The 138,477-nt window shown below is 33.8% G+C and overlaps 22 protein-coding genes and 1 pseudogene across 29 annotated transcripts; 16 read left to right on the plus strand and 7 right to left on the minus strand.

Moving 5' to 3' along the window:
* Positions 2,710-3,327, plus strand: LOC18605139. The gene has a single exon (XM_007037975.2). It carries the CDS (start codon positions 2,710-2,712, stop codon positions 3,325-3,327), a length of 618 nt encoding a protein of 205 aa, XP_007038037.2.
* Positions 5,672-7,524, plus strand: LOC18605140 (11-beta-hydroxysteroid dehydrogenase 1B). Its single transcript, XM_007037976.2, has 6 exons — positions 5,672-5,913; positions 6,017-6,209; positions 6,315-6,403; positions 6,544-6,675; positions 6,804-6,968; positions 7,067-7,524. Exons 1-6 carry the CDS (start codon positions 5,731-5,733, stop codon positions 7,358-7,360), a joined length of 1,056 nt encoding a protein of 351 aa, XP_007038038.2. The 5' UTR covers positions 5,672-5,730; the 3' UTR covers positions 7,361-7,524.
* LOC18605141 (11-beta-hydroxysteroid dehydrogenase 1B) lies at positions 11,355-14,778 on the plus strand. Its single transcript, XM_018117180.1, has 6 exons — positions 11,355-11,690; positions 11,812-12,004; positions 12,107-12,192; positions 13,890-14,021; positions 14,110-14,241; positions 14,347-14,778. Exons 1-6 carry the CDS (start codon positions 11,508-11,510, stop codon positions 14,551-14,553), a joined length of 933 nt encoding a protein of 310 aa, XP_017972669.1. The 5' UTR covers positions 11,355-11,507; the 3' UTR covers positions 14,554-14,778.
* LOC18605142 (11-beta-hydroxysteroid dehydrogenase-like 4A) lies at positions 16,616-18,397 on the plus strand. Its single transcript, XM_018116910.1, has 6 exons — positions 16,616-16,833; positions 16,925-17,117; positions 17,211-17,296; positions 17,384-17,515; positions 17,605-17,733; positions 17,916-18,397. Exons 1-6 carry the CDS (start codon positions 16,654-16,656, stop codon positions 18,120-18,122), a joined length of 927 nt encoding a protein of 308 aa, XP_017972399.1. The 5' UTR covers positions 16,616-16,653; the 3' UTR covers positions 18,123-18,397.
* LOC108661176 (11-beta-hydroxysteroid dehydrogenase-like 4A) lies at positions 19,865-20,377 on the plus strand. Its single transcript, XM_018117094.1, has 2 exons — positions 19,865-20,047; positions 20,132-20,377. Exons 1-2 carry the CDS (start codon positions 19,865-19,867, stop codon positions 20,375-20,377), a joined length of 429 nt encoding a protein of 142 aa, XP_017972583.1.
* Positions 20,375-24,969, plus strand: LOC18605143 (11-beta-hydroxysteroid dehydrogenase-like 6). The gene is given in 9 exon segments (XM_018116666.1): positions 20,375-20,852; positions 21,204-21,324; positions 21,997-22,308; positions 22,919-23,292; positions 23,396-23,588; positions 23,694-23,779; positions 23,946-24,077; positions 24,159-24,323; positions 24,413-24,969. Coding segments are annotated over 6 exon segments (1,059 nt in total). The 5' UTR covers positions 20,375-20,852; positions 21,204-21,324; positions 21,997-22,308; positions 22,919-23,109; the 3' UTR covers positions 24,713-24,969.
* On the minus strand, positions 25,058-29,993 carry LOC18605144 (recQ-mediated genome instability protein 1). The gene is made up of 8 exons (XM_007037980.2): positions 29,448-29,993; positions 29,102-29,272; positions 28,252-28,397; positions 27,549-27,685; positions 26,579-26,922; positions 26,214-26,324; positions 25,867-25,995; positions 25,058-25,681 (listed from the first exon to the last, which is right to left on the minus strand). The coding sequence occupies exons 1-8, from the start codon at positions 29,952-29,954 to the stop codon at positions 25,511-25,513; spliced, it is 1,716 nt and encodes a 571-aa protein (XP_007038042.1). The 5' UTR covers positions 29,955-29,993; the 3' UTR covers positions 25,058-25,510.
* Positions 37,792-40,537, plus strand: LOC18605145 (ACT domain-containing protein ACR6). Of its 2 annotated transcripts, XM_018116837.1 has the most exons (8): positions 37,792-38,099; positions 38,229-38,274; positions 38,397-38,511; positions 38,594-38,661; positions 38,789-39,382; positions 39,479-39,583; positions 39,729-39,947; positions 40,088-40,537. In XM_018116837.1, exons 1-8 carry the CDS (start codon positions 38,053-38,055, stop codon positions 40,118-40,120), a joined length of 1,227 nt encoding a protein of 408 aa, XP_017972326.1. In that variant the 5' UTR covers positions 37,792-38,052; the 3' UTR covers positions 40,121-40,537. The 2 variants fall into 2 exon arrangements, with proteins under 2 accessions (XP_017972326.1, XP_017972325.1); XM_018116836.1 differs by having other exon boundaries at positions 39,729-40,537.
* Positions 40,928-44,387, minus strand: LOC18605146 (SWI/SNF complex subunit SWI3A). The gene is made up of 7 exons (XM_007037983.2): positions 44,190-44,387; positions 43,549-44,069; positions 42,555-43,058; positions 42,109-42,278; positions 41,936-41,985; positions 41,483-41,646; positions 40,928-41,375 (listed from the first exon to the last, which is right to left on the minus strand). The coding sequence occupies exons 1-7, from the start codon at positions 44,368-44,370 to the stop codon at positions 41,178-41,180; spliced, it is 1,788 nt and encodes a 595-aa protein (XP_007038045.1). The 5' UTR covers positions 44,371-44,387; the 3' UTR covers positions 40,928-41,177.
* LOC18605147 (pentatricopeptide repeat-containing protein At5g66520) lies at positions 45,316-47,011 on the plus strand. Its single transcript, XM_007037988.2, has one exon. The coding sequence runs from the start codon at positions 45,329-45,331 to the stop codon at positions 46,850-46,852; it is 1,524 nt and encodes a 507-aa protein (XP_007038050.2). The 5' UTR covers positions 45,316-45,328; the 3' UTR covers positions 46,853-47,011.
* Positions 47,390-48,241, minus strand: LOC18605148. Its single transcript, XM_018117095.1, has one exon. It carries the CDS (start codon positions 48,239-48,241, stop codon positions 47,390-47,392), a length of 852 nt encoding a protein of 283 aa, XP_017972584.1.
* Positions 49,361-52,212, minus strand: LOC18605149 (60S ribosomal protein L7a-1). The gene is made up of 7 exons (XM_007037990.2): positions 52,093-52,212; positions 51,448-51,495; positions 51,154-51,355; positions 50,257-50,426; positions 50,019-50,147; positions 49,841-49,933; positions 49,361-49,752 (listed from the first exon to the last, which is right to left on the minus strand). Exons 1-7 carry the CDS (start codon positions 52,093-52,095, stop codon positions 49,621-49,623), a joined length of 777 nt encoding a protein of 258 aa, XP_007038052.1. The 5' UTR covers positions 52,096-52,212; the 3' UTR covers positions 49,361-49,620.
* LOC18605150 (protein DEK) lies at positions 60,273-66,304 on the plus strand. 2 transcript variants are annotated; one of them, XM_007037994.2, is made up of 11 exons: positions 60,273-61,134; positions 61,227-61,260; positions 62,082-62,161; positions 62,241-62,300; positions 62,470-62,580; positions 62,665-62,745; positions 62,844-62,915; positions 64,801-65,320; positions 65,503-65,600; positions 65,690-65,720; positions 65,799-66,304. In XM_007037994.2, the coding sequence occupies exons 1-11, from the start codon at positions 60,625-60,627 to the stop codon at positions 65,966-65,968; spliced, it is 1,767 nt and encodes a 588-aa protein (XP_007038056.2). In that variant the 5' UTR covers positions 60,273-60,624; the 3' UTR covers positions 65,969-66,304. The 2 variants fall into 2 exon arrangements, with proteins under 2 accessions (XP_007038056.2, XP_007038053.2); XM_007037991.2 differs by having other exon boundaries at positions 60,274-61,134; positions 62,467-62,580.
* LOC18605151 (omega-hydroxypalmitate O-feruloyl transferase) lies at positions 68,109-70,889 on the plus strand. Its single transcript, XM_018116833.1, has 3 exons — positions 68,109-68,419; positions 68,638-69,114; positions 69,610-70,889. Exons 2-3 carry the CDS (start codon positions 68,674-68,676, stop codon positions 70,468-70,470), a joined length of 1,302 nt encoding a protein of 433 aa, XP_017972322.1. The 5' UTR covers positions 68,109-68,419; positions 68,638-68,673; the 3' UTR covers positions 70,471-70,889.
* On the plus strand, positions 78,590-79,340 carry LOC18605152 (annotated as a pseudogene).
* LOC18605153 (auxin-responsive protein SAUR40) lies at positions 83,455-84,661 on the minus strand. Its single transcript, XM_018117224.1, has one exon. The coding sequence runs from the start codon at positions 84,134-84,136 to the stop codon at positions 83,594-83,596; it is 543 nt and encodes a 180-aa protein (XP_017972713.1). The 5' UTR covers positions 84,137-84,661; the 3' UTR covers positions 83,455-83,593.
* LOC18605155 (protein MICRORCHIDIA 7) lies at positions 95,509-105,194 on the plus strand. Of its 2 annotated transcripts, none has more exons than XM_007038002.2 (21): positions 95,509-95,633; positions 95,834-96,330; positions 97,180-97,254; positions 97,386-97,420; positions 97,507-97,585; positions 97,971-98,063; positions 98,160-98,244; positions 99,058-99,133; positions 99,848-99,976; positions 100,310-100,408; positions 100,518-100,619; positions 101,329-101,490; positions 101,581-101,676; positions 102,281-102,332; positions 102,406-102,517; positions 102,645-102,718; positions 102,850-103,220; positions 103,711-103,808; positions 103,902-103,989; positions 104,302-104,424; positions 104,706-105,194. In XM_007038002.2, the coding sequence occupies exons 2-21, from the start codon at positions 95,868-95,870 to the stop codon at positions 104,778-104,780; spliced, it is 2,487 nt and encodes an 828-aa protein (XP_007038064.2). In that variant the 5' UTR covers positions 95,509-95,633; positions 95,834-95,867; the 3' UTR covers positions 104,781-105,194. The 2 variants fall into 2 exon arrangements, with proteins under 2 accessions (XP_007038064.2, XP_017973930.1); XM_018118441.1 differs by having other exon boundaries at positions 103,714-103,808.
* Positions 107,132-110,686, plus strand: LOC18605157 (protein TAPETUM DETERMINANT 1). Its single transcript, XM_007038005.2, has 4 exons — positions 107,132-107,211; positions 108,063-108,369; positions 108,632-108,736; positions 109,565-110,686. Exons 2-4 carry the CDS (start codon positions 108,291-108,293, stop codon positions 109,906-109,908), a joined length of 528 nt encoding a protein of 175 aa, XP_007038067.2. The 5' UTR covers positions 107,132-107,211; positions 108,063-108,290; the 3' UTR covers positions 109,909-110,686.
* LOC18605158 (glutamate-1-semialdehyde 2,1-aminomutase 2, chloroplastic) lies at positions 112,352-115,423 on the plus strand. The gene is made up of 3 exons (XM_007038006.2): positions 112,352-112,673; positions 113,571-113,744; positions 114,096-115,423. Exons 1-3 carry the CDS (start codon positions 112,494-112,496, stop codon positions 115,161-115,163), a joined length of 1,422 nt encoding a protein of 473 aa, XP_007038068.1. The 5' UTR covers positions 112,352-112,493; the 3' UTR covers positions 115,164-115,423.
* LOC18605159 (membrane-anchored ubiquitin-fold protein 3) lies at positions 115,508-118,019 on the minus strand. Its single transcript, XM_018117631.1, has 3 exons — positions 117,616-118,019; positions 116,611-116,781; positions 115,508-115,906 (listed from the first exon to the last, which is right to left on the minus strand). Exons 1-3 carry the CDS (start codon positions 117,743-117,745, stop codon positions 115,851-115,853), a joined length of 357 nt encoding a protein of 118 aa, XP_017973120.1. The 5' UTR covers positions 117,746-118,019; the 3' UTR covers positions 115,508-115,850.
* On the plus strand, positions 118,154-120,622 carry LOC18605160 (RNA pseudouridine synthase 7). 4 transcript variants are annotated; one of them, XM_018117628.1, is made up of 8 exons: positions 118,154-118,430; positions 118,518-118,560; positions 118,673-118,750; positions 118,989-119,090; positions 119,372-119,459; positions 119,675-119,758; positions 119,876-119,958; positions 120,371-120,622. In XM_018117628.1, the coding sequence occupies exons 1-6, from the start codon at positions 118,301-118,303 to the stop codon at positions 119,738-119,740; spliced, it is 507 nt and encodes a 168-aa protein (XP_017973117.1). In that variant the 5' UTR covers positions 118,154-118,300; the 3' UTR covers positions 119,741-119,758; positions 119,876-119,958; positions 120,371-120,622. The 4 variants fall into 4 exon arrangements, with proteins under 4 accessions (XP_017973117.1, XP_017973118.1, XP_017973116.1 ...); XM_018117629.1 differs by having other exon boundaries at positions 119,675-119,719; XM_018117627.1 differs by having other exon boundaries at positions 119,675-119,958.
* Positions 121,494-123,938, minus strand: LOC18605161 (membrane-anchored ubiquitin-fold protein 3). 2 transcript variants are annotated; one of them, XM_007038009.2, is made up of 4 exons: positions 123,792-123,938; positions 123,441-123,677; positions 122,431-122,601; positions 121,494-121,722 (listed from the first exon to the last, which is right to left on the minus strand). In XM_007038009.2, exons 2-4 carry the CDS (start codon positions 123,568-123,570, stop codon positions 121,667-121,669), a joined length of 357 nt encoding a protein of 118 aa, XP_007038071.1. In that variant the 5' UTR covers positions 123,571-123,677; positions 123,792-123,938; the 3' UTR covers positions 121,494-121,666. The 2 variants fall into 2 exon arrangements, with proteins under 2 accessions (XP_007038071.1, XP_007038072.1); XM_007038010.2 differs by having other exon boundaries at positions 123,441-123,703; positions 123,792-123,915.
* On the plus strand, positions 124,123-131,843 carry LOC18605162 (RNA pseudouridine synthase 7). The gene is made up of 12 exons (XM_007038012.2): positions 124,123-124,293; positions 124,383-124,426; positions 124,553-124,630; positions 124,870-124,970; positions 125,255-125,342; positions 125,540-125,618; positions 125,737-125,819; positions 126,191-126,256; positions 127,833-127,889; positions 128,517-128,642; positions 129,105-129,337; positions 131,507-131,843. Exons 1-12 carry the CDS (start codon positions 124,161-124,163, stop codon positions 131,607-131,609), a joined length of 1,191 nt encoding a protein of 396 aa, XP_007038074.1. The 5' UTR covers positions 124,123-124,160; the 3' UTR covers positions 131,610-131,843.

A 138,477-nucleotide genomic window follows, 5' to 3' on the forward strand; every position in this document is an offset into this window, starting at 1 on the left:
TTAAAAATAAAATAATTTAAAAATAAATAATCATAATAACATTTAAATTATAAATAAAATATTAGTATTTTATAATGTTAATGATTAGATTATAAATAATATTAATATCTAAAAGATAAAATAAAATAAAATAAAAATATATATAATAAAAGATATTTTTGTTTTTTTATCCTTTATTACTTTCAAACTCTAATTTTAGTTAAAATTACCATAAAGGATATTTAATAAATAACTTTTTATTAATCACAAATTTCTTTGTTTAAAATTAGAAAAAATAATTTTAGTTTTCATCTATTTAAAATAAATTTTTGAAAATATTAAAAGGATTTTTATATAACATAAAGTTTATAATTAATAATAAATCATAAAAAAAGTTCCACAAAAAATTTATAAGTAACACATAATTCATAAATAATTTTTATTGAATAATAATAAATAAATAAAATCAAGAAAAAAAAATTGAATCAAATAAAAAAAATGAGAGATGAAAGACTACTGGAACTCTTAACCCTACTAATGGAGGAGAACCCAAAAAGGAAGAAGAGAAGTGGTAATAATAATTCAAGAAAATCACGTTTAGCTATTGATATCCCTACTAACAAAGTTCACGTCCATGAAAAATATTATCTCAACAACCATAATCAACAAATATTATCTCAATTTTTATCTAATTTATCTCAATAACCATTGACCTATTTAATTAATTATTTCACTCATAATCATCAAATATTATATACACCATAAAGAAGTTAAGAATAAATAACATCACATAATTGTTATATCAAATAATAAATTGAGAAATATCAACTAATAAAGAGAGTTTTCAAAGTACAAAAAAAATGATAAAAAATAAAATAAAAAAACAAAATAGAAAAAAAAAAAACAATACCTGAATGCAGTTTTGAATTTTAGATCTTCTTTTTTCTTAATTTTGTAAGAACAAAAAAAAAACCTAGAATGATGATTTACAAAAAGGGAGAAAGGAGAGGAAGATCGATAGGGAGAGAGAGGGAGAATCTTTTTGAGAAAAAATAGCTTTTCTAATAAACTGGCGTGTTTTTAAAAAATAAGAGAGAAGAGAAAGCTCCTAATTGAAGCTTTTTTTTAAACTCTTTTTTTTTCAGATTTTATTCTTAAAAAAAATTACTCTTTTTTAAGAGTTTTTTACGAAATATTGTTTGGTCTAACTTCTACTTTTAAACAATAGATAAGTTAAAAATAAGTCAAGTCAAACGAACACTTATTTTAAAATTATTTTTACTCTATTTCATTTATCGTACCGAATTACGTAATAATTATTTTATTTTATTTTTATTTTATTCCATTATAACATAATAATTATTTTTTTCTATTTCTTTCTATTCCTATATATTTCTATATATTCTATGAACCAAACGTAACGTAATTGTATTCCAAGAATCAATCACTGCCTGGTAAGTTACTTCAGGCATAGGCATGCTCTTGATGTTACGAAGCATGAATACAAGTCGGGCACGTTGATGGCGATTTCCCATACCACAATTCTTTTTGGCACAAAACAAGAGTAAATTGTTCTCACATCTCAAAGCACAAGAAGATAAATATATATATATATATATATTGCAGGTTATTCAATCGATGCCCTTGATCTTGGAAGATATGCTTGTGATATGTAGTTACAATTTAATCTTCGAATTCAGGTCTATGGCTTTATTTGCTTCCAAATATTCCAGATTACCGATAATTAAGGCATGATATACAATTTCCTTTTTCAACCAGAGAAATACCGTTACATGTTTCCTAAAGTTTAAAGAATCAATTAAAGTAGGATTTTTCAGTCCATGGCCGGTGAAGTGACTTTGAAAAGAAGATCAAGGAATCCACTCTGTACTATCTGAGAACCGTTATCAGTAAAGCACCTGTGCAGCAAATATTATCCATTTTTCAGACTCAGCTAATCCAGAATAGCAGAGCAAGGATTTAGTCATCCTACATCAGATTTGCGAGCCATTTTCTCTTCTTTTAAAGAATATCCAAACATGCCTCTTTCTTTTATTGTGCCCCATTGCCCCACCTCCCATGTACTACACTAGCTCCCCTTTACATGAGTTCTAGTGGAGAACGTGCCTTCTACTAATAAAATTATGAAAGGAAAAAGCTAAAGATCTTCTTTGCTAAAACCCCACTTCCGTTCTATTGAGCCTGCCAGAATGAAAAAGAAAGCATGAATGCTTTTTCAGTGGACTTGTTCTTTAATGTGCTACTGTTTAAATGGAATAAGAAACCATTGCACGGAGACTGATGCATGGTAGAATCCATCAAGCGAATGGCAGATTGCCTTCTAATCTAAGAATTTGTTAGTGTGGAAGATTCAAAACCACAAACTGATAGGGGAAAAGTAGAGCTACCCTAGCAAATAAAGTAGCCAAATAATAAAACACTAATTAATTAATCTCCCGTAGCTTTTCAAAAAGTCATCTTCCCATTTAAAAAAAAGAAGAAAGCAACATGTGGAAATCTTACCGACATTTACCTCCTTTTCCCCAACTATATAATCCACAGGTTGTAATGCTTTAGGGTCAGTCAGATGGGAATCCACCTCATTTTCTTTTAAATTTTCCTCTGGACTCATCCCCAAATTGTCTCTGGTTCTCTAACCAGATGATGAAGTGAGCTCTATTATTGTAATACCCCCTTAGACACCCCTTTAACCACTCTCGTAGAAATAGAATGGACCCTATCTTGATGCAAAAGTTTCAAGCCATCAAGAAATCCAAGAAGTGTAAGAAGCAGCAGCTTCTTGACAAATTTTTTCTCTACACTGTCATAGCATTTACTAGCAGTGTATTCTGTTCCAGCCCTTTTTGGTTCCCCTACTTGTGTTCCTCAATGAAGGGCTTTCTCTTCATCTCTCTACCAAAGATGAGTTCAATCTTATACAGCCCCAAGCTTTTGTTCCTCGTAGGCAACCTTATTGTTGTTCTCCTCATTGGAGAATCCAGGTTTTTTGCTGCGGGGCCTTCTCTTCCAGGGGATGCGTACTATGATGAGTACGTTGATCGAAGTCGAAGCCTTCGAAATTCTTCCACCCTGGAACTCAAGAAAGAGCAGAAAATGGAACCGTCTGATCAAGAGAATTTGAAGAGGACTTGCCAAGTTGGAGGCAAAGTGGTGTCAGTAACAGGAAGACTGGTTGAGGAAATTAAAGAAGTAAAGAGGGAAAAAGAAGCTTCAGGAGGAGAACATGAGCTTATTTTGCCTACTGAAGAATTGAAGAAAAGGGCTGATGATTTCATTGCAAGGGTCAACAGGCAAAGAAGGCTTGAAGCTAGATTACTACTTAATTAGTAGCAGTGAATAAAGGGAAAGGGAATTATGCAAATATATAATATGGGGCACAGAAGAAAATTAAACCACTTTTATACCTGGAACCATGACAAGCTATATTAGCTTCTTAGTATTTAATTTTCTTAAATGAACCTCCAAGATGTACTTTCTTTTCTGTCACTTACTGGAGCTGATGCTGGTTTTTATCTCTTGTACAGAGGAGAGTATAGTTACCAGTATATATAGTCTCTTACTCACATGAACTTGATCCAAATTCTGGCTTTGAAAAGAGATTGGTCTCTGATCACGTACGTGTTTATAATAAACTATAAAAATGCTCAACTTCAAGCATCTAACTCAGAACATAATTTTGAAGAAATGGAACCCAATCTAATTAATCCCAGGTTCCATAACATCCAGTAATTTCAGCTTGGGAGGGCAACTAGCACTGGCACCCCACTCCTTTTTCCATGTGGAATGCCATAAAATCGAAGCGTGGGATGATCAACGGAAGAATTTGAGCTGCCATGTCTGCAATGAATTTTCAGATTCCGTAGGATATTACTATGTATTTCCAGAGAGCAGAAGGAAGAAGCCACGAAATTTCTATGGGACTAAAAAGGTATGGTCACCAAATTAAATTGGACAAATAAAAAAGTTGCACCGTCCATATACTTTATTTGAATGGAAATGTGATTTATCTTTTTGCCCAAAAGAAAAAGTTACACGACAGAAAAATTACTGAAGTAATGACATGTTTCAATGCAGCTCCAAAGTAATTACATTATTAATTAGATTAGCTAGTTTCTTAGTTCAATTGATTTATAGTGTTATTTTTAAAAAGCATAATACTTAAAATTTTTTATAAAATATTTTTTTAAAAAAATTATTTTTATTTTTTTGTGATTTCGACGATGATATGGTAGCTACCATGGACTAATAGGACGAGAACAAGACAGCGATGCATGGGGGCAAGTGAAAACAAGGAAATCGGTCTCTTGGCCAATGGGGACGCGTGGGATGGCCAACGGGAGCTCCGATGATCGAAGATCGATAGATTAGAGAAAGATGGAGAATCCGGTGGTGACGCTTCCTGATTTGGTGGCTGAAAAGTGATATGGGTCCAATACAACTTGGAACAACGTACAAGAGGTTTCCGATGGTTTTAAGCAACGTGGTTACATGGTTACGGGTAAAGTCCGTGTAGTGAGCTTGATGGTCGTTGGTTAGTGGTGGTTTTTGCTGAAAAGAAAATAGGTGTAGTTTGGATAGTATTGTGATAGAGGTTTAGAAAAAAAAAAAGACAGGTTGGTGATATCATGAAATGAGAAATCATATACTGAATTGTGAATTTATACAAAAAGAATGAAATATATATATATATATATATAATTGGATCATTTAAAAGAAAATTGGACTTATAGTACCATAATCTTAATTTAATGTTATTATAATGATATTATAATCTAATCTTTAGTATGTTATTTATATAACTCTAATTATTATGTTAAGAGTTTCTTATCTATATATGATTCTCATTCTTAATCTTTTTCTAATCATTAGGTAACCGACACTAATGTTTCAGAAAGTCATAATACTCTTTAAATATTTTTTTAATTGAGAAAAAGGGGATTCAAATTTTATTTTTTAAACAGAAATCATGCACCAATTAATCAATTAACCAACAAATCAGATGTTTAAGTGCGTGGTCTAAAAAAAATTGTTTGACAAAGTAAATTTTTCTAATATTGAGAATAAACTTTGTTTTAAGATCATGTTAATATGCATGGAACTTGAAAATATTTTTCAAACATAGTCTCTTAACTCTTAACTAATAATGTTCTTGGACTCTAAATTTTTTTTATTCTCTTGGTCTTATATACAATGTCTGATTTAATTTTATTCAAAATTTAGAAATTTTGAGTTGAATTTTAATTTTTATTGATTATAAATTTACTTTTTGAAACTATATTTTTTTTTTAAAAAAAAAGGAAAAAGTAAATTGTTATAGTTGGGGGTAATAATGAAAAGGAAGAGTGATTTTTCTTTATTGCTCTTCATATCGGAAATTAATATGGGACAAATAAAAACGATATTCATGGGATAGAACGATCGAGTATATTCTATTATCGAAATTGCAAACGGTGAAGATGGCATATAGCAGATTATCTTTGCTTTCAAGCCGCCAAGTCATAAAGGAAAGAGTGCCTTGGCAGTGAGCCAGCATGCAAGGAGAGGGGAATCAGAGGACAAATGTGAATGCCATATTGGGTTTGCCTCAGCCCTCAATGAACGTGTCAAGTCCTTGCCATACAACCTTGCATGGCAATTTGGCTATAAACACTCTGCATACTCAATTGGTTTTATAATTTCATGTCATACATTAATTCTCCTATTCTCTCTTCTCTGTACGTGTAACAGACCATGGATCTTATTCACAAGTTTCTGAACCTCGTAGCTCCTTGGTTCACCTTCTTCTCTTTATGCTTATTCTTACCACCATTTTATCTCTTTAAATTCTTCCTCGCCACCTTAGGCTCCTTTTTTAGCGAAAACGTGTCCGGAAAAGTTGTCATCATAACAGGTGCTTCTTCAGGCATAGGAGAGGTAATTTACATGTTTCATGAGAGAGAAAACTCAACTTAAATTGCTGGAGGCAAAAGTTAATTGTCATGATGAGAAAAGTTGTATTTCTTTGTGATTTTTGCAGCATTTGGCTTATGAGTACGGTAGAAGAGGAGCCCGCTTAGCTCTCACAGCACGAAGAGAGAAATCGCTGCAAGAAGTTGCTGATAGAGCGCATGATTTGGGATCTCCTGATGTTATAACAATTCGTGCAGATGTTTCAAACGTTGATGACTGTCAGCGACTTGTTGAGGAAACTGTCAATCATTTTGGGAGATGTAAGTGCAAACTTTTATTTACATAGCGTGTTCTTAGTAATTGTTACTATTAATTATCGTATGAAAATTGTCAACACTGTGTAAGTCATGGCCTCTTGGATACAGTGGACCATCTGGTGAATAATGCTGGTATAACTTCAGTCTGCATGTTTGAAGGTGCACCTCCAGATATGACTAATTTCAGAGCTGTAATGGTAAAAGATTTTCTGGCTTTAAGTCAATTACCACATCTCAAGTACTGTTTATAGCAAATTGAGGGATATGAATCTCAATTCTCATTTGTCTAAACTTGCTCACTTTTCTGGGGTTTCGATGCCCCTTTTCCTCTCACCAGGACACAAATTTCTGGGGTTCAGTTTACACCACCCGCTTCGCAGTGCCACACCTCAGAAATAGCAAAGGCAAGATCGTTGTCTTGTCCTCCGCTAATTCATGGTTGCCTGAACCGAGAACAAGCGTCTACAATGTAATTATCACCACCTTTGTTCTGACTCTTATGTTTAGACAAGAACATATCTTAAAATATTTCCCTTCCCCTTTATCTTAATTTGTGTTTTGTGATGAGTACTTCTAACGCTTCAATGGCTATCTCAGGCAAGCAAAGCAGCATTGGCTGCCTTTTTCGATACATTAAGGATTGAACTCGGACAAGATGTTACGATAACGATTGTGACACCCGGGCACATAGAGTCTGAAATTACCCGAGACAAACACCTTTCGAAGGAAGGCAAAATGGAAGTAGAGCAAGACATGAGAGATGTAAGGCGCCCTTAGTTCGTCTTATGTATGCTATAGTTTTGCTATATGTGGACGTTCATACATGTCAAATCTGACAGTTTCCCTTGTGGAATCAATAGGTTCAAGTGAGCGCAATTCCTGTTGCATCAGTTAGCGAATGCGCCCAGGCAATTGTGAACAGCGCGTGCAGGGGAGACAGGTCCTTGACACAGCCATCATGGTACAGCGCCACCTGCCTGTGGAAATTATTTTTCCCTGAGGTGATCGAATGGGGTTGCAGATTATTCTATCTCACAAGTCCAGGGGTTCCACACCAGGAAGCCCCTAGCAAGAAGATTTTGGACCTCACCGCTGGAGAAAAGAAAGTTCTTTACCCGTCTACCATCCAGTCCCCGGAGATCAAGACAGATTGATTAGCATCCACATGCTCCCTGTAGTTGAAAGTTTGAAAGCTTTATCCCTGTATGTCCACCTTTTTAAATACTAGAATAGCTCGTACAATGAATAAACTAATCCAGGCTGGATAAATCGTTTTCGATGGTTGGGTTTATCAATTTCAAATCTCTTCCTTGCATTATGGCAAAATTTTCAGTTTTTGAAATCTAAATGAATCTGAAAATTTGGATGAATTTTCTTTTAATCATCCAACCAGGAGCTGAAAGAAATCAAAAAACAACAGTATACTAGACACTGCTTAGAGTATATCTGTAGAAGCCCCAATACCATTTGATTGAAGTACTTATTCTAGGAATAGAATGATTACTAGAATTAATTATTATTATTTTTATGATTTTAATTGGTAATTGGGAAATTATTTTTTTAATAGATTATTATTATCATTATTATTATTATTATTATTATTCATTTTCAACATATCTACTTATAATCAATATAATAAAAAGTCATTTTTAGGGGCAGGGAATTTCTAATCATCATGAATATGATAAAAGAATTATATAATTTACCATAAAATAAAAATTCAATTATTAATTCTTTTTATAAAAAATTAAAGTGATTGTATCCCTAAAATTAGTTATCAAGATTTTTTACACAAAAATTATAATTTCACGTGATTAAATAAAAATGTAATATTACACTTCTTAAATTTTAACTCAAACAATTTATTATTACTTTTTTTTTATGAAAAATGGAAGTGATTTGTATCCCTGAAATTAACTATTAAAAATTTTTACAAAAAAACTATAGTTATACGTAATTAAATAAAAATATGATGTTAAAAAATAATATTTTTTTAATTTTAACTTAAACTATGAGAATAAAGATAAAAATAATAACATATAAAGTAAAATGAGTAAAAAGATATCATATATCAACTTAAAATAAATTATAATAATTATCAATGTAATTAAATGTAAGAATAACTATAACTTTTTTATAATTAACATAAATAAGTAAAATACATTACAGAATAAAAATTAATGTATTAAAAACTTAAAGTAAATGTTTCAAAATAAAGATAAATTTTATCTCATTTATCATAAAATAAAAAATTCAATTTTTTCTTTACAAACAATTTTAAAAATTGTTGAAAAAGTAGTGAAAATATTTATAATTGACCGAACCAATCAATATAATTCACTTTTAATTATTTTGATGTTAAGATATATTTTGATCAATTCGATTATATTTTTATAAAAATTTAATTAATTCCATCTAAAAATTTTCAAATGGAATCCAATTAAACCGATTGCAATTCTTACGCTTTAAATGAGTGGGACTTTACAAGAAGGACGGGACAAGAACAATCAAACAAGGCCGTATGGTAGTTGTCATCTACACCTTCCAAATTAAGGCAGGCATTATTTGAAGTCATCTCGAAACACTACTGATAATATACATTTTATTCAATAAAAAGTATAATATATATATGTATATATATATATATATATATTATATACCAAATCAAAGTATTTTTGTTTTAAATATACTTAGAATGAATATTTTTTTGTCTGTAACTTATAATTATTTTTTACTTATTTCGTATATTTAAAATTTTAAATTAATTAATTATTAAAGAAGTAATGAGCCTTGAAAATGAAGTGAAAATTGTGAACTAATTTGACATTTTCNAATATATATATATATATATATATATATATATATATATTGTGTTATATGTTTAGCTTTGGTTTGATTGATATTTTATTTTATTTTTTTGAAAAAGCAACTAAACCAAATAGTCGAGAGTTTATTGCATTTACTTTTGAGATAACCTAGCGTTATTTTTGAGGTCTCTACAATTGAATCTTCAAAGAAAAGAGTCTTGAAAAAGCTCGAGAGCTTGAGGAAGTCAGTGACTGCTGCTTATTCCGTGGAGAGGAACAGGACTCAGACTCCTAGGTACCTACTTAGAAGTATGAGCAAAGAGAATAAGAAACCTCCTGTTGCTGTCAACAAACAGTCATATGTGATTAGCACTGGAAGGAAACCTTGGGCTAAAAGAGTTAAGAGGGTTTGAAAATTAGAAATTAGATTTTCCATGAAGATTTTATTTTTTGGCTTTTTTTTTAATTCAGAAAATTTAAAACTCTATTTTATTTTTAAAAAAATATACAAAGAAAAGTTGAGTACTTTGTCGAGTTTATGTTATTTTGTAAATTTTGATTTTTTGAATTACTAGATTATATTTTAAGTTTTTTTGCTATTTTATAAATTTTAGTTTTTTTGAGCTTACAGCATGCTAACTCTACAATTATTTGATTTGCAATTTTGTTTCTTTCTCTCTCTCTCCAACTGAATCTAACACAAATTATACAACTTTTACAACCTACAAATTATTCTATAACAATCGAATTTATAAACTCTAAAAAATCAACAAAAAATGAAGCTGCCGTTAACTAACGTTTTTTATATGATTAAACAAAGTTAAAAAAAAACCCTAATCTATGAGACATGGGGCAAACTCATTTGAACGGGGTAGGGAAAGGGGCACAGTACAAGGGCAAAGGATTTCCATCCAAACTTTCAAAATACAAATAAATTTAATAGTAATTATAGTCTCATAAGAAAACTTAATTATTATCGATAAAAATAAATACTAATAATTAAGGGAGCTAATGATTACGAGTACTAACCACTCCCAAGTCTTACTAGCCCAAACCGATAAAAGCCACTACTAAATTTGAGAACATTTTTTTTTTATTAAAAGGGAATTAGCACTGGAAGGAAACTTGGAGCTAGAAGAGTTAAGAGGGTTTGAAATTGAAAATTAAATTTTCTATGAAGGTTTTATTTCTTGGCTTTTTCTTTTTTATTCAGAAAATTTAGAGCTCTATTTTATTTTTAAAAAAATATATAAAAAAAAGTCGAGTACTTTATCGAATTTTATGTTATTTTGTAGATTTTGGTTTTTTGAATTGCTAAATTGTATTCTAAGTTTTTTTGTTATTTTATAAATTTTAGTTTTTTTGAGTTTGCAGCATGTAAACTCTACAATTATTTGATTTGCAATTTTGTTTCTTTCTCTCTCTCCCAAACTGAATCTAACAAAAGTTATACAACTTTTACAACCTACAAATTATTCTATAACAACCGAATTTATAAACTCTAAAAAACCAACCAAAATAGGGAAAGGGGCACAATACAAGGGTAGAGGATTTCCATCCAAACTTTCAAAATACAAATAAATTTAATAGTAATTATAGTCTCATAAGAGAGCTTAATAATTATCGATAAAAATAAATACTAATAATTAAGGGAGCTAATAATTACGAGTACCAACCACTCCCAAGTCTTACTAGCCCAAACCAATAAAGCTACTGCTAAATTTGAGAACATTTTTTTTATTAAAAGGGAATTAGCACTGGAAGGAAACTTGGAGCTAGAAGAGTCAAGAGGGTTTGAAATTGGAAATTAGATTTTCTATGAAGGTTTTATTTTTTGGCTTTTTCTTTTTAATTCAGAAAATTTAGAACTCTATCTTATTTTTAAAAATATATATATAAAAAAAAAGTCAAGTACTTTGTCGAATTTTATGTTATTTTGTAGATTTTGATTTTTTGAATTGCTAAATTGTATTTTAAGTTTTTTTGCTATTTTATAAATTTTAGTTTTTTTTGAGTTTACAGCATGTAAACTCTACAATTATTTGATTTGCAATTTTGTTTCTTTCTCTCTCTCCCCAACTGAATCTAACACAAATTATACAACTTTTACAACCTACAAATTATTCTATAACAACCGAATTTATAAACTCCAAAAAATCAATCAAAAATGAAACTGCCAATAACTAACATTTCTTATATGGTTAAACAAAGTTAAAAAAAGACTTAATCTAAGAGACACGTGGCAAACAAATATGCACGAGGTAGAGAAAGGGGCACAATATAGGGGCAGAGGATTTTCATCCCCTTTTGTCTTAGAGTTAGGGTTGCCATTTTTATTTTAAGCAATCCCCTCCCCACGCTCCTGACTCCACTGCCGGCTCACAAAAAATCCTGTCTCTTTCACGTTTCTCCACTCATTGATTATTCTGCTAGTGTTATTATATTGGTCCTCCAAGGAGCATCTTTCTCCATTCAACTGCAAACTGCAAAAGCCATGGACTTCATTCACAAGCTCATCAACATTTTATTTCCTCCTATAGCCATCCTTTTGCTCCTCTTTTTCTTGCCGCCATATCTCATTTTCAAGTATTTTAGCTATATTATAAGATCTTTCTGCAGCGAAAATGTAGCAGGAAAAGTTGTGCTCATCACTGGCGCATCTTCAGGCATTGGTGAGGTTTGTGGAAGGAAAACATCACGCACTATATATATCCCTTGTCAATAAGATTATTGATTACAGAGCTTAAATTAATGATGAACCTTGCTCTTGCATGCATGTTGTTTATCGTTTGTGTTAGCATCTTGCTTACGAGTATGCCAGGAAAGGAGCTCGTTTAGCCCTTATTGCCAGGAGAGAAGATCGTCTTTGCGTAGTTGCTGATGAATCCCGTCGGCTAGGGTCACCAGATGTTGTAGTTATCCCTGCAGATGTTTCAAAGCTGGAAGACTGTAAACGCTTTATTGACAAAGCTGTAAACTACTTTGGACGATGTAAGTGTATATATATATCTGCGCATTTTTATGCATGGGTCTATGGTTGGTATTTAAACTGTAATCTAAGATGGCGGTTTCATGGTTTAATTTATGCAACAGTGGATCACTTGGCGAGCAATGCTGCTATTGTTAAACTTGGATTGTTTGAAGATGTAACACAAATTTCTGAATTCGCTCCTACTATGGTACGTTTTTCCTTCCAGCACTTGAGCTTTTTTTAGAAAAAAGATTGGGCGTGGTGTACATAGAGATGAGAGAGGTATTGATTAATTTAATTAGAAAAAAGACCTCAATTAGTTTACTGGCTGCTCTTCCTTGGGAATTTGTGGGGCGTATATTTCCACGTCCACCCACCTACTTGGTTTAGCCGAATAGCGATTTGTCTGTTTCAATGTTACTATAATTACGAACGGTCATGAACAATGACGGAATTAAAATTTTGAATTTAAAAAAATGAAAATGAAAATTTTAATATTTTAAAAAATAAAATTAAAATATTTTAAAAAATAAAAGTAAAATTAAAATTTTTAAAATACAATAAAACAATATATATAAATTTTAAATTTTTAGGGAGGGTGGGGACCCTACTAGCCCCGCTTCCTCCACCTCTGACCATGACCCATGGTTGTTCCGTAAGGGCACCTGTCTACGAGCAGGATTGCTCGCTAACATCATGGCCTGACCTCACTCAGATCCTCCTTCTGATACATGGTTTAAGTTGTTATTATATTAATAAAAATATTTATTTTATTTTATTTTAAAATATATTAAAAAAATTCAGATAGTAATATAAATTCTTTTAATAGTTTATTATTAATTTATTTAAATGGACGAACCTTGTCTATACCTTAATCTAGGTTTTAGAGACATCAATGCCTCGCCCGATATATGGAAAACTCTAAAATTGATTAGTCCTACATTTATTAATTTATTTCGAATAGTGGTTACTTCAAATATTTATTACCCAAGTTTTATTATAAATATTAATTTTTTATATTTATTCATTTGAATTTTTATATTATAGTTTGATTTGTAATAATTGATTACATGATGAATTTCATACGAAAATTCGTAAAGGGTCTAAATTTGAATTTTATTGTTAACCAATTGATTAGTTTAAATTCTATCAATAAAATTCTTAATGATATTTTAATTTTATTTTTAATGTTTGATTTGGTGGTGTTCGAGTTTTAGAAGGGTCTAAATATTTTTTTTTGATAAATATTGACAATAAGATTGGCGTAAAATTCAGGCGAGTAAAATTTAGGTTTGGTTTGGTTAATGTTTTACTTTTGATTTTTTATTTTTTAAAAAAATGAATATAAATAAAAAGTAAAAAATAAAAATGAATAGAAAATTAAAAACAAATAGCAAGCAGTGAAAGATATAAACATCAACTAAAAAACTTCAAAATTATTCTTTTTGTTTTTAAATATTTGCTACTCTTTAATTTTCACAAAAACAATAAAAGTTTTAATTTTGATATAAGTTATATTTCAATTTTAAATTTTTTTATAATACGGATGTTCAATACTTTTTAATTTAAAATTTTTTAAAGAAAATCATAAAAAATTAATATTTAATATAAAAATAAGAACATTATATTTAAAATTTATAAATTTTTTATAATATGGATGTTCAACTTTTTTTTTTTGGTTTAAAATTGTCTTTCATAACTAAGGATAGCTTTACAAGGTAGAATGCTAATCTGAGCAAATTGTGCTTTCCCTATCGGCTACTGTCACTGAACCGATCATAATTAATTATACAGTACAAATTTCCCAAGAAAAATAGCCCACGAGATTGATCCGTTTTACTGATTCGCATTATATCATCGTTTGAAAATAAAATATCTCTTTTTATATATATAATGCGTTGGTAGAGCACAAATTTCTGGGGTTCAGCATACGGAACCCATTTCGCAGTTCCACACCTAAGAAAAAGCAAAGGGAAAATCATTGTGATTGCTTCAGTTGCTGGATGGGCGCCGTTGCCAAAGACAAGCTTCTACAATGTGAGATATCTCCTCCATATGGTTCACTCAGTTCCTGATGATCGATTCTCCATTTTCCTTATCACTTGTATTTCTGCAATGGCTTCAGGCAGGCAAGGCTGCACTAATTAGCTTTTATGAGACGTTGAGGGTTGAGTTTGGTTCAGACATTGGAATAACGATTGTCACCCCGGGCTTAATCACGACAGATATGGTCCAAGGAGAGGCATTTACATCAGAGGTAAGCGAGATTTCTGTTTTCCCCATTGTTTTTTTTATTATTATTTTTATTTTTATTTTTTATGTATATCAAAAACAAATGGAATTTTTCTTAATCGCTGGCTAGGTGCAAGTGGGATTTATTCCGGGTGAATCAGCAGAAGGGTGTGCAAAGGCAATTGTGGCAAGCGCTTGCCGTGGAGATAGGTGCTTGACAGAGCCAGCTTGGTATAGGGTGGGACCGTTGTTAAAGATGCTTTGCCCTGAGTTATTAGAGTGGGCCTGCCGTTTAACCTTGGTTGGCAGACCTGGGTCTTCAAAGAAAACATCTTAGCAACAACAATACTTGTTCCAAGAAATGAACGTTTGCTCAAGATTTAAGCGATTCGGTTTTAGCAAACTAAAGGGAGTAGTGTTGATGTGGCTTGTGGAGTTTTAACTCGATTTAGCATATGAAACTAAAGTTGGAGAACCCAGATGTTATATTCGTTTGATATTAGAAACATCTTATGTTGGAGAGAAGTTAATTTTATATGTAGAAGCACGCCTGGTATTTTTATTTTGCTTCCACCTTTATTTCTTTAGTATCACTATTTTCTTTTCAGTTGTCATGCAGAGAGCTATTATCAGATCTCCTTTGGCGCTTCACGCTAGTTTAAAAGGAAATAGGTGGATGAATTTTAAAAGAAAAAGAAGAGAACATGTGGTATGTTCTGGTTTTCTAGTGATAAACTTAGATGCGGTTGGAATCCATCACCTCAGTGATAGAGGATTACAGTGAGATATAAAAATCACCAGTAATTTTACAACACCAATCATCCCATTCGGTATAAATGGTACGTTAATTGAGTGGCAAATCTGCGGTTTACACTTTACACTCAAACCTTAATATTGAATGAATTTAAGGTCCAATGTTGATTACAATTACATTCTTGAGAATGGAATGTAAATGAGTAGGTAATATTCTCATGTTTGATATGATTATATTTGTGAGAATGTATCTTCCCATCTATCGAGGAATCCCAATTCTTCTAATGATGAAATTACTTTCCCATTTTTGATATCCTGAACTACAATGGAACTGCTGCAGAATTTCAACCCAATCGAACAAATGGGTCAGAGTCTAGGGGATTATGTGGGCAGTATAAATTTGATACAGAAGAACATAATGATCAAGAACATTGCTGCTTCCTACACACAGCTTCTTCAAAATGAAAGCACATGATGGAATAATAATACCTTGCCAAATCTTCTGGTAACCAGAAATGCCGCTGCTTTTGTCTCTGCAAATGAACTACAAGCATAAGCAGATCAAATGCTTGGCTAATTCCAAATTTGCATTCTCAAGCAGACAACTGGAGACACTCCAAGATCGGTTCAGGATCATGGGATCCTTTTCTATCAGATAGGAAGGACTGTTGTACAAAATGTACTTCTAAGTAATTGCCCCCATATCCAATGTTGGGCCAATTCCTTAGAAACGAAGAGAAGAGAAGGAAAGAGAAAGGGAGAAGAAACCAAGTGGAAAACAGAAGGAGGATTTAGCCAAAGAAGGTAAAATGCAAGAGAAAGAGAGATGGCGGTTAGGGTTCGTAAATTAATTAAATTAATTTAAAAAGAATACAAATTTAATTAATTAACAATTTAATGCTCTAAAGCTTAGGAGTATCCCCCGTATACAATCTAAAATGAAATTATTGAGTCTGCCAAATTTTGTAAATGACTGATTTATAGGGAAAAAATATAAATTATTATGTTAGGTTGGATAATGCTTAATTTTGATATCACTTTAATCATTCCAAATTTGTGAAAGGAATTAGGCTAAATAAATATAAATATATTAACATAACATTTTTAAAATTTAAATAATTAATATTGATTGTCATGCTACTATTTATAGATTTAAGTTATAAAGTTTGAAATATTTAAAAATTTATATTAAAATATATTTTTATAAATAAAAATAATTTTAAAAATTAACATATCATATCTTACTTACTTCAAACACCATAGTCAATTAAATATCTAATTCTAATGCATTGGTGGAGAGAAGTGCCACGCCATACCATGGTCGGCTCACAACAAAAAAGCATCTCCTGTTTTAGTAATTAAATCAACTGATAATTCAATGGAGTTATCTGCTTGTGTTAGTGTGGCATGAATTGAATTAAGGTTTAAGAACAGATTTGGACCGCCTCCTATAGGCTCTGGTTTTAGTGGCCTAACATGCCAAACATTTTACTTTATTCATCTAACGTAGTCCGCGGCCGTCATTAATAGCACGGCCTGATCATGCTAGACTCTTGGGTTGACAGTTGACTTAAATATTTATTTGTAATTAAGTAGAATCCATACATTATATATTCTTCCATATTCATTTGGCCACGGAACAAATAACTAGTGTTTCTCTATTGTTCTTGTGGTTGTTGACACGATGGAAATCAACAAGCTATTGAACATTGTCTTTCCCCCTCTACTTATAATTGCACTTGTTTTCATCTTACCGCCATTTCTTGTTTTCAAGCTTCTTTGTTCCATTCAAAGGTTTGTGTACAAAGAAAACGTTGCCGGTAAAGTAGTACTCATCACGGGAGCATCTTCGGGCATTGGTGAGGTTTGTACCTCCAGGCCACCGGCTTCTCCACTCAATGTTCATAGATTAACATATGTATCTGTTTTATCATCATACTTCTCGAGTTTTGCAGCACCTTGCTTATGAGTATGCTAGAAGAGGAGCTCGTTTGGCCCTCGTAGCCAGAAGAACAGATCGTCTTCAAAAAGTAGCTGAGAGAGCCCGACAGATGGGGTCCCCCGATGTAATTGTGATCACTGCAGATGTATCCAAGGTCGAAGATTGTAAGCGATTTGTTGACAAGACGGTGAACCACTTCGGGCAGTGTAAACTTCTTTCTCTCCTTAATTCCATGTTCACAGCTTTTAGTGGAGATTAGACCTCACTTTATTAACTGATTAGGTTTATTTATCCAACAGTGGACCATCTGGTGAACAATGCTGGGGTTGGTGCCGTGCAATCTTTTAAAGTAACCAACAATATATCTGATTTTGTCCCTGTTATGGTATCCCCAAGTGACTGCTTATATTTCATTCTGCGTTTTAAACTAAATTTAAATATCATTTCAAAACGCAATTTTGTTTCTTTGTAGGACACAAATTTTTGGGGTTCAGTGTACGGCACCCATTTTGCAGTTCCACACCTGAGAAAAAGGAGAGGGAAGATGATTGTGATGTCCTCAGCTTCTGCCTGGCTCGGCCTTCCAAAAACTAGCTTCTACGCTGTAAACAAGTTGCTTCTGTATTATACATATCGAATAGGTTCCCATTTTTAGTTGCTCAACTGATCACTTTGTAAAAAATTGCATTTCAGGCAAGCAAGGCAGCTCAAATTGGTTTCTATGAGTCATTGAGGATTGAAGTTGGTCCAGAAATCGGAATAACCATTGTCACTCCTGGATTTGTTGAGTCAGAAATGACCCGAAGCAATCAACAAAGAAAGGTAAGGCCTAAAGGAAGTAATCCGAGATAAGAGACAGGGAATAACCTCCTTAATACTCCCGAATACAATCATACCTTAAGGTTTTTCAGTTCTGTTAAATTGCATAAATGATCTAATGCTCTTTGTTTGGAAATCAAAACCAAGCTCTCTTTCTTGTTGCTTTGAACTTGATTGCCTATCAGGGTAAGCTCCAGTTTCTCGGAAACGAGCCAGCGGATGTCTGTGCCAAGGCAATTGTTGAAAGCACTTGCCGAGGAGACATGTACCTGACAGAGCCATTCTGGGTTAGGCCATTGTATCTTCTAAAGGTACTTTGTCCTGAGATATGGGACTGGGCTTGCCAGTTGCTACTTGTCCATAGAAGAAGGACGGGGGATAAAAAAGCATAGCCGGCCGGACTGTCCTAAATTAGGAAGGGAAACCCTGCTTCAGCAATCTGCCTTCGAAGCTTGAATATGACTATCTAGCTTCTATTTTGTAGTTCAATCTTTGGATTAAAACATTTTTCTTTCTATCCTCCCTACCAACGGCTCCTCAATAATAGACATAGGGAATACTTCGGTTCTAGTGTACAACCAAAATGTTACTTCAATCTCACAATAGTGTAAACAAAACTCTTGGGCTTCAATGAAAGTAATGCACGCATGAGTTGTCTTGGCCTTTAGGGAGTTTATGTACAAACCATAGCTACCTAGATTAGAGGAATCCGGAAGAATAAGAAGAGTTGAAACAAAGTGATATTGGCTAAAGTCAAAGTAAATTTGAATATTTAATGTAACGTTGATTTCATATTCCCAACCATTTTGGCCTCAAGCCCTCAACAAGTCATCGAATTAAAAACAAATATATTCTCTTAGGTGCCATAATCCAAAGAAGCTGAATCTTTCAAATTTAATAAACAAAGTGTCAAAAAAAAATTTCATGTTCCTTAAATGGCTTTAAACTTGCATATATTATGCGCAAGTTAAATATGAGCCATTAAGTAGAGAATGCTTGAAACATTACAATTCAGACCTTCAATTTTCGAAAATAGTGCTATATTTCAAAATTTTTAACTAATTTTGTTTAAGAAATCAATAGCATCTCAAAGGAAACAACTTTGCTTCGATTTTGCTTGTAAAATGAAAAGAAAGAAATAGTAATATCTCGGGCTCAAAATGACATCCTCGAATGAGTTATCATTAGTTTGCTCATTACTTATTAGTATTATATGCAACATTGAAGGCTCAAATCATATCTTTTTTATGAACGATTTTAAAATTTTGAAGTTTTATCAAGTTATTTGTCAAAAAGATAAAAAAATAGATTTATAAGTTGTTTATTTTTCACATAATAGCTAAATAAAGTCTCTAAATTATCTTAAAAAATTCAAATAATTTTTTTATTTTTTTATGATGTTCAATTAAGTTTTAATTTTTTTATTTTAGATCAAATAAACTCTTAAAATTAAACTGTTATTAGTTTCAATGTCACTTATTATTTTATACCAAGTGATATTAAAATGGCGCCTCACATGTCCTATCTAGTGGATATGCTAATATGATATGATGTCATAATCATGTGCCATTTTCATCATTCTTATTAGTTACACGTAATATAAAAAATGACAAATGATATTTTAATTAATTACAATCGATCAATCATTAATTATAAGTGTCTATTTAATTTAAAATAAAAATACAGAGACTTGATTTAATATAATATAAAAATAAAAATTTATTCAAATTTTTTTAAATAATTTAAAAACTTCTTAAAATATTATACATTTATTTTTCCTTTTTTAAGTTTTTGGTTATCTCCCTTATTGAAGTTTGTTTCTCAGAAAAGTCTATTCATCTACCTAAAAATAATAATTTGCAGCTAAATATCATATCTATAATTTATTAAGTTTCAACCAAACTTCTGATCAATTATTCGAGTCGGGCCGGAACCATCTATCTCAAACAAAAAACTAAAAACAGGCCCAAGTTATAAACCTGGCCCACATCGATCGTGGTCCCAGCAAGCTGGGGATAAAATTTTGCATAGCACGAGAGAAGAAACATAGATATCTGATCTGCTACAAGTCTACTGGCCTGTTGCCTCAAGATTTGAATTGCACAATCTCTGCCTCCGATACTGAGAAGAAGCTATGGATTTTATTCACAAGATCATGAGCATTGTCCTCCCTTCAGTAACATTCCTTGTTCTTCTTTTCTTCTTACCAATGTTCCTTATTCTCAAGTTTCTCAATTTCCTGAAAAGAACCATAAACATTGAAAACCTGTCTGGGAAAGTTGTCCTCATCACCGGAGCATCCTCAGGAATTGGAGAGGTTTGTCTCGTTCTCACTGGATTATGTATTTACGTTTCTGCAAACATTTAGTATTTAGTATCTTTTAGTATGTATTCCTGATAGGTTTTGCTTTGGGCAATGAAGCATCTTGCTCACGAGTACGCAAACAGAGGAGCACGTTTGGCCCTGGCTGCCAGAAGAGAACACCGACCCCGGGCAGTTGCGGAAAAAGCTAGCCAGTTGGGGTCCCCAGATGCTATCGTGGTCCGAGTTGACGTTTCCAAGGCAGAAGATTGCAAACAGTTTGTCAATAAGGCAGTTGTCAAAATCAGCAGAGGAATAAGAGGAAAGATCGAGAAGTCAGTGTAAAGGAAATGATTTTCTCATTCCTGAATTTGTCATTACAAGAGCATTTATACATGATACTAACCAATTAACTAACTAATCAACTACTTTAACTAATTACAACTGTAAAAGTAACTATTAACAGCAAAACAGTAAAACTAAAGTTTACATTCTGTACAACAATAAAATTACACGTGTCCTTCATTTTCCTTGGCTGTAACAAGTCTTCTACTCCTTTAATCTTCAAACATAGTCAATCTGAAATCAGCCTTAAATATCATCTTCGTCTTCAGCTTTCAATAACAGTTGACCACTTTGGCAATGTAAGCGATGCAGCCTCTCATTTTTCACAGCAGTTAAGGCCCAAATTTTCAGAATGTATTTTGTTTGATGGGACATTTCTGTTGTAGTGGATCATCTGGTGAACAATGCTGGAATAACTCACATCATCAGCTAGTTTGAGGATTCCAGCCAACTCTCTGAATTTGCTCCCGCTATGGTATCAAATCATCCACATATATAATTTTGTACTTTATTGTTTATATTTGACAAATTAAAAGTATCCGAGTCTTATGACAGTGATTAATTATATGATTATAGCTTTCGGCTTTCTATGATATTTTTCCCTCTTTAATTCCAATAGTTATAACTAAAAAGTTTCCATTTTATGTCCTTATAGGACACAAATTTCTAAGAAAAACCAGCGGGAAGATAGTTGTTATAGCTTCAACCGCAGGCTGGTTTCCTACTCGAAAATTGACCTTTTACAATGTGTGTTATGACATTGTAACTTTTCAGTGGTTTAAATCTTCTGTTTCATGGATTTGATGCTATCTCGTTGCTGTCTCAGGCAAGCAAGGCAGCACAATTAAGGTTATTTGAGACATTAAGGGCTGAATTCTGATCAGATATTGGAATAACTATAGTGACCCCGGGATCTTCGAGACGGAGATGAATCAAAACCTGTCAAAGTTAGGCTCGATGACCTCCTCCTCCTTGAATGGAAGATATAAAGCTCCCCCAATGCACCCTTTTCACATTCATGATAATAAGTTACTCCTATATTTTTTATTTTTGAAGCCTCTTGCCCCTTTGATGATCTTTTTCTTTTATCGATAAGCGAAGACCAATTAATCCAATCCAATATTAATTAATACGTATTCATCAAATATGTTTTGAATGCTTTTGAAATTATTATTTTTATTAGACTATTTGTATTTATATACAGTAAAATCTTGATTTATGAATTTATCGATTTGAGAATTAAAAGAGGATCGACTTATTTTTTTTATTCCTTTTCAAATTCAATAAATGTTGATTGATAGTATATTTTATTACATTTTTATATTTGAGGTATCATCTCCTATATGATCCCTTTAAATTCCACAGTGGAAGGATTGCAACTTCCAGTAACCCTAAGTCTAGGCACTGAAGTAATCATAAATGTCATTTATTTTAGGATAGGGTTGGTGGGTTTCCTTATAATAATAACCGTATCCTGCTGAGAAATTCAATGTTAGGTAGTACCGAGTAGGACTGGTTTTAAACCTCCATTATCTGCACCTAGCCATCATTTTTAATTTTTTTAAGAGAATTAATTTCTCAATGTTTAAACTTTTATAGATTAGTAGTATTGTTTTCAGGTTCAAATGAACTCTGTCCTGGCTGAGTCCACCGATGAATGCGCCAAAGCAATTGTAAACAGTGCTTGCCGCGGAGACAAATACCTAACAGCACCGTCCTGGTACGTTGTGGGGTTTCTGTTTAAGCTGTTTTATCCTGAAGTGTTGGAGTGGTGCTTCCATTGGTACTTTATCAGTAGACGAAACGAAGGCCATTAAAGTGATGCCATTGCCAACCTCAATTATATTGAAAGCAACCACAGGGCAGAAGAAGATATGTACCAATCTACCACCCCTAATGGATGAGACTTTGTTGGTCCGGAGCAATTCAAGGTCAATCCTACACCTTATATTTATTTATTTATTTATATATTTGGTTTGAGGTGATCTATTAAATATTAAACTATATAGGACAATTAAGAAAATTAGTTGTCATCCATAAAGGTTTTGTTGCAAATCAACTTACCCCATATTAGTTTGAAAAACACTCTTTTCTCTCTCTTTGAAAAACTACTGATATTAAAATTTCATTAATCACACTAATATTTGTTCAAAATTTACTTAAATACTAAAAATATGGTCATTTTATTTATTTATTATATTGTATTNAAAGAGTCTTTTATTTATTTATTTATTTATTTATTTATTCCCTCTTTTTTATTTCTTTTTTAATGAATTTCAAGGATAATTTAATACATTTATCTCAATGTTAGTTATATATATATATATATATATATATATATAAATTAAAGATAAGTTTAAAATATGTAACATGTAATTGAATTAGAATATAAACTTAATTAAATTTAATTTGATAGTATTTTTCAAAAAAAATAATTTGTTAGTAATTAAAGATAATTTTAAAAATAATTGAATTTAACAAGTATAAAGATGATTTTATTTCTTTTGTAGTAATTGAAATTTAATACAGTTCAAGTCTCAGTAAAGCTAGGGGCAGAATGAATAAAAAAAAAAGGCAGTATTAACGGAGGAGAGCTACGTGTTGAATTCCCTACATGCAACACTGCTACGTTGCAAACTGCTTAGGCTTTGAAAGCAATGAAATTTAGTTCCACGCCCTTTGATCACTAGCTCTAGTGTTTCTGTCTCGCTTCTCATCATTCCATACAAGCTATGGATTTGATCAATAAGTTCATGAATGCCATCGTTGCTACTATATCCCTTATTGCACTCTTCTTCCTCCTTCATCATTATCGTTTTTTCAAGTCCCTCCTCTCCACTGTAAGAACCATATTCAAGGAAAATGTGACTGGAAAAGTGATACTCATCACTGGAGCGTCCTCTGGCGTCGGCGAGGTTTGAGAACGAACCCTGTATAACGTTTCTATAAACTTCAACTTCGTTTGATTATTATTTTTTTCCCTTGTTTTTTAATGTTTCTGATTTTGTGGTTTTGAAGAATCTCGCATATAAGTATGCTAGGAGAGGAGCTCGTTTAGCCCTTGTTGCCAGGAGAGAGCATCGTCTCCAAGAAGTAGCTGCCATTTTTGAGATCACTGGCTCCCCTGAAGCTATCTACATCCTTGGAGATATCTCCAAGATTGAAGACTGTAAGCGATTTGTTGATGCCACCGTAAACCACTTTGGGCATTGTAAGCAAAACTAGAAGAGTTGATACTTTGTGTTTTTTGTTTTCCGGGGAATCTTTGAATAATAGTAATGTTCAATCATCCTGGGATGGCATTTCATGCTAGCAGTGGATCATTTGGTCACCAGTGCTGGGGTTGCTCCTGTCTGCTTGTTTGAAGATTATGATGATATCACTAAAGCTTCGCCGGCTATGGTAATCAATCATCAACATTCTTTTACCTTGATTTTGGCTTAAATATTCAACATAAGCTAATGATACTTTGGCATGAAGTATTTCTCAGTTTCTGATGAATTAACACCTCAATGAGTAAAATTGACGAATCCTCTGTTCACGAAGTTCTTTGCTGTATTTTCCACAGGACATAAACTTCTGGGGTTCAGTCTACAGCACCTATTTTGCACAGCGACACCTAAAGAAGAGGAAAGGGAAGATCATAGTGATAGCATCACGCGCCGCGTGGTTATTTGCACCATGAATGAGCTTCTATGATGTAAGAAATCTTATCAGTATCCTTAACGGTTATAATTTACACATTAATTTTTGAGCAATTCTAGCTTCACAATGGCCCAAGGCAAGCAAAGCAGCACTCATTAGCTTTTACGAGACATTGAGGATTGAATTTCGGACTCAAATTGGAATTACAATTGTGACACTGGGATTGATCAAGACAGAGATGACAGAAGGGAAATTCCTATCCAGGGAAGGGAAATTGGTAGTAGATCGAGAAATGAGAGACGTAAGCTTGCTTCTTTCTCTAATGCGATAGTCCTGGAAAGGAATGGGATGTACTTTCCAGTTTTGCTTATCTCTTATAATTGCTGCCAGGTTCAAGTCAGTCTGATGCCATTAGAGTCAGCTGATAAGTGTGCCAAGGCAGTAGTTGACAGTGCCTGCCGTGGGGAGAATTACTTGACGCTGCCATCTTGGACCAAGGCGACATTACTCTGGAAGGTGTTTTGCCCTGAGATAATAGAATGGTGGAACCGCTTGCTGTTAATGACAGGGCCTGGATCTTCCCACGGGGATGTGCCTAGCAAGAAGATATTCGATGTAGCCAGTAGAGTGAAGAAGTTTTCTCTCTGGATGGGAGGCCCGTTTCCTAAGATCGTCATCAAAGCCCCATGAACCAAGGTAGGGGCATGAAATGTCATCTATCTTCTGAAGTAAAAACATAGGTTGCAGGCTTGCAGCAGAAAGTAAAAAAGTTACATCTTTAAATTATGGCAAAGCTTAGACTCAACGGTGGAAATTCCTTTCTATGGCCGGAAACATACATTAATAGGAGTAAATTTGGGTGTTGCTTGTTGTGTATAATAGAATATGAATGCAAGCATTTATATAAAAACAGGTAAGAGTTCAACATACTCATGAATTTCAGAGTATAAGACGGTGATGAATTTCATTATCTCATCTAGAATTTTAAAGTTACTAGGACTGGTTAAAAGTCTAACAAATTAATGAAGTTAATCATAATCATAAAAGCTATCTTTTCATAAGTTCCATTATACATTTATACAATTGAAATCCAAATCCCTCTTTCCAATTCATATTTTAAAATGCAACCTTGATATCTTTGCTCATTTCACTTCTTCAAGACTTAGACCCAAAAAGCAAAGGTTCTACACTTCTCTTCTTTGGTCTCCAACACTTTGCAATCCGGATTTTTCTTACCAGTTTCTTCTCCAAATCTCTCCTTCGTCCTTCCTAAACAAATACATGCCACATCTCTTCGGCTTTGTAAAGAATTCAAAGAAAATCCCAGAAGTTCCATGATTCCTTGATTTCTGGATTGGCCTGTAATGTGCCTGCAAATTAATCGCATGAAAGGGATCATGCGATCCAATTCGAAATTCACAGTGAAGGTAGCCAATTCTGTTAGCATTGGTTCCAACATCCTAGAAGACAGTCGTGATATGCAGCCAATCAAGGGGATATGTCAATGGGATCCAATGGCAGGTGCTCTGGAGTTTGAGAAGAAGCAGAAGGCTCCAATCTTCTGAGAAGCAACCGTGCATCAGATGCAGGACAGCCCTGGGTCATCTCTATTGCAATTGGAAGAGAAGACTTCTTGTTTATCTCTATAAGCATCATTCCCTGGACAAGACATTTTTCCATGTGACGAAGTACCCAGCAAATAAATCACCACAAAGTTACTAATGATTCTCAACGGTTAAAGACCATTTCAGCATTTACAAGGAAGCCATGCCTCCTAACTACAGCTTGGAACTTATAAAAGATGACAGCAAGCTCATACTTGATAAATAATAGAAGTGTTTTACCTCAAAATGTGCTAAAAATGTCTGGAACTGCCTCATAATCTCCTTCATTCCACTAACTATTTGTTTGTCTGAAGAAGAAAGAGCAGCAGTGACCTCTTGTGGAGAATGACCTATTCCTTTTTGCACAACCTGGAATTCAGAAATACTAACAGATTAGGTTAACAAATTCCAAGTTCCAACAAGCTCATAGCATTGTCAGTAAAAGGCCATAAGCCCTAAATGAAAATGAGTTACAAAAAAAAAATATTAAGGACTAATTTGCACATTAGCAGCCGTCCATTAGGCTCCAGCATGCTTTCCTATTTTCTTTGCAAAATCCATCTTCTGATGCTTTAGCATGAACTTACATTGTGATCAATGAGGATCTCAGAGATGAGGCTGCCATCATCAACATAACACAGTAGCTCATAGGTTGTCCTTTGCTTATACTGGAAACTCTTTACACCAGTCAAGAAGCACTACAAAATTTTTTGATAATATTAAGAAACATATAACAAAACAAAGAAAAACACGTCAAAAAAATTACTATTAGATATTACGAATTTCTGTCTCTTGTTAACTCTATGTTGGTAAAACCAACCAAATATTATGATGGAAGGCATTGTCAGCTAATCCTTATGCTATCATTTTAAAAAAGCTAGATGAAATTTCAATGCTAAAAAATAAGTCCGCAAAGATTAAACCAATATAAAAAATAGAGAACTATGGATACCTTAATTTTTCCCTGTACATATGTAGCTTTATCTTTAATAGCAGCCCACTTGGCTGACAAACTAGCTAAGTAGGTAAATGGGACTTCTCGGTCTCCAGACAGGATGAGAGGATGTTCAACCACATCAGCCATATGGATATGTTCAACATCAGGAGCAGTATCGGGGTTCAAGTTTGACACCTCGTTTTCCCTGCTAATGGGAACATTATCAATTTGCATCCTCTCAACATCCAAAACAACATCAGATGATGAATTAGGCACGGCATTCACCCCACCAATATGAGCAGTAGGCTTCTCTACAGTTCTTTGAGTAGTAACAGTGCTAGACAAATCCAAAGTGGCACCTATAGTGTAATAGGCAAAAGAAGAAGTTAAAGAGTCAAAGAAGGAAGTGCCATATGATCAATTCATATGCTCTTGAATTTGCAAACTAATCAGTAAAAATATTCATATGCTCTCAAATTTCTGTTATACGAATTGATTAAGTGTAGCACATATTGATTATAGACAAATGATGCAACAATAAAGGCAAAACAATTGAGGTCTATCAACTAAAAAAAGTTCAGACCAGTCCAAGCAAAAGAATTCTCTCATTTCATGAACAATAAATGTCAAACTCAAGTGAACCACTAAAGGATTGTCCAATTTCTTAGAGTTCATATATTTAACCTACCAGTCATTGTAAAAGAACAGGCAGAAAGAAAAAAAATCTTGAGGAAACTTAAGAGGGAAAAGATTTTGTTCTTATCCCACTAATTCCCACCTTCATTCTCTGTTCAACAGGACTTCCGACGATTACTATACTCAAAATAGGTATTACTCAATATTTTCCCTCAAAATTACATTTATAACAAACATATACAACATGCAACCCCATTTTATGCTACTTGGATACTAATTTGTTTTATTTCTCTTTGGAAAATCAAACTCCTTGCAATTGGATAAAAAAACAAACAAATAAATAAACAACCTCTTTCATCTGCCTGAAAGGGAGCTGCACTTTGTGATGTCAAATTGTTAGTGGGCTCAACAGCATTAACACCATTCAGAGGCCATGCAGCAAGAGTTGCTCTAGTTGCTAAAGGAGGAACCACTCCTGTCTTTGATCTGCACAAGGATAGAGAGAAAAGAGGGTTCAGAACGATGACAGTATCATGAACCAAGATACTTCTTTAGGGTCATAAATCAATTCAAAAGCAGCAAGACCATTCTAGGTTTCAAAATGTCTTCGGAGCAATCACTCGAAAAGGATGACACTGAACAGTTCTAACCAGTAAATTTTGATATAATTAAAGCCTACATCCTTTGCTCTCCTTAAAGGACATTCCAGTGTCACTCAATTTTTTCATCCATGCAAACATTGTGAAATTAAGCAAGCATCACCATTATTACTGTAAAAAATCATCTATCCGGCATTTATCCACTTTAGGACATTGCAAACACAGAATTCTGAATTGGAGAGTTGACACTTCTTATTGTTAAACCTTTAGCAGCAAGAACATTTTGGCTATGACAACATGACAAACTAAAGCAAAATTACAATGGAGTAAAGAAATGGCAATTCACATGCGCACCTGGGGGGCAGGGGGGCAGGGGGTGATATTGCTTGTCTATAACATTTGGTAATGCACATGAACAGCAATGATAGATACATTCTTGGAATTCAATTATACCTTTTACCCCTAGGTGGCTTGTTTACTTCATTAACAAGACGCTGTCGTGCCGCTTCTAAGTCCTCAACTACTCCCCCTAGAACTTCTAAACTTTCAGGGACCAGCACAAGAAGCCCACGTCGTATGTGTATATTACAGATGGCAACCTACAGAGTGAGAGACGTACCCTGTCAACATCAAAGCCTTAGAGACTAATAGACTTCTCTTCCTGGTTGACATGAATAAATCATTGGTCAACCTACAAAAATATATGGGCTAATCCAGGTTTTGTACCAAAACTAAAAGGATAAAGTTGACCTTGTTCGACAAAAGTTCAGCATTTCTGACAGCAACTGATTGCTAGAAATGGTAAGTAACCCTTTGACTCTATAACTAATTAAATGTGAACAATTAAGGTAGGCCACGATAAACACAACCAGATAATATGTTGACGAACATATTAGAAATTGGGGTTTTGTGACAAATCATTTACATTTCTATTAAGTATAGGCATTATTTTCTAGACACAAATGATGAGACAGCATAACCATCTTCAGATAGCCGTAGAGACAACCTAAATCCAATGCAACACACAATCACCCGCTGAATAGGTGTGAAAAGATATTGGAAAGATCCATACTCGACCATCAAAAATCATCCACATTGTTCAGCTATAAATGCAGATACTGAAAGGCCAAAAGCCATCAAGATGTCATTGAGTTTAATTTCAAGTTTTGGAATCCAAGGAAGAACATGCTACTGTTAGTGACCCTTATAAAATGCATTCTCTCTAAACATATTTAGAACGGGGAACTATGCAAACATAATAAAATTAACATTTTAAAAACCACTGATTGCACTAGAGAAGAACCTTCAATCCAGCGGGAGCCAAAACTTGGAGATCTTTAATAGGCCTGTATTCCATGCCAAACACACGTTGAACGCCATCTGTCATGGATAACTTAAGGCACCTCTTGATCCCAGGAGGCGCATCCTGATATCTTCCCTTGAGCGGACAACTAATATTTACTATCTCATCAACCTAAAAACATAATAATTGAACATGAGCAAACATTTCCACATCCAAATATTTTGCCTTCAATAATTTTGAATAAAAATAAGAATTCTGCGACAATTAAAATTCATATTCAAAATTGAGATAAATACAGAGTTAGCCAAATATGGAGGCCAATGGAAATAAAAAAAAAATAGCGAACCTGCAAGACGAAGGGTCCTTTCAGATCAACAAGGTGCATTGAATCAACATTTTCGGGAAGAATACCGCCTCCGGAATAATTCATATCCGAAAACAAGAATTGTTGAAAGCAAAGCTTCGCTTTTGCAGAAACATCGAGAGTCGAAAACCTAGGGACCGAGCTCTGCAGTCCTTGAACGCAAGAATCCAGCCACTCTCTCCTCAATTTAAGTCCCATTCTTAAAAGAAGGTCTCCAATGGGAGAGTCAGAGCTCTCCACTGATGTAACCGGAGCAGCCGTTTCGGACGCCTCCGGAGGAGGGGAAGAGGGAGGGGTGAAGCTGTCGTAGACATCAACGAATTCGTCGTCGGAGATTGGAAGCGGTTCAGCGGGGTTAGGGTTAGGAAGTGATAGGGTTATGGGTTGGTGAGTGACGGCGGAGCTTTCCAGTGGAGGTTCGTTATCGAGCTGTTCTTCTTCTTCTTCTTCATCGGAGGAGCAGTGAAGTCTTAGGCGTCTTCTCGGCATTGATTTTGAGGGTTCTGGGGAATTTTGGTTTTCCCTCCACTGAAAACACACAGTGCTTGTTGAGGAGCTTTTGGAGGGCGGGAAAGTGCCTTAATTGGGACCCGTCTTAGATTACCGACCCGACTTCTCTTCCCTAATTGGATTGGGCATGACCAATTTATTGGATTTGGGCCTAGGACTCTAGAAATTGCTGAATTGAGTGCAAATATCTATAACATCTATAACATAACATAATATAGAAGGAAAACCCAAAGGAGCTTCCAAGTTGAACCACGTTGTGACCTTCTTTAGATTATATGTGGCTAAATATTATTTTAAATATTATGATTTTTACTTACAAAAGACTTTTGAGGATGACATGTGACATTGTAATTTGTCTCTATATGGAGAGCATTTTGGGGTTTTAGTTTAGAAACTGGTATTATTCAGGAATTTGTGTATAAATTAAGAGTAATTTTAATTTTTTTATGTGTAAAGGAAGGGTTCTTGGGTTTTTGATCAAAAGGGAGGGGGCATTTGAAGTATTTCCCTCCCATCTAGAAGCTTTTTGTCCTCTTTCTGTCTCTTTGGTTTTATCGTTTGTTTCATACATGTCTTTCGCTCTCCCATTCTTATTTTTCATTCTCATGTTTCTCTCATCTGTTCTTCTTTTCTTTCTATCCACCTCTTCCTCTCTCATGTTTGGTTTTCTATGGTTTTTTCCTTATTTTCTTTCTCTCTGCCTCTTTGGTTTGCTTCACTATGGTATTTTGGTTTCTTCTCTTCGATTGTAGCCCTCTTCTGTTCTTTCATCTGTTATTTTCTATTGGTTTGGATTTGTTACATTTTTCGGGTTGTGCAGCCATTTTTGCTTCTTCAACCGGTTGAAATTTTCAGACCTTTTGGTTTAGATGTGTTTTTCCTATATTTGTGTTGGTTTCGATTCTTTGCATTTTTTTGGGTTTTTGTATCTATTTTATGCATTTTTGGTTCTTTAGGTGGTTGAAGTTTTGAGATTATTTAATTTTGGTGCCTTTCTTTAATGTCACTTTGGTTTTGTCGCCTCTTTCGTTCTTATATTTCTCTGACACTATTTGGTTAGGGTTTTAAGCCTCGTTAATGTTTTACATTTATGGATTTGTCTTTTTTTTTATATATTTAGTTTTATTACTCATAAATTTTTATTGAATTTCTATTAGCAAGTGTGGGTCAGATTTGGTGCATTTTGGTTGTTGTTATCGGACTTTGGTGCCTTCTTTAGTAGTGATAAGTTTCAGTATATTCCTATTTTGTCTTTTCATTTCTCAATATTTTCATTCTTTCATAATGATGTAAATGGTTTCATATTTTTCTGATTTTTTTCCTCTATTTTTACGTTTATTCTGATTTATAATTATTGATTATGTTAACATTCTTTATGGCATGCAGGTGAACGATTTTACTATATGTAGTTTTATGCATTTTTTTATTTGTATATTTTATTTAAGTTTTTTCATTTTATTCTCTTCATGCATGTGTATCTACAAAGTCTTGCTCTTCGCGGTAACTTCATAAATGAAATCAAGACTTTGTCATTAAAGCCACCACTTATAGTGTCCGCAAGTACGCATTAATACATTTACTTGATAATTATTTTATTAAATGTTTAAATTTAAAACTGAGGCAAGATGAATTAATTCGGTTGCGGAATATTCATACTGAAGTATGCATTTTGATATTCATTGGAGTTGGGGGTCACTAAAATGAAGTTTTGGGTGTGGTAGCTGCAAACGATACTTAAGTTATTTACAAAAATTTTTGTTTTCATTTATTAGTTATTTATTTCAATTAGATAAAAAATTGTCTTAGTTATAATCAATGTATCACTTTTCTTTGAAATATTTTAACTCTTTTTCTATTTCATGTGTGCTTATAAACATGGGGGGAGAACAAGGGGGGGTTATTGGAAGGACGACAAATATTGCAATCTCAAGCTATCACCTGGATTTATTTCATTAAGAATTTGTTGAACATTATCTGAAGATGATGGGAAATCGTTGTGATTAAAGCTAAAGCAGGGGGGATGTGATTCATTTTACACTATTTTACTTCTTTGTTGTCTAATGTTTTTAACACTTGCAGTAAAGTTTGTGAGTAATTAGTGATGAATTTATTTACTTTTTTATTTCCTTTCTTTTTGTAGTTGGTATTTGTTGATGTAATTCATATTTGAATTTTTTTTTATCGTGATAAATATCATTATTTGTCTCATTGAGAGATTAAATTTGTTGGTGTGATTTGTTTTTTTTTTTTTTTACAGTTTCATAATATATATGTTATGAACCATAATATTTTTTATATTTTATAAGATATTGACTAGACCAAGACCATTCTCAATCAAAAGGGGTTGATATTTATTTTGCATTATGGTTGGATCACAGTAATGGAGTTCATGGTGTGAAAAAAAAAAAGATTAATTATTTTTTTTCTATTTATTGATGCAATAAACTCAATGTTAAGTTTCAAGATTAAATTTTCATACCTTCTTCGTTATGGCAAAGCCAACTCAGCTTTTGTGCAAGAACTAATAATGTTGTGAAATCAATCACAACCTACAATGATGCAACAATTAGGACAATATTAGAATTTAACATGATTTTACATTATCATTAATTTTCTTGCAAAAAAAAAGGCAATGATGATGAAAACTTGATTTTTTATAAATATAATTTTTTTTATTTTTTAGAATAATATTAAGTTTATTATAACTTTTTTTTTTACTTTGACTAAAAATTAAATATTAAAACAGTTTGTGTTGCTATTTTTTTTTACAAAATTTTTTACATCAATTGTTTAAAAAATATGCATAGACCCGCAGCGAAGTGCTGGGTTCTTTCTAGTATCTAGTTATTCTCCAAGACAAATTCTAAGAAAGTCCTAGCCTAGGACTCCTATGTCCGTTGACTTAAATGACCTCCCAAACCTAAATTTTAAATTATACAATTAATCCCTATATTATGATAAAGTGATAAATTTAATTTTGTATAATAATTTATAAAATTAAATTCTTATATTTTTTAAAATTGATAACATCAATTCAATCATTTATATGATATTTTTTCTAATGTGACTTAAATATGATGATTTGTTATTAATGATGTGATTTTTTTTTTATTTCACAATACTTTTTTCATTACTTTAAATTATGAAATACAAAAATTCAATTTTTTTCTGTCTTACAACACTCTTTCTCTAAATCCTAAAAACTTATTTGTATTTTTGATTTGTTTCTTTTCTAATCCTATTTAAAACTATTAGCTTATATTATATAATTTCACATTTGTACTTATAAATTTATATTAGTGCTTGGTCATGTCATGTCAAAACTATAATTACATTATTTGTGAAATATCATATCATCATTATCATGTCATCGAATTCAATGTCACATCAACAAAAAAATATTATGTCAATACAATTAAATATCATATCAACATAAATAATAGAAAAATTTTAACATATTAAACTAATATCGTCAGTTTTAAAAAGTATAAACACTCAATTTTTTACAAATTATTGCATAAAAACTAAATCCACAGACTAATTGCATAAGTTGACTAAACTTAAAACAATTTCATTTTTTCTTTAATTATTTTAAGACTTATATTTGATGTACAGCATATAAATTCTATATGTTATCAATGAATAACAAGTGGACACTTCATTAATGAATAAAATTACAAGTTTTGAGATCCTTGAAAATAAATATTTATAAATTTTAAATAAGTTTAATTAGATTAAACAAAATATGAATATATTACTTTTCAACCATTTATATGATAAATAAAAACCAAAAAAATTTAAAAATTTATTCATTGAAAGAATTTCTAGCTTTGGTTTCAAACCAAACCCAGAAAATTCTCCAATCACTCCAATCACCATGAACATAACAAGTAGGAAGAGGCCTCGCGCCACTGTCGCACCCTCCCCAACATTAATAGTGTTTGGTGACAATGAAATCCTCTTGAATTAACAGTCAACAACTGCAATTGATGTTATAGGCTTTGTATCCATTAAAACTTTTAACCTATTATATCAATTCTCCATGCCCAAGCAGGCAGCCATTTTATTTTGATTATTAAAAATTTAAAGGGTGACAAGGAGTTGGAGAGGGCTAAATTATTTCTTACTCTACCTTTAAAAAAGTGAGAAAAGAGTAAAAAAATTTTGAGAATGTAAAATGGCAGTGTCATTGCATAAATACTGTTAGTATATCAAATACAAACCCTTATTTTTATTATTAATTAAAACTATGTTTTTCATGTTGTATTTGGCAATATCATCCTTTCACATAAGATTGATTCAAACTTATTCAAGGGGCGGCTTCATCATACATGCATGAAGCAGAGAGATAATAAGGGGATATTCCCAATGGTAATTAGGAACTCGTCTCAAAATGCTATGAGTTTTTCTTTTCTGGGGTGGGACTTGGGAGTGGGGGGATGGTGGTCCGAGGGGACCAAATGAAGTCCTATGAACCCAACTGGAACCTGTCCTAATTAAGTAGTAACATAATTGCAGAAAGTGGCTGGCGCCTGGTGCTCTTTTCAGATGAAATGTTATATAGCAATTGGCAGATGAATCTGGAAATCGAACACCTACACGTGGAGATAACGTTGCACGTTGCTCAAACCAAACGTTAAGCTTTGATTGGTTGAGCTTTCACTAATCCCGGAGAAGGGGCTAATGCCCCATTTTTGGTAGATGCGAAAGTAAGCACAGAATACTATAAACATAATGGATTAATGGAATGGGGTTGATCGACTCCCATATAATAGCAATCATCTCTACGCTTGTGCTCTGTCTGTAATTTTATTGGTTTATGATAAGACCCCCTTCCTTAATGGGGGTATCATTTTGGACTTGTATTCTCCCTATAAATATGTAGGATATGCTGATTCTGTTGCAAGCAGCTGAAGTTCAGAAGCTCAAAGGAATAGAAAAGAGGGAGCAAAGTTTTAAGGTTCCAATGGAGGCTAAACCAGTGAAGTTGGTGGCAGCAATGATCATGGGGCTCTTGGTTTTGGGTCCAAATCTCGTGGAGGGTGCATTTGGGATCCAGCTCAATCCCTGCACACTCCCTCAGTGCATCGCTGAATGCAAAAAGGCCCTGCAGGACAAATTCCTCAGTGCCACCTGTGCTTCAGGGTCTCAAGGGAAATTCTGCATCTGCTTAGGTTGACTAACTTAATATCAGATGGGAAACATTCACATCTCTCTGCTGCTTAATACTGCTTTCCAATTGTTCTACTATAATATATGTAGCAAAATAGAGGAGAGAACTTCGCAGTACAGTTCATGTACCTGCACTTCCTTGTGCTTTCTACAAATAGTTATGGAAATGACTTCATAACATTTATGGATTTGGGTGCATGGACACATTCAACATGTTCCCTGCTACAAGTAAACCGAAAAAATGTGCCAATCTTTTAAGAGTTGCTGTGAGATAAGGGGTGCATGGGGCAAGCCACCTTTTCTGGTTCCTAATTCCATTGCATATATATGAGCAAAAAAAAAAGCATAAATAAATAACTCCATTGACTATTACCTTCCTCATGAACTCAAACAGCTACTTTATGAATTATGACTCTGTCTATGGGTGATATATACTCTGCATGTAACTCATAAATTGGTAGTTACTTAAATACCCATCATTTTTTTGTTATAAGATTCAGGTTTCAACAAAGTTAGATAAAGTTAAGCTCGGCGTGGCTAAAATATTGGGCAGCCCCAGCAAAGCTTACCCCGTTGAACTGTAGATCAAAGTCTGATCAGCTGGATCTTGTATAAAGTGTGGAGTACTTTTAAGTAAGTGAATCTTGTAAAGAATACAGACGTCAGAACAGATGGATTCGTGAACTGAGAGGGAACATTTTTAGCCAAATTTAATTTAATTTGTGAATATTATATACAATTTAAGCTTATCTCTGACAAGCTTGGTCAGGTAACAGGGGTACTGGACAGTATTCATAACAGAGCAGCTTCCTCCATTAACTGTTAGAAACGGACGTTACATTACTAAAAGGTTTGAAAACATTAGATAAACATATTTACAAACGGAAGGTAAGTAACAGATGCTTGTTCCCCATTTGTTTTTTCTTTTCAGTTAATTATATATTTGTATACGTGTTTACTTCTTGTTCCATTCTCGGTTGAAAGGAGTGAGTTAAGAAACATCCATGTAAGATGCGATAAGAGGATAGGCTAACAAATCCTGTTTGAAAAATAAAAGATTCTGAAAACCCCCCAATCCTCTCAATGTTTGTCTGTTAAAAATGTGACAATAGAATAACAATGAGCCAGACACATTTGAACCCAAAGCAGCCAGTCATGATGCATATTAATGCTGCAGCCAAAATCCAAGCAAACACCAAAAGGCCACCTTAAGCGCAAACAGATAATGCTGTCCAGAGTTTGAGCACTCAAAAGTCAGCGGGGCAAATCAAACCGCCCATGTGAATGTCAACTCCTGAAAGAGCCACCAATGGTCCCCTCTTTATTCCCAAGGACGATCAAGTACATCTACTGCTGTGGTCTCCAAAATGGCCGTTCCAAAGTCTTGTGTGAGTTTGCATCTATTAATTTCTCCCCCTCCAATACCTAGACCAGTCTAGCTACTCTTTTGCTTTGTGAGCTAGCTTCCTATGTGATAGACAATTGGATGATGAATTGCTGATTTTATGGTCGGAAACATGCTTGGTATATGTTTATTGCTTGTCGCAGCAGCATAAATGTTGTTGCCCAAATTGGTGGTATGCATGCCAAATCTCATAAAGCCAGCAGCAGCAGCATACCTCACCTCCTGCCCAATGTTATCATCGTGTTATTGCCTCGTCAACTAAATTTTAATTTGTTTTGTGTTAAGCAAAGAAAATGTAAGCAGTGAATTACGATGTTTGACAATCAACTGAAACCTCTTCTCAAGATTTAACTAAAAAAGGCCGCAAATATGATATAGATACGAAATAGGATTTGTTGTTGTACTAATTGTTTGGCTTGTATGTATCATGTAGATAAGATCCATGTAAAAATCTTTAGAAGCGAAACTTCTCAAGAAAGTTCCAGTTGGTATTATAACTTTTTCCGGAAGGTAACCAGTTTGACGAGATTTTTCTTGTTTTCTTCCGAGTTACTCCAAGTCTCTTGTATCCTACCAAATGGAAATAGGCTCCAACATTGATGCTTTGTCCTTAGTACAAGTACTATAATGTAGCTTTCGCTGCTTAGATGTTGCCACGTTTTTGTCCCTCAATCACTGTAGTTGCTTTCAGGGTTTATCCTTGAAAGCAAATTGAGTTTATTGGTCTAAATTTCAGCTGGCTTGTACCTAAATTAACCGATCCAACATTCTCTTTTGCTTTCTACATGGTCTCACCTTAAACATCCTATCCGATTAACAGCCTTATCCACTTTTAGAAGTGGCATTTAGATAATCTCCAAAGTATTATCCAACCAATCTAACCATCAGCAGTTGCACCTTTCTTTTCAATTCAATAAAAGCAATAACTTGGTCTTCATTCACGCTCACCTATTACATTTTTTTACTTTCATAAAAGATAAGTAAAGATTTAATTTGTTAAGTTCAAGTTCATTACTGTTAACCCGTTGCCACCGTGACCAACGTCAGGCGACGACAGCACATGGCATGTGACAATTGCGATGAATGATGCGACGTAATTCCTCTCATTGTCACGTGGACTGAGCCTTCCCGCGCACGGTACGGACTCTTATTCGATGAAAAAGGTGGTGGCTGTTTTCATTTCACCCAAAGAATTAGATTGGAGGGAGAGAGAGAGAGAGGGCGGGGGGGGGGGGGGGGGGAAGGACTGCTCCTTCTTGATTATCCCAAGAAACGTCTTTAACTGTTACCTTAACCAATCACCAGTTGACACACGCCCTTTGTACATTAGCTTCTTCGCAAATTAACCGCCTCCTCTGTTTCGGTTTATAAACGCCTGGCCTGGGAACTACACTCTGTTTTTTCTCACACACTCTCCCTTCCTCCCCAATGTAATTTATTGCTGTTTCTTCTTTACCCTTTTATTCTTCGTTTTGGAGGTTTTAAGAACACAAAGAGAAAATGGATGATGAATTTGCGAAGCTTATTAGAAGAATCAACCCACCAAGGTATTTAAATGAGATATGGAGTTCCATACCCTTTCTTGGTTGTGTTTTGGAGAAAGAATTCAATTTTTATTTATTTTTTATCTTTTTTTTTCCTTTCCACATGTCTTGAGTTGAGTTTCATGTTTGCAGAGTTGTTGTTGACAATGACGCTTGTGAGCATGCTACCGTTATACAGGTAAAAGCTTTTCTCATTTCCCAATTAAAATATGCAGTTTCTGAGAAAATAAGCCTGAAAGTTGATTTTGTGCTGGCTGGAAGCCTACCTGAATTTTTTTTTCACTCTTTTCGTACTTTTAGGTTGATAGTGTCAATAGACATGGTATTCTCCTTGAAGTTGTCCAGGTTCTTGCGGACCTGAACCTTGTTGTAACAAAAGCATATATATCATCTGATGCAGGATGGTTTATGGACGGTATGTTTCTAAATGTTTATCTAAAGCCTTGTTATTATATTTTCCATTAAGTGTTCTAATTGTATCAAATTTGTTTTTTCAGTGTTCTATGTTACAGATTATGAAGGAAACAAAATCAGAAATGAAAGGACCCTCAGTTATATACAGAAGGTAAGCGATTACAGAAAGTATGATCCCTGCTAATAGTATTCTGACAAGTTTTCATATTCTTTTCGAATTCGCTGTGAAGGACTACTTGAATTTTTTTTTCACAATTCTTGTTTTTTCGACTCTGCAGACTCTTGAAACGAAAGTCCATTTCTTAAATTCATTGAGGAGCTCTGTTGGGGTAATTCCTTCTAAAGAGCATACTTCAATAGAACTAACAGGCAGTGACAGGCCAGGGCTTGTATCAGAGGTCTCTGCAGTCCTAGCAGACCTAGGGTGCAATGTGGTGAATGCTGAGATTTGGACACATAATGCTAGAGCTGCAGCCGTTATCTATGTCACAGACCAGTCAACAGGGCATGCAATTGAAGACCCGAAAAAACTTTCAATAATCAAGGAACTCCTCTTCAATGTCATGAAGGGCAACAGTGATTTTAGGACGCCAAGAATGTCTATTTCCTCTTCTGGGGTAATGCACAGAGCGAGAAGATTGCATCAGATGCTGTTTGCTGACAGGGATTTTGAGAGGCCTGAGAATGTCAAGTTTGAAAGTGCAAAACCCCATGTAACCGTGCAGGATTGCAGTGACAGAGACTATACAGTAGTGACCATAAGGTCCCTGGATCGACCAAAGCTATTGTTCGACACTATTTGCACTCTCACAGACATGGAATATGTGGTTTTCCATGGAACAGTCATCACAGGAAGAATGGAAGCCTATCAGGTTCGAAAGCACAATTAACAAATCAAAGGTTATCATGAAATCTGGAGTGAATTTAAATGATCTGAAAAAACTAATAGAGCAAAACACTTATTGTAGGAATACTATATCAGGCATGTTGATGGATTCCCTATAAGCTCAGAAGCTGAGCAACAACGAGTTGTAGAGTGTCTTGAAGCAGCCATAGAGAGGCGAGCTCAAGAGGTGTTTTTTTTTTTTTGTTTTGTTCTTTTTAACTACCTTGTTTGTTTCTTCGTTTTCCCCTTTATTTTATTCCCTCAAATCAGGCTCCATGCTCTTAATTCGTAACATAAATGGAAAACTTTCATTGACAAATGCTCTTTGACAGGGTCTGGAATTGGAACTCTTTACAGATGATCGGTTTGGACTCCTTTCAGATATTACAAGGATATTTCGTGAAAACGGTTTGTGCATCAGAAGAGCAGAAATATCCACCAAGGGTGGGAAAGCAAAAGACACTTTCTTTGTGACCGATGTCTCTGGTAATCCTGTTGATGCCAAAACTGTGGATTTGATCCAGCATCAGATAGGACAAGCCAATCTTCAGGTAAAAGGGAATTCCTTCCTATCTCCGAAACTTCCCAAGGAGACAGCAAGAAGTTTCCTCTTTGGGAACTTGTTTAAAGGAAGAAGTTTCCAAAACTTTAAACTCATCAAATCGTGCTCATAATATCTGTTCCCTAATAGTTTTTGCAAGGGAACAGCGGAGTGCTTCCTTGAGAAAATACACTGAAGACGTCACCTCCAACAGTAAAAAGAGCAAAAAAGGGGGAAAAGGGAGCGCTGGCTCCTGTTCCATGGAGGTTTTGTATGTAAATTGTACATAATTGATGTAAGTTGCTCGGTTTACAAATGAAGGCAGGTAAGATTATATCCAATCTGCTGTTTCAATGAAAAGTTTGTACAGAATTTGAGCGTTCAAGATTGGAAAATGCAAATATACGTTTTAGCAAAACACATAGGAACAATGACTATTCATAGTGCCCTTGGAGTAATTCCTTTCTCATTTGCTATTTTGTTTATGTTCGACAAAAGAACATTGGCAAATATTTTAGACAAGATGGTTTACAAAACCAAAGAATGTTGTACAAATTTTTGCACGCATAATGTAAAAAATCAAAGCCATATTAAGTAGCATGAACTGTGTACAAAGTTTAGAACAATTTAATTTCCACACAATGTTGCAATCTTATTCCTTAATTTGTCTTGAAGTATATTCAGTTTTGAACAGGTTTTATGGCTCTTCTTTGTTGAGAATATTTAACTCCACTGTCACCATTGATTGTTAATGACATTCCCTATTTTGCAGGTGTATCATACTCCTGATACTTAACAGGTTTGATATATTCTAAATTTAAATTAAAAAAATATCATAATAAATCAATTGTTAACAATAATGTTAACCCAAAGTATATATTTTGAACTTACGAATCCAAGTTTCAAATTAATTACCATTATTTATATATTTTCACAAAACATTGTTAACATAAATAACAATAACTATTCATAAATATTTCTAAAACCAAATTATGCATCAATCAATGAATTCCAATTAAAACTCCAATTGGTACATAAGCAACCAAGGTTACAAATGCTGTTGTTTAATAAACCTAATTCCAATTAGGAAAAATAAAGGAGAGAGAAGTAAATGCACGGATACCTAAAGGAGGTTCTCAAAAAAAAAAAAAATAATAATAATAATAAAGCATCTAATTGAAATCCTAAATTTTGATGTCAATCGGATCTGTTGTTCTACTTTACATTGATCTACAACTCATTAACTTAAGTTGGCTGTTTGTGATTGTACAGAAGTGTGCACTCGCAATTTAGGTATACCAGTAGTAAATGTCCTTCGTAAGATATTAATCCGCTCCCCTATGATATACTCTCTTAGATCCTCAATTGCAGCATATTCCTTCTTCATTAGCAGCTCTGCATCTTCACAATGCTTGATTTTAGAGTGCAATTTCTTCAACTGTATTCATGGAAATGACAAACATTAGCCACTGCTTACTGATAAAATGGATAGCTTCATAATAAACAAAGTAAACTCTGAAACTGAAATAGATAACTTCAACCCACTTGTGCCTCGATTATGGTTGCAACTAAATGTTCAATCTCCCTCTCTTCATGCTCAGCCAATAATTTTGCATGAGCAGCAGCAGCTCCCAGACCAGTCGCAACTGCTGCTCTAATTCGCAAAGGTAGAGGCACATCATTCTTCTTTGGAGATGTCTCTTGAGTTTCTGCAAGAGTATATGATGATTAGCAATGAAAGACTCCAACTATAAACAAGCAAATTATCAAATAGGAAGCACACACCAAAACCATGGAAATACCAAATATTTGATGTTTACATGCTCAAGTGATAAACCAAATGAAAACTCAATAAGATATCAAATAGAAATAGCTGGCCAAGAATTCAGCAGAAGCCACATGAATACCATCTAGTTTTAATCCCATAATTTGGTACCTGTGTCAAAAAAGCCAAATGCACAAATTATTTTGCATGACTGTATCTAAGTGTATATATACCTGATGGACTGGCCCTCTCCTTCATCTCTGACTCTTCATCATGATAGGCTCTAAAACATATATGAGAAAGAAAGCTTCAAAAACCATCAAAATAATGCAAAAGCTAAAGACGAAATTTAGGACCATAAGGAAAGCAATATAAGCGTAACAATTATTATTAACTTTAAAACAACCTTTCTGGCTGACCAATCGAAGTAGGAGATGGCAACCCATTGGTTAAATTAATCTCATCACCATCAAATATTTCCCTTGGACATGCCATTTCCTCAGCAAGTACTGCAACTGCAGCCTCAGCTGCAGCAGCAGTGATTTGCGGCCCGACCATGGTTGAGATCAGAGCAACCTATAGCAAAAAATTCAATACTGCGATAAATAGTGGGAATGCACTGTATATCAAAATTCACTTCATAACAATCACAAAAATTGTTGAAGAATTCTTTAGAACTAGTAATTATGAATTACTGAAAGTACTTGTGTGCTGCTTATGTATGCCACAAACTTAAAATTGATGAGAAAAGCACAAAGTCAGATGAAAAGAAGGCATCATATGTTAGTAAGACAGCCTGCTACGAATTTCTAAAAATTAAGATCCTAATTCCTAAGACTCTTACGGTCTTACCTGCTTCATGAGAGAACTATCAGCATCAGAAATGGAAGCAGTGCGTTTTTTCTTCAAAGGAGGCTCTTCATTCTCAGAATCCCCATTTTGTTCATTCTCATTTGTGTCGTCATGACCTAGATTTGGCCCTTGATCCTCATTTCTAATATTCTCTTGATGCTCAGATGGAACAGGAACTGGTTTTACACTATTCATGTTCATACTGGGGCCACTGGAATTGGCCCTTCCATTAACAGAATCTATCAAAGACTCCCCAAAAGGCAGCTCAATGAGCTTTGTAATACAGTCAAGTTTAGACTTGGTTTGAACATCTTGAGCAACAAGATCCCAGTCATCCCCATGTTTCAAAACAGATTCCAAAAGAAGTAGAGTTTCTGCTTCAGTCCACACAGCTCCATTGGTAGCACTGTTCCCACTGCCATTTTTCAAATTGAAATCATCCATAGATTTATTCTCTCCATAATTTCCACTTTTGAAGCATTTGACACAAACTACGAAATGATCCTGCAGACGTGATACTTAGTAATTTACTAAAAAACACAAAGGGCAAAAAAAAAAAACAAAATAAAAGGATAGATAAAACCCTTTTAAAGAAGGTAATTAATCTTACTAAGCAGCATGGGTCTATTGCTTAAGGATGCAAAAGTTATGGGTAACCATTTCCAAGTGTACGATACATTTAAACTGCACATATCACCCAACTCGGCAGCAGATCAAGTCAACTACATGCTTTAAGTTTTGTACAGCTAATTAAAATATCTTTTTCCAGCTAATTAATCCAACTAACAAAAGCTTGATAAAGTCGAGCATTAGAACAAGAAAAATGTATAATACATAGAAAAAAATTTGCTTGGAGAACCCATATATCTAATTCTAAAGACAAAATTCCCAAAAACATTGATTATTCATTGTGATAATTCAAACATTAAACAATTCCAAGCTAAAATTAAACACGAAACCAATCATTAAAGATAAAAGAAGAAGAAATAATTACCTTATTATATTCATAGTATTCAGAATCACAATCTCCACAGTTACCACAACGTAGCCGCTTCAAATCACCAAAGACATCCGAATACGATGCCAGAGGCGGCAACTTGAGTACACCCTCCCCAGCCCCACCATCACTGCTCTTCCCTTTAACAACCGGCGCAGACAGCGGCCGCAACGAATTGGGAGTGGCCACGACCCGCACCCCATTCGGAGCCCCGTCTTCGACCCGAACCGTATCATCCTTCTCGGAACCTTCGTGGGGTCGCGGCGGAGAGACGAAGTTGATCAAACCCCAGGTTTCCAAGAAGATGAAAACCTTGTGTAGCAAGGTGACGTCACCGACGAGGGATTTACGGATTTCGGTGAAAGTGAGGCGCCGCGAAGGGTCTTCCCTGTATTTGTTGATGATGAAATCTCTGTACTCTTTGTAGATTTTGGGGGTTCTTGAGATTGAGCTTCCTTCGAAGAATTCTTTCAATGCTTGCCTCTCTGTTTCGTGGATATCGTTCCAAGCAAACCAACCTACGAAGAAGAAGAAATTAATGGGAAAAAGATTAAAAAAAGAAGGGGGATTGGAATTGGGGTTCTTTTTCTTTTTTTTTGGGTTCGGGAAGAGAATTAATTAATTAAGGAGAGACTTACTGGAATAGCTTGGGATTGTGTAGAGGTCGAGCTCTGGTTCCTCGGGTCGAGTTGACTCCGGATTCGGATCGTGGCGAGTGTTGTTCTCCATTCCCGGGTCCTTGGCGAGTTTGGATTTATGTCGTTTTGGGTCCGATTCAGGATTTGCTATGTTAATACTGGGCAAGAATGGGATTGCCATTGCGACAAAGGAACGGACACATTCAAGTCACTGACCAATGAGAATCTCGCCTGCAGAGTACGTGGCATTTTCTGAAGGCCACATATATACTATCTTGTGTTTTTTTCTTTTACACTAACTGACTGGTACATACTCAAACGTATAAAAGTAAAAATTCATCTTATTGGATTAAAAGGGATGAGAGAAAAAGATACGGAGTTACAATACATTGCTTTTCTTGAAATTTTATGATATAATATTTTAAAAAATTTTAAATTATTTAAAAAATTTTAATAAATTTTTATATTTTTATTACGTTGAATCAAGTTATAATATTTTTGTTTTAAATTAAATATATTTTTATATTTTTATTTTGAATTAAATAAATTTTTATAATTAATTATTAACTTAATCGAAATATCACTTATCATTTTATGTTACGTGACATTAATGTAATATATTAATATATTATAACTGATAATTATATGACATGTTGACATATCATAATTGATAATTATATAATATATTAATTTAGTATGATAATATAATCATATAATATTTTTTACTCTTTAAATCAATACTATATTACTGTCATGTTGATATAAATTAACAAGTAATATTTTAATTAATGATAATTAATTAATTATTAATAATAAATATTTATTTGAATCAAAATAAAAATATAATAATTTAATTAAATATACTAAAAAATAAAAAAATTAAATTTTTTAAATAATGTAGAAATATATTTAAATGTTATGTCTAACTTTATTATTGGCTATATGAAAAGGCATGAGAGAGAAGATAGTGAAGTTGTTTTTGAACTTTGAACAACTGGGCTTGTGACATGGAAGTTCAGATAATTGGGTTTGGTTAAAACGTCAGGCCCAATCTTCTAGGACGACCAGGCTTCAGGCAATGATTTCTTGATAAGTTGCAGAAAGTCAAAAACTCTTCTTCAGCTTCTCGCAATGCCCAGATGCTGAAGGTTTCGGCTTCTGACCGTCAGCTTACTGCTCACCTTGCCGCCCCATCAAAAGATTCAAAACAACCGGAAAAACTCACCTCCAATAAACCCAACCATCTTCAAATCCTCAAGAAATGCACCCATTTAATCCAATTCAAGCAGGTCCACGCCCAAATCATCAAAACCACACTTCCCCAAGCCGACACTCACCTTTCCAAACTCATCCAAGCCTTGGTTGGCTCTGCCCATCTCCCCTACGCCCGCCTAGTTCTCGACCAAATAACCGAGCCCTCGACATTTGCGTTCAACACCATGATAAAAGGCTACGGAACAAATAACTTGGGCGATAAAGGAATTGACCTTTATATCCAAATGAGATACCGGGGCCTTAACCCGGATAATTTTACTTACCCATTTCTTTTAAAGGCTTGCCATGGTCTTAAACAAGGAAAAGGAGTCCACTCCCTGGTTGTCAAAAACAAAAGATTTAGCTCAGAGATTCATTTTTTAACTTCTTTGATAACGTTTTATTGTTCTGTCGGTGATGTTGAATCTGCCCGGTTGCTGTTTGATAGGATGCCTGAGAAAAATGTGGTTACTTGGACTGGGATTATAAAAGGTTATGTGAAGCAAAAGAGGTATAAAGAAGGGATTCAATTGTTTTACCAAATGAGGAATTCTGGGGTTGAAATAAATGAATTGACTTTGGTTTGTGTACTCTCAGCTTGTGCTAATTTGGGAGCCTTGGAAATAGGTAAATGGGTGCATGAATATACCGATAGGAAGAAAATATTTTTGAATCCAAAGCTTGGAGCTGCTCTCATTGACATGTATGCTAAATGTGGTCACATTGACAAGGCTTCTCAAGTTTTTCAGACTGTGCCCTGTAAAGGTGTCTATGTTTGGAATGCTATGATCGGGGGACTTGCAATGCATGGTTATGGCATTGAAGCGATTGACAGATTTATGGAGATGCAAGGGTTCGGAATAAAACCAGATGGGATCACGTTAATTGCGGTTTTGTCTGCTTGTAGTCATTCAGGGTTGGTGGTGAAAGGAAAGGAGATTTTTCAATCAATGAGAAAGGTTTATGAGATTGAGCCTACCATCAAGCATTATGGATGCTTTGTGGACCTTTTATGCAGGGCAGAACTCTTGAATGAGGCTTATGAGATTATAATAAACATGCCAATGGAACCTAACGGAGTTTTGTGGGGAACCTTGCTGAATGCCTGTACTGCTACTGCCAATATTGAGCTAGCTGAGGCTGCAATGGAACAGCTGATGGTGCTGGAACCGTTTAATGATGGAAACTATGTTCTTACATCGAATATTTATGCTGCAAAGAAACGTTGGGATGATGTAGCTAGGATTAGAAAGGTTCTGAAACATAAACAGATTGTGAGGAACCCCGGCCATAGCTTAATTGAAGTGCATAATGTTGTCCATGAATTCATGGTTGGTGATGGTAGGCACCCCTGTTCAGAAGAGATATATGACATGTTGGAAAAGGTTGCCATAACCTTAAAAGAATAAAGTTAGGTTCATAGAATCACTTAATTGCATCTAAATTTTAGTTAAATTGTTTGCGTTCATGAACCTTTTGTTAACAATCTGCAAGCGCTTGTGATTTGTTTGAGATGGTAGCCGGCTTGTAGGTGGACGTAGTGTGAATGAATAATCTTAACTCTCAAATTGAATTGAACAATTTACTATTTACAATTGCTTAGGACATAATCAAAGAAACCCTTTGTTCTATCAACGTATGAATCCTAGAAGATTCAAACCCAACTTTTGAAGAGCCGAGCACTGCTTGATGAAATAACTTCATATAGAAAAGGAACTGCTATAGAAACAATCAATTCCAACACTATTTGATTATTATAAAATGAGTGTTAAAACCACTAGTTTCATGATTAACAAAAGCAGTTGTTTGATTAATAAAAGTAGCTACAATTGAAGAATAATTCGAATAAACGACTGAATTACCAAATAATAAATAGTAGTATTAGTTACTTTCCAACAGTATTTATTGCCACCTTAACCCTCCATTTAAATGCTCAGCAACTAGAACTAGTTTCTAATAGTAGGAAACCAAAATCCTGCAGCAGAATCACAACTACTAGAAATGATATTGGGAGTGTAAGTCATCAAGTTGTCCAAGACCATCTCACAAGAGACCTTTAGCAAAGCTCTTGACGTGACAGAACCCATCTTAAACCTGACCATGCCCATCATACTCAAAGTCAGCGGCACCCTTTCTTTTTTATGATCATTTTCCAGTTTCTGGTTTACATCATCTGGCAAAACCACCCCAAGACCCGTCAAGGGAGATTGCACCAACATCTCGTCCTTGGGTGGTTGGAAGAAAGGTGGAATCTCACCGCTGCACAAGCGAATGCCATAATAACTAGCAACAATGGAGTTATCATGTTCATAGAAAAGACCGATGTGCCTGGCGGGATTGTTCACTTTCATGGTGATATTAAACAAAGACGAGAACCTTGTAGGGGAGCTGTAAAAGATAGGGTAGTAAAAGAAAACTTGTTCAACAGAGAAGGAAGGAGAATGTGGTCCAAAAACATAGAACAGCATGATTGGGATACCAATGACGGTAAGAATGGAGAAAAACATAACGGCACCAATCAAACAAATTTGGACTTTTGGATGGGAAGAAGTAGTGGTGGTGGTGCTGTTTGCGGTGTAATTATTATTCTGGAAATGTCGCCTTCGATGCTCTCCCAGCACTGCATTTCGAAACATGGGTGGGGGAGTAAGTGGCCGGTCCTGGTAGTGGAAGCTTGGTGAAGAGGGAGGGACATTGAAAGCAAACCTCGGGCTTCGGAGTCGATCAGGGCCTGCTAGGTTATCGCCAGGACAAGGGCAGCCTCGTTTTGGGCTCTCATTTGGAGATGCCATGGCCATGCCTAATGGGAGTGCAAAAAAAACAAAAAAAGATGATCGAAGGAGTGTGTGGTTGAAGGGTGGAAAGGGGAAAAGGTTTAGCGCATGGTTTCTGTTTATAAAGGGCAGGAGGTGTTTTTGGCATGATTTGAGAGATCATTCAAGATCTGATTTGATGCTAATGAGTTATACAAAAGGTAATAATTTTGAAATTGACAGCATGAACTGCTTTGTTGATTTGAAGATTTTGGTGATCATGGTTGACGGAAGTAAATGAGGGAACAGAGAAAAAAGTATTCAAGAAGCATTCTCATGGCAATAAGATTAAGGTAACTTCTTTCCATTCTTTCTTTCGACTGCTAAAAAGGTTGCGCTTCATTTTCAATGTCGCCATTTATTGAAGATTATTTCATCAAGAAATTAAATAATTCTGTAGAATGAAAAAGGATTATATCTTTTGACGTGTGGGAGGGTGGAAAACATTGGCCTGCTATTATTCAGTGAGAAGAACTGTTCGTCAAAAATTGCATTCCATATGCCTGACTATTTTGATGAATATGAAAGACAACACACAAGATGAAAGAAGCTTTCAATTCAGCCTGGGATTATTCGGCGGTCTAAATTCCCATCAACTCATTAAATTTCTATATTCATACATTTTATTCAGTTTAATTTATATATTTAAAATTAAGATAATTTAATTCTTTAATTTTAAAAATTTTTCTAATTTAAGCCGTCATGGAATGAGTTGACACTATCGTGACGCTTACATGACACTTTTGGTGTAAAAAAAATTTTCAAAAAAAACATTGACATCATATAAATTAAATTGACTAAAAATCTATAGCATAGAAACTAAATTGAATAGAATTAAATTAAAAAAACCTTTAAAATATAAATATTTAAGTATTAAAAATTTATCTGAGTTATAATTACAATTCCTATACTATTTCATTTTCATAAATCGAACTTAATAGTACTTTTGGATTTCTTCAAAAATAACCATTCCAAAGAACGGCAATTCCTGAAGCATACAAATCATTAGTAAAAATTTAAAAATAAGGGAAATAGATATTTCCATTCCGCTGTAAATGTAGAAATTGCTTATTCAACCAACCACAAGGCAGTAACTATGTAATCTATCTTTAATCGTCAGTAGTAACAATGACGCTCATCATTGATATAAATTCATTACAAAGACACAAAATTTCACCACAGACAGCAGCTACGAGGTAGTACTTTAAAAGTTCAACTGGAAAAGATATAAATATTCCTCTAGAAAATAGTGAAACGAGTCAAAAGTTTTTGCAGCTGACTACACAGGACAATTTTAATCAAACAAGAAAATATAACAAAAAAACCACAACTAAAGGTGCCTCTGGAAGGAAACAATGGTTCTCCTAAGTCATCCTCTGTGCAGCTTCCTTTGCAAGAAGCTTCTCCTTTGCCTTGGTTCTGGCCTGCGACTTGGAGCCCATAATACCACCTCCCCACTTCTTCCTGTACTCATCATACTTATCATTGAAGTTAGCCTGCGACACAAGTTTAAGTTAATCATATGATGTATTATTTTGACAGAAATTAATTACAAAAAAAAAAAATTGCAGATGTAATCTTTACCTTGATGGCCTCAAGGATTTTGCTGAACTCCAACTTATCCTCATTCTTAACTGTGGTCAAGCACAAGACAGCAGCAGTTTTCTTGTGGACAATCTGCAGTAGTGTAAACACCAATAAGTAACCTTCTTGCTTAACTCTATAATTGGCAGAAAAGCACAAATATCTGAAAGACAACTACCGATCCTAAACGTGATTTCCCCTTGACAATGCAGTAAGGGACCTCCATCTTTCTGCACAAAGCAGGGAGCCACACTACCAACTCTATGGGATCCACATCATGAGCAATAACAACTAATTGTGCCTTGTTCTGCAGCACACATTGTAAAAAACCCATTACTTTTAACAACTTTCCAATAAACATAATGCACAGAACCACACTGGCTAAACTGATGAATCTGGAGAATCTGAAAGGCAACCTGCTCAATAAGGTAGGTAACATGATTAAGTCCATATTTCACAACAATTGGTTTCTTCGACTCGGGAGCTTTTCCTTCAGCCTCAGCCTGGGCCTTTTTAAGGAGACGTTCCTTCTTGGCTGCCTTGTCCTCTGGCCTGTACTTGAGGAGCAACTTGAACAGACTTGTTGCTGCAATAGGAAATTAAATAATCAAGTTGTAATTCCAATTACTATGAACGGAAATGGAGTTTTGAAGCAAGAGAGGTGGAACGAATAAAACAAAGATGGAAGACGCTACAAAAATAACAAGGAATGCAGGATACCACAAGATATGACAACAAATGCCGCTGTATAAAAACATTGAAGTGATAGAATTAGAACATAATTTGGACAAACCATTACGCAGTCAAAACCCCTTTCTTTAATATTTTGGGTTGACACAACACTTGAACAATCAAAATTATAGGTTACATAATTACCTCATCTCCCACAACTAACTACAAACTTCAGCAAGCCAACTTTACCATGTCTTCAATGTGGCAATTCTTTTAGCAGTGCCCCATGTTCACAATAACAATTATTCCTTTTCTATTGTCAACTAGACTAATTAATAGGAGAAAGAACAGAAAACATATTATACATTTACAGTAGCATATTCAATTAAAAAATTCAATTCCTCAGTCATAATCATACAGCAAACACCTATGCTAAGTTAACAGGAACACACACGAAAATGGAAATATAGAAATCTGATAGATTCCATTCTCTCACACAATGTGCTATTTAACCAAAACAACAACCACTAGTCAAAGGGTAGACAAAATAACCCTTGAGAAATTTAAAATTTGCTCAAAATAAATTTTGTGAATCCTCAATACATAAGTAGAAACAAGTATGCAAAGATTTCAACGCATACCAAGGTTCTTATCAAGGGTCTTGGTAAACTGGTTCAAAGCTGGTGGGACCTTCAACCTCTGCTTAAGGATCCTCTTCTTCCTTTGAATGCGAACAACCTTAGGCCACTTCACAAATCGGTGCAGATCCTTCTTAGGAGGTAAAGCCCCCCCAATACCAAACTGCTTTGGACGCTTCTCAAACAATGGATTGGCAACCTTCTCCTAATTTCCAAAATCAAAAGGATAAACAGATGGTGAGACCACAATAAACTTAATTGATGGGTTCAGGGGATTAAGAAAGTAATGAAAATTACTTGTTTCTTCTTGGCTGGTGCAGCCACCTTTCCACCTCTCTTTGGGCCCTGCATTGAACAAAAAGTGAATAAAAAACAAAAAGATGAACCCTTGTAAACAATTCCATCAATCCAGTCACTAGGTTTACACTAAAGTTAAATCACTAGTCACTAAATATATGAGACTCTAACAAATCAACGTCTCCTTTTCTATTTTGGGAACTCGTTATCTACAGGGACAATTTCCTTCGAAGGACCAAAAGTCCCAAAACTTCTTTAAAACTCTTTGAGCAACACAAACATTAGTCCTTTTAGCTAAACTAAAAATTATGATAATCTTTCAATGTAATCACTTTTCACTACATTATGACAAAAACCGCCATGTATCTGATCATTTCTACTGAAAGGGATCCTGACTAAATAAATCATTTTTTGCCGAGTAATTTACAAATATCATCTAGCAAAGTTTCTCAGGTTCTAATTCTCTAGCTAGATTTCATACAATATTAATCCAACTAAACCAAGTAAACTACAAAGGACACAAATAACACAAACAAAAAGTTAAGTGATCTGGAAGACCAGTTTTAGGGACAGTTTGAAAGGAGACAACTGCCTAGATACACATCAAGAGAAGAAGAAAATCTGGAGTGGGGTTTTCCGATGTACCATTTTCTGCGCCTCCTGAAGCTTCTTCCAAGCTTTGTTGTTAACTGAGAAACGGCGGAGGAAAACCCTAGGAAAAACGAAGAAGCTAAGCCGAAACAACTAGGTTTTATATAAGAGAGTGGGTAGGTATATATTGCTGGCCCTTTTTCTTATCGGTTACGGCCATTTGCGCTGCTTGGGCTTGACCACTGAGCAAGATACAGTTGGGCTTTACCTCCAGTTTGGGGGCCCAGTTCTTCACTAAATCGTTTTTACTCCATCAATTTTCATGTAGAAATCCAGAGTCCATATTTAAAAATTTTTATATGTTTTAAATTATTCATAATATCTAAAGAAGCTCCTAAAAATATTTAAAAAAATTTGACTAAACTCTTAGTCTTTTATTACATTCAATTAAATATTTATATTTTATTTTAAACTAAATAAACATTTATAATTAATTATTGATTAATTTTTATTAATTAAAATATCACTTGTTATTTTATACCGCGTGACGCTGACGTGATATTCTAACAGTGCCATAATAAAAGATGACATGGTAGCTGATATGACGTGATGATATGATTATATGGTATTTTTTATATTCTAAATCAACGCTGCGTGAATATAAAATAACAAGTGACATTTTTATCAATGACAATTAGTCAATGATTAATTATAAAAGTTTATTTGCTTAAAATAAAAAGACAAATACTTGATTAAACTCAATAAAAAATAAAATTTTTTTAAATAGTACACAAACTTTTTCAAACAATATACCATTGAATTATTAGGTTTTCATGAAATAATAATTTTGTGTTTGTTATTTTTCCCAATCTTGCTAGGATATTACATGTCTCCATACTGTTTAAATATAAAAAAATACGTAAACTTGTATTGTTTTTAATCCTTTAGCGGTTTAAGCTTGCACGTGATTAGTTGATTTAATGAATAAAAATTATTTTCTGACCTTCACCCACAATGTTAAGATCCTAGATTGAGTTTTATTTGGATAGCTAATGATACTAACAACATGCTTAGTTCCATTCCCTTTATTCCTAATCATTCTTTAAAACTTTATTTGATTACGAGGAATGATCATTGTCAATGATAGTCATTTTGAAAGTTAAGGAATAGATTACAAATGTTAATAAATAAAAATGTCTTTCATAAATTTAAAAATAATAATAATAATAATAATACAATTTATTCATTTTTCGTAATTTCTTACTCTTTTTATCCAACTGCCTCTATCTTTCTCTCACTAAATTTCCTCCACTGCAAAGAACGGTGGCAGTGACAAGTGGAATCATGCTGTTATGGCCATATACGCTCCTTAGCCAAATCAGGGGGTAAAAGCATCAGATTCCACTGTGAAAATGCTAAATTCGACGTTCTCTAATCAAATCCAACCACAATGAGCACATATTGGCGTTGCTTTATGCCGCTCATGGTCAACAAACAAAAAGAAAGAAAATAAAATGAATTTGAAATAAAAAGGTTTGAGTTTTAATTATAAGCTATAAAAAAATAATATTTTAAATTTAAATTTTAAACATTTTAAAAATAAAGAATAAAATAAATAATGATATTAATGTTTTAATTCCTACCAACTAAAACATTGAAATAATTTATAATTATAATTCTTATCATATTTCATTCCTATCAACCAAACTACATAATAGTTGATTTAAAAAAAAAAAATTACATAATAGCTATTAATCTCTTATTATGTTCCCATGAAATGATTAGTTTCATTTCTACTTTATTCTATTCCACGAACCAAACACATTATAAATATATTAACCTATTTTATATTAGTTTTTTTAATAAAAAAATACTATAAAAGTAAAATTAATAATAAAAAGTAAAAGTATTATTGTTACTTGTCCCAAACAATATATAATACTTTAATTCTAGATTCTAAAGTATGGTTTTGGTTCATTATAAGGATGCAGCTGAAAATTATTTTGGTTCCAAGTTGATGATGATAGCAAGATTCCAATCCTTTTACCCCAAACTTCCATTTTGTTCTTATAATACCGTTTATGCTTATGATACATCTTAATGATAAGAAAATGCTTTAATCATACTTGTTCAGTATTAATATCAAAATTTTCTTAGCATAATGCTCGAAAAGCTTATGAATTATTTAGGAAAATATAAATAAATTATTATTCTTTTATTGCATTTAATTAAATATTTATATTATTATTTTAGATTAAATATGTTTTTATGATTAATTATTGACTAATTACCATTAATAAAAAAATACAACTTGTCAATTTATGCATTCATTGCACTGACATGAAAGGTAACAAATATCATATGATCAAGTTATCATATCATATTAACATGTCACATCATCGTAAATTACAATATATCAATATATCATGTCAACATCATATGATATTTAGTGACAAGAGATTTTGACAAAGTACTTAACCAATTCAATTTGTTCGAGTAATTAAAAATATTATACTAATAAACTTACAATCTTATATTTTTTATGTTTCACTTTTATTTTTTAATATTTAACTACAAACTCGTGTTGATATCCATCATTCAACTTTGGATATTTTGAAATCATGATATTCAACATCTCAACTGACACTAGTATTTTTAGTTTCAGTGTCTTATTTGAGTTTGATAAACATTGTTATCATGTGTTTTATTTTGCTTACTTTTTGTGAATTCAAATATCAAGTAACAATCGGATTCAAATTCTGACACATCTATCATAAATCAATCTAGTATCACAAGAATGGTAGATTTACTACAAATGATTCTTATATTTAAGTAAACAAATCTTTTAATAATATGATACTTATTTAATTGTTGGCATAATACTTGAAAAAGTTTATAAATTATTTAAAAAAATCAAATAAACCTTTATTTTTTAATTATGTTCAATCAAACCTTTATACATTTATTTTAAGTCAAATATGCCTGTATGACTAATAGTTAACTAATTATCATTAATCACTTGTCATTTTATGTTTTTGTGGCATTGATTATGTGATGGATAAAAATATCACATGGTAATGACATCATACTACATTAGCATGACACATCATCATTTATTATTACTTGTCAATATACTACACTAACGTCGCATTATATAAAATGATAAATGACATTTTAACTAACAATAGTTAATCAACCATTGGTTATAAAGCTTATTTGACTTAAAATAAAAGTATAAGAATTTGATTGAATATAATAAAAAAAAAGAGTTTACTTGAAATTTTTTAATATTTTAAGACTTTTGCAAGTACTATGTCTAAAATTTGTTACTTATATATGTGTATATATATGTATGTATGCACGGACGCGTTTAAATATCGCTAACTCAAGTTTCACAAAGATAAAGTTTGAAAGAAAATGAGAATGATATTGGACTTTAAATGCAACAATACTTCAATAAATTAAAAAATTCAATTAAGTGTATCTTTATAGGAACCAAAAAAAGACCCGTACTTCGTAGCGGGTGTGTAAAATTTGATAAACAATTGTATAAAAAAATTGAAGTTAATGATATTCTTGTAGATTGTTTAAAGAAATTAAAAAGAAGTTGCGTGAAACTCTACATTAAAGATAAAAATGAAAATAAATTTATATAATATTCACTATTAAGACAAAACAACACTATTAAATAAATAAAAGTGTCTCATCTCTCACAAAATGTTAGTTTTCCTCAAATATGAAATATTCGTGATACTATCCTCATAACTAAGATACATCCACCTTCAAGCACATTGTAATCCTATGGTTACAACATTTTTTTTTTTTATGAAAATCAACTACTATGTAATTTTGTAATTTAAAAAATCCTTTATAATAGCATCGTAGATCTCTGAAAAAAACAGTAAAATTGAAAAAAAAAACAAAATAAATGAAATATAAATATAAATTTTATGGCATCCCCTGCATAAGGATAATTGAACTTTTCCATTACTCATATTGTGTTTTCTATTATATAGTGTTTGTTAAAATTTCATCCTTTCTTTTGAGAACCCATGATGAATTCATGTAACATTAGAAAATAATTTATAAATAAAGTTATTGCCAATAAAACATTAAAATATTAAAAAAATAAAAGATTTTTACATGATTGAAAACTTGAATCAATCAAAAACCAAACATAAAGCACCTGGGCATGATAATTAATGTCTAATGGTAAAAAAAATGAAAATGGAACATGAAAAATAAAAAATGAAAAATCTCAACTCTTAGCCTTACTCTTCACCATGCAAATCTCGAAAACTGTTTTGTACCTGGAGAGTAAAACAAACCCAATATCAAAGATAGAAAAACCAAACAATAAATGAAAATACAAGGTAAAAATCAAACCTAGCATTGGGGAAAAAAACACTATCAATGGAAAAAAAAGCTGAGAACCCACAGACAAAAATAAAAGAAATTTAAAAAAGAGTAATTATCAAATAAATCTTAAGAAAAAAAAAGGAGAGAAAACATGAAGAAAATAGTAGAAAGAAGAGAGAAAACAACAAGTGAAAGAAACACAAAGAAATGATAGAAAGTTGCAGAAGTTATAAACAAAGGGGGTAGAGAAATAAAAGAGAAGGAGAATACTAAAGAAAAAAGATAAAAAATGATAGAAAAATGGGGCAAAACTCGATCCCAATACAACTCTTAGTCAAGAAAAAAATCAGAACACCATGTCTCAAAACCCATTACTCTCAACAACACAGCACCACGTGTCAGCATCCATTACTATGGAAATGAGAGAAAGTTACGGAGGCTATATACAAATGAGCGAGAATCAAAGAGAAGAAAAATAGACCAAAAAAGATAGAAAAATGAGACAAAATCCATCTTAGAAATATGGGGTGGCAGTTGTCCTTTTCTATTCATGGTTTTGGGCTTGTTGTGAGTTTCCAAGGGTTGTAGCTTGGGTTGGGTCTAATCCACTGTTAGTGAAGCTGCAAGGCATGACATCAGTGAGTTTGTTCAACGGACCCTGGATGTGGGTGAACAGCTCTTAGTTAACAATTGTAGCACCATGTGTCTAACACCTCTGGCTTTCAATTATCTCGCAATTGTCTTCGTCTTGAGACAATTTTTAACATATGTTGATTGAGCTTTTGATGGCACAATGTTAATTTTTAAAAAATTATTTAATAAAATTTATTCTTTGATTACATTTAATTAAAATTTTATATTTTATTTTGAGTTAAATAAACTATTATAATTAATAGTTGATTAATTATTATTAATTAAAATATTACTTGTTATAAATTGAAATATTATTTATCATTTTATATTCATATGATGCTGATGTGGAAGGTGAAAATGTTATATAATAATGTCATCATATTACGTAATCATCAAATATGACATATTAATACACAATATTGTATAAAAATGATGTATGATATTTTGACTAAATCAACTATTAGTCATAAGGGCTTATTTGACTCAAAATAAAAATATATGATTTTTTAAATATAATAAAATAACAAAAATTAATTTAAAATTTTTAAAATAATTTAAATTTTTTTGTAGATATTATATCTTAATCCTTTTGGGAGAGCTACAAGTCTATCTTATCTTGCAACTATCATCAACTTTTTTTAAGTTAATTTAATTTATTAACATTACTTAAAAGTGATGTATTGATGCTTTTGGAATAAAACTTTGGATTTTATATTTGTCAATATTATATGCATAATGGGGGATTAAACGGTCACAATGTCATTCTTCCACATTCCAATTCAAAAAGGGGATGGAGAAAGTGAATGAGTGGGCAACAGCTACCAGGTTCTTATAATATTATTTGTCAATATTATATTCATAAGTAGGGGAGAATAAGTCGAAGCTTGTGACGTGATTGTCACGTGTCAATGGATTTTTTTTTTTGTTTTGAAATCGTAATATATAATAAATATTAAAAATTTAATTTGTGAGTTGACATGAAGTCTGATAATAGAAAATAACAACAAATTTATATTTTTCACTGCAATGTTTTACATAAAAAAATATTTAAGTATTATATGATTACTTAGCGATCTTAAATGAAAATTTTAAAATATACAAATAGTCAATTTGAGTTTGAAAATATAAAAAGAGATTTTTAATTTTTGAAGTATTTCAATTAAATTGTTTAAAAAGTGGAAAAGAAAGCTTGGACCCAAGACCCAACTTGAATAGAGTTGGGTTGGGTTGGGTCGTGTCCAGGACAAGAGGCTTTCTAGGTTCAGATTAAATGTCTTAATGGTCAGGTCCAGAACCCACAATCCAGCTTGACAAGCCGGAGCCAATTTTCTGTTAAGCGCCGCCTATTTGACCTGATTTTTTTCTCAATTTATTTATATTTTAAAAGTAAAAAATAGATCAAACAAGATATCGTGAAACTTTTGAAAAAACAATATTTTTAAAAAATCAATATTTTTTTAAAAGAACTCTTAAAAAAAGAGATAATTTTTTCTTTTTATTTTAAATACGACAGTTTTTTAAAAAATATTATTCCCTATCTAAATTGATCTCCTTCTTTTTCCCTTTACAAATCATAAAAACGCAAATTACGATTTCTCCTTTCTTGACACTTTTTAAAAAAGATTTCTAAAAAAGAAAAAAATAGAAAACTCAATAATAGAATAATAAAATATGTGATTTTTTTATTTTTATAAAAATTTAAAAAATAATATTTAAAGTTTAAAGTTGCATTCATGTATTATTTTAAGATTTTGTTATCTTTTTTACCAAAAAACATTTTATTGTCAAACATATTGTTTTATTTTTTCACTTTTTTCTTTGAGAATTGAAATGTTATGGTTCGATTGCTTGCTAGATCAATAAAAATATAATATTATTATTATTACTATATAAAGTTTGAAAGTTCGTTCTGTTTTCATATAAAAAAAAACTTTTTGATTTTAATATAAAAAATTATACATAAACTTGAAGCAGATTTATTCTACTTTAGTTTATTATGTAGGAATATAATAAAGAAGGGATATAATAGAATTATTATTAGGTAAATTGATTAATAGAATGGAATAGAGTAGTAATTATTATTATTATTTATTCTAATGTTTGGTTAGTGCGCATAACTTTAGAATAATCAAGGAATAAATGATAAAATGACAAAACTACCATTTATTGTAACAAAATTAATTTTCATAAAAAATAAAAATAAATTCTATTTTTATTAAACATCAATAATTTATTATTAAATTATTAATATTTAAAACATAAAATTATTGAATATTTGATTTATTAATTAGTATATAATTTTTATTTTAATTATTTGAATCATTTTTCTCTATTTGTATTTTTCATGTCTTAATCTTTTAATTTATATTCTCATTAAATACCAATAATTTATTGTTAAATTATTAAATAATTTATATTAAATTAGTTATATAAATTTTTATTTTAATTATTTGAATAATTTTATCTATTTGAACTTTTGATTTTTTTAATCTTTTAATTATTATTTTTATTAAACATCAATAAAAGAGAAAAAAAAGAAAATATATTAAATAGGGATATTTTCATCTAATTATATTTTTCCCCTATTCCATCAGCCATGGAATGGCTAATAATGGGGGGAGGGAGGGGAATGGTTAAGCGTTTTTTTAGGTAAAATGCTGCCAAACAAGGGAATAAAAATGTGAAAGAAATAAAAAGGGAATGGTTAATGCCAAATATGTCGTTATGTTAATTTTAATTAAAATTAAAATTTATATAATTTATTTTATTAAATAATTTTAATTTAATTTTAAATATTATTATTTTTTATAAGAATTTTATAATAATTTTTAAATTAAAAAAAACTAAGCCAAACAGTTTATAAGTATACAGCTTTTCCTATGTATCCATCTTTGAATTTTTGAATACGCTAAGCACCAAGACATGAAGGTGCTTTACGCTTTGTAGACTGTAGCATACCAAAAAAGATTTGCGAAAGGATTTGTAAGTTGATCACATAAGCTAAACGATTTGCAAAAGACTGGACAACGAATGGGGTGTGTTTACAGAAAAGGAAATTAATTGTCTGTTTTTACTTTTTACAGTTTTACTCTACTGCGTATGGGGTAAAAGAATACAAAAAGTGACAGGTGTCAAGTGTACAGCAGGCACAGCAAGTGGGTGAATGTAGGTAGTCGCAGCAGCAAGGGAAATCATAAAAATGCGGATTCGTTTTTGGCTCCACAAAATTTCAGGTTTTGCCGCGATGCAAATGGCATGGTAAAAGAAAAAAGAAAAAACAAATCCCGCTCTCCCCCAAAAATTTTTTTTGTTGCCCGCTCTTTCCTCCCCCTTCTTCTCCCCTCCCTCCCTGGCTCCCGCGCCCTAAGAAAAGTTTTGCTTATCTCAAATTTGCCCCCCAAATTCCCCAATTCCAATCTCTCTCTCCCCCCAAAAAAGTCAAAACATCAAAGCCGTGTTTTTTTTCATTGCACTGCACCAGAGCGACTCTCCTACTCTCTACTCTACTCTCAACTCTCTCGATCTTCTAGGGTTCCTTTCAATTTTAGGGTTTTAGGGCAAAAACTGATTTTTGCTGTTTGATTGGTGGTTTCTATGGCGACGGAAACCCTAGAAGAGAAGAAACCAGAGGAGGAGGAGGAGGAGGCTGCTCCGGTTAACGCTAAAGAGGAGGTTAAAGAAGACAAAGAGAAACAGGAGGAAAGCAAGGAGGTTTTCGACAAACAAGTTTCTGGGGAAAGTGAGGAAAAGAAGGAACTTGACGATAAAGAGGGAGAAAAACAGGAGGAAAAAGAGGAAGAGAAAAAAGAGGAGAAAGTAGAGAAAGCTGAGGAGACTAAGGAGGAAGAAGAGAAAGAAGAGGAAGGGAGTAAGAAATCGAAAGGGAGTAGTCGAAAGCGAAGCTCCAGGAAGGAGCCAACTGTGTCTAAGAAACCGAGTCGAGAATCGTCTGAAAACAAAAAAGCGAGTCAGGAATCGGCCGAGAAGAAAGAGCCTGTGACGCCGAGTAGTGATAGGCCCACGAGGGAAAGGAAAGTGGTGGAGAGATATTCAGCTCCTTCCGTTGCCAGGTCTTCATCTGGCAAACCTTTGTCAATTGAAAAGGTATTTTTTTTTTTTGGTTAAGGTTTTATTAGTTTTTTTCTCCATTTTCTTGTTTCTGTGTTTTGAATTTTTTTAATTATGTGTTGCTTCAGGGTCGCGGTACACAGCTTAAAGATATTCCAAATGGTAAGGATCTTTTTCTATCTTAAATGTTTTTATTAAGGTTCATGGAATTTGATAGTGCTTGTATTCTTTATTCAATTGCGGATGACTTGTAATGTAATATAGTCAAGGTGATAAATATAGTACAAGTTGGAACTTGGTTAAATTCAGTACTTTACACCATTTGTTGGGTATACGTTTTGTTGAATGCTATAAGCAATTTAACACTCGATTATTATGCATTGGAAAGATCAGTCTCCATAAAGTCTCTCAATACTGATGTGAATAATAGCATTCTTGCCAGTATAAAACTACAGTTACACTGTTGCTATGTGCAATTTGGCCATTTTGACTGTCTTTGAGCTTGGATAAGTACTATTAGGAGATTGAAATGGAGGAAATGTTGGGTGAAACGCTGAACTTTTAAAATTTTGTAAACATAGGATGGCTGTGAGGTTTTTGAACTTTTATGATAGTGTATTCCATACTTGCTGATGATGCTTGCAATTATTTTTCTTGGTTCTTATTTTCTGGGTATCAGGAGTTGATACCAATAATTTCGTTATGGATTGCGGTGCTTAGTTGGAGTTTTATACATGCTTGAATTGCTTGTGAAGTTAATAGAAAATATGGTAGTAGTTGAATGTTTTAACATTTAGTCCTTACTGCTTACCTCTTGCAGTTTTCATCTGGTATTTGACCCTCAAGATTGTCTCGGATGACAAACAGATTTTAGTCCTGTTGTGATGGCATTTTATTTAATATAGTCTTGTTTGTGTTTGTTCAACTTTGTTGTTATTGCAGAGTCTGGCCTATTTTTTCTCTGATATTGTAAACTGTTTCAGTGGCTTTCAAGTTGTCGAAGAGAAAACCTGATGACAATCTGCAGATGCTTCATATGATACTTTTTGGAAAGAAAGCAAAGGTAATCAAGTTATCTTGTCTTGTTGTTTCATTATTCTTTTTTTGTGCTAATTGTATACTTATATTAAAAAATTTTACAGCCTCACGGTTTGAAGAGAAACATTGGCCAGTTTTCAGGTTTTGTTTGGGCTGAGAATGAGGTATTTTCTTTGATCTAATATTCATTTTTTTTCTGTTGCTGATCTGGGTGGTTCTCTTATTGCATTTAGTAAAAGTAGGATTAATTGAAGATGATGCTTGACTTTGTGTGTAAGCTATTATTCATTAAGTGAGACCTTCTTAATGCCCATTGTCTCATTTTTTCAGCAGGAAAAACAAAAATCCAAAGTAAAGGAAAAACTTGACAAATGTGTTAAGGAAAAATTGGTTGATTTCTGTGATTTGCTGAATATTCCAATAACGAGGGCCACTGTAAAAAAGGTCAGTAAGAAATATATACTTTTAATGTTGTTTGAGTATTAATTTTACTTGTTTATTTGGAAAATAACTCATTTGTTTTTTCAGGAGGAAGTCTCTGCCAAATTGTTGGAATTTCTGGAATCTCCCCATGCTACAACTGATGTTCTACTGGCTGACAAGGAACAGGTTCTATGTTATTTCATAATCTTTTACATGTTATGGAATATTTGGCATGTTAACTGTCAGGGTGAGAGTGAATGGAATTCTTATTCATCTTGTTTCAGAAAGGTAAAAAGCGTAAAGCTACACCAAGTAGAAACATCAGTTCAGGGGAAGCATCAGATACATCAGCCAAGGTTTGTCTTCTTTGTTGGTGTTCCATATTGATATGTATTTTTTTGTTGTCTACTTATTATGCATCTTCATCATGGACTAGTACTTGTTTCTGAATGTATTGTACTGCAATTTTGTATTTTTAATTTTGTTGATTCCATCTTATCTTTGTTTAAATTTGTTTATTGTGTATGATTTTTGCCTCCTCTTCAGTGTTTGAGTAAATTCTTTTGATCAGTGTGATGTGGTTAATGTTGGTGTTTGTTAGCCGTAACTACAAATGATTTATGCTTGGGGTGCTAAAGTGCTGTTCTCACCTATAAGGTTCTTTATAGAATAGGCTAATGTGATATCATCAAACTGATCATTTGTTATTGCTATATTAAGGTTGATAAAATTGGTTGTTTTGTCAATTAGAATGAAGTTTCATAAGGGTCATTAATTGATTTAGGCTGATCAAAGTTGGTGCTCTCAAGACTTGAATTTGCATTCCAATTTAGTCTTGTTTATCATGCCACTACTTAGTGGTCCCTGAGTATGTATCGTCTATGTTTTATTTCTTTGTTTTGTATTATTAATAGAGTTGTGATACCCATTCTATATCATGTATTGATTTCTGATTTTGTCCGGTTATGGAGAATTTTTTCTGTGATTTATTCATGAAGGTTGTCAATATGTCATTTTGGTTTTGTGCTTATTCCATGCTACTATAGTTTTGATCCTTCCATATCCCATTTTAACCAGTTTAGAAAAAATTTTGGTGGTTTATTTGCAAGTTTAAGAGATTTTTTTATATAAAATTTTCCTTGAATATTTGTGGATTCAGTACAAAAGATGCCTTATTCATTCACATGATGTTTCATGAGTTATCTCAAATGGATTGTCGTTCCTATGTGTTTTTGTTGGTACCCAGCAAGTGTTATCTTTGGCTTTTAGTTATTGTGATTAGTTTCTCTGCAGCATCTTTTTCTCCTGAATTATACTATTTGTTAATGATAATCTTTCTAAGGTTTGTGGTCAGAATTTCACTTTGAATAGAATTAACTATGATGATTGCGCTTTGAGCATGATGTTGGCACTTGTAAGTGTACAAGAGAAGCGTGTTTAGTTTTTTCAAAGTTTTTTCTATGTTTGGAGGGTTAGCACATAATACTGAAGTCCATTATTGTGTATGCGTCTGACATGGATACTTTAGGATAACTGATTAGTCACAGCAATTGGGGAACAACAAAGATGGCATTTTCACATTATATCAGTTCTTTGTCATAAGTTTTGAAACTACTTTGAAGAGAATACTGAAGCTGTTTACATGGCTTTCGTAAAATTTGTTTGATTGGCTTGTTCTTTTCCTTTGTTTCTGTTTATCTCTAGAGTCATTGTCAATGTCCTTGTTTTTGAAAGTGGACATTCAATTTGGAATGGAAGGAGTATTTGTTTTGCTTTTAGAAACTTTGTGCCATTTGGAAATTGAACCTTCAATTTGGAATGGAAGGTTTGCTTGTAGAAACTTTTAAGAAATCATAATGCAAGTAGAAATAACGACCAAATAAGGGTTTTGTTTATTGTTGCATGTTTGTATTTGCTACAGCCAAATAGTTTGAGGTTTTATATCCCGTTGGTCTTTTGACTATCCAAGTTCCCAACCTGTATTGTTCATCAATGTAGTTTTAGTAAATTCTTAATTTGGTTTTTGTTGGGGGAATTTTGATTGCAGTCTCACATATCTGTCTAAAATAAGGATGTGTTTGCAGATAATGTGGATGGCAACTGCAGTGTGAGAGAATGATAACTTTCTTTCCATTGTGTCTGTTTCCTTGTATCTATCTATGTTTAGTCTGTATGACATTTTTGGTGGCTGAGAGTGCTTGATGCTTGAGTTGTTATTTTGTTTCCAATTTCGCTCTACAGAAGCGAAGAACAAGCCAAGGTGGGGAAAAGCGTAAGCATTCACCCAAAGCTGAGGAAGAAGATGAGGATGATGATAAAGTTGAATCTCCTGACACTAAGGGTGATTCTAATGAAGACAATGCTGACACTATACCAAAAGAAGAGAGTGATGATGAAGATACTAAATCAGAGGAAGAAGATGAACCCAAGAAGTCCACCAACAAAAGCACTTCAAAAAAGATTGCAAAGGAGAGTCCAGAATCAAAAGGCAAGGATAAATCTACATCTGGAAGGAAGGTTACACCTGCAAAATCTGTGAAAAGTCCTTCAAAACCTAGCAAAAGATCTTCTGGATCAACTGCAAAACAAGTTTCTAGTGATGTTGATGGGACTTCTGGCTCCAAATCAAAGGGTTCTGTGTCAAAAAAACAGAAAGTTGAAAAGGAAAGCTCGAAGGATGGAAGTTTTTTCACCAAGGACAAGGTTGCTGGCAGGAAGCGAACAAACAAGTCACCTGCAAAGGTTTCTGCCAAGACTCAAGGTAGATTTCCCTATCTATGCTATTGTTGTGCATGTCTACTCAAGCTTGTTTGGAAGATGTCTCTTAAATTTGGATTTGTTTGTGTGGATAGTATAAAAAGAGTTTCTAGGCTAGGCATATTTTATGTGGTTTCTTGTGTTGATTGATTTTGATGCTCATGTGTTGAGTATTTGCTATTACAGGTAAAGGCAAAAGTGCCAAGAAGCCTAAAGCAGAGCCTAGCAGAGAAGAGATTCATGATGTGGTGGTAGATATTCTAAAAGAAGTGGACTTCAACACTGTAAGTACTGTCTTTTATCCATATGTTGGAGATGGAAATGATTAAAATGAATACTATAGTGCTAAAATTTTTTTCTGTTTGTGATGCAGGCAACATTATCTGATATTCTTCGGCAACTTGGTATGATTACCTCTAGTTATTTAAGTTAGAATATTTGATATTTAGATTTGACTAATTGTGAGATTTGGTTTATGTCAGGTACGCACTTTGATCTGGATTTGATGCACAGGAAAGCTGAGGTGAAGGATATTATTACTGATGTGATAAATAACATGTCCGATGAGGATGAGGAAGGGGAGGAAAGTGAGGAGAATGCTGATACAGGTGGTGAAGCTGGTAAAGATGGGGATGGGGATGATGATGATTAGTTCACTTAAGGAATTATATGACCATGTAGAACATGTGAGATATGTGCAGCCATCGGTAATTTATCTCCCTTTGTGGGATCTCATTTGTAATTCTCAGAAATTATAAATTGGAGTAGTCATTTTAGATGTTCAATAGGTGGGATTGTACCATATGAGTTAGTGACTCTTTTGTAGTACCTTGTTACTGGCCTGGCCTGGCCTCAATTTACATTTTTTTAGTTTTTTGTTTTCTGGCTTCATCTCCCTTTCTAGATTTACTTTTTTTGTTGAAATATTTTTAAGCTGTATTTAACTGTTTCGTTACAATTGACCAGTGAATGCTATTCTTGTAGTAAATTTGGTGCAGCTTACAAGATTTGTCAGACTTTTTGGATGAAGCAATTTTGTTTTAATCAGAAATAAGTGCAAGCATTTACGTTCTTCCTCTACCCAGATGCCATGGCTGCATTCCAAGAGGATCCCAGCATTGATCCACTGCGACTCATTGAAACATTGATGCTCTAAATATATTCCTCGTATATCATGATTAATCATCCATGTTAACTCAGAGCAAGGGCAACCGTTTCTCATAACTCTTACTACAATTCCTAGCAGAGGATCTCTGCTTTCACTAGCTGCATTATGGCGGGGAAAAACGCAAGAAGCAGTGCAATCAATTCCCCAAATTGGCATTCTTTAGTGGAAAGCGAATCCTTCAACTCTTCTCTAATTTCAGTTCAACTAGTGACAAACAATGGTGAAGACTAACAAAGAGAGGATTGTAGCATAAAATTCTCCTGCAGCAATTGAATAGTGTCATGTTGATAACCAATAAGAGTAATGCCAATTTGACACGGAATGGAAAAAGCGGTGTCATCTTCCGCCGCCGGCAGCTCGTGACAAAAGATTGGAGCAACAGATTTAGCTACAAGAAAGATCTCATGTTTGCTGTTGCCTATCAAGAGATGTAAAGTGATTTATTATATATACTTGGAGATTTAGTGATGATGCTGTTATAGGCCCGAAGGGGATATGCCTTTTGCAAAATTATTTCACAATTATTGATGATGTCGGTTGTGAGATTGGGTGTTGGCGTTTTCGTCCGAACAAGCTGTTTGAAAGGTCATTAAAATTAATGGAGGCAGTTTTATTATATACTGAACTTGTGCATTGCATGTCTGTATTGTCTGACCTGTTCATCCCTGCAAAGCTTACTCTTCTGTGCTCCTTACCTGTTTCGCGAGAGGACAGAGTCTTTCTGAATGTTATAATTTTCAATTTCTCCTCAATTTGATACCCAAAGTTGGCAGGCTAATTTGGTCCGATCAAAATATATACTTAATTCTAATTAAGATTTCCAAGTTTCTCCTAGTGAACATTAATTGTTTTTTAGTAAAAGTTTGCTTGCTGCAATTTAAGGATTGAATTTTCTCAAGAGGCATGCACCGTAGTCCTTTTGACTTGGCCTTCTGTGCTTAAAAAATACTTGTTAAACAGGAGAAGAGTTTGATTAAAGATTATGAAACTTTTCTACCTAAAAGTTCTGATTGAAGTATTTGAACTAACAAGCATTTAAAATTTGTTTCCAGCATTAGATTAATCGATTCTGTGCGACGCAAGCAAATCCAAGGGATAAGCGTCACATAAAATTCTGTTTCTTGCAAGCTAGAACATACGTTCTCCACATGCCATTTCTTGACAAGCAGATGCAAAGATATAACCTTTTGATGATACTTGCCCCTCCTCAGATTATTCATGGTCAACTTTGATTAAATCGGTGCATTTGTTTTTGAAGCTTTATTATATGGGAAAGGCTATTCATCAAGGAAACATGCATTATTGATGATTTTGGAAGGGCGGCTTGGGTAAAGGATGGAGGTTTTCGTGTATTATGGTTTATTGGCTATAATACGCACTGAAATCCTTTAGTCTGATCATGATCATAACACGTATCTCTTGGTTTGCAATAAAGTATAGAGTCGAGCAGGAAATTAAGGAAAGCGGCGTGTGATTTTTACTCTTAAACTTTAGTTAGATCAAGATGTAAATTCAGTGATAAAATTTCATCAAGTGACCTACTAATGAAAGCCAACAAAACCAACCAACCCCGTGGTCTCTCTTCCCTCTCACGCCAGACTTCCTGCCTGGTAATGTTTTGGTGCATGGACCAGTGGCCTACCACATCTCAAATGTCCTTAGTTCGGTCTGTACAAAAGTTCCAAGTCCTAAAATGGAATCAAGGGATACATATATCTTTCTGTCGTTCTCTCTTTTGATGAGTTTCTTCAATTCTAGGGTCTTGACTCGCATGAACCATTTCTCCACTGCCATTAGCAACCGTCCCTTTCATATTGTAAGATTTTGTCAACATCGTCTGCTCACGCTTTTCCTATATAACTTCTGCTGCAAAGCAAAGGAACATGCAAATATCAGTTGCGTTACTGCTTCATAGTCCTTAATTTCGGTTCTCAGGTATGTTTTCAGTAATTAATTTGATTCTAACTCAATATATCAACTAAATTGCTCATGGTCTGTTTGTTCTGTGATTTCTGTCATAAACACAAGAAGCTTTTTAAGCCATTCATGTCCCACTTGATTGCAAGCAACGATACAACTAGAAGGGCAACATGTGACAGTTCTTTTTATTTATTTTTTGCTTAACTTTTATGACAACATCAGCTTTCTTTCAGTTGTGATTAGGTTTGGTTTCTGAGGAGCATATTCAAATGGCGGATGTTAGCAATGGTACCTTTGAATTTAGCGTTAAGCAAGGAGAACCAAGTCGGGTTCTTCCAGCAGAAGAGACAGAGAAGGGTCTCTACTACCTCTCAAACCTTGACCAAAACATTGCAGTGATCATTCGTACTATTTACTTCTTTAGGTCTGAGTCCAAAGGAAATGAGGATGCTGTGGAAGTAGTAAAGAATGGGCTGTCAAAGATCCTTGTTTACCATTATCCACTTGCTGGGCGGCTAACAATCAGTTCGGAAGGAAAGCTCATAGTGGACTGCACTGAGGAGGGTGCTGTCTTCGTTGAGGCTGAAGCTAATTGTGGACTAGAGGAGATTGGAGACATAACAAAGCCTGATCCTGCTACTCTTGGAAAGTTGGTTTATGAGATTCCTGGTGCTCAAAATTTACTTGAGATACCTCTTTTGGTGATTCAGGTTTGAATAGTCCCCGACTCTTCTGTTTGTTGTTTATCTTGCATGTCCGAGTAATCCTTTGGCTTGGTATGGAAAACTTATTAATTTTAATAGTGGTGTGTGCTGTGCTTTGTCTCATCTGAAGTGCCTTTAAGTATTGGAAGAAGTAGGGAAATGAAGAGGGACAAAGACAGAAGCTGATCGATTGAATAGTACTTTCAACATCCATTTGGTTCTGGACTCTTTTTTCTTAAGTAGTTGTTGAAAGTATCTTTTTTTTTTAGTTATTTATTTATTGTTTTTATTTTAGCACCGTTTGAGTTAAGACCAAGTGCTTCTCTTTGAGTTCTCTAATTGCATGCTCTGTTTATTTCTTTTTTTTATACTCAAACCTTCCTGCGTTCTCCAGACTATAGAAAAGCTACTGCTATTTGAACTTTTATATCCTTCTTTTTCCCAATAAAACCGGTACCATTCTTTCAAGAAAAGTAAGTGGTCATAATCTTGCCTTTCCAGGTGACTAAATTCAAGTGTGGAGGATTTGCTATTGGGATGAGCATGAACCACTGTATGCTGGATGGAATTAGTGCTATGGAATTTATGAACGGGTGGGGTGAAGTTGCCAGAGGCTTGCCCTTAAAGATCCCTCCATTTTTAGATAGAGGCATACTTAAAGCCCGCATCCCACCTAAAATGGAATTTTCACACCACGAATTCGATGAGATTGAAGATATATCAAACACAAGCAAACTCTATGAAGGAGAAGAAATGCTCTATAGGTCATTCCTTTTTGACCCAGATAAGCTCAGACAGCTCAAGGAAAAAGCCACGGAAGATGGAGTTGTATCCCAGTGCACCACATTTGAAGTCCTAGCAGGCTTTGTCTGGAGAGCTCGGTGCCAAGCATTAAACTTGCTTCCCGAGCAACTGACTAAGCTTCTCTTTGCTGTTGATGGACGGAAAAGATTTATCCCTCCATTACCTCAAGGCTATGCTGGTAACGGGATTGTGTTAACGAACTCAATAGCTACTGCTGGCGAGTTAATTGAGAAGCCGTTGTCCTTCGCGGTGGGATTAATTCAACAGGCGGTTGGATTGGCTACAGACAGCTATATGCGATCGGCCATTGACTATTTTGAAGTAACAAGAGCAAGGCCTTCTTTGGCTGGAACTGTTCTGCTTACAACTTGGGCTAAGCTATCTTTCTACTCAATAGACTTTGGGTGGGGAGAAGCTATATCTTCGGGGCCAGTAGCTTTGCCAGAAAAGCCAGTTATTCTTTTCCTGCCTAGTCAGAAAGACAAGAAAAGCATTAATTTGCTTTTGGGGTTGCCAGCTTCTGCAATGAATATCTTTGAAGAACTAATGCAGATTTAAGCAGTTAGAGGATTTGTTCTGTTCTAGTACAGATAAGACATATTTTCCAGGTTCTTTTGTTGATGCTCTGACTTAATGTCAGGGGAATTTAGTGTTGGTGAAGAAGCAAGTACCATAACAGTTCATTTCCTAACTGGAGGATGGGTTTTGCTGCTACGAACATTAAGACCATGAGGTTGCAACTCTGTGTCCAGATGTATACTTGCATTCGTTTCTAAGGCTTTATGCCAGTAGTCTTCCTAAATTCAAGAACAAAAATAACCTCAGATCAGCTAGAGTCTGAGTCATATAGGTTATGTGCTGTGCAGTTCTCACTTAAATGGGCGTCTGTATTGTTTCTTTCAGTCATGTTCGCATATCAAAAGTAAGAATTAATACTATATTGGAATAATTTGAAAGCCTGAAGAGGCCTTCGACATAAAAACTTACATGGTGTCAAAGAAAATTAGCTTTGTGATTGAACTATGAGAAAATGCAGTCTCTAGGAGCATATATTTTCTCCAATTGCTTCCTAATTCTGTTGATTAATCCATGTTCATGTGCTAGAATTTCACTTCTGGTTTTGAATTGCCTTATTTCCAATCAGGCGATAAAAAAGAAGAAGTAAATTTGCACATAAAAAATGCCTAATCATTTAAGCATACATATGTTCATGTGACCTGAAGGTAAAAATAATATTGAAAGCAAATGTTTGAAGCCTTAAACCTCACATTTCTCATTGGGATAGATCAATTAATCCTTTTCAAACACCTTTTCCTCCATCCATAAACTCTGCCAGGTATCAATCATTGAGCCAGGTGGGTAGCAAGCTATTAATAATTGTCATGAAAAATCAAACACGTCTCTTCTCCTTTTCTTACACAAAAAAGAAGGCAATCCCATAAATTAAATGAATTTATTGGTGATGTAATAGATATCTCCAATCCTCCTCGTTTTGCAGAGCGTGAAATGTGGACTCCAACACATTCAGTACCCGCAAAAGGGCAGGGCCACCAGCCATAAAAGTTGAAGTAACATGCCAGTTACAAGGAGGGTACAGAGCGGGCAAACCCCACCTTCTTGAATTTGATTTTACTGCCAACTAATGCGAACTGCTTTATAAAAGCTGCAGAAGAATACACGAACACCACGTATTCGAAGGTTCAGAAGGACCTGCGACTGCTATGTGTCAGTGTCACAATTACATTACCCAGTTTTATGTGATCCCGCCATGATCAGCCCGACCGCGTTCAATCATGGCAGAAGACGGATACGCCTTATTTTCTTCAACTCAAGTAATTGCAGTATCCACAAAAAGCGACCTCCGGTCCGCAGCTGCCACATTACCCTGTTCCTAAAGGATGGCACGTGCGACTGTTGATGGGAAAGAAGACGTTGGATATTTTTAATAATAATAATTGATGGGACATAATTTCATATTTTAAAAAATAAAAAATATTAAATAAAGAAGAGTATAAATCTTTAATAGTTAGATTAAAGTGGAATAATATACAATTTGAATCATGGCCAGGCTTTTCAAGTTCTGATTGATTTTCAAATTTAATTAAAATAATAATATATTATTATTTAATAAAAATACTTATGAGGTAGAGTTGAATTAAATGGTTGTTTATTAACTATTAATTGTGCTAACAGTCTTGTTTATACAAACAAAGAAACTGACATTAATTGTTTTAAATAGAGACTCCTTTGGTTCAAAATAATATACAAAAATATTATGAACAATATTTTATTTTTCCATATTTTTTAGAGTTTTTTCTATACTATTTTATTTAAAAAAAATATTATAAAAATTTGATAATTTTGTTATATACTAGTGAATATTCAATAAATTAGTTTTGTCCATTCAAAATACAATTAATGATTGGACTTTATTGTATTCTTAGAATTTATTGTCTATAACATTTTTGTATATTATCAATGAGGTGAATAAAATGTTGAGATGATATCATATATATATATATATATGTCGTGGAATGATATTATTATTCTATGTGTTTTGCACAATCTTGTATTAAGAATGACTGTTATAAGTAGAATATCAAGAAAACTGACTTTTGATTTTATAAAATTAAGCTAGTTTTGTGGTGACAATTTTCAAAGATGACGGAAGAAGAAGCACTTCTCAGTTTTAAATTTAAACGTTATTTATGTCATAATTACTCTTAATAAAAAAAATAAAAATGAATTTATTGTTACAATTAAATAACAGACAAAAATGAGATAACGAAAATTACATGTGCAAGGGACACTTTGAAAAGATCCACACTTGAAGCACGCAACCTCCCCTTTTGAATAGAACTTATATTAAGTCTCAACCTCGATCACCGCTCATTCCTAATCTTCCCCTGCATTACTACCCATGGCCATCGCTAACATTATTGTCCTTGTTTTTCAACTCTTTCGAGTCCAAAGAAGTTTTGGCACCCTTTAAGGATGTCCAAGTTTTCCTGTACAATACAATGACAACCAGGACTGGCCCTTGGCTAAGCCACCCAAGCCAGTCGCTTAGGTCTCAAATTTGAAAAGATCTTATATTTTTATAATAATATAATTATATTAAAAATATATAAAAATTAAAATAATTAATAAAATATTTACTTATTCTGTTATACTTAATAAATATTTATTTTTTTCCACTTTCACATCGGTATTAATTCTAAACTATTCGTCTCATTTTCTATTAAAAATATGTAAAAGTAAAAAAATAATTAATCAATTAACATATTCTTTCACTTCTTTAATTATATATTTAATAAATCTTAAATTTTTATCACTTTCTAATTTTTTTTTCAATTCATAATATCCACCCTTGGATTTTTTTTCTATCATTTGCTATTTCTTCTTTTAACTTCATAGTTCCTCCAAAAAATATGCAAGAATTTTATTATACTATTATCTTCATGAGCTATAAAGCTTCATTTATGATTTATAATAAGTATTCAATAATTAAGTACTATTATTTTAATTTTTATAGATTTTTTTATTTTTAATTTAAAATTTATATTATATTATTATGTTGTCTTCATTTTATGTAATAGTTAATTTATCTGAATTAAAAAATTTGATTGTTGATTTTATATTAATTATTTTAAAATATAAATAATTATAATAATTAAATATTTTTTATATTTTATAATAAATCTTTGAATAAATCAAATTGAAAATATAAATTTGATTATTCAAAATTTTAAATTTTTTTTCTTAATTTAAATAAAAAAATCACATTTAAATATTTTACTTTAAATTTTTAAAATTATTAAGCCGCCTTGATGACAACAAAGTGTTCATAAAAAAATGACAAAGAACACGAGTAAAAGAGCTTGAGCTTCATTCTCAATATTTCTCAAATTTAAAATTACTTTATTCAACTTATTAAAATGGTCTTTCGCAGATGTAGCTTTTTTTCATCTGAAACCTACATGCCCTCTGCTTTAGATAAAGCCGATTAGGGAAAGATTTGGTCCAACAAATATCTTCCAGCTTTTTCCATAAGCCACGGTGAGTCGTTTCAACAACTACCTCCCGAAGAACCTCATCTGATAGACACAACTACATTGCCGACTGCTTACTTTTGCCTTTTAACACATACAACAGTCCTTCGTGTATAAAAATCACTCTCGTTTTTACACGCCAAAGGCTAAAATCATTTCTGCCATCGAAATTGTTGACATCAGCCTGCCTTTATAGTCACTCCCGCCACCAAACTCTTGCTACCACCAGCATTATTGAAAGCGATGACGAACAACAAAACTGTGTGCTTCTAAAAAAGTTTACTCTGATGTCAATTTGTTGTGATTTAATCCTTAATACAAACCACTTACTTGTTGTGGAAGACGATCAAAGTAATCAACTTACAAATTGGATTGACCAACACGAAACATCAACTAATAAAAAAACACAAAATAAGAAAGAAACTGTAAAAAGAGACTACAAAAGTAATCCCCTTTAACATAATCCTACCCGTTTTGCGTTTCTTCTTCCTCCTTCTGGTTCTTCTTCTTCTAGCTTGAAGTCCGAAATTAGGACTAAAATCCGATTCTTCTTCTCCTTTCTCTTCCTCATCTTTTTCCTCTCCTTCTTCATGTTGGGTTTTTTTTTTTAATTATTTGGGTTGGGGTCTCTTCTTCGAATCTGGATTTTTTTTTATTGGGTTTCTTTTATCTGGGTTTTCTTCTTCTAGCTTGGATGCGTAAGATCATGGAATTGTTGGGCAGATGTTGGAGCTGGAATGGGATGCGGGTTGGTCTTTGGTAATTGCGTTTTTTGCAATGGGATTACTTCGGGGGGTGGATTTAGGAATTTTGAGTAGTGTCATATTAAAATTCTTTTTTAATTGAAGATATGTTAGGAGAGTACTTATATCAAATTTAACATGATTCTTCTTAAAAAAATATTATTGAGTACCATCTTTAATAAAATTTCATTATTATTGTCCGAGCTTTAAATCTTATAACATAATTTTTTTCTTTTAAAATATCTTTTCATAACTTATTTATTTACAATTATAAAATTGATTAAAAATTACTATTCATTAATATAAATTAAAATATTAAAATTAAATAAAATATAATTTTACATAGCAAATTATTAAGTTTAGTAACTAACAATATGACAATTTTCTATTCATTGATCAAAACTAAATATAAGCATATACAAACCACATAAAATTAAATATAAAAATTAAATAATCAAATAATATATTTACAAAAGAAAAATTCACAATTTCAAGATATTATTTGACATGTAATACTGTTTTCTATTAACTAAATTATAGTTATTAACCCAAATTATCAAATTAATAAAAAAAAATTTAGATATGAAGTATTTAAAAATTTAATTTGGATTGAAAATTACTTACAATTAAAATCTAAATGAGTTGTTTTGAGAGAATAGAAAACACTATCAAATGCCAAGAAGGGGAAGGATTTAAATTTTTAGACAAAACGAGTGATTTAGGTTTTAATTTTTTAATAAAATTTTAAATTATGGAAGAAATTTTTTTTTGACTTTCTTTATAGTATTTAAATATTAATATATAAATTATTTTTTAATAAATCACTTTTACTTGTAGTTTTTGACCCTACTTCTTGTAAAATTGTAAAAAAAAAAAAATGAGTTCATTACTATATTAACTACCTTGATTCTTAAATAAATTGTATAAAAATTAAAATATTTTAAGAAGTGAGTGGCGTCACGTTCCAATATGGGTCCGTCCATGATCACTCCTCTAACTTGTGAGAGGTGACCAGTTCAGGGATGATAGTTGGCAAAGGATTGGAAACTTGCTGGGTTTTTGTCTGGGTGGATTTACAATGCGGGCTCTAGGCGGTATTCTGAAACTGATCATGTTATGGAATGGACAGCTTATTGGTTTTGTGTGCTTCATACTATGTGGTCCAAGAATGCTAAAGTAACGAAGTGGTGGGTGCTTGCGAAGCCATGTCTGATGAACTGCGGGCAGGGGATATGTAATAAATAGGATTGATAATGTGAAGGCGGGGTTGTTTGCTGCAGTGTTTTGTAATTAATTTTCAGTAATGATATTTACCTGGATGCCTTTTGAAAAACACATATATTTGATTGACTAAGAATTAAACATGATGGAATTTTAACATATATTATGTATTATGGAATGTGATAATATTTGCTATTTAATAGTGTTTTAAAATATGATGAAATTTTTTTCGAAAAGAATGATAAAATAAAATCTGTATATAAATTATATTTTAAGAAAAATTTCACATATCATATATAAATTAAATTTGTATTATAATAATAAATACAAATAAAATATTTGAGATTATAATAAGAAATGAAGATAAAATTTATAAGATTAAAAATTTATTTAAGAGACGATATCATATTAAAATTTACCAATAATAAAAATACTAATATATTAAATTTATATTTTTATATATAATTTTAAAACTTAACATTACAAATTAAATTTTTCAATATTTTAATTCATACTTTATTAATATATTAGATGGTACAATATTTTCTTTACAACCATTACATTTGTTATAATGTGATTATATTGTAAGACATCAAAAGTCACCTTTCAATGTATTTTGTTCTCTCTTGCAACAGTGTAAAAACTACAAAAGTACCCCCATGGAGACTAAAAACTTGGTCTAAGCAGTCACTGCCAGCACAAATTTTTGTTTAAGTATTTTTCACGCATTTCGCTGAATTCAGAAAATTTGTCCTGTTTGTGGAGTAAATGTGTTTCTCTCAACATCTGTTTGTGCGGTAAACCTTAAGAAGGGTTTTGATCTTTAACACCTCAATTTGCTCACATGTTTTGTCCAGAACTTTTCCCACACAAATAATGTTCACGAGATATTAAAACCAATAAATTCCTAGTTAATTATGACATTCAAGTGGAAATTACAAGCGAAAAAGACAAAGTTGTGGCTTCTGAAGCAACCTTAGCTGGTGGATAATGGGCCAATCAAAGAGAGCTTACCAACACTTTCGACTTGGCAATTCAACTCCAAGCGATGCTATCTAGACAGACAGTACTCGCACCATCGTCTGCTTTAGTAGTTAAAGAGTGAGACGTAGGCCTATCGTCAGGTGCGTTTTCTCTCATGTCAGGATGACAAGAGATGTTACCTTGAAGAGTAAACCACATGCTGTTTGTCCCTAAAATAAATTTGGACCGCAGCTTTCGGCAAGTTATGGCGTGCCAAAGACACAACCATGAAAAGAGAATCTCTCTCCCACTGGCCGGTCCTTTCAATCTTGTCAAGGCTTAGAGGCATGAATTTTGTCTACCAAATAAACTCTCTTCTCACAAATCCCTAGTATGGAATTGGTTAATGATCATGACATCCAACCTGAGCAAACGGTTGCGGCTATATTTAATTTAATTTTCCTTTTCCTAATAGGAAAATAGCATTGATTTTTATCATGTCTTGTTTTCTATTTCCGTGTTTAAACCCAAAATAACATCTCTCATTGTTCCAACCTCCAAACAATCAAAACAAAGATTTCTGCTCTTTTGACAGTTAGTTAAGGAAGGAGTACTGGAGTTTAGGACTTTCGGTTTTTAAAAAGGAGATGTTTTTCTTTTTTTTCTAGGTAATAATGCCTTAACCATCATATTCACTTCGTTAAGGTACATTGAGCAAGCCGTAAATAATTGCTCACCTATTTTTCTAGTTGAGTCGTGATTTATTTTAATTCGATTGCTTCTCTGTTTGCTAAATTTAATTAAGGTCTGAAAGCATTGTTATTTGTTTGTAAGTTTATTTACGTTGGCCGGTGCAAAAATAGGTTATTAGTGAAACAAAAATCATTGTTCTAAAGTTGAAAAAAATATTAATTACATATTTGATATTCAAATTACAACGAAATTATCAATTGATATCTAGAGGAAAAAAAATTCACAACAAAATATTTCAAGTTTCATTTCGTGAAGTAAATCACAAGTTTTACTAACTCTATTATCAGAAAAAGTGACAGGTTCAAAATCATTAATGATATCGTATAACTATCTTATAAATGTTACATCTACTGTTATATGTTTAAAAAATTGTCAATTATGTTTTTTATTTTTGATTATTAAGAAAAGATTTTTTTTAAAAAAAATTAATAAGAAAGAAATATAGAAGAGAAAAGGAAGAGAGAGAAAGGAGGGGAGACGGGAAGAGAAGGGGGTCGCCTGGAGGCANGAGCGACACCACTCCAACCTCCCTTCCCCTCGACCCCTCCCTTCTCTCTTCTCTCTCTCTCTCTCTCTCTTCCTTCTTTTCTTTCCCTTTACTTTATTTCCTTCTCTCTCTCTCTCTCTCTCTCTTTTTTCATTTTTATAATTTTTTATATGTTATTTAGGATTTTTTCTAGTATTTTTAGGAATTTTTATCATTCAAAAATTAAAAATTTTAAAAATAAAAAGTGAAATGGTATTTTTTTAGACCCATGACACATTATGATTGAGTGTTTTTAGACATTTCATTCATTTGATTAACAGAATTAGTGAAATGTGTAACATATTTGATGGAATAAAAGCCGAAGTATCTAATTGCAATTTTATTTACGTATCAAATAGAAAATTTCAATATAATCGAGTATCAAATATGTCAATAATCCTTTGCAATTAATCGATATTCCCAGATATTGTTCAGTTTACCTGGTTAATTGGGCTACAGAATGAGTCGATTACAAGGGCCTAATGCACTTAAAAGGAAACGCCCGGGTGCCGCTTCTGATTCTCTTACAGAACACGAACGAATTGTTCACGATGTAATCCAAGGTAAATAAGACATGGGAATCTCCCAACGAGACATGAAACGCCAAATTAACCTCCCTGACAACCTAGTTACCAAATGCCTTGAGTCACTTCTAGCCAAGAATCTCATCAAACAAGTCAAAAACATTCAAAACCGTGGTAGGAAGCATTTTATCTCTGCGGGGTTTGAGCCTTGGAATGAAATAACTGGTGGGGCGTGGTATGTAGAAGGAAGCCTTGATACGGAGTATGTAAACGTTTTGAAAGAGTAATGTTGGACGAAGATCTATGGTTTTGAAGGTTGCTACTTTGGAAGGGGTCACTGATGCTATTGAGAGGAGTACCCTTTCGCAAATTGAGTTGTCAAAACAGCAGATTGAAGAGATTGTGAAGGCTTTGGTTTCGGATTATGAGGTTATGGAAACAGAAAAGTCGTGGAACAGTTTGCTTCGATTCCGGTTGGGAAAGTTTGTTATAAATGCATTGGTAAGAGAGGTTGTGGAGGGGAACAAAAGGCAGGAACTATTGCTTCCTTTCCTTGTGGAGTTTGTCCACAGATAGTCATTCTTCACCTGATGGCATAATCTCTCCCAAAACCTGTGTTTATTACGAGAAATGGTTGGGTTTTTAGTTTGACTGTGTCCTTTTGCAAATTTTCTGATAAGATTTTGCTGAATTTGAGTGAGCCAAAATTTTGTGATCCATGAATGTTATTTATAGCGTGAGTTGAATATAATTTTTCAAAAAAAAATCCTTTAAAAACATTTCTAAAAGGTAAAAATTACTTGTGATTTCTTTTTTAGAAAAAAAAAAGGAAAAAGAAATGTTCCCTTAAAAAACTTATGTGGTTCTTATTCTTTATACCTGAAAAACATTTTTAAGTTTACTACTTTTTCCTTTGTTTTTTTGTGCCCTTAATATACTTTGCCTTTGCTTATAATCCAATTAGGAATCCGCTACATTAAAACATATTGAAGCTGTACGAGCCTTTTTGAGTTAGACCAAGGGGATGGCATGTGGCATATTGCTCCAAATACGAGCAACAGAAAAACTAAACACACATACATGCATTACCCTAATTGTATTTTCATTTTAAAAAGGAAAAATCTATGTTAGTATTTGATACTCAAAATAATAAAATGAAATTCATTTATTTCAAACATGGTAAAAGTAATTACTCAGTTTAATTCACGTTCTAAACACATTTATGCATGAGAGGCATCGTCCTATGTAAGAAGGTAGAGAAGGTAATGTAACACTCCTGATTTTTGACGTGGCGTACATGTGATGTTAGCCGAGTTACTCAAGGAATTATTTAAGTTTTGATGAATATGATTATATCTAGAGATAAATGATTATGAATGTGGGGGGTATATTATGACCCTTAATGAAATTGTACAAATGTTTGGCACTTTGAGATCTAAGTATGCCATTAAGGTAAATATCGATGAAAACGATGAATTAATTCTATAGATTGAGGATTTGATTTAATTTGATGCATGTTTGAGGATATATGTATGAAGATTTTGAATTATATAAGTTATTTGAGGTATAAGATTAACAGGGAATGGATTTTTGAGTGTTAAGTTGGATTTTTGGAAGTTAGAAAAGACTTAAAACTGCCTACAGGGGAAAATGTATTGATACATCCCCCTACGTATTGATACATTCTTGGTTGGAAGAACAATATGAGATGTTTTGGATGAATTTTATCGATACATTTAAGAATGTATCGATAAATTTGGCGAATGATGAACATGTATCCATACATTGCCTTAATGTATCGATACATTTAAAGTATAGAGCACTCGAGACCATTTTGTTCGAAATGTATCAATCCATTGCCTCAATTTATCAATACATTTATTTGAAATTAGGGCAGATGTATCGATACATTGTCAAATGTATTGATATATCAAAGAGAAAAGGCAAAAATAAAAAGGGATTTCGGGCCATTCCGCCTTATTTCTTTCTCTCAGCTATTGCTTTCATTCTCTCTGTACCTTCTTCTAACCCTAAGCCCCCAAATGCCATTAGGAGCCCATTTAAGCTAGATCTAATCTTGGGAAACGATCCAAAGATAAGATTACATGTTTTTACCAACTGATTTTCGATTTAATCGGTTAATAATTTCGAATCCAAATATTTACAGATTTTGTCAAACTCTCTCTCGTTAAGTTTATTGGAGACTTGGAGCTTAGATTTGAGTAACCTAGCTTCTAAAGTAAAGATTTAGTTCATTTGTTGGAAGATTGAGCATATATATTTAATTTGAGTATTTCTAAAAAGTTGGGATATTTTTGAAAGCTAAGAAATAATTATGATTTTGATGTGTCTAAGGGGAGGATAGAGCCTATTGATGGCTTTGTGAGCTGGAGGACGGCTGGAGCCTAAAGGTTGAGCTTGATTGTGGTGTGCCTCCAATTGTCAAGGTGAGTGGGATTTAAGCTAAATGCACGTAATGCATAACACACGATAGGTGCGCTACCATGGTACTAGGATAAAAGATGCATGCCTAGATGGATGAACCTAGGTTAGAAACTATGTATGTGTCTATAAGGTATGGCTAGATGAGAAAGCCTAGGCTAGAGAATTGATGTGTATGTATATATCTATATGTATGTATATGTATGTTTGCTTAGAAGTATGTGCCTACGCTAAAGAATAAATATGATTGTGTGCCTAGACGAGAATGCTTAGGCTAACTAGTTATTTGAAAGAGGAAATCTGTGTTTGTGTGATTTGTGGTGAGCTACAATGTGGCGTTGTGTTGGAACCCATGGTATGTGGGACCTAGAGCAAAAGGCTTGCCTATGGTGTGATACGAATTATGAATTAAAGACTATGCCAAATTATAATGAATCGACTGCTCATTAGGTGCATGGGCATAATATGTATTTAGGTTAATGGCACAACGATTGAGGTGATGTTAAGTATGTGAGGTCGAAGAGCCATGATTGATTATGGACAGGAATTATGTGTGAATGCCCATGTATTTGTGGTTGATTTGAGGATAAGTATAAAGCTATTAAGCCATGATTGATATGACGGAATATGATGAATACCCATGTGGGGTTAAAGGCATAAAGGCTTAGAGATTGATTATGTTTTGTTTGATGATGCCTTAGAGATCTGAAGGCACTTAGAATTATATCGAGCTTAGAGATGATTGAAGCTTGTTGAATCTGAATATGATTAGATGTGGACATATGGAATGTTACAAGCACAATGGCTCGATTTGTGAATTTGTGTTCCATCCGAGAGATGAATTGCAAACATTGATTTGACTTGAGGTGGAGTGGAGTCCCACACCCTGTGACTATGTGTGTGCTTGCAGGGATAGTGGTAAGCAAGGATGGTGGCACTAATCCCGCTTGTGATTCTTGCATGCAGTGTTTTGATGCCATCCGTTGAGATTACTTTGGGTGATGTCGACGTTGGGAGATTACTTCAGTCAGTGGTATGATTCTCTACCCATTGCTTCGGCATGAGCCTGATCTATTTCTCCCCCCAACGACTTTGCCCTGAGCGTGATTGGTTTCTTTGTTGGTTGGCCACCGTGTGTGATTTGATTGTGTTTATGGCAGGACCACTTATTTGATTTGGTTTGACTATGATAACATGCATCGGGGATGGTATGATTTGATTTGAAATATGAATGTGTGGTGACCATTGTGAATGAGATTTGATGGAAATCGTTGAGATAAGTAAATGCAATGTACATGGGATTTGAGGTTGGGATCGACAATTAGGGTGTGCCTACGAAGCCTAGTTTGATAGCAACGACTTTAAGGGTAAGCCTTGATTTGATATGATTTGATGTGAGCACATAAAACTTATGAATTGTAGATATGATTCGTCGTTGAGATGTGATCTGGTAGGACTTGATATGATGGGATGTGCATGTAGGATATTAGGATGATCCTCGCACCTTTGAATTAGAGATGTTTGAATATGAATGTATTATGGTTAGATTGGCATATATATGTATATTTTATATGTAAAATATTATGCTATGAAAGCATCCCCTCACTGAGTATTAGATGACTGACCCCTCTGTTGTACCATGTATAGATAAGAGAAGTTATGAGGTCACGTGGCAAGTGTTGTCGATTGGAGGGATACGTAATTGGCATCTGATAAGTTTCTCTCCCAACATGTCACTCTGTTGAGTTCATGTGGGCCTTTTGCCTTCCAGTTTGATTAGTCTATGAAATATGTTAGGCACGACATGCCATATGAATTTGTCTATAAGGGTCGTTCTGTACGAATCCGATTTGATGGCCAATGTATGGCCTTATGTATAATTGTATGGATTGTGAGTTAGGGATAATGTAATATATTTGAAATTGTTACGAATATTTGATTATAAATCCCTTGACATTTAAGTTATATGGTTGTGAACTCTGAAGCTCGCTCGGGTCTGATGATCTTGCTTGCTGGGCTTATGCGCCGATCATGGACCCCTAGATTTAGGTCGTGACAAGTAAAATTAGTTAGATTTATGGATTAGAGAAAATTTTTGTTAGTATTCCTAATTCCTCTCGTTAATTTAAAGGAAGCCCTCTCGTCTTCTTCCTCTCTAGTGGATAAGGGTTACCCTATTTAAGAGGCTAACTATCGCAACCAACAAGTGTATCACATATCTCTGAAACAATGCCGCTTACCACTTACTCTTTTGTCTCCATATCTTCATCTTACATCTTCCTATACAAACTTTATGTAGACTTTAAGTATAAGGCTTTTTACTATATATATTTATGCATTAAATTATGAAAACAATACACCACTTTGAATTACATTGATGTATGTGCATGCGTGATCTTCTCAAATGCAGTCCTCCTAAAAAAGGAAAAAAAAAGGGAAAAATTTGTAAACACTAGTTTAATAACTATTCAACTTAAGCAGTCGAGATGGAGTGAGAAGTTTATACGATCCATAGCCTTTATTGATACTAGAACTCTGGCGACGAGAAGGGCTGCAAAGGATTAGTGGGCTGTAAGCAAAGCCACAAACAGGACTTATTTCTTTTCCACCGTCCATCTCTGCCAAAACTTTATAGAACAAATCAACATCGCAGGGAAGCAGAAGGGGGCCTTCACTGCTGAACCCGTATTCAAGTTCGGCATCTTCTAGCAACATCTTGAATAATGGATGGTTGGCGAACTCGGTCTTGACTACGAATCTTTGTCTTTGGGGTCCAACATAGACAGAAAAACAGCCTTCTGGAGCTACCTGACGCCTCTTTTTCCCTTCATCTTCTTCCAGGGAAGATGATCTTGTTGTTGTGCTGTGCCATGACTTGCTCTTCCTCAATGCGTCACAAGAAGTTCCTGATGACTTCTTGCCGCCAGTTCCAAGCGACCAGCATCTTTCCCAGGCCCTGAAAAGCACGTTTTTCTTCCATTTCATCTTTACAACATCCATTCCTGGAAACTAAAACACCACTCAAGGAGCCCTGTATTGATCGCCAATGCAAAATTGAACTTGAACCTCTTCTTCTGTCGGCCTGTTTTTGTACTCTTTCACAGAATTCAACTGAATTTGAAAACAAAGTCTTGATCACCAGAAATAATAGAAGCAATCGGGAGAGAAAGAGAGAGTGAATCTTGTTCTTAGATAAAACCTTTCACCTAGCTAGCTTTTCAGAAAACAGGTGCAGCTCAAGAAACCCAGCAAAGAAAAAGAGATTAGGACGATAGGAGTAGAAGAAGATAGCACGAGATACGCTTTAAGGAAGGGGTTATATTAGTGGATAATCATCACAAGCTAGCCTTGGAGAGTCGGCACTGTTATATAGCCCCATACCCATATACAGACTCCTGTAAATAATATTGAATTTGTCAACGCAACAAACGCTGCAAGATTTTGAATATAAATTGTTTAAACAAGGTCAATATGAAGACAAAAGAGGCCACTTCTTCGTGTCTTCAACGCCCCTGCCTCCTAGTGGACAAATAAGATAACAAAAACAAGTTAATTCAAACATGAACTGATTATATAATAAAATATTAAAAAAAACTAATTAAATGAAAAAAAGGAAAGGTGTCTGTGGGGAACTTAAGTCCGGGAAAAGACAAAATAGAAACCCGTTGACATATAAAAGCCTTTTGTTGGTATTGGGGATTTATTGTTGTCATTAGCACATGGACAAGACATTTGTAAAGTGGGAGTGGGTTAGGTGAATTTGTTGGAAGCCTTTACTTCAACCTTTTCCAAATTTTCCCCCCTTATTTTTCCTTTGGGCGAGTGTTTGGAAATAAACCGAAAGAAAAGTAAGATATGTAATGCTTGTGGGGGCAAAGCTTAATTATTATGGTGACAGCTCTTCCCACTCATTTAGGCTCGGGGAGACTAATTCTACATCATCTTAAACCATGTGCCAATTAATTTGTACATATGAGATCAAAAAGAAGAAGAAAAAAAAAAGGTAATGGATGCATATGATTTTTTTATAACCTAATTATGATGTTGTCCCTCCGGTGTGGATTGTTGCAATTCACGTTGTGGCTAATGGGTGCATGGCTGGGGGGGGCTTTAATCAGATTCTTTCTGTTAACAAATTTCTCTACGGAACTTTTTTGACAAAGTCTGGTTAACAATATTTACCTAGCCGCCTCCAGGTAGCTCTTGCCAATTGTGTCATTGTCATCTCAATTAAAAAATAAAATTTGCATTAACGTATTGGGCTGAAATATTTATAAGATTTTTCCCTCTGATATATACCCAATTCCTAGAACCAGCTAATATATCAAATAATACTGAAAATTTTTAATTTGTTGACTTGGGGGGGGGGGGGGGGGGTGGTAGTTTAACTTATCCTTTTTGTACATTCGAAACTGGTTTACCATTTCATTCCCATCCAATCTGATTCCAGATGATACCTTCACCATGTAATAACTTCCAGGCTAGTTGACAAAAGTGAAAAGAAAGAATGAAATTGATTACCTGAAGGTGGCAGGCATAGGTAACTCATTGTTGTTGGAGCATAACCATTAGAAAAATAATACTCAGTAGATTTATTTTTGGCTGCGCAAAGATTGCATGAATTGGGTTAAGTTCCCATTGTTTCTACTAATGACGAGGTTAACCGTGTTTGAATCAAACTCTCCAGCGTCATCTTACAGTAGCAGACCACAGACCGACATGACGTTTTAGTTGATGATTTGGCAGCAAATTTTTTCCCATTCTCTCTTTCTCTCTCTCTGCAACTTGACTCTCTGCACTCGCCATGGTCCAGTTTCCCTTGACTTCTTTTAGTATTAATAAGCCTAATTTGAACTCAAATATGAGTTTATTCACAAGTGAGGATCAGGTAAGGACAACGCCTTACATTTTGAGCATTTCACTTTCTGTCCAATTCCAAACCTTATCCTTTACATGGTAAAATTTCAATTATACACTTTTATAATTGAAAAGTAAATAGCCTAGTGCTTACATGTCAAAAATTTGTGCTTCAACTTGAAGTCAATGGCATTTTCTTGCGATGGAAATCAGACCTCACAAGAGTTGCGAAAAGGGCAAGAAAATTGGACTAGAGACTTGTTTTGGATGGATGAAATGTCCTAAACTTGGGGCAGATTTCCGAAAGAAGACACACTTGAGTCTTTTCTAGGGCAACCAAGGAGGCACCGCCGTCCATATTTTTCCATTTTCCAAAAATTTCATTTTCTACAGGTGTGCACTAGGCCTTCAAATATGACCAGGTACCATGTTTACCAAAACGCTACAAAGGAACAGCACGGCCCACCTCCTAATCGTTACCCCAACGAGTCAAACCAACGATTTCCATTTTGGCTTTCTAAGTGAGGAAGATCAATCGCCAGAAATAAGTAAATATATATTAGGACCATTTTAATTTGTTCTATTTTGGACCATAGCGTCTAGTAGGCATTTCAACTTTGCACAAATATCTTCAATGGGCATATAACCAGGAAGGCCAATAGTAATGAATAGAATAAAGATAATATCGATCACATCAAATACCTAATGTGCATCACAATTATTCGAAGCATATTTTCAATTGAAAATTTGAATTTTTAATCCAATAAATTAAACAAGATATCAAATCATTGGGTAAGGTTAATGTATACTCCATTGGTTTTTTTTTTTTAATAAAATTTCAAGTATTGAATATATTGTAGTCCGCCAAGTACAAAAAAAAAAGGGGTCGGAGAGCATGAACGTGTACTAGGCACGCCAGTGTTATATGGTTTGGAAGGCTATTTCTGGGTCTAGTCAAATGACACGTGACCAACAGGTTAATTTCACTTAAAATAATGAAGCCAAAGTAATAGCTGCTTTAACTCTAAACTCAACCACCAACTTTGAAAGCTACTGTTTTCTGCGTGAGGCTGATTGTTGAAGACTTACCTTTCCTCATGTAAGAAATAACCTGCCTACTTCCATCCATCGAAAAGAAAAATAAAAAAAAAGAAGAATGAATAATGGGAAATGTCTGCTGCCGATGCAATACTTAGTGTTTTTTATTTTCGGGATTATAATATATTTCTTTAACACCTTTTTTTTTTGGTGAGGCAAAATGAATTTGAAATTTAGTTTTAATATTATGTCAGATTCCTAAAACAGTTTATAATATAAATAAAATTAGTGAAATAATCTAAATAAAATAAATGTTATAGTGCACATGTTGCACACGTTAAGGTTATGTTTATTTTCTACAATTTCAATAGAGGACCAAACTAACGTGAGAGCTCACATCATTATGCTGTTGCCGAAATTAATTAATCATGCACTTGATGTGATAGAGGAATAATTATAGGAAATAAAGTTTAAAATATGAAGAAAGCATACCAAAGAATCAAAATCCTTAAATTATAATCCATCATCGAAACCTGTAAGTTCTAATATAAGTAGATAAAATAATAGTATCGGTTGCTACAATTTTCTAACAAATCATGGCACGTTGCATTGATAAAATATATGATCTTTAAAAAAAAATTATACATTCGTGTTGATTATCTAAAATAGCGCATAAGTTTTATCTTTTTTTTAGTGTTTGAATCATTTTAATAATAATTAGTTATCGATTTATGCTATACTGTGGGAGTTATTAATTGATATATAATAATATTATTTTATTTAAAAGTTATTTTAAATAATTAAATATTTAATAATATATTTTATTTATAAATTGAGTAATAAAATGTAATTGTAAATAATGTCGAAGCACATTTTCATTATCTATAAATTTTTAATAGTGGTTTGAGTCAATAAATCAAAATGAAAAAATGGTTCAAGTGAAGAAATGAAAAGAACCAAATGGTCTTCTGCAAATAGAGCCATTCATTATGAAGTAGCTGGAAACAGGTTAGGTAGAAGTTTACTACAATAATGGTTGAAAATAGAGCCATTCCTACAATTCATACTCAAATCTAAGGGTTGAAAAAAGACAAAAAAAGGGAAATGAGGTAAATCGAGTGAGAGTGAGAGAGTCTACCTTGTCATGAGAGAGAGCAAGTAGAGGAGGCGGTTGAGGAGCGGTTGCTGTTGCGGTCGGTGGGGGTCGAGGTGCTACCACTGGCCACCATTGCTGGTAATATGGATGGATTCTATTTCTAGCGCCCGCCATGTCAAGAACTCGATACAAAACCTAAACCAAGACTTAAGGTTGAGAGAGAAAATTTGACAGAAACCGAAGATATTAAGCCGATTGCTTTGTTGGATGGAATAGCTAAGATTTGTTAGTAACTCCATCTAAGTTGACAGATTTTGGCCATCAGTTTGTACAGGGAAAAGCTAAAGCCAAATGTTGTCATTCCAAGAATGACAGCCTCCATTTGAACCACAAATTTTTTTCAAGCTTTACCTCATGCCATCGGCTAAGTTTGTTTCTTTTCTGTTTTGGTTCCACTTTGATTCGGGAAACTTGACTTATCCATCCATTGGCCATTTGTAATAACCAAAAGAAGAAAAAAGAACTAAAACCCTAGGTGCCACAACTTAGCGAAAGAAAAGAGAAAAAGAGAACTAAAAGAGCCTAGGCGCTACAACCGACGATACACCTCCCATCTACGGTAAAACTCGAATAAGCCCTTCGTTTAAAACCGAAGAACTCGAAAATAGCCCTTCGTCTTAAACGAAATACCCAAAACAACCTTTGACATCAGAAAATTACCAAATCAGACATCTTATGCCTGCAAACCCACACTGTCTTCGTGAAATTTTCAAAAGATCAAAGATAGATGTTAGATGTGAAGAGGTACGTGGGTAGGATTCATTATAGTTAAGATCAGTTAAATCTAGTACAAGTTCATATAGTCTTATATCTTATTTTTTAAAATATTATTTAATTAAATTATTAAAAAATAAAATAAAATATATATGTTTAAAAATAAATCAAACTTGATAAGATCTTTAATTCAACACAAAATAAATCGTTTGAGAAATCTCAAAGGCTAAAAAAAAATGGTTAGAATCTGTAAACAAATAAATTCCTAATCAAAGAGTGACAAATTGTTTTGTAAAAATTGTTTAAGAAACAACAAATGTAAAATTCAAAGAAATTAAATAAATAAACAAAGTAAGAATTTAAGTGATTTGGTCACCTTGTAGACGATAAAAACTATTATACAAGTTTCTCTCTCATTAGGATCATGTCACTTCACCTGACTTTTGTCACTCCATTATTGAGAGAATATCCATATCTTTTAGAATTTAACAGATTCAATGATATTAGATTCCTACGCATCTTTGACATAGGGCACACCACCCAGAGAATGTGCAACACCATCAAACATTTTGATACTCACAACTCCAGACTTATCACCCCAAATCAAATTCTCGACTACTCCTTGCAACAAATCAAAATAAATTTTTTAAGAGCACGCATGAATGACACAAGTAGAATTTAAATATCAATTATCATTTAAAGTTTTTAGATTTCAAAGACAATATCACAATCATCATCATTTTTTTTTTTATAATTGGTTCACAATGACAATTATCATCGTTGGTAATGAATGCAGACTCACATTGGTTCTCAATATCTTCATTCCTTTTCGTAGGACAATCTCACTAAATATGTTCACAGCTTTTGCATCAATTCTTATAAGACAATCTCATTGAATATATTCATACCTTTTGCATCAAAAATACTGAACATTGCTCTAGACTTAGTCATTTGGTTAACTTGCTTTTCCAAATCTCAACCACCAATGCCAAGTTGATTAAATCTCTACCCCTTTTCTTATTTTTCTTTCAGGCTTTATGAGATACCAGTGCTATTTGTTCTTGCTCTAATGTTATTATATCTTTTTCACAAATCAAAGATTCCATAAGTATCTCATAAGAGTCTAGAAGTGAAACAAGGAACAATTGTTCTCTTATTCCTTCATTTTTATGCCAACCTTCTTCAACTGATCAATGATCTTATCAAACTCATTCATATGCTTCATAAGGTCTCAATTCTCATCTATCTTCAAGCAATACATTCTTCAATTAAGTTGTAACTTGTTGGAAAGACTTTTCATTAAATAACTTTTATCCAACATTGTCTATGGTTTCTGAAACTTAACCAAACCAAAGACCCCGTGTACACCTTCTCTAAATAGTCTTATAAGAACACTCACTCCAACTCCATCTAGAGTAGATAAAGTTGCAAGATGTTCATTGTTTAAGGCTCCCAAAAGCATTACTTAACTTCTAAAGTGTGAAGACCTACTTTTATAATACAAAAGTTCAAGGCATAATACTTGAAAAAGTCTTTGAACTATTCAAGAAAGTTCAAATTAATCTTTATTCTTTTATTGTATTCAATCAAGGCCTTATACTTTTATTTAGATCAAATAAACCCTTATAACTAATGATTGACTAATTGTCATTAGTAAAAATATTACTTATCATTTTATACTTATATGGAGAGTGAAAAATTCATATGACCATGTCATCATGTCACATTAATATGTCACATCATCATCTATTATAACATATTAGCATGCTATGTAAATATCATGTGTCATAAAATAATAAATAACATTTTAATTAAGTCAATCATTAGTTATGAGGACTTATTTGAGTTATAATAAAAGTATAAAAACTTGATTGAACGTAATAAAAGAATAATAATTTATTTAAATTTTTGTAAACAGTTCAGGGCCTTTTTAATTAGTATGTCATAGTTTAAAATAGAATAAGATTAGAACTTGACATGAGACAAGAAATTTAAAACAGTATAAGTAATTAATATTATACAAAAACTAAAAGTCTAATAAAATAAGATCTTAGATTTTAGTTAAACCAAAACTCAAACTCAATACTATGTTAACCCATGAAAGCTTTGCCCAAAATCAAAAATTGAAAACTCTGCATAGCAAAAATACGTCGGAATTCCTGTGTTTCATTTTATTTCTTTCTTTTTAAAAATGTTCCAAAGTTGCGGATTTCCTTTTGCCGTGGCCTGTAGGCCCATAGCAAGAGTGGGTTGAGGAGGATTCGTTTATCTATCGGTTTGAAGTAATGGAATATGTGCCTCAAGTAGGCCTAGATGTAGATTGCTGTCCAGCTCAAAGATAACTCCATGGCATGGCCTCTATGAACTTTGCCTTCTCCTGATTTGAAAAAGTAAAACAGGAAAAATGCTTTTGTGAACGTTGAAAAGCTATGAAACTAAATGGCACGAAGTACGTAGAAGTGGCAATTTATCCTACCCAAAAACAAAAAGGCCAAGCACTCTTTTATTTGGTCACATTGCACGGATTTAAACGTTTCGGACGGCAAAGCAATTCTATTGTTATAATATAGTTTTGTTTACGTTAAGTGCCGTTGAAAGTTTGAAAATAAATTTAACCTTAATTTTAAATTCTCAATAAATAGTTAAACAAATCAATAGAAATATTATAAGATTCCACGTTTAATAGAAAATTTTTGAGAAGTACTAATTAGAAGAAAATGCCATGATCAGCGCAAGGGCTTAATAAGTAAGATCCATGCGATCCAATTAAGCCTCATACACTAAATTCAAAACATGTTAATATGGAAATGTCTATTGAGATGCCATGGACCAAGGCATATCGAGATGTCTCACAAAATAGTCAGATGCACTAGAGTGTGCCCAAACATTCGCATAATAAATATTCATTACATATCGAGATAATATGAATTAAACATTTGCCAAAGTATAAATGTGTTCCAATATTGACAAATACAAAATATGACTTGACTTAGATAATAGTGCGAATTAAAAAAAAAACAAAGTCTACTGAGATGCCATGAACCAAGGCCTACCAATAAAGTGGATGGAGACCTTTTCTCTTAAGGTGAATCAACAAGTTATGCATATAAAAACACAACAGAATTTACATGTGTGAATTATAAAAACTCAATGAATAGATATGGAGAGGGAGAACATTTAATCAAATATGCAATCTCATTTTAAAACTCAAATTCTCATAGAAATCAGGTAATGAAGTGCTGTAAACACTATTCAAACAATTTTGAATATATACAAATACTTTTCGGAGATTATTTAAAATGACAAAGCTAAAAAATATTTAAAAATATAAATCTTTTAGAAATATTTCTTAAGTATCGATATTTATTTCGTGAGTATCGATACTTTCTAAACAGAATATTTCCTGGGCATTTTAATTGTTGATATCGATAATTATGTCAAAAGTATCGATACTTATTACACATAATATTTACTGACTTCCACGTATCGATGCTTATTCTCAAGATATCAATACTTATAATACAAAATGTTTACTATACCTCATTCAAGGGGTATTGATACCTTATTTATATTTTTCAAATTTCAAGCCAAAGTTTTCAAAGTTTGACTCCCAACAAAAGACCAACCATCCCTCTACAGAAACACTTAATTCTTAACACATAATAAACCATTAAATATATTAAAATACAAATTCATTCGGCTTTTAACACATAATCAGGCGAGACTTAATATCAAGTATAAGATCTAAACAAAATAAAGTCATTTCAAGGATTCCAAGTCACATTTATCAAAATTCACATTCTTTTGGAGACCTCTCTATAGTTCTGAATCAGAACAAAGATATATTAACCCATGGAGTAATGTTAAAGTCCTCACTACCTAGGATAATATAAAGAGCACGCATGCCCAATAAATAAACATGTGTCATAATCCATCTCGCATGACTAGCATTTACTCTTTACAAGCTAAGAGAACAGATATTGTGCATAATGACTAACGTAATTGTTACTAGCTACAGAATACTTAAGAGGCTCCATTAACCATCAAAGACAAAAATTATTAGGCGAACACATTCACCTATCCATAATAGCATACTAGGACATGCACGCATACAATGTCCTCAACTGAAATTCATTTATCACAGAAGGGCAAACCTTATGTGTGGAAAAATTAACAGTTTAACACCTAATCTTCTTCTTAATCACACATCCATTGTATAAGCAACCTAAATTCATAATAATTTCATCTTGGTGAACTTGCTGTAACAAAACCAAATGAAAACCTAGCATTTTAGGGAGAGAGAAACGGAATTTCAGAGAGAAATAAAAGCTGTAACTCAAAACCAATGCAGTGGAAGAGTGGAGAAATTGAAACCTTATTTTAAATAAATCTAGAACTTGAAAATTAGTGTTGGAAATTTCAAGAAATCGTGAAAGAATGTGAAAAAGTAAAGAAAATGATGTGAGATAGAGAGAGACAGGAAAAGAGTGATAACAATAACAAAGTTTAACTTACTAGAATTCTGCTGCTTCGCTCCAATAAAACGATAGACGAGAGGCCATCCATCTCCGACTTTATAAATCAGATTTCACTCCTTGAAAGGCTCTATTTTATAATATCCCAATACCCAGATATGTCAACTAATTACAACCATTATTGACACTCTAATAAAGTATTAGAGGGCTTCACACAATGAGTAAAATCAGACAATAAAACCCAAATTAAATCTAAGTCTGCTTTAAAGCTTGCTAACTAAAAGCGTTCATCCCATATTTGCAGCCATATTTAGACTCGACGTTTGTCTCTTCTCATTAGATTGGATAATTTTGAATAAGACATGAAAAAATACAAGATTAAATAAGTTAGTATTTAATCTTATCATATTTTATGTCTTAAATCGTATTGATACGGTTAACACACGAAAATTTCATATTTTAACCATGTTAGATATGAGTAACACATTTAATTAATCGTGTTATCGTGTTTAAATATATATATATATATATGACATTTTTATCAACTCGTTAAAATTAATAGTTAAATATTATTTTAATCTTACTTAAATAATTTTAAATAATTATTTTAAAAAGTTTTTGAATTTCATAAAGATAATAATGCAATAACGCCCAAACCCTAATTTCATAAGCTAATGCTTTAAACTAAATTTTAAATTTTATTTATTTTTTTTATTTTGATCCAATGTTATTAATATATTGTTTCTATTTCATTATTAAGTTTTATGACACCGGAATGATGTGATATTGGCGAACGAGTTTTTAATTTTAGTTTTGATGTTTGGAATTGTTCATGGTTGATAATGTGGTTAATGATATGCATTTAGTTATAGTTGAAAATTATGGATGATTTAGATGTTATTATTATTTTAAGGTTAAATGTTAATATTGTATTTTATTAGTATGATAATAAATTTTATGTATGTTATTTATATTAAATTTTATTATATTTGATGTTATTATTATTTTATTATAATTTATTTTTATAATTATTAATTTTAAATTTAAATAATAAAATTATTTTTAATTATAAATATTTTAATTTTATCGTATTAAGAAAAAAATATATTTAATCATGTTTATTAACATACTGCTTAGTATAAAAAATTTTGATACATTTAATAAACATGTTAATCGTATCGTGTAGTGTTATACAGTTGTTAAATGTATCTATACGTGTTTTTAAATATTGATACGAATAATTATTTATATCGTGTTTAAATTTAATTTTATCGTATTTCGTATTTTAATCTTATCAATAAGATTAAGACACAAAAATACAAATTGCTAAGTCTATTCCTCACTATGACTATCTTCTCCCACGGTTGTAACAAACAACGAAAACCAATCCATTGTCCATCCCGGAAAACTTATGCCATTAAGCATGGAAACCTAAACTAGCCATAGGCACCCAAATTAAGACACAAAAATACAAGAAAGCTCAACCCCATCAATAGTGTAAAAGAACAAGCTAACAGCAAAATTAAAGAAAAGAAAAAGCTTAAACCATTTGCTTCCAATCCTAATTTCTTAAAATCCAAACAAGAGAAAGCTAACCCACCCCTCTCTGGTCTATCCTTGCCTCCCTCTCTGTGCTAATAGCATATGAAAATAATAAAAGCTCATACTTGCTAAACTTCATGTCATTGGAATCATTCCTACAAAATCAATTTGAATTTCCACGATATAAAATGCTTTTACAATCAATGTTGGTCCTTTCACCAACAAAATTATGCACACAACCTAATGTTCCATTTGCTAAACTGAAATTTATTAGAGAAGGAAAAGTAATATAAAATACCCAAGATGTAGATTGAAGGATGAAAAGATCCATAACAAAAATGAAAAGCCATTACAAATAACGGCAAAAAATATACGAAGCAAAATATAACGAAATAAAATAGTATTAGCAGGTATTCAAATAAAAATATTTGAAGATAAAACAAGACTCTACCTCCATTAAATTCCGACATTTAAAAAAAAAATTAATTGTGATTAATTAATTATTACAAATCTAACTAGGATTAATTAACAAGTAATAAAGTTAAACTTGTGTGGGATTCTACCTCTCTCTCTCCACTCTAATAAAACAACCAGCCAACATATTAATTCAAAACAGAAACAAGAGGCCGACCGTTCCTCTCCGACGAAATTTCACCTTTCGACTGGTTCAATATACACGAACACAGAAGCCAACTTCTACAAGCAAATCCCAACGGTATACATTCTATTTTGTTTTCTTTCTCTTTCACTTTTTTTTTTAAAAAAAAAGATCAAAGGTTGTTCCACCAAGCAAATATAAGAATTTTTTTTTTCTTTCACCTTTTTCAAATCACGCATGCAAAAGCGGTTAACGAATCTCGAAAAATTGGATCTCTTTTACCTTTTATTGAATTATTTTTTTGTTTCTTTTTTTAGAATTTCGGTTGTTTTCTTATTTGGCTGCCAATCCATGGACGTTCGCGTGAAGGAAGAGGTTATGGAAACGTTAAGCGCACAAAGCCGGAAAACGAACGGCGTAGTACGGGAAATACCTGCCTCGGTCATCGAGCTGAGCAGCAGTAGCAGCGAGTCCGACTCGAGCGACGACTCAGACGATCCGGACGAGAACGATAATGCAAACGGCGCCGTTGCTGGAGAGGAAGCACTCGAAGGTATTGCTTTGAAGAAGAGGAAAGTGAATGACGTTGATTTTGTGCTGCCGCTGGGGTTTTTGGCTCCTCTACCGCCGGATGATCCTGCTCCTGTTCCGTTGGCCTCCGATATGGCGGTGGTGGAGGTTCCCGAGACGGAGGGGCCGCCGGAACCGGCGGCAAGTAAGAGTTTGAGTTCGAGTTCGAGCGTGCTTTGCAAGCAGTTTTGGAAGGCTGGAGATTATGATGGAACTCCTCCTGCTGATTGGGATCTATCTTCAGGTATTATTATTATTATTACTATTATATTACTAAATGTCTTTCTTTATTTGTCTAGATCAGTTGTTAGTGTGGCTCACTTGGAACTGAATGATAAGTGTTGCTTGCAAGGGATAGTAATGTTAATTTGTTGCCAAATTTGGAACCTGGAAACAAAAGTATTTTGGGTTTTCTTTTCTTTGCTTTTGCAATTTTTTATTTTTTTATTAATATATGTTATTGTTTGCCATTGGAAAATGAGAATCTGCGAGTTTTGAGCAAAGTCTTAGTTTGTGAGGTCTCTGCATTTGCAATTTTGTATTGCTGTATGAGATATGTTTCACCTCTGCCTGGCACTCTGTTTTGCCTTTTTCAATGCTTGATTTTTTGCTATTTATTGAAAATTTAATCTATTAATTTAATCATGTGGATCCTAAAATTTGATGAACCCTGTGTGAAAGGTTTCCGAAGGATTAGGCTCTGTCAGCCTGAAGATATTGAGAATATCCAACTTGGAAATTTTATGAAAATTGATTGGAACTTGCAGAGATTTTGCAGACTTCCAGTTGCGTTTATTTTGTTCAATTTTCACAGGGAGGTTGGGTTCAAATAGGCAATGGATAAAGAACCCTTGCATATAAGTGTGTAACACAATTCCAAGTTCCTTCTAACTTGACATTCTATATGTATCATACCCATGCTCATCTTAGGGATAGTTTTTCCTATCCCTACCTATCTCCCTCTCTCTTGAGCATTGCATTTCTTGCTTCCTCGTAATGCATCTATTGGCTCAAATCTCATGTTGAGCTCTGTTTTTTCTTTGTATATTGATGTTGTGCGATGCTTCTGTCCTATATTTCTTTTGACTTGTAGGTGGCATGGATCATGTCAGGGTTCATCCAAAATTTCTACATTCCAATGCAACAAGTCATAAATGGGCTTTAGGAGGTAGAGTCGTCTAACCTATGTATATATCTTTGCTATGCATTGCAGTTGTTCTGGCTAGATGACTAGAGCCTCTTTCCCTTGTTAAAGTTTTCTTGTTCTTTTGACTATGTACATTAATCCTACTTCTGCAGCTTTTGCGGAACTTCTGGATAACTCTTTGGATGAGGTACTTGATGCCACCACTCTTTCAATTGTGTAATACTTCCTTTCTTTTTTCCAAATTTTACAATTATTTTCATTTTCTTATTTCAGGTCTGCAGTGGAGCTACATATGTTAATATAGACATGCTCAAAAGTAAGAAAGATGGGAATAATATGTTGCTAATTGAAGGTACCACACTGTTGCTCATATTTATTTTTATTTGTTATGGTTATTCTGGCTTGTGTCCTTTGCTCACTCTTCCCGTGTACTTACACATAGAGCATATTATTTTGGCTACTTATGTTATAGTTCATATATATCTTTATTTGTTATGAAAACATTATACTGTGGATGGGCTAGAAAGGTAATGACATACTGTTACTATCTGCATTTTGAGTTTTCTGATTTCTACATGTGCTACTGAAAATAGTTATTCTATTTAACTAGATTTTTCACCCTTTAGTAATGTTGTATGTATAATGTTACATATTTCTCTGGTCTTCAAGGAACCATGATTTTCATTGTTGTGTTGATAACATAATAAGTTTTGGATGTTTATTGCATTTCATTGTAGATAATGGTGGTGGGATGGATCCTGATAAAATGCGTCAGTGCATGTCTCTTGGATATTCTGCAAAAAGCAAAGTAGCAAACACCATTGGACAATGTAATTAGTAATTACTACTCTTTTGGAAAAGATACTTTATAGTTGCTTATTTCTTCCACATAGAAAACTTATTATACTTGTATTCCATTTCTACAGATGGCAATGGATTCAAGACTAGTACCATGAGGCTTGGAGCAGATGTTATTGTATTTTCCCGGTGCTGTGGAAAAGATGGAAAACAGTTAGTCTTTCTTAATACTTTCTGGGCTAGAGTAATCTTTGTTAATTCAATTGTTTATAATAGTGTCCTGCATTGCTGAAGTAAATGCTTATTTTTATTGAAATAAACATTGTATTTCATCCTTTGTTTTTTCGGCAACGAGTTAGTTTCAGTGGTTGTAAAGTCTTCCTATACATGTTTTCCTCATTATCATAGATTTTAAATGTTTATATTGAAAGAAGAATGAGGAATATATATATATATGTAGATTACCATCCTCCCAAACACCCTCTAATTAAAAAAGGGGGGAAATTATAGAAGAAAAAAAGAGCAAGAGAGAGAGGTTAGGAAAAGGCTATCTGCTGTTTATTTACTTTTTAACCGTTACGATATTATATTCAAAGTTGTCATCTTCTTGGAAAACTATTATGAAGTCAGTTTCCAAATCAATTTTCAAACAATTTTCTTGGTGAGACTGTGTTTTTGTAGTAATCTTCCCTAAGTAACTCTTTCTACTGGCACTGACACATTGCTGTAGTAATTGGGGATGTATCTTTAGCTTATAGGCCATGTAAATGTTCCAAAAGTGTGGTGCTTTGTCTGGCAAGTCTATTTATAGGGAATAGGTTTCTATAATTTTAGAAAAGCTGTTCAAATCTTTGTGGTTTTTTTTTCTGCTTTCCATGCATATCTGCTATCTTTACTGTATTATATGTTTTGTTTTTATTTTTGACATACCAAATGAACTCTTCTGCCTCCTCTTTGAATTACCTTTTAATCTTTTTGTTTTTGTCACTGCAAAAAAAAAATTGAATTGTCGGGTGTTTTTTTTAGCCCCACACAGAGCATTGGATTGCTGTCCTACACATTTTTGACAAGCACAGGAAAGGAAGACATTGTGGTACCAATGGTAATGTCAACTAGAACTTTGTATTGTGTCTTTGTGATGAGTATACTGGTGGTCTTTATTATTGCATTTGGAATGGGGTCTGCAAAGACAAACATAATCACGATTAGGTTTAAACCCAAGCAAATATAGGTTCAATAAAATAGAATTGGTCTTATCTCTTAGGTGCAACTTCTGGTTTCATCAACATGCAAGCTTGAGAGAATGTTAAGATTTGTCTTTGATCTTCTTTTGCTCTATCCTGACCCCTTGAAGCATGTCAGTTTTTATATTCATAGCTTCTCTTACGTATAATTTTTTTATTCAAGTTGCTTGTGCTCCAGACATTATGCCTTTCTTCACCTTGCCTTGAATGAAATAAGTTACCAATTCATTCTACTCCGTACTATGGAATTAATCAGTTTTTGCTCAATGATCCCATTTTCTGTGTGAGGATGTACATTTATGATGTTGCTCCTATGGGTGCTTGCAAAAAACAAAAGATTAGATAATCTGTGCTTAAGGGAAGTGTGTTCTGTCGTGCATTTGCCTAATGTAATACATGCATGGGATCATCATTTACTTTAAGATAGAAAATGAAAAAGGAGAATTGGGGAGATCAAGTTTCGTATATATTTCTGCGTTGCTTAGTTTGTGATGTGCTTATAGTTGGTAAGCTATTATGGAAACTATGCTCTGGTTGTGCACTTTAATCATTATGTGGATTGAAATGAGCAGCTAGACTATGAATGGCAACAACGAGAATGGAAGAAGATAATACGATCTACTGTCAGTGATTGGGATAGAAATGTGGAAACTGTAGTACAATGGTCTCCCTTTTCCAGTGCAACTGACCTCCTTCGTCAGGTAATTCTGGTTCTCCTCTCACAACTTTACTTCTAGTTTTGGTCCAAAATATTGCTTTTCTGGGTTTAAAAAACTGTCTTGATGAGCAAAAAGAAATGAGCACAATTTGATGTCAGTAGAAGGATAATTGTTGAATAAGTGTTGCAAAAGTAGTTTGCTCAACCTCTCTTCTCTTTGGTTTGCATTGTTATCAATGTATTCCCCTAGTGTCATCATGTCCATTGTTTTGTAAGTTATCAATTTGGTACTTGTCTGTTAAGCATGAATCTTCATTATATTTAGTGCTATTCTATTGTTTGATTGTGGTAAAAAATTTCCTTTTCCTGCATGTAGTTCAACCTGATGAAAGACCATGGTACACGCATTATTATATATAATCTCTGGGAGGATGACCAAGGGCTATCGGAACTTGATTTTCATGCTGATCCACATGTATGCCTCAGATATCCTGGATTATTATTTTCTTTTTTACTATTAAAAATTTTTCCTGTGAACAGAATGTAGGTTTGATGTTAAATACGTGGTGCATTATTGTTGGCAGGATATCCAACTCAGAGGGGTTAACCGTGATGAGAAAAATATACAAATGGCAAAAGAGTGTCCAAACTCTAGGCACTTTCTGACATATAGACATTCGTTGAGGGTAATTAACATCATTTAACAGTTTTTTGTGGCGGAAATTTTTATTTTTTTCCTTTGATTATGGCCGTTTGTGTTTGATGATGCCTTAGCTGTAAGTTAGCTCTTTAGACAGCCATATCTAATTGCTTTTAACTTTTAGCTATTATCAATGGAAAGGAGAATGTACATTATTATGTTGAAATGTAAAGTTAACAAGAGGAAGAAGAGATTTGAAGGAAAATAGAACGATGATTAAGAGAACTACTCAACTTGAACGCAGTGGGGTAATTTCATGAGGGATTATTGCTAAGTTGGATCAGAAGTTTAGGGCTTATTTTGTTCTCGAAAATGTTGTATAGTTTCCATCGTCACTTTTACTCTAATTATGATCTGTCAAATAAGATAGATAACTAAATTTGAAGCACTTGTTTTTATGTATTATCGGTAACTTGAACAATTTCAAATTGTTGTCGAGTTTTCTAGAAAGTTAGAAAACACAGGTTTCAAAGTTTGGTTATTTACTTAATTATATACTGGAGATGGAAAATGGAAAAAATTTTCCAAAATGAAACCTGTTTTTTGTTGTTACTTGGTTCAAATATGTGGAAGATTTCTAAAAAACTGGATGCTTTACTTGCCTTCTACTGATTTTGTGCTGAGCTTGAAACAACACATTTATTTTTTGCTTCTATTATTTGATTTTCAGTTAATTTTTGGTGTTCACTCTGCAGAGTTATGCATCAATACTTTATTTGAGACTTCACCCTAACTTCAGAATAATTTTACGTGGGAAAGATGTTGAGCACCACAACATAGTTAATGATATGATGCTGACTGAGATGGTAACATATCGACCAAATCCCAGTGCTGAGGGGGCCCCTAAGGATTTGAATGTAATAAATATATAATACCATTATTTTTCGTGTTCGATGTACTCTGCTGTATGCTTGTCTGATGCTGGTTTCTTGCATTTTTATCATCAGCTGGCTGCTGTAGTGACCATTGGTTTTGTGAAAGATGCCAAACATCATGTTGATGTTCAGGGTTTTAATGTTTATCACAAAAACCGACTGATCAAGGTTTGCTTTCTGTTTGCTTTGAATACTGTGCCTCTAATGCTTATACAGTTATATTCCTTTTTCATAAATGTGCTCATTTCTAATTTGCACCATGTTTTCTTTCTTGCACTAAACATTATCTAGGTCCTCCATGCCTGGTTAATATGTTTGACTTGATTCTGATGAAAAGAAGAAACTTTTTACATTTTTCTGGCACCTTGATTTGTGATCTATATATGTTGAAATTTACTTGCTAGGAGATCACCATTGCTTGTTTAGTGAGTTGACTAGTTGTTTGTGATACAACCAGAGGCATTTGTTTTGCTCTAACAATGGTTGAAACTTGAAATTATTTTTACATTGGAGATTACATTTCTTTCCTTAGTTGACTTTTTGTTCATTGATAAAGTTTGGTGCTTGTTAATTTTGCTTGGAAAACAGTACTTTTTGCCCAACTTCTTTTCTGTATTATGTTAGTTCTGCTTGTTATAGTATGTGATAGGATGCTTTTGCCATTTGTTTTACTTGCATTTTTTTAATGGAGCATCCAGTGAGAGCATCAATATTAAATATATATATATACACAATATTCTTGCCTAATTCCTTTCTTTACCCACTTCTCCAGCCTTTTTGGAGGGTTTGGAATGCTGCTGGGAGTGATGGTCGTGGGGTTATAGGTACTTTTCCAGCATTGGAGACTCCTGGAAAGTTTACTGTTTTATGTTCTAATACACTTCATTTTTATGACAGGTGTTTTGGAGGCTAATTTTGTTGAACCAGCTCATGATAAGCAGGGTTTTGAGCGTACAACAGTTCTTGCAAGACTTGAAGCACGACTAGTACAAATGCAAAAAACTTACTGGTGTGTTGTTCCACTCTAGTTATACCATTGGTAACTATGTTACTTTGCTTTTAACTGCTGCTTCTGGATCCCAGAAGTTGTTTCCTTGTTAAATCATTACTAATGACTTTTGACTGCTTAAGTTTAGGTCCACCAATTGTCATAAAATTGGCTATGCTCCACGCCGTAATAAGAAAAATATAGATCAGTCTTTAGGCAGAGGTATGCCACCTGATCTCTTATTTCAATAATTTGCTCTCTCTTTCTCTCTCTCTATTTAAAACTTATGCATTGTTGTGAATGGTGAACCATAAGCCACTCCCTTGATCTCTTCATACTTTTTTATACTGTAGATTCTTCTCCTGATCATGATTCACAAAGACCTACTCGATCGAATAAGAAGAGTACTACTTCTAGCAGCAAGAGACTCTCTTCAGACTCAGACAAGTTGTGTTCACCCTCAAATTGGAATAAAAGAGGAAAAGAATGTCAGAAATTTCCTGAAACAGAGGATGGTGGACATGTGTTAAGGAAGGGTGATAAAAGGAAAAAGACACCAATAGATAATAGTACAAAGGACCTCACAAAATCAGGAAAAAGTTTAAGGTCAATAGAACCATCTTCCCCATCTACAGAGAATGTCAGTGATGATGTGTGTGAGGTCTTACCTGAGAGACTAGCTAATGGCAGCAGTCAAAAGTTTGTTACTCGATCAAAGTCAAAGGTTGTTTTTTCACTTAGCTTATCTTTAGTTCAAGTTTTTGTTTTGCAGCATTACTTGGTTAAAGAATTTGATGAATCTTACATTTCCCATTTGCATTTAAATTTTCACCTCATTGCATATGTTACTTCTACACCACTTTGAAACTCCTGCCTTTTAGGGTTGATTGAAGGAGATTTTCTGTAGAAATTAAAGCTGCATTGGAATCTGTAGTCCTGGAAGATGGCCAATTTAATTAGGTCATTGAAGCAAGTAGATGCTTGGGAAAAAAAATTTTCCTGTGGGTCACTAAATGGGTGCTAGTTTTACTGTGTTATTGGCAAATATTATAGCAATTAGCCTTTTGATGGTTCTAGCCTGTCTCTTTCATATATATATGTGCATGTGCATGCATTTTATTTTTGTGTTGAAGTAGTTTATCGTTTGCAAAATGATCTTTCTGCTCTGTCGTGTGTGTGTGTGTGTGTGTTAATAATCACTTTTGCTCAAATAGCAGGAGTGTGGTCTTAATGACACCGAGCTTCCCCATTCAGAAACCAATTTACATGCTCTCGAGCTGTTGAAACAGGAGAATTGTGAATTGAAAAAAAGGTTTTTTTTTTCCCTTTCTAAAACATATCTATTAGACTTTATGGTTTTTGCTCTGACCTGACTTTAATATATAAGATCCTATTCTTTCTGTAGATTAGAGAAATATGAGGGAAAGCGTCAATGTGAATTGCTCAATGATTTGCAGCAAGAAAGAAATTGTCGTGAGTCACTGGAAATTGAGGTAAGCTGCCTTCTCCAGTCAGAATGCCAGGAATAGTAGGAATTTAAGTGACAATAAATTTAGTTTGTGATTTACTTGATAGTTTGCTCGTATTAGTGCTCTGTGGTTAGCATGTAAACATGCTTTGGTAAAATTGTGAGGGTTATTGCCATTGGTATCTTGAGTAATTGTTGTGACTTGGAAGATCACTTGATTGGTTTTATGTTTTGCACGAATCCCTTTGACCTTCCCATTTCTTTAATTGGTACTGATAAAACTTATTTTTGTTGGTCTGTTACACTTATGTTAATTTCTTTGGTATCATTTTATTAGCTGAAAGGGGCACAGGAAAAAATTGAGCAACTGAACTTTGAACAAGAAAGTCTCATTAACATATTCTCAGAGGAGAGGGATCGAAGAGACAAGGAGGAAGAGAACTTGAGAAAGAAGCTAAAGGTTGTATTCTTTTCACTCTCTTTCTTCCCTATCCTCCTATTGCTATTGCAGTTTTTGCATTTATTTGCTCATTTGAAGCTTTCTTCTTATTTAATTTTCTTTGTGGAGTTATACTTGACAAAGAAGCTGAAGGTTTCATTCTAGGGTCCCCTTTTCTTCCCCCACCTCTCTCCTATGGCTAAAAACACCTCAACTTTTTTTCTTGCATTTATCTCTTCATTTTTGATTTTTTTCCCCTGGATGGGACAACTCATTTACATTGGGAATGGTTGGTATTGTAGGACGCATCCAATACCATCCAAGAGTTGGTTGACAAAGTTAAGTTGCTGGAGATAATGAAATCTTCCAACTTCTAGCCAGAACCTCGATAGCCCGTATAGCTCTATTTTTGGTGGCAACATGTTTTCACTTCCGGCTAGCAAACAATGATAAGCGATTCATGAATTCTGTCATCTGATGCGGTGTTGGGGTAAACAGCAATTCTTTTTGTAACTTGGACTAGGGGTAGCTCCATATTCTCTAACTTGGCTAACATATTAGTAGAACTATTATACAGGCTTTTCTTGGTGGTTGTGATCGGTTTATGTTATGTAAATGTGGAAATTCCGAGGGCTTAGATGCACAAATCAATTTTTGTTTAACTTGGTGTCATTCCACATATTGGCTTGGAATTGTATAAATTGTAAATTACGTGTACAATATCTTGCCATGATCTGTACTCCATGAAATTAATTAGCTAAAATTCTCCCTGGTATGGTACGACAGTTCAATGGTGGTACTACTAGAGTTATCCTTTACAAAGAAAGATGAGAAAAGAAAATAAATTAAATGATAAAATGAAAACAATATCCAGGAGCATCTAATTATCTGTTTCAAGGGAAAAGAAAGGTTATTTTCATACCTTTTTTTGGTACTACCGCTGTCCCTTATTTATTCCCAACTCTAATCCAAAATTCATTTGCATGGTAAAAGATGATAACACACGCAATTACGTGATCATAATCAGTTAAGAAAAAAAAAAGTAAAAATTCAAATGGACTGAAATCCTATAACATTAGCACTCCCAAGTGTCCATCATAGGTGCAAGGGACCTCTTAATTATTATAAATTTATCACTATTCAAAAAAAATTATTATAAATTTATCTTAATATTCGTCACGACTAGTTCACTGCTCTTAGGTCACAACCGTGATCCTCTCTACCGAGTGCAGTCTGCTAATAAATAATATATCAGCAGGTATGCATGTCTGTTGCATAAAGGACGCATGGTTTGTCGTGAAGTTGGGTCATTCGTATTAGTAGTAGTGGTACTTGGTTAAAGGGCGAAGAGGCTGCTGCAGCAGCAGCGACAAGGGTGTTCGCTAGTGGCAGGCCGCAGGCCCTCTCCGTTGGATGTTTAGAGCTGACCAGTGTGTCTTTGTGTGTTGTCCAGGCAAGCTCCAGGACAACACCACCTACCTTGACAGCAATATATTTGTAGGCAGTTGATGACACTGTGTGTCCCATCTCGAAAGAGAAACACCGCGTTTGCAGCGTAATTAATTTTAGTCTCAAAACCCCAAAAACATGGAAAAGAAAAAGCACCCAAAGGCCCCATAGCCCCCATTCCTCTCTCTCTTGGGACTGCTACAAAAGCTCAGCCTCTCCACCTTTTCATTCCGGGTCCCAAAGGACATACAAATGTGGAAATCCACTCGCTCACATGCCCTATCAATGGTCTCTTACCCCATTGGTGTTTTGACCTTTTTCTTTCCTTTCTCGTGTATCATCTAACATCAACCCGCATTATTTTTGTCAACTTCTTTTTCTAACCGGATCATCTCCTTACCACCTTTCTGATGATGCAATATTTTGTCTGTGAATTCGAGCATTAACGCCATAATAAAAAGAATTTGTTTACTAACTCTAACTGTCGACGTAGAAAAACTATTGTTTGGTAATATATACGAGAGAGGAAGAGCATTACTTTTGTATCTTGAATTAATTTGATTAGAAACATGCAATAGCCAGCCAGCAGGCCTCTAACTAATAAGATAACAAAAACAAAACATGTTAGATCATTCAATAGGATAGAGGTGGCAATGTGTCAACAGGGGAATGAAAATCTGCCTCATTGGGAAATATACGGACAAGTTACATTTTTAGGGAAACATTTAGATCCTCACAGTATCATTTCCCTTAATTCCCAAAGCGTGTTGCCCTTCCTTACCCCAGCAAGCAAAGGCAGAAACCAACAAACCAGACAGGGAGTCAATGAGCATGACCAACCGGGGAAGGACAAAAAAAATATTATTTGTTTTTATGCCTACATCAACATTCCTTATTCAAGGCGCGTGTCATCGAATCTCCTCATCCTAATAAAAAAAGATTCTCTCCCTTTAAAACGTTAATTATAATTCTGTCTCTGGCCGCACGTGACTTTGTCCCTGACCCCACCGCCCGCACATCGCCACCTGAAATTATCAATTTAACTTCCCCACACTCTGATCTAATCAACCTTTTCATCATCATCTTTTAAATTTTTAACACGCCACGTGCACCTCTAACCATGGTTAAGTTAAACAAAACAAAATTTGGAAATTCAAAAACGAATTCTTTTTCCAACTGTAAATTACCCGGAGCTCCTTCGCCTTCCTTCGCTCTCTGTCTCAACTCGATTCTCGAGCTATAAAAATCGATGGATTAAAGAAAGAAACAAAACCCTAGCCCTCTCTTTCTCTCTCTAAAAAACGCACGCGTTTCAGAGTTGATTGTACTCTGCGATCGATCCCATCTATATCTCCAGAGGTGAAGCTCTCTCTCTCTCTCCGCTTTCTTCGATCGAAAAATGTAAAGCAAAAAATGCTTAGCTTTGTAGTAAAAATTTGGATTGTAGTTCAATAAATGCGATCAACTTTTTTGGGATTTTTCTGTTTTGTCATTTCCGTCTTTCGCGATCTTCTTCTGCAATTTTTGTCTCTTCAAATATGCTTAATAAAAAAGGAAATATAAAAAAACATCTAACCTATTAATTTATTATTCATGCAAATCCAAACAAAAAAAAGAAGGGAAATTCCATCTAGCCTCTCTGCTTCTCTTCTGCATCGCTGTTGCATTGTTTGTGCACTGTATTCTCTGCTCTGTCGACTGCTCAGTAAATTCCACTACTCCTCTTCTTTCATTTTTTTAGCTATTTTTTTCCACTTGGAATTTAATTTCCATGCTTATTTTCATTTTTAAGTTTTACTGTTCTTTTTGTTTTCTCTTTTCCTTTTCATTGCAAACAATTGTTTCGCTTATCTCAAGAACTGCCACTTTAAGCACCCAGAAAACACTTGGTTTCCAAAAAAAAAAAAAAGGAAATAAAAACGATATTGAAATAAGATGGTTTTTGAAACTCTTTGTTTGAGGTCTGGTACGAATCGCCGTCGTTTTGGGGTGATTGTTTTCGAGCCTGAAGTATAAATCGTGAAACCTAGTAGGCTTTGTAGGCCTTCTTTTTGGTTCTAGTCAAATCTGAACCGCCTACTTCTGATCTGACGGTTGTTTTTTCATTTCCTTTTTATTTTACCATTTTTTTTTACTTTGATGGATGGATGTGAATGTGATGTTCTTATATATATATATATATATATATCTTCAACGTTTTTTTTATGCAGATTTCCAGTATCTGAAACAGCCAGCAAAAGACACTCCTCGCTACTGTTTTTATTTCTTCTTCCATTTTTGTCTATGGCTTTTTGAGCGTACTTCCACTCGTGGCTCTACTCACCTGATTCGAGTTTCCTGAGTCTACTCGTTGACCTTTTGACTTTGTTTTCCGAGAGAGAAAAAGTAGAAGAGAATCTGATATAGGGTTTTTTGTTGGTGTCATTTTGCTTTCACCGATGAATCGGCGATTCCTCTTGGCACTATCCTCGTTTTCCTTCGCCGTGTTATTCCTCTTCCTCGTCGCGCTTTTCTCAGGTGCGTGATTTACATGCATAGATGCTCTTTTTATTTTTGTATATTAATTTAGTATTTTGTTTCCTTTATGAAAGTGGATGAGACCTCTCTTTCAGAAACATGGGGGGTTCTCCATGTTTTTCTTTTTTCTTTTAAATTCCTTGTTATCTTCCTGTTTGTCTCTTTCTGTTCATTATTATATTATAAAGAAAACTGGGTCTTCTTTAACTAATTCCTTTCATCATATACTCATTTTTTATTTGTTTTTGGGTTTTTATTGCAGGTCAGGGTAAAAACATCAGTTCTTCATTCGGGTTGAAGCTGTCGAGGCTGAGGATCAAGCAATGGGACAACACACTTTCTACGCCACATCGCAAGCTTCTTCGTGGTAAGTGAAAAAACGGGAAATGACCCACTTTTTTCTTTATAGTAAAATGCCAAAAAAAAGGCTACAGTATTTTATTCTGGGTTCGTATTGTTGTGTTCGATTGTGGGACGACCGGTTTTTGATGCCAGAGTTTTGTATTCAATACCTAAGCCTACGGTTTCAATGTCAGAGGTGCACGTCTGTGAGACTGTATTTCTTTTTTTTCGTTATGGTTGAAGCTAACGTGGACGGTTTGTTACCTATGGCTGTTTCTTGACCTTGATGATACAGTTACTGTTGAAGTATCTTTAAGATGGGGTCCTAATATCCCATCAAAAGTTTTATCAGCCTCATTTGCTCTCTTCGTAATGGAAAGCCTAATGTTCTTAGCCCACCGTGATCGGTGCTGCTCTGTGGCTAGTGCGCAATTTAGCACCATCTTTTCATGCTAGCCTGTCATTTTAATCTCTTTAATTAATATTTGAAGAAAAGTGCTTGTAGAGTTAACTCAAAGCTTTGTTTGAATTTTCATTTTCAATAAAACGAAAAGTTGGATGAAAAAGTTTAAAGCAATTTGCGTTGTGTCCCCCAATACCAAGTCTTTTGGGTTAAATTTTGGTCTGTTTCTTTTAACCTACAACTCCTGTGAATCACCCTCCTAAAAAGTGTATTTTGTCTGTAGACGTTTCCCCTTATTGGTTGGGTTGGTGGGTTTTCACATTACATTTGTTTATTGATTTGCTATAAAGAAGGTGGACCAGCTTTGATGGCATAGCCTTTCACCATCTCAATTTTAATACAAAAGCCTCTTTTCTTTTGTCTTTTTTTTTTTTCTGCTTTTGTACCCAGGAATAGCAGTGGAGGAACCCAACCGAATTTGGGGAGAGAAGTGTACCAAGGCTGATATTGTGATCAATCAGGGACCCACAGCCCCACTCCCAAGTGGCATACCGACCTACACTGTTGAGATCGTGAACGTGTGCGTCACTGGCTGTGACATCTCTGGAATTCACCTAAACTGTGGCTGGTTTAGTTCGGCTCGCCTCATCAACCCTAAAATATTCAAGCGCATTCGCTATAATGACTGCCTTGTTAACGATGGCAAGCCTTTAGTTAACGGTGGGACACTCTCATTTCAATATGCTAATACCTTCCTTTACCCTCTTTCAGTCTCCCGCGTGGTCTGTTCTTAGTAATCATAATAAAGATAAAGGCCAATCTATGAAGATTGAACAGCTAGCAGTGTTGATATAAAGGCCACTTAAAGCGGGACTGGTTATATCTTAAGACACTTGATACCTAGATACCCCTTATGATCCTTTTGGTTTTAGGGGTTTCTGCTTTAGCTTTTATGTCATTACTGGTTTGAGTCCTTTTGGGAGATTGATTGATTAGAGGTTTGATATATACTGTAAAGTGTTTGTCTTGTGAAATTTGGTCGATGGCTTTGCGGAGATAGGGAAGAAACTCAAATGATATTCGGTGAGCTGAAGGGGTTTTGTTGGATGGGGAGCGGCCATGCATTTTGGTTGTGGCTTTTGTAAATAGTTATGTGGTATATGGATTGTAGGTACGAGTAACACTACTATATTTGAGGCAATATGCGAGAAATGAAACTGTGATTAGAGAATGTTTTTGTATCAAAGTCTGTTGTTTGATCACGACACTGAAAAACGAATGAATGAATGAATGAATGATGCTTCTTCTGATGCTCCTTGCTCTGTGAGTCTTTGATTGTTTTGGATTATGTGAGAATTGAGAAAAGGCCATCGCATCCTTTGCTAGCTGGTGGTGCCATCTGTTTCCTTATTCCTTCTCTCTCTTCGTGATGCGCAGATACTCTTGTCTTTTTTTATCAACCGATAGTCATTTAAGCCCCTTCAATCTACATGGGGACTTTCTACGTACTGGGTCTTTAGCCATTCATGCTATGGTTTGTCCTTTTATGTGCAAACAAAAATACCAAGTCAAGATTGCTACAGCGGATGGTACGTCTCTCCAGCACTGGGTTGATACATAATGGGTCATACATTGCGAAGGAAACACAAATAAAAATCTTCTGTCCTCTTTTTGTCTCTTTTCTTATCCCATTCCCATGCATAAATTTTTGTCAAATGTTTCTTTATACTTGCAGTTAGTGTAAACAATAATTTATTTAATATTATGTTATTCTTGTATCCAAATAACGAGTAAAAACTAAACATTATCAATGAAGAAAAAAAAAATTAAAAATTTGATTCTCACAGCCAACTTGCTTTATTTGTTTGGGTTGAGTATTGAAGGTGATAATGGCAATGACTTGTATGCTGTTAAAATGAAATGCTGGGAGTTCCATCGTCCATACAAAGATTAGGGGAAAAAAAAAGATTTAGGTTTTTAAAATCGGTTTTAGAGATTTTGTATCGGGTTTAGGGTTTCTTGAATTGGTTTTAGTGTTTTAAGTCGGTTTAAGGATTATTGAATTGATTTAGGCTTTTTTAAAATCGGTTTTAGGATTTTTTGAATTGATTTTAGGGTTTTTAAATCGGTTTAAGGGTTTTATTGAATCAATTTTAAGGTTTTATTGGGGTTTCATTGAATTGGTTTTTGGGTTTTGACTCGATTTAAGGGTTTTATTGAACCGGTTTTAGGATTTCGAAATGGTTTTAGAGTTTGTAAATCGAGTTTAGGATTTTCTGAACAAGGGTTTTTAAACTGGTCTAAGAGTTTTACTGAACCGGATTTATGATTTTTCAATCGATTTTAGGGTTTTTGAATTGATTTTAAAGTTTTTCAATCAATTTTAGGGTTTTAAGGTTCTCAAATTGACTTTAAGGTGTTTGTTTTACCTGCTTTAGGGTTTTTGAAACTAATTTAAGGATTTTGACAAATCGATTTATGGGTTAAAAGCAACCGGTTTAAAAGGTTTGAAAATCCTAACACACAACTTCTCACGGTTAGCAATCACATGTCTACGTGGTTAGACCTCTTAAATCGTTTCTCTTTCTCTTTTATTTATTTTTTTATTTAATTTGACTTTCATGTCAATCTATTCACTAATTTCACTCTACACCAAGCGACCATAATTTTGCCAACCCGACAAGCATCCTCTTGACCAATCTAAAGCTATGAACATTCCCATGTTAAACCAATTAAAATAGTCTTCAGTAGAGTCAAGTCAATACTGTAAGATCAACCTTTCTCTCAAATTATAGAACTTGTATTGTGATTTTCTTTGTCACTGCTTTATTTGTTAGCTTTGGGTGTAGAATTTTTGGACAGTACTTGGGTTTTTGGAGTTGTGCATGTTGTTCAAGTACGAGAGAGAGAGAGAGAGAGAGAGAGAGAGAGAGAGAGACGATAGTTAGTAAAGTAAACTTTAAANGAGAGAGAGAGAGAGAAGGCAATGTTTGAAAAAGACTTTTAAAACTAGAATATACCTCAATCACATAATGAAACAGGGCCTAGTAGGCCAGAGTCGTTCATGGGCTTCTTGGACAGGAATGGCCAAGCCTGATAACACAAACCCTTTTTTATTCTTCTAGGCATATAAAAAACCCCGGCCCACAAACTTTGACTAGTAAAGTGGAAAGGTTTTTGTCTATTGACCCACGCCCACCCACCCGGCACACAGCCACAGCAGTATACAAACCCAAAAGTCCAAAGCTGGTGGCTAATCTTTCTTACAATTTTACCGTTTCAGCATTTCTTATCTTCTCCTCGACTCACGAGAAGATCACGAAGAAATAAGAGCAACAGAGAGACAGAGACAGAGAGAGACAAAGAAACAGAGCAAAAAATGGCGGCTTCAATCAGCGGAGTTGGAGTTGGGTTAGGGCTATCTTGTTCTACTAAGCTTTCTAAAACACTTCCTTCTTCACGATCTTCTGGCTTCCGCGTCAAAATGACCGTCTCTGTTGAAGATAAGAAGAAGAATTATACCCTTCAAAAATCTGAAGAAGCTTTCGATGCTGCCAAGGTAATTATCAACTCTTCCCCTTCTGCCCTTTTCTTCGTCCTCGTGGATTGCTTGAATCTTGACAAGTTAAGCTTGTACTTTTTTTTAAAGTTTATTTTTTATTTGGATATGTCAAAATGCAAGTCGTTTGATTGGTTTGTTCCATTTGGGTTGGTTGTGGAAGGGGTGAACTGAAGCGAAAATGAATTCATTATACTATGTCTGGGCTAAATTGAATCAAGAAGAAATTTTGCTGGGAACAAATTTAGTATGGTAGATGTAGCTTAGTTACATTCTAACTTCGGATTAAAAAAATTTTGAACTTGAAAGAACTCAATTGGTCATGTTTAAATGGGTTTGTTTGCATACTGTTCAGTATTTCATTTTTGGTACGTCTACGATTTAGTATTTAAGTGTCAATACCAATGTCTTATAGAAGACATGAAATGCATATGATAAATACTTATATCAACAACTTTATAGCTTTCTATTGAGACTATGATGGCAGGCTGTAGAGGAACTATTTTTCATTTAACTTTTTTACTTCTATATTGAATTATGGATGCTACTCCTTGGTCCTTGCTCATCACTAAAATGGTACTATGGGAACGGAGTAAAATTGTGTTCCAACTGCAAGAAATGTTTGAAATCATATCAGGAAAATGATGTGATAGGTGTAATGCGTACAGGAGGCGAATGATGTTAACTTTGACTTGGACTTATATATCTAATTGGAAAAATGATTTGTGAAGTGTTTCATTGATATTAGTTTTAATCCTATGCCTTATAGATTTGTAGGTAAAGAGGTAATTTTTAGTGTTTTGTCACTACCTTTTCTTTTCCTATTTTATATCTTATTCACTGATTCTTTTTGAAGTCTTTGTCCGCTGACTCCTGTAAGAAAATTTTTTTTGGTAGAATTTGATGCCAGGAGGTGTAAATTCTCCTGTCCGTGCCTTTAAATCTGTTGGTGGACAACCGATTGTGATGGATTCTGTTAAGGGTTCTCACATGTGGGATATAGATGGGAATGAGTATATCGACTACGTTGGCTCCTGGGGCCCAGCAATAATTGGTCATGCAGATGATGAGGTTCTCTTCCGTTATCTGAATTTGCCTTGGAACATATTGATAACTTGTTTGTATTTTACTGTTTTGATGTGCTGAGCATCTTGCATAGTTCCTTCTGTTTAATCTTGTTTATGATTTTTTTTGATAACTGCAATAAGTTCAATGTTCATGAATATCCTCATACTAATTTTGTTTGGCTATGATTTGATAACTTCATATGCATATGCAATTTTGAATTTCATTTGTTATATGGGATGTGTCACCCCTTCAACTGAGAGTTAATAGGTCAGTAATGTAGAGAAGAGACTAATAATTGCTGAATTTTTCTCTTGATGTACTAACAGTTCTCCATGGAATTGCATATATCCGCAGGTCCTTGCAGCCCTGGCTGAAACAATGAAGAAAGGAACCAGCTTTGGTGCTCCTTGTCTTCTTGAGAATGTTTTGGCAGAGATGGTAATCTCAGCTGTTCCTAGCATTGAAATGGTTCGATTTGTAAACTCTGGTACAGAAGCATGCATGGGTGTGCTGCGCCTTGCTCGTGCCTTTACTGGTCGAGAAAAGCTCATCAAATTCGAGGGTTGTTACCATGGCCATGCTGATCCATTTCTTGTCAAGGCAGGTAGTGGAGTTGCTACCCTAGGGCTGCCCGACTCTCCTGGTGTTCCCAGAGCAGCCACTTTTGAAACTCTAACTGCCCCTTTCAATGACATATCAGCTGTGGAAAATCTCTTTAACAGTAACAAAGGAGAACTTGCAGCAATTATTCTTGAGCCTGTTGTTGGGAACTCTGGCTTCATTCCACCTAAACCCGACTTCCTTGAAGCCATACATCGTCTAACCAAGGAAAATGGTGCTCTGCTCATCTTCGATGAAGTGATGACTGGATTTCGCTTGTCTTATGGTGGGGCTCAGGAGTATTTTGGCATAACTCCTGATTTAACAACTCTAGGGAAGATAATTGGCGGTGGTCTGCCAGTTGGTGCATATGGAGGCAGGAAGGAGATTATGGAGATGGTGGCACCTGCAGGGCCAATGTACCAGGCTGGGACCTTGAGTGGGAACCCATTGGCAATGACAGCTGGGATACAGACCCTTAAGCGGTTGAAGGAGCCAGGAACTTACGAATACTTAGATAAGATCACTGGAGAACTTGTTCAAGGCATTATAGATGCTGGAAAGAAGACAGGACATGCAATCTGTGGAGGGTATATTAGTGGGATGTTTGGATTTTTCTTCACAGAAGGGCCTGTATACAACTTCGACGATGCAAAGAAGAGTGATACAGCAAAATTTGCCAGGTTTTATAGGGGAATGCTGGAGGAAGGTGTATACTTTGCACCTTCACAGTTTGAAGCTGGATTTACAAGCTTGGCGCATTCTTCTGAAGACATTCAAAAGACAATTGCAGCGGCTGAGAAGGTTCTTAGCATGATTTAAGGTGCCCATTGCATTATATTTGACAACTAGTTGTTGATCCTGTCCGCTTTTCTGCCGTTTTATTCCTCTTTCCTCGATATATGATTTTTGCCAGCTAATTAATGGTTCTTTGTTGCCAGCTTTTTTTATTAAGCTTTGTAGTCATTTGTTGTTACTGAGAGAATCTGTATTTGTTACTTATTAAACCTTTTGTATCTTGGTAGCTTATGAGATAATATCGGCTTTTGAAGCTTGTTTACAATCTCAGCTAGCATTTCTTATCCCGCACAATCGATTGTGCCCATATTCTTATCAAATTATAGTGCATGAAAAATTAAGATCTTTCCTTGCCTGCAAGAAAGGACTGAGAAGACCTATTCAGCCATAGCAGGCCGAACAGAAACAATTCATTATTAGTAACGGATAGCATTTATACAAAGGCATTTCTCCATACAATTTGGTGTACATTTTGTCTTTACATGGAGTAGTCTATACAGCTTTACAAATGATTCAAGCTACTATTTGGAAAAAACCAAAAGGAGACTTAAGGAACCAAAGAAATGAAAAATGCACATCATCATCACTCCATTAAAAGAACTTGTACAGATGGACTTTGCCATAAACACACACGGGATACTCAGAGACGATGTTTCTGTTCCTAAGCATTGTTACCAGCATAGAAATTTTTCAATTCTAACATGTTTGCCTTCATAAAATGGAACATGAGCATACAATCTTTCTGGGTGAATCATCAATCTTCTTTTCTGTTCAGATAGAAAACCAAGCATAAGACTATAAGTCGATATATGAAATTTTAAGAAACTGCAAAACAACCCGGTCAATGTTATTTAGATGGTTAACACTTAGCTAAAGTTCTACTGAATACTATAAGAAAAGGTACACTATTATTATTGTACAGTGTCAGAGACAATCGACATTCAAGACAAAATCAAATCCAATGGTAACTAATGGCTTCTGGAGTTTAGTGGAATTTATCAGTGTGAATTGTAGAAAGATACAAAAATAGCTAGGAGGATCTCTTAGTAATGAATAAAGGAAAAGGAAAAGATGGCCTCTGGTAGGTTGTGCATAACTCATGCAGCATGTTCATTAATGAGGTTTAAACATCAGTTCTCACTTCCACATATTCCTCCTAAAACACACAGATGCACACAAAAGGAATTAGTTTTTAAAATAATTAAGCAAATAATGAAACTCCTCCATCTGCGGATTACACATCATACCCATCAGGAAGACAAGATTAGATGCCCATCCAAACTGGTTACCACTTATAAGCAATTCCAAGTAGTGGGCTTAGCTACTACTACTACAAGTGCAGATCCATTTCAAACAGCTGACATCCTGATGTCCACTTTACTGAGCAAGCTAAGCTTACATGCCAAGAAGGAAGTGATATTTAAACAACATAATTCTACGACAAGAATCTTAAGACAAAGATAGAGAATACCTGTTTTAGTTTTTGCAAGAGATGGCTGCACTACAACATGCATTATGATAACCCCACCTGAAACTTCACCAAAGGGTACTTTACACTGACCAACAGTCTTGCTGTTTTCCAAAATTTTACCAGAGCTTATCAGTTTGACTTCATTCACTGCCTTTGGGATAATTGTCTTACCTAAGGAAGGGCAGAAAGAGCATTGAAGAAAATTAAAACAAAATGCTCGAAACTATTAGCCTTTATGCTACCTTCTGGGTGTATAAATGAAAAAAAAAAGCAGAAGATTGTTGATAGATGTAGGCAACAAGACAAAGGAGCAATAGTTGATGCATTCTTTAAGGATTTTAGATGATATTTCAAACAAAATCATCATCATCATCATTCTCTCTGCAATCTATTTATTAATAAAAAAAGTCATGATGAGAATCTTATCAATGGATCATTTCAATAATAATCTATTCACAACAATAACATGTATTTTACACAGCCATACTAGCCTTCTCTTCAATATACATTCATAAGAACATCTTGCAATTCTTATCAATCATTTTCACATTGATACCAAACGCATTTAACAATGAAGGTAGAACAACATAGAAAGATGGCGTCCTATCTTTCGTAGGCCATCCATAGCTATGTTATGAAACTAAAGACATCATTTTGCAGCAAAAGGTCAGAACCAAAGTTCCTAAAATCATACTATTCCAAAAAACTATATTATCTTGTGTTGTGCTACAGAGTAATCATTTCTTTTGCAGTCCATGACTAACCCTATAGCTTTCTTCATTTCTCTTAACAATAAAATTAGGTTCAAACTTCAAACTGGATCACTCCTACTATTACCATATAGCAAAACATTTCTTCCATATTTAAGAGGGATTTGTCCATAAATCTTTGGAAAGAAAAAACAGCATATAAATTTCAATTGCTAAACAAAACCCAACAGCTAAAACTTCATACGCAATTTGAAAAGAAATGAAACAAATAAAAAGAGGAATAGCTGAAATAAACCTTTGGGCCAATCAGAGACGATTCTTTGCTTAAGCATATCCACCGTGGATGTGGCCGAGTACCGAAACGGCCCGATATCCGACCCGTCATAAAGCCTGAACTTTATATCCACCAAATCCTCCTCCGGCATTTCCGCTCACTTCACCTCTTCCGACCCACAACCGACCTGCTTCCACGTGTTCAATTATTCTACAAACCGATTCACCACCTTCGGCTCATCAAATCAAATCCCGCCGCCTGAATTTCCACGAGTTAAAACCCAACTGAAAATTCAAGTAAGATCAAATTTAAATACGACCCAAAAAGAAAAACAGAAATTGAGGGAATACAAACAGAGGATCAAAACTCAACCTGAAATTTTGTGTAGTAGTTGGTTAATTTGAAGCTCCCTCTTGAAGGTTTTTATTTATTTTTTAATATTTTTTCTATGGCTGTTTTTAAAAGATTGGCGTTTGGTGAACTGAAGAGGACAAAAAAGTCTTGCCATCTCCCAAACGCCCCAACCGCTCCACCAAAACGAGGTCGTTTGGGTCGTGGTTTCGTTTCGAAAGCGGTAGAAACGTCTTTGTCTTCACTCTTTTAGTACGCCGTCGTTTAGGTCGAGTTCCCCCCACTCTTCGTTTTTGTCACTTTTCGAGCGTAGAATAATTCAAAAATAATCCCAGCAGAAGAACGGAAAAAAGACATGAAAAGAACGAGAGGAAAGGAAGGGGATGAAGAAGAAAAAGAGGAAGAGAAAAACAAAAAGAAGATGGGGATTGTTTGGCAAACTACAGCTCATCCTGCTCATAAAGACGATTATATTTTTCACAACGGTAGATTTAATTTAAAAAAAAAAGAAAGCAATTGATGTTAGTAAGTAAACCAAACAGAGGCTCCATCTTTTGACGTGTATTTCGCAGGCTGCGCCACGTACGACCGTGCTACTTCGAGTTCGTATCTCATGTTAGTTTCTTTCTCTTTAATTTTTCTGATTTCTGTTGTTAACAAATCTTTTAAACCCTAATTGTGCTTGTTTTCTCAGAAAGTACGATTTTTTGTGGTTGAGTTTGCGCAGGTTAATAAACGATGGGAGGGAAAAACAATCGTGGATTTGTTCACTCAAGAATTTAGAGGCCGACCAAATGATTACTCTGTAATTTTCAATACTCTTTCCTTTTCCTTTTTTTTTTTGAGCTTAAATCCTTAATGATATCATAGCCTCAATATTTGTTGGTTAATTTGTATTAATTGATGAGTAGGTGATTGAAATGTGTTACAAGTTCCAAGCAAACTCCTTTATTGGAGTTTTTCTTGCAGTTGCTTCCTTTGCCTGTATCTATCTTTGCATATGTTTGAATATTCACCTTTTCAGTTATTTTGGAGTGTTGTAGGTTAGTGCTGTCAAATGTGGACGTATACAAGTTGATGGAGAGAATATACCTGTTTCATACAAAAGTTAAACGATGTCAGAAGATAAGCCACTTTGTCCACAGGTTCATCACATTTACATTAAATGTTGCTCCCATGGAATTTCACTAGATCTCTATGATAAAAGGCTTTTTTTTTGGGAATAATTTTTCACCTTTTTACATTTAACGAGCAATAATTCTTTTTTGGTTATACATGCATTGATTGGAAAATCTTTTAATTTTTCAAATTTTAGTTTGACTTTTCTACAGTGTTTGTTTGCTCTGTTTAAATTAGGTTCTTTTCTTTGCTTTATGATTTTGTTTTGAAGTTATAAAACTTGTAATTGATGCTGCAAAGGTTGTAGGCAGGAACCCCCAGTGATGGCTTGGGATGTTCCAATTCTTCAAAACGAACCTGATGTACTGACGGTTTGCAAACCAGCATCTGTCCCTGTACGTCTTTGGTGAAGCGTATTTCTTTTGACATTATGAGTATGTATGGTTGTCGGGGGTGTTTCAACAATGTGCTTATTCATTGGATGATGAGAGGAGGAACCTTTCTCCACTCTTACAATGTGTTGTGTGCAACACTGTCCTGTTTTTTTGGGGCTTGTGGTGGAGACTAATTCAATTCCTAATGTTTTGTGGTCAATATCGTAACAACACAGTTTTGGGCATTCTCCAAGCAGAGCATGGGTTGGCTCCTCTGTATCGTATCCAAACCTAGCTCCTAATGGAGCAAATATTTAACTGTAAATGAAGGCTACTTTTGTACTTTCTGTATGCAAATTAAATCTGTTTTCAGTTTTCTTTCTGGTAAAGTTCTAAAAGCCGGGTTTTCTGCTTTTCCCTTGACATAATCATGCCAGCCATTCATCGACTAGATCGTCTGGTCTCGGTGCTGCTCATCGTGGCCAAAAATCCAGCTAAAGCTGACATTTTTAGGCAACATGTAAGTCTTCCATGATCTTTTCTTGTTTTTTGGTTTTTGAGTGGAAGAGAAATAAAAATAGAAGAAATTTTTGGCAGTTTTGCTTCAAAGTGGAACTTGGTGTTATAACTATGTTGGTAACAAGAAATACACGACTGGCATAATTTTCCATTAGATATGCCTACCAAAAATCCTTTTAGCAACATGGCTCTATGTTTTTGCTGTATTCCATAATTTGGTAGAATGATATCTATGGACACTAGCTGTTCTATCCTATCTATCAAAGATAAAAATGCTCTGTTTTATCAATTATCAATATGCTTGATATGGAATTTTAAGAGTCTTTACTTACCAAATCAGTATGATTCTGTGTATATTTTTGGTTTTGTAAACTGAACTTTTTTTCAATTGAATCTGAATGTGATGGTTGCAGATTGAAGCTGGACTGGTGCAGAAACAGTATGTTGCAAAGGTCATTGGAGTATTTCCGGAGTGTGAGGTGTATAACATTGTTTAAGCTAGACGATTCATGTAATTTGTATTCAAATTTGAATTTTTCTGTTTGTTCAAACTTGATTCAGTGCATAGATGATCAGATGCAAGTGCATAGCTGATCAGATGCTTAAGTCCATAGGAGCTTATTACCTTTTGATTGCATTAGAAAATCTGCCAATCTGTTGGTTGACCTTTTTTGTGTCATGCTTTTTCCATAAGGAAAAGTGACAAGGAATAGCTTTTTAATATACATATTTGTATTATAACAATATAGTTCACACTGATTTATTTTAAGACTTAGATCGCCATTGATGAAATTTCCTTGACACGTTTAGCTCACGGAATGCAATAGAAAGAATAAAGTAATTATTTCGTAAAATAAATTAAAATAAAAATAATTATTACATAATTTAACTCGTAAAATAAAATTGTCATAATTTTCATTAACTAAAATAATTTTATATTAATAAAAAAATTGGTTATAGAAAGACAAAATTACCATTGATTATAATTTATTATTTTTAATTTAAAATATTAATTTTTTTGATAATATATAATTAAACCTTTAATATGATTATTTATTTTTAAGTTTTAATTTTTTTTAATAATTTATAATTAAAACTTTAGTTTTTTTCACTTTATAATAAAATATTAGTAACTTCTAATTATGTAAAATATAATTTCTAATTTTAATTTCATTTTTATTTTTTCTTTTTTTTTCTTTTCTTTACCCTTTTGTTGCTTGGCCACTAGAGATATGGCTGGCGCTCCATTGTGCCGATCTGGCGCTCCCCATAGCCATAGCCGCCATCCTCTGGTAGCAGCGGAGGAAGTTTAGAAAGAGAAGTGAGGTGGATGAGTAAGATAGGAAAAAAAGAAAAAAAATAAAAGGTTTTTATATGTTCGGGTTAGGTTTTATTATATATATAATAGTTAAAGGGCATTTTTGTTCAAAAACTTTGGGTCTATTCTCAGTCACGCGAGATAGCTATTACTGGGGGGGATGGTATAGCTATTCCGGCTTCTCTCAGAATGGCCATTCCAGGAGTCAAACTCAAGCATACGAGGGGGGCAGGATACCCCAACCAAAAATGCAGTTAGTATCATCACTCCATTAAAAGAACTTGTACAGATGGACTTTCCAACAAACACACAAGGGATACTCAGAGACGATGTTCCTGCTCCTAAACATTGTTACCAGCATCACAATTTTCCAACCCTAACATGTTTGCCTTCATAAAATGGAACATGAGCATACAATCTTTCTGGGTGAATCATCAATCTTCTTTTCTGTTCAGATAGAAAACCAAGCATAAGACTATAAGTCGATATATGAAATTTTAAGAAACTACAAAACAACACAGTCAATGTTATTTAGATGGTTATAACTTAGCTAAAGTTCTACTGAATACTTTAAGTAAAGGTACACTATTATTATTATACAGAGTCAGAGACAATAGACCTTCAAGACAAAATACAATCTGATGGTAACTAATGGCTTCTGGAGTTTTGTGGAATTTATCAGTGTGAATTGTAGAACGATACAAAAATGGCTAGGAGGATCTCTTGGTAATGAATAAAGGAAAAGGAAAAGATGGCCTCTGGTAGGTTGCGCATAACTCATGCAGCATGCTCATTAATGAAGTCTAAACAACAGTTCTCACTTCCACATATTCCTCCTAACACACACACATGCGCGCGCAAAAGGAATTAGTTTTTAAAATAATTAAGCAAATAATGAAACTCCTCCATCTGCGGATTACACATCACACCCATCAGAAAGGCAACATTAGACGCCCATCCAAACACTGGTTACCACTTATAAGCAATTCCAAGTAGTGGGCTTAGCTACTAATACTACAAGTGCAGATCCATGTCAAACAGTTGACATCCTGACGTCCAATTTACTGAGCAAGCTAAGCTTACATGTCAAGAAGGAAGTGATAGTGGAACAACATAATTCTACGATAAGAATCTTAAGACAAAGATAGAGAATACCTGTTTTAGTTTTTGAAAGAGATGGCTGTACTACAACATGCATTATGATAACCGCACCTGCAACTTCACCAAAGGGTACTTTACACTGACCAACAGTCTTGCTGTTCTCCAAAATTTTACCAGAGCTTATCAGTTTGACTTCATTCACTGCCTTTGGGATAATTGTCTTACCTAAGGAAGGGCAGAAAGAGCTTTGAAGAAAATTAAAACAAAATGCTTGAAACTATTAGCCTTTATGCTACCTTCTGGGTCTATAAATTGAAAAAAAAAGGCTGAAGATTGTCGATAGATGTAGGCAACAAGACAATGGAGCAATAGCTGATGCATTCTTTAAGGATTTTAGATGATATTTCAAACAAAATCATCATCATCATCATCTTTCTCTCTGAAATCTATTTATTAATAAACAAAGTCATGATGAGAATCTTATCAATGAGTCATTTCAATAATAATCTATTCACAACAATAACATGTATTTTACACAGCCATACTAGCCTTCTCTCCGAATATATATTCATAAGAACATCTTGAAATTCTTATCAATCATTTTCACATTGATACCAAACGCATTTAACAATGAAGGTAGAACAACATAGAAAGATGATGTCCTATCTTTCTTAGGCCATCCATAGCTATGTTATGAAGCTAAAGACATCATTTTGCAGCAAAAGGTCAGAACCAAAGTTCCTAAAATCATACTACTCCAAAAAACTATATTATCTTGTGTTGTGCTACAGAGTAATCATTTCTTTTGCAGTCCATGACTAACCCTATAGCTTTCTTCATTTCTCTTAACAATAAAATTAGGTTCAAACTTCAAACTGGATCACTCCTACTATTACCATATAGCAAAACATTTCTTCCATATTTAAGAGGGATTTGTCCATAAATCTTTGGAAAGAAAAAACAGCATATAAATTTCAATTGCTAAACAAAACCCAACAGCTAAAACTTCATACGCAATTTGAAAAGAAATGAAACAAATAAAAAGAGGAATAGCTGAAATAAACCTTTGGGCCAATCAGAGACGATTCTTTGCTTAAGCATATCCACCGTGGATGTGGCCGAGTACCGAAACGGCCCGATATCCGAGCCGTCATAAAGCCTGAACTTTATATCCACCAAATCCTCCTCCGGCATTTCCGCTCACTTCACCTCTTCCAACCCACAACCGACCTGCTTCCACGTGTTCAATTACTCTACAAACCGATTCACCACCTTCAGCTCATCAAATCAAGTCCGGCCGCCTGAATTTCCACAAGAAAAAACCAAACTGACAATTCAAGTAAGATCAAATTTAAATACGACCCAAAAAGAAAAACAGAAATTGAGGGAATACAAACAGAGGATCAAAACTCAACCTGAAATTTTGTGTAGTAGTTGGTTAATTTGAAGCTCCCCCTTAAAGGTTTTTATTTATTTTTTAATATTTTTTCTATGGCTGTTTTTGAAAGATTGGTCTTTGGTGACCTGAAGAAGACAAACAAGCCTTGCCATCTCCCAAATAAGACTAATAAGACAAATAAGTCTTGCCCCAGCCGCTCCACCAAAACGAGGTCGTTTGGGTCGCGGTTTCGTTGCGAAAGCGGTAGAAACGTCGTTGTCTTTACTCCTTTAGTACGCCGTCGTTTAGGTCGAGTTCCCCCACTCTCGTTTTTGTCTACTTCACTACTTCTCGAGCGTAGGAAATTTCTAAAAGAATCCCAGCCGAAGAAGAGAAAAACAAAGATATGAAAAGAAAAAGAGGAAAAGAAGGAGGAGAAGAAGAAGAAAAAGAGGAAGAGAAAAACAAAAGGAAGATGGACATTGTTTGGCAAACTCCAGCTCATCCTGCTCATAAAGACGATTATATATTTCACAACGGTAAATTTAATTTTCAAAAAAAAAAAAAAAAAGATGCAANTAATAAGTAAACCAAACAGAAGCGCAATCTTTTGACGTGAATTTTGCAGGGAAGCGCTACGTAAGACCGTACTACTTTGAGTTCGTATCTCATGTTAGTTTCTTTCTCTTTTATGTCTCTCCTTTTATTTTTCTGATTTCTGTTGTTAACAAATCTTTTAAACCCTAATTGTGCTTGTTTTCTCAGAAAGCACGGTTTTTAATGGTTGAGTTTGCGCAGGTTAATAAACGATGGGAGGGAAAAACAATCGTGGATTTGTTTACTCAAGAATTTAGAGGCCGACCTAATGATTACTATGTAATTTTCATTGCTCTTTCCCTTTCCTTTTTTTTTTTTTGAGCTTAAATCCTTAACGATATCATAGCCTCAATATTTGTTGGTTAATTTGTATTAATTGATGAGTAGGTGATTGAAATGTGTTACAAGTTTCAAGCAAACTCCTTTATTGGAGTTTTCTTGCAGTTGGTTCCTTTACCTGTATCTATCTTTGCATATGTTTGAATATTCACCTTTTCAGTTATTTTGGAGTGTTGTAGGTTAGTGCTGTCAAATGTGGACGTATACAAGTTGATGGAGAGAATATACCTGTTTCATACAAAGTTAAACGATGTCAGAAGATAAGCCACTTTGTACACAGGTTCATCACATTTACATTAAATGTTACTCCCATGGAATTTCACTAAATCTCTATGATAAAAGGCTTTTTTTTTTTGGGAATAATTTTTCACTTTTTTACATATAACGGGCAATAATTCTGTTTTGGTTCATACATGCATTGATTGGAAAATCTTTTAATTTTTCAAAATTTAGTTTGACTTTTCTATAGTTTTTGTTTGCTCTGTTTAAATTAGGTTCTTTTCTTTGCTTTATGATTTTGTTTTGAAGTTATAAAACTTGTAATTGATGCTGCAAAGGTTGTAGGCATGAACCACCAGTGATGGCTTGGGATGTTGCAATTCTTCAAAATGAACCTGATGTACTGACGGTGTGCAAACCAGCATCTGTTCCTGTAAGTCTTTGGTGAAGTGTATTTCTTTTGACATTATGAGTATGTATGGTTGTTGGGGGTGTTTCAACAATGTGCTTATTCATTGGATGGTGAGAGTAGGAACCTTTCTCCACTCTTACAATGTGTTGTCTGAAACTCTGTGTCCTTTTCATTTTGGGCTTGTGGTGGAGTCTAATTCATTTCTTAATGTTTTGTAGGTACATCCATGTGGTCAATATCGTAAAAACACAGTTTTGGGCATTCTCCAAGCAGAGCATGGGTTGTCTCCTTTGTATCGTATCCAAACCTAGTGCCTAATGGAGCAAATATTTAACTGTAAAAGAAGGCTACTTTTGTACTTTCTGTATTTCTAAAAGCAGGGTTTTCTGCTTTTCCCTTGACATAATCATGTTAGCCATTCATCGACTAGATCGTCTGGTCTCGGGACTGCTTATCGTGGCCAAAAATCCAGCTAAAGCTGACATTTTTAGGCAACATGTAAGTCTTCCTTGATCTTTTCTTGTTTTTTGTCTTTTGAGTGAAAGAAAAATAAAAATAGAAATTTTTTTTGGCAGTTTTGTTTAAAACTGTAACTTGGTGTTTAAGCTGGCATAATTTTCTAGTAGATATGCCTGCTAAAATCTTTTTGGCAACATGGCTATATGGTGTTGTAGTATTTCATAATTTGGTAGCATGATATCTATGGACACTAGCTGTTCTATCTATCAAAGATATAATAGATCTGTTTTATCAATATGCTTGATATGGAAATTTAAGATTCTTTACCTACCAAATCAGTATGATTCTGTGTATATTTTGGTTTTGTAAACTGAATTTTTTTTATTTGAATCTGAATGTGATGGTTGCAGATTGAAGCTGGACTGGTGCAGAAACAGTATGTTGCAAAGGTCATTGGAGTATTTCCGGAGTGTGAGGTATATAATATTGTTTAAGCTAGACGATTCATGTAATTTATATTCAAATTTGAATTTTTCTGTTTGTTCAAATTTGATTAAGTGCATAGATGATCAGATGGTGTAGTCCATAGGACTTTTTTAGTTTTTGTTTACATTAGAAAATCTGCCAATCTGTTGGTTGACATTTTCTTTGTCTTGTTTTTTTCATAAGGAACAGTGACAAGGAATAGCTTTTGATATACATATTTGTATTATAACAATATAGTTTTACACTGATCTTCTTTAAGACTTAGATTGCCATCTATGGAATTTCATGACACATTTGGTTTGCGGAATGAAATAGAGGGAGAATGGAGTAGTTATTCCATAAGAATAGAATAAGGCAAGAATAACTATTATGTAGTTTGGTTCGTAGAATAAAATTGCCATTATGATATGATTCTAATTTTTGATTGACCAAAATAGCTTTGGAATAACAAAGGAATAGTTGATAGAAAGACAAAATACCCTTGATTATAATTTATGGTATTTAATTTGAAATATTAATTTTTTTGATAATTTATAATTAAAACTTTAATATGATTAATTATTTTTAATAATTAATTTTTTAATAATTTATTTAAAATATTAATAATTTATAATTAAAACTTTAGTTTTTTTTCATTTTTATAATAAAAAATTAGTAATTTATAATTTTTTAAAATATAATTTTTAATTTTAATTTTAATTTCATTTTTATTTTTTCTCTTTTTCTTCTTTTCTTTCCTCTTGTGTTGCCCGGTCACTAGAGATGCAGCTGGCGCTCCATTGCGCTGATCTGGCACTCCCCACAGCCATAGCTTCCATCCTCTGGTAGCAGTGGAGGAAGCTTAGAGAGAGGAGTGAGGTGGATGAGGAAGGGAGAGAAAAAAAAAGAAAAAATATAAAAGGATTTTATATGTTAGGGTTAGGTTTTATTATATATAGGATAGTTAAGGGCATTTTTGTTCAAAAATTTTTGGTCTATTCTCACTCACGCGGGATAGCTATTACTGAGGGAGGGGGGGGGGGGTTGTGGTCGGTATAGCTATTCCGGCTTCTCCTGGAATGGCCATTCCAGGAACCAAACTCAAGCATACAAGGGGGGGAGGATACCCCAACCAAAAATGCAGTCAGTATTTTGTAGACGAAGCATCTGTTTTTTTTTTTTTTTCTCTTTTCCAATGTCAGAACAGTTGCAACTCCTTAAAGAAAAACAAAACGAAACACACCTTGTGCATGCACTTATTGCTTTCTGCAGTATAGTGTTCTAGATCTGCTTCTAAAACCACACACCCCAACAATTTACTTGACATTTTTCAAATCAATTGCATAGCTCGCAAGATACATGCCTTGTGTGCCAAAGTAACCACTCTCATTTGCTAGGCTGCTCGTAACTGAAAAGTAATTTTAGTTGAAACCAAAATCTAGGGCATTCAATCGATTTATTAATGTTTTAGGGAGGTGTGGTGTGACAGTGAATTAACACAAGTAGTTGTTAAAATACTATTGAACTACCGTGCCATGATGTACAAAATTTTCCCATTTGACATTTGCTATGATCTTCTATTTTCAGCAAGTTGTTGATGCCAATGTAGATTACAATGCTAGAGAGGGAAGGAGCACTGCAGAGGTAAGTTTGTTTCTTCTACACCTACTTATAGGGTTATAGTTGTTGTGTGTGTTTTTCTACACCTGCTTATGTGGTTATAATGAATGTAAACCATGCTTTAGAAGAGGAAGACACGAAGGAAAATGAGATCAGTTGTGGTATGAATGCACACTTTTATATTCAGTGCAAGCTGACGACATTTCACCTCACAACTTGCTCCCTTCAGTGATAAATTTGAATGTAAGACATATTTGTGGCCCAGAAAGATGCAAAAATTTTGATGCTTAATTCATGTTCCAACTAAATGTAGCCCTTTTTAGTGATTTTCTTTTAATGGCATGCAACTTTTTCCGTGAGTTTTATTTGTTCTAATATTCAGTTCAATTGAAATGTATTGGTGTTTCTCATTATTTCTATTCAAATTAAATCTCTATGCTTTGCCAGTAGTGATATTGCTTTCAACCATTGGATAAGACTGTAGGTGATCCATAAATCTTTGCTCTGCTTGTTATGTAGGGACTTTTCCTTCTCTAAGGTTAAAAGATTCATGACGTTCCCAAGGATGTTTCTTATCTGTTAGTTAATGATCAATTAGAAGAAGGTGTAAGTGGCTATGCTGAATCATAGTGCATCTTCCTTTTTATGCAGGTTGGCATCTCTAATGGTGATACAACATTGAAGGGAAAGGTTGCTTGTACTAAGTTTACCAGAATTAGTACCAATGGAATTCATAGCATTGTCTTGTGTGAACCAACCACTGGCCGAACTCATCAAGTAAGATAATGCACAGTGAATATTAAGTAATTTTTTGTAACACCATTAAAGGAGATGTACATAGTTGTTCTAGTGTACAGGGGATGCTTTTAGATATCTCTTTGTTCATGCATTGTATTTTTGGGCCACTTCTAAATTTATGTTGCATGCAGTTATTTTCTATTTCATCATTTTGGCATTCTCAAGCAGCTTTTAAAGTTTAAACTTTTTTCCACAAATTTGCATCTTGGAAGGGCTCTTACATATGGGTTTCTGACAAATTAGAAATTGCTTGTACAATGCTATGGTGAACTTGTTTTGCATTTATGTGTTCTTCTGGACAAGGAATACATATACTTCCTAGTGTTAAGATTTTGTTAGTAACTCTACTAGATTCCTGCATATTTTTCTAACTTGATAGTTTTGAATTTGTTGTTTTTGATAACTGCGTAATTTTCTGACACTAAATTTCCTTGGTGGTAGATACGTGTCCATTTGCAGTGTACAGGCCATCCAATAGCCAATGACATGCTTTACCTTTCAGACAATGTTGTTGATCGCTCTACTTTGGGGATGACTGCTGATAGAGCTGCAGCTCTTTCTTGCAGCTGTCCAGTAACCAGTTGTGAGAATCATAATGAGGAATACAAGGTCTCTAGTGAAGATTTCAGCATTGATCCTATGTGTTCACACTGTCCGAATTTAGCTCCAAATGGGTAAGACACTTTTTACTTGTGATAGTAAATGTTCAATATAATTGAATTATCTTTTATTTCGTTCTCTCATTACAGCTACATCATGCTTGTCAATAGTCCGTTGAAATTTTATAATGCAGTTTTACCAAAGTCATTTTATATATTTGGTTAAAAATATTCTGACATTTGCTGCTTGATACTGGGTTTTTTATCCATGTCATGACAACATGATAGGATTCCATATATAAATTTCTCTGCTATCATTGGGTAAAGTACAAAGTGTAAATAAAGAAAAGAAGTAACAATCTATGGTTTGTAAGTCCTGCAAAGAATCTGTTGTATGGCCTGTAACTGTGTCAAAAACATTGTTCTTCAGTGCACCTCTTAATTTTTTTGTACTAACACTGGTAAGATATCCATCTACTATGCCAGGAAATCTCAACAGTGACGGTTATTGATCCTGACAATGATTTGATATTTGATAATTATACACTGTAAACATTTTTGTATATAAAACATGAAAAAAAAGAAAAAGAGAATCATCAGCCACTTCAAACAATCTACTAGCATCAAGTGTTAAACGCATGATTGACTTTGCTTCATTTATTTATTCATTAAACTTTTATCAATTTGTTCCAACTTAGAGCAGCATAAACCTTAGTTTACATTCTATATTTTATTATGATGACAACCAATCATAATTGAAGTGATAAAAGAACAAAGAGCTGAAGAAAAATCAATGGATGGTTGTTAGGTTTACACGAACAGATTATAGTCATGTTAACTAACAAAAAGGAAAATGAGTGTTAGCCTGTTAACCACTTTAATATACTTTGTTAGCCCTTTTCTTTTCATATGTAATTTTACTTGAGAATAATGCTAAATAATGAAATCTGCTGGAAAATATGGTGATGAAATTAGTAAACATGTTTGTGGCATTGCTACTTACCTAAAATTTATGACAATAGTCTATTCTTAATTATTAAAATCACCTCATTTGATTTTCTTTCTTTTTCTTTATTCATTTTTCATCTTTTTCTGCTATAAAGATTGTTTGTCATTGTATTTTAGGAAGAGTGAAAATAAGGAAATGAGTGTGAGTCAATTAAGGTTAGAAGGTCACATATTTTCGACCATGTGAATTGCTGAATTGATTTCATAAGCAAGATGTTATAATGGTGCCTTTAGACCATTAATAGTGTAGAAGCCAGAAATTGAAGCCAAACTTCAAATAACCAGAAGTCCTTCCTAATGCTTGCTATTTCTCTAGTGCTAGTTTCTTGCGAGATGAGATTCATGCTTTAAACAGCAATAATTATTAAATTTACTAGTTATTTCATGATTTATTTTGTTCAGAGTTGATCATGTAATAACTGAATAGAAAGGTGTATCAGAAAATTTGCTTTCATAAGTTTTGCTTTGATTTCTTCTGATCACTGCCCCTACCAAAAGAAAATTCTGCATGCAAGGTCTCCTTACTAAATGCATCTATATAGAAACAGGGTGGATACACATTTAAAGAAAAAGGTCAGATAGAAATTCCTAGCATTTTATTTACATGCTTTTGCCAGCTAGTTATGAACCAAAAAAGCAATGAAAACAAAGAAAAAAAAAGAACAGAGAAAGATGTGAAGTCGCCTATCCTTGACACATTTTTTAATCCATCATCTGTAGATTTTATATAATCTACTTAGGTAATAAATATAGCAGAAAAGAAAGATGGTGTATTTAAGTTCGAGAATGTATTTTCTTTCATTCAAATCTTTCTTTATTAGGCCGTTAAATTGTATTAGAAGGTTCTTGGTCTCAATCGAGGAGGTTAGTGCATGGCTTGGGGTCTCAACTTTGGTCGCACCTTGTTTGTTTAAATTTGAAGCAATGTTGATTTCAACGGTTTAGGGAATTTGGTTGGTTTTTACAAGCACGGTCTCCTGTAGAAACATTCAAGATGCAGGAGAGGATGTACTCTTTCTATTATTAAGTAGCTAAAATAAATTTAGTTAACAAAGTTATATTTGCCCGACCTTGGAAGATCATTAGCATTCTACTCTATTGATACAAAGCAAAGCGGCCTTTTTTTTTTTTTTTTTTGCTGCATTTACCTATGTCCAGTTTTGATATTTAAGTACAGAATCTAATAGCTGCACTTTCAACTCACTCTGTCTCTGACTATTATTGTCATTATGGCAGATATAACGGGCATGAAGAGGGATTATGGCTACATTGTGTTCGGTACTCTGGACCTGGATGGGTTTATGAATGCCCATACCCGGATTGGGCATCACTCAGTTAACTGTATTCTTACTTTTTTGTCTTGTTCTGAGAAAATGCACCGCTCTTATTGTAGACACCCACTTAATAAATAAAATTAAATAAATAAATTGAACCAAAAAACACAAAAACAAAATAATAAAAATAAAAAGAAAAAAAAAAAACAGAAGGGATGGAAGCACGCTTGGCTTTCATTGTCAACAATATACAGAGTATTAAATGCTCCTTTGACAATTGGAATTTGAAATTATTTTCGGTGGATTTTTTTGATTTGAAGGTTACTCATTTGGAATTAATGCTGTCAAGATTATGACTGTCCAAAGATTTAGACAACTGGGTTTTATAAGAATCTTGAAAAATCTGAGGCTAGGGGACTTTTGAGAAAGTTAGGAAAATCATTAAAAAAAATAAAACAGCAGAAATCAAAAAAATTTAAATCTCTGGTAGCTGGAACCACCATCCACAACAATCAAAATACATAAAAAAAAATATAAAACAATATAAAAAAAGGAGAAAGAGAAGGAGAAGGAGAAGGAGAAGGAAAGAAAGAAAGAAGAAAAAGAAAAGGAGAGAAGAAATGGCGGGGAGAGAGAAAGAGGGAGGAGAAAAAGAAAAAAAAAAAGTAGCCTCTGAACGGCATCGCATAGCTGGGGAAGGAAAAGATTTTTTTTCTCTTTCCTAAACCTTGCACTTGGAGCAGATTAGTTAGACTCAAGCCGGTCCAGAGGCAAACCTTGCAGCCCAGTGGAGCCTGAACCCATATGAAGCATTGGGTTAGTTACGACCTAATAGGTAATGGACTTGTTCATTAAATAATGGTATGGGCTTGAGCTATTGAAGGTGATTTATTAATTTCTTGTTTAAGTGTTATAATAGTTTTATTATTTTTCTTGGTATTGTTTGAAATTTATGCATATGAAAAATAAAACATATGAATGCTAAAAATGAAAATCTTTAACACAATAGATAGTAGAGTTAGTAAATTAAAAGATATGCATATATATAAATATATAACAAAAAGTAGTTGAATGAACAAAGTAAAAAAAATTAATTAATTAAATGAAAGATTAGAAAGTACTTAGTTTTTTTGAAATATGTATAAAATAATTAATAAATAATAGAAATGGGTCTTAAAAAAATGAAAAGAAATAAAAAATGAGAATAAAATATAATTTGTTATAAAGGCAAGAGAAAATAAAATGTTTATATTACAAAATTCATCTAGGTATTTATAAATATATAGAATGTACAATATAATATTAAATTACAAATATTAAAAAAATCAAGCGGTTAAATTGAGTTAATCCAATAATAGAATTCCACTTAAAAAAATGGTAAAGAGTTGCCTCTTTCGGGTGGATTTTTTAGGTATGAAATTTTAGACGGATCTTCACCGAAGCATCGGGATAAATCCGAGTTCTATACTCCAGTACCCAATACTTCAAATAATTGTTACAAAAAAATAGTATACATAATAAAATATAAATAAAAAATAAAAAATAAAATAATAATAATTTATATATAAATAAAGTAAAAAATCACCTTAAACTATTAAACATATAATTGCATGAATAACGAACTAATTAAATTCATAACGCGTTCATGTAGACATCATCATTTTATCTTGTCATAGCACGTCACGATTATTTTGTTAATGGACGAGAGTTTCGATGATGGGATTTTCTCGAAAAGCTTGTAGAGACGAGTTCTTCCCAGGATATTCCTAGGTGAGGAAAACTTCGAGACCTCACCAAAGCGTTAGGATGATCTATGAATGATTTTTCAATAAAGGATTATCGACCTCATTGTTTAAAATTGAATAAATCATAATATCATTTTACAACTGCATCACGTGCATTCGTAAAATCGAAAAAAAGACTCAATCAACTAACATAATAAAGAATTAATTAATAAGAAAGATTAAGGAAATATAGGAATAAAATCAAGACAGACTACAATAGGATAACTTAAGATTAAATGGTATCGTTTGTGAAACGGGTATCACGGAGGTACAAACCCTTCTCTGTGCGTAACCGCACTCCCGAACCTGTCTTTGAAAAACGTGGATCAGTTCTCGTTCTGTCGATGGACCTAAAACTAATTTAGGACTTCATCGATTAGAATCGGGTTAATAGGTGATCAATCACACCTAAATAAAACGGATTGGTGGCAACTCCAAGATATTTTATTTTTGCCCACATCTACAGGTCGGGTTCTCAGACCCGGCACGTTACGACACTTATTCTTATAATTTGCTGAAAATTGTAGAATTCATCCCTTTGACCGGCAGGTAATTTAGGCTTTGTGGCCAAGGAAACAATGGTGTAATTAAAATGTTCAATAAATTAAATCAGTTTAATTCATGCAGTATTTTCCAAGCGTTATTCTATAGTCTCACACCATTTTGGAACAGTTTAGTTTGGAATGACTAATATTTACTCTGAACATGTTATCATAAAAATGCTGACATGTATCAAGAAGTTCATGATTTTGCAATCATGTTGAGCATGTAAAAGCTTGGTAGTGCAAATACCGGCATGTAAGAGCTGGTCATGAAATTCTACTTGAATCTGGCATTTTCAGGGAGATCTCATTGAGCAGAGAGAGATCAAGCTGAGCATGTGAGGGAATTGGCAGTGCGAAATAAAAAGTTTAGATGGATGGTCTCTTTTATCATTGGCATCCGACACAACTTTTGGTTGAGCAGGTGGTGTTAAATTTGTGCACTTTTGGTAATAAAAGGACAATGAAAGTCATAGTTTCTGTGATGTCATGTAGGTAGTGTGGCAGCCATAAAATCAGATAAAAAGAAAAACTTTGTTGCATTATTTCAGGGGTGAATGGACAAGGATAATGCGTAGGCTTCGATGAACAAAGAAATGGACTGTGCCTACAAAGGCACTAAAGAGAAAGGAAAACACTGAAAACAGGGAGACTGAGTGGTGACTTCCCCGATAGAGATACACTTTTGCTTAGGTAAGGATGATCTTATCGTCTTTAACTTTGTTTTTTTTTTTCAAAAAAAATATGCTAAAGAAAAAGAAGAGCATTTTCGTGACGTATATTTCGCTCGCTTGTCTTAAATCTTTTTCCAGCTTTTTGTAAATTGGGCATGGAATGATGGAAATGATTTAATAACTTGACGTCATGTAACGTATCAACCTTATCATCAAATAAATATTAACACATTAAGAGATTTCTTTTCTGCATGGGAAATCGCTGTGATTGACGTCCTGGGTTGGGTTGGGAGAGCTAAGCTTCAAGTAGTATCCCTTCGGCAACTGACAACCACCCCATGTATCTTATCTTGTATAAAAAGAAAATAAAGAAGCAGATATTGCCTACCATTCTTTCGTGCCATCTCAATTATTAGAATCCTTTTGTTCCTTGGGATGACTGAGATTTAGGAAAAAGGGAAGTCATAAAGAAATGTATGACGTGCTGCCTCCACTTCCAGGCAATGGAGAGAGCTATTAGCCCCCCAATCTTATCGCTCAAAAACTAAAAGAAAATTAAAGAGGCACAAACGGTATGTCTAGTGCCTTCTAATCAAAAATAATCCAGGAGATAAATATGTGCTAATTCATGTCAATCTGGATTAGTTTGATAATTAGATTTCGATGAAAGGGGAAATTATTGGAGGAAAAAAGGAGGGGAAAAAGGGTCCTCCCTGCTGATGCTGGCAATGCCAATATCTATCAAACTGCAGTTCCACTCAGTAATCCCATATCCTCCTTATCTTGTGACCTGCGAGGTTCAAAACCCTAAAGAATTAATGGAAATGCGCACGTCGTGCCCTCTTACTCCCTCTCCTTGAGTCATCATATTAAAAGAAAATCTGTCATTAGGACTTAACTTAGCTGAGGTAGGTAGCAATGTGGAAGATGAGGACAGAACACATGTATTATAAAAATTACAATTATATGAATATGGGAGCTCAAAAAATCAATGAAACAAATTCAACACAAAATGAAATCAAAGTCGTACCTATTAAGATTTAAACCTGAAAAATGAAAGATTTCAAAATATCTTCCTTATCTTTGACATGAACCTCGTCGATCATTAGCCATTATACGCTTTTATTGTAAAAAACTAAATGTGCAAAAACTGCTGTGTACTATTGTAAGCATATTGATCTCAACTCAAACTTAACGTTATCTGTATACTTTAAGGGAAATAAACAAACATTTCATCAGGGAATATTGCTGGTATACCCGTTGTTAAGTGCAATCCCCACTCTCCACTCTGCTCTAGGTGTAGGGACACCCTTCAATCCGGGCTGTAAGCTTGGGATCTAAAAGTGCCAAATTTGTGGAAGCAATGAGACCCAATGGCTTGAATTATTCATTAGACAGAAACAAAAGTATAAAATTACTGAACTGAACCAAGACTGCCTTGATAAGAAATGTTACTTTTTTGCTTGAGGTTGAGGAAAGAAGATTTGAATAATCTCTTGTTACCTTACAAACCTTTTTACTTTTTCACCATGCCTGGAAGTAAAACTGATATGGTGGGCCATTAAGACCGACTTGATACTCTACTTTCGAGTCACTGGACACTATGGATGGAATCTGAGATTCTCCACTATTTAGATTTAGTAGGCAGTCCTTGCTTGATGTTTGGTTGTAAGGTACTTCTTTGCAAGGGTAAAAAAATTCATTGAGGAATGAAAGAATCAATTCAGAAGGTACTAACTTCAGATTGGCAAAATGTTGCTGGTGGACCGGCTTGGACAAAGAAAGCGTACCCCATATATAAACGTCTTGTTTTATGCCTACCTATCTTTTTGACTTATCCAAATAATAGACAAGATTTTCAAGAATTAGCATTCTAAAGAAACCTAGCAGCAGAAGATGAATGCAAACAAGTTTAATAATTATGGGGTGTGCTTGAGAAATTTGCTCTAAGATTTTAGTGCCCATGAATCTAGCCTGTTTTGGCATTAACCATTAAAGTGCGGAACACTGGGATCTCACGGGAAAATCCGAAGCTCAAGATAATGAGTAAATTATAGCAGATGCTGGGAAGTGGTCATGTTGGCATCAGCGATATGAGCTGAAGAACAAGGCACCTGGTCTTGTTTGTGGGCCTTAAATGCACCATTGAAACAAAACTAAAAACAAGTCAATAACAATATTAATAAAGACAAAAGGAAACTTCTTTAGCTCATTCATTCATTCGCTATCTGGAAGAGCCAATACTAAAAATGCTAAATAGAAATGATGGAGTGTGAGGAGTGGATTGGCCTGCAATGAGAAAATGCCATTAAACTTTTATTCTTGCTCTTGACTTATCCTATTTTAGGCCCCAGAAATTGTTGTTGTTATTAGCAATCGAATAGCACTAGTGAAAGCAAGCTTTGGCGCATGAATTTGCATTTGCTGATCAAAATGTATGGATTTGTTGAATGTTATGTTGGCAAGATTCTATTTACAACTTGAAACTCTTTTGTCATCTAGTGTGGATGTATTGCTCATTTTTAGCACTCACGATTAGGTGCCCAATATTGTGTTACCTCCTTCAGGTTGGATATGGGAGAAGGCCAGCTCTTTTTTGTAAAAGAAAAACCGCCTTGCTTTTGCACCAAAACGTTACCATTTGATTCTGCACTATCCCTCCAGCTTGCTTCTCCTTCTTTTTAATAATTAATCATCATGACTTGACTTGAAAGCATTTATCTAAAATGGCAAAACCCAATTACTACAAGTTTATCTTAGTGGCAAATTAATTCAACGGTTTAAAATTCGTATATGATTTTAGATTCAACTTTTTACACAAATAATTTAAAGTCTAGTACTTTTTCTTTTTGGTGATATACCATGTTAACAATTTGATAATAGGTTTAGAGGTTCAATGAAAATATAAGATTATCATAAATCAGGGTGACTTATTCCCATCCCCTCTCCACCACCCACCACCCCCCCCCCCCCCCTCCCCCGAAAAAAAAAAGGACTCAAACAATTTACCTTTCAAAAAACCCTAGCTCAAGTCCAAAAAAAGAAAAGGAAAAAGTAAGAGAATGAAATATTTCTAAGTTTTGACTAAATGAATTTTTTTCAAAAAGAAAACAATATTACAATCCAAATCTCACCCTAATCTTATCATTTGAGTTAAGCGCAAATCATGTTCTTTTTTTTTTTTGAGAAAGTACCAATAAGACAAAGAGTAGATTCTTGAGCTGTTCATATGCAAAAAGGGAATACATGAGAATCTAAGGGTGGTAAGAAGTATATACAAAATCATATCGAGTATTTGATTCATTGGTTGCTGTATGATCTCCCTACTTAAAAAGTATCGAATCCCTCTTCTCCCAATTCCAAAAAAATTCAAAATCAGCTCTTTTACAAGGTTAAAACACAGATAATTTATTTTTTTTACTGCAAAATTATATGTAGCTTTGATATATGGTAAGGACACAAATTCTTAATGGACTTCTAACAGCTATTTAGGAAATTACTTATGAGGCTAGCTAGTGTGTGGATGAAACAACTATCATGCTAGTTTTGTTTCGTTGAGTTAATTCATTATACTTCTATTTCTTTTTTTTTTCTTGAGTTAATACATAAAAAAGAGTATAAAAAAAGCAAAATATACGAATTGAATTCTTTAAAAAGTCAAGAACTAAATTTATCCTTCATCCCTAAACTAAACTGTTTAAAAAAGAAAGAAAGAAAGAAATCAGTGGTGAAAAGGAAGAGGTAAAGTTACATATCCAAAAGTAGGAACAGGGTATATCTAGAGATGCTACATTGGCCCGGAATCGTTTCTGGTCTCTTTTCTTCTCTGTTTTGGCTATGTTGATGGAGTAACCTGACGTTTGCTCTTTCTTATTGAATCCTCCATTAATGTAGTTAAGGATAACAAAAGGGCCATAAGGCTTAAAGCAAGAG

This window comes from Theobroma cacao, chromosome 3 (assembly GCF_000208745.1).
Source record: "Theobroma cacao cultivar B97-61/B2 chromosome 3, Criollo_cocoa_genome_V2, whole genome shotgun sequence".
NCBI lineage: Eukaryota > Viridiplantae > Streptophyta > Magnoliopsida > Malvales > Malvaceae > Theobroma > Theobroma cacao.

Coding starts and splice junctions, on each gene's coding strand:
- LOC18605142 (XM_018116910.1), top strand. CDS start 16,654: ATGGAAATCAACAAGCTATTGAACATTGTCTTTCCCCCTCTACTTATA. Junction 17,516..17,604: donor CAAAAACTAGCTTCTACGCT/GTAAACAAGTTG, acceptor ATTGCATTTCAG/GCAAGCAAGGCAGCTCAAAT. Junction 17,734..17,915: donor GAAGCAATCAACAAAGAAAG/GTAAGGCCTAAA, acceptor ATTGCCTATCAG/GGTAAGCTCCAGTTTCTCGG.
- LOC18605161 (XM_007038009.2), bottom strand. CDS start 123,570: ATGCCGGAGGAGGATTTGGTGGATATAAAGTTCAGGCTTTATGACGGC. Junction 122,602..123,440: donor CGTCTCTGATTGGCCCAAAG/GTTTATTTCAGC, acceptor GCCCTTCCTTAG/GTAAGACAATTATCCCAAAG. Junction 121,723..122,430: donor TCTTTCAAAAACTAAAACAG/GTATTCTCTATC, acceptor CTATCTGAACAG/AAAAGAAGATTGATGATTCA.
- LOC18605149 (XM_007037990.2), bottom strand. Junction 50,427..51,153: donor GACCCTTGATAAGAACCTTG/GTATGCGTTGAA, acceptor TTCCTATTGCAG/CAACAAGTCTGTTCAAGTTG. Junction 49,753..49,840: donor AAATCCTTGAGGCCATCAAG/GTAAAGATTACA, acceptor CTTGTGTCGCAG/GCTAACTTCAATGATAAGTA.
- LOC18605159 (XM_018117631.1), bottom strand. CDS start 117,745: ATGCCGGAGGAGGATTTGGTGGATATAAAGTTCAGGCTTTATGACGGG. Junction 116,782..117,615: donor CGTCTCTGATTGGCCCAAAG/GTTTATTTCAGC, acceptor GCCCTTCCTTAG/GTAAGACAATTATCCCAAAG. Junction 115,907..116,610: donor TCTTGCAAAAACTAAAACAG/GTATTCTCTATC, acceptor CTATCTGAACAG/AAAAGAAGATTGATGATTCA.
- LOC18605157 (XM_007038005.2), top strand. CDS start 108,291: ATGAATCGGCGATTCCTCTTGGCACTATCCTCGTTTTCCTTCGCCGTG. Junction 108,370..108,631: donor CCTCGTCGCGCTTTTCTCAG/GTGCGTGATTTA, acceptor TTTTTATTGCAG/GTCAGGGTAAAAACATCAGT. Junction 108,737..109,564: donor ACATCGCAAGCTTCTTCGTG/GTAAGTGAAAAA, acceptor TTTTGTACCCAG/GAATAGCAGTGGAGGAACCC.
- LOC18605145 (XM_018116836.1), top strand. CDS start 38,053: ATGGATGATGAATTTGCGAAGCTTATTAGAAGAATCAACCCACCAAG. Junction 38,100..38,228: donor AGAAGAATCAACCCACCAAG/GTATTTAAATGA, acceptor TCATGTTTGCAG/AGTTGTTGTTGACAATGACG. Junction 38,512..38,593: donor TGCAGGATGGTTTATGGACG/GTATGTTTCTAA, acceptor TTGTTTTTTCAG/TGTTCTATGTTACAGATTAT.
- LOC18605139 (XM_007037975.2), top strand. CDS start 2,710: ATGGACCCTATCTTGATGCAAAAGTTTCAAGCCATCAAGAAATCCAAG.
- LOC18605158 (XM_007038006.2), top strand. CDS start 112,494: ATGGCGGCTTCAATCAGCGGAGTTGGAGTTGGGTTAGGGCTATCTTGT. Junction 112,674..113,570: donor AAGCTTTCGATGCTGCCAAG/GTAATTATCAAC, acceptor TTTTTTTGGTAG/AATTTGATGCCAGGAGGTGT. Junction 113,745..114,095: donor TTGGTCATGCAGATGATGAG/GTTCTCTTCCGT, acceptor ATATATCCGCAG/GTCCTTGCAGCCCTGGCTGA.
- LOC18605162 (XM_007038012.2), top strand. CDS start 124,161: ATGAAAAGAAAAAGAGGAAAAGAAGGAGGAGAAGAAGAAGAAAAAGAG. Junction 124,971..125,254: donor ATAAGCCACTTTGTACACAG/GTTCATCACATT, acceptor CAAAGGTTGTAG/GCATGAACCACCAGTGATGG. Junction 127,890..128,516: donor AGGGAAGGAGCACTGCAGAG/GTAAGTTTGTTT, acceptor CTTTTTATGCAG/GTTGGCATCTCTAATGGTGA.
- LOC18605144 (XM_007037980.2), bottom strand. CDS start 29,954: ATGCCGAGAAGACGCCTAAGACTTCACTGCTCCTCCGATGAAGAAGAA. Junction 28,398..29,101: donor TGGCTCCCGCTGGATTGAAG/GTTCTTCTCTAG, acceptor CTCACTCTGTAG/GTTGCCATCTGTAATATACA. Junction 26,325..26,578: donor ATGTACAGGGAAAAATTAAG/GTATCCATAGTT, acceptor AAAATTTTGTAG/TGCTTCTTGACTGGTGTAAA.
- LOC18605141 (XM_018117180.1), top strand. CDS start 11,508: ATGGACTTCATTCACAAGCTCATCAACATTTTATTTCCTCCTATAGCC. Junction 11,691..11,811: donor CATCTTCAGGCATTGGTGAG/GTTTGTGGAAGG, acceptor CGTTTGTGTTAG/CATCTTGCTTACGAGTATGC. Junction 14,022..14,109: donor CAAAGACAAGCTTCTACAAT/GTGAGATATCTC, acceptor CAATGGCTTCAG/GCAGGCAAGGCTGCACTAAT.
- LOC18605155 (XM_007038002.2), top strand. CDS start 95,868: ATGGACGTTCGCGTGAAGGAAGAGGTTATGGAAACGTTAAGCGCACAA. Junction 96,331..97,179: donor TGATTGGGATCTATCTTCAG/GTATTATTATTA, acceptor TTTGACTTGTAG/GTGGCATGGATCATGTCAGG. Junction 103,809..103,901: donor AATTGTGAATTGAAAAAAAG/GTTTTTTTTTTC, acceptor TTCTTTCTGTAG/ATTAGAGAAATATGAGGGAA.
- LOC18605160 (XM_018117627.1), top strand. CDS start 118,301: ATGAAAAGAACGAGAGGAAAGGAAGGGGATGAAGAAGAAAAAGAGGAA. Junction 118,431..118,517: donor CGATTATATTTTTCACAACG/GTAGATTTAATT, acceptor TGTATTTCGCAG/GCTGCGCCACGTACGACCGT. Junction 119,091..119,371: donor ATAAGCCACTTTGTCCACAG/GTTCATCACATT, acceptor CAAAGGTTGTAG/GCAGGAACCCCCAGTGATGG.
- LOC18605140 (XM_007037976.2), top strand. CDS start 5,731: ATGGATCTTATTCACAAGTTTCTGAACCTCGTAGCTCCTTGGTTCACC. Junction 6,210..6,314: donor TGTCAATCATTTTGGGAGAT/GTAAGTGCAAAC, acceptor TCTTGGATACAG/TGGACCATCTGGTGAATAAT. Junction 6,676..6,803: donor CGAGAACAAGCGTCTACAAT/GTAATTATCACC, acceptor TGGCTATCTCAG/GCAAGCAAAGCAGCATTGGC.
- LOC18605148 (XM_018117095.1), bottom strand. CDS start 48,241: ATGGCCATGGCATCTCCAAATGAGAGCCCAAAACGAGGCTGCCCTTGT.
- LOC18605153 (XM_018117224.1), bottom strand. CDS start 84,136: ATGGATGTTGTAAAGATGAAATGGAAGAAAAACGTGCTTTTCAGGGCC.
- LOC18605151 (XM_018116833.1), top strand. CDS start 68,674: ATGGCGGATGTTAGCAATGGTACCTTTGAATTTAGCGTTAAGCAAGGA. Junction 69,115..69,609: donor TACCTCTTTTGGTGATTCAG/GTTTGAATAGTC, acceptor TTGCCTTTCCAG/GTGACTAAATTCAAGTGTGG.
- LOC18605147 (XM_007037988.2), top strand. CDS start 45,329: ATGCTGAAGGTTTCGGCTTCTGACCGTCAGCTTACTGCTCACCTTGCC.
- LOC18605150 (XM_007037991.2), top strand. CDS start 60,625: ATGGCGACGGAAACCCTAGAAGAGAAGAAACCAGAGGAGGAGGAGGAG. Junction 62,301..62,466: donor TTGTTTGGGCTGAGAATGAG/GTATTTTCTTTG, acceptor TCATTTTTTCAG/CAGGAAAAACAAAAATCCAA. Junction 65,721..65,798: donor TGATATTCTTCGGCAACTTG/GTATGATTACCT, acceptor GGTTTATGTCAG/GTACGCACTTTGATCTGGAT.
- LOC18605146 (XM_007037983.2), bottom strand. CDS start 44,370: ATGGCAATCCCATTCTTGCCCAGTATTAACATAGCAAATCCTGAATCG. Junction 44,070..44,189: donor CACAATCCCAAGCTATTCCA/GTAAGTCTCTCC, acceptor TCTTCTTCGTAG/GTTGGTTTGCTTGGAACGAT. Junction 43,059..43,548: donor AATACTATGAATATAATAAG/GTAATTATTTCT, acceptor TCACGTCTGCAG/GATCATTTCGTAGTTTGTGT.
- LOC108661176 (XM_018117094.1), top strand. CDS start 19,865: ATGGATTTTATTCACAAGATCATGAGCATTGTCCTCCCTTCAGTAACA. Junction 20,048..20,131: donor CATCCTCAGGAATTGGAGAG/GTTTGTCTCGTT, acceptor TATTCCTGATAG/GTTTTGCTTTGGGCAATGAA.